Source organism: Spinacia oleracea, chromosome 1, assembly GCF_020520425.1.
Source record: "Spinacia oleracea cultivar Varoflay chromosome 1, BTI_SOV_V1, whole genome shotgun sequence".
In the NCBI taxonomy this organism is placed as follows: domain Eukaryota; kingdom Viridiplantae; phylum Streptophyta; class Magnoliopsida; order Caryophyllales; family Amaranthaceae; genus Spinacia; species Spinacia oleracea.
In genome coordinates this window covers 55,440,844-55,585,022 of record NC_079487.1, presented here as the reverse complement: position 1 = coordinate 55,585,022, position 144,179 = coordinate 55,440,844, and the positions used below count along the sequence as shown (strand labels likewise).

Sequence of the window (144,179 nt, the reverse complement as noted above, 5' to 3'; positions counted from 1 at the left end):
CTGTGGCATCTCATACCTCCTCGAAATAGTGCCGGCCCTCTAGCATGCATCACAAGCCATAATAAAAGCCTGTGCATCCTTGAACATAGTAGGCCAGTAAAAACCACATTGTGACAACTTACATTAGTCTTTGACGGTCCATGGTGACCACCATAAGGTGAAGAATGACACCTACTGATACTACCTTGGACTTCCCATTCTGGAACACAACGCTTGTACAACCCTTCTGCAGTCTCGCGAAACAAATAAGGGTCATCCCAAAAGTAGAACCGAACATCATGTAGGAATTTCTTCTTCTGTTGATATGTAAGATCGGCCGGAAGAATACCCCCTACAATGTAGTTAGCAAAATCTGCGAACCATGGTGACTGACTGGCAAGTGCAAGTAAGTGATCATCCGAAAATGAATCATCGATCGGTGTAGGCACTTTACCATCATCATATCTCAATCTAGACAGGTGATCTGCAACAACATTCTCAGCCCCTTTTTTATCGTGAATCTCCAAATCAAACTCCTGTAGCAGTAGTATCTATCGAATTAGCCTGGGCTTGGCTTCTTTCTTTGAGAGCAGATACTTAAGAGCCGCATGGTCAGTATAGACTATCACCTTGGACCCAATCAAATAGGTGCGAAACTTATCCAAGGCATAGACTATGGCTAGAAGCTCCTTCTCAGTAGTAGCATAATTAACTTGAGCTTCATCTAAGGTCTTACTTGCATAGTAGATGGCATGCAAAACCTTTTCCTTTCTCTGACCCAGAACTGCCCCAACTGCATAATCACTTGCATCACACATTATCTCGAACGGAAGATCCCATTCGGGAGAACGAATGATGGGAGCCGAAATCAGTGCCTGTTTAATCTTGTCAAAGGCCTCAAGACAAGCATCAGTAAACACAAACGGGGCATCCTTGAGGAGGAGCTGGGTAAGTGGTTTAACAATTCTAGAAAAATCCTTGATAAAGCGGCGATAAAACCCCGCATGAGCATGAAAACTTCTAACACCCTTCACATTAACTGGAGGGGGAAATTGTTCAATCACTTGGACCTTAGCTCGATCCACCTGAATGCCCTTATCAGATATCAAATGTCCCAAGACCACCCCTTCAGTAACCATGAAATGACACTTTTCCCAGTTTAAGACTAGATTACACTCTTCACATCTTTTCAGAACTTTAGTCAGATTTAGCAAGCAAGAATCAAAAGAAGTACCATAGACACTAAAATCATCCATAAACACTTCCATGATAGACTCAATAAACTCAGAAAAGATACTCATCATGCAACGTTGGAAAGTAGCGGGTGCATTACACAGACCAAAAGGCATCCTACGATATGCAAAGGTACCATAGGGACAGGTGAAGGTGGTCTTTTCCTGGTCGTCTGGATGTATGGAAATTTGAAAGAAACCAGAATCACCATCCAGATAACAGAAAAACTTGTGACAGGCTAGCCTTTCTAACATTTGATCAATGAAGGGAAGGGGAAAGTGGTCTTTTTTAGTAGCAACATTAAGACGCCTATAATCAATGCACATGCGCCAACCTGTGACTACCCTAGTTGGTATCAACTCATTTTTTTCATTTCTCACCACAGTTGTCCCCCCTTTCTTAGGCACTACCTGTACAGGACTCACCCACTTAGAATCAGACACAGCATATACAATACCTGCATCAAGCAATTTCATAACTTCAGCTTTTACAACATCTTGCATGACAGGGTTCAGACGACGCTGGGGTTGGATGCATGGTTTATGATTTTCATCTAGATGTATCCTATGCATACAAAAGTCAGGGCTAATCCCTTTTAAATCATCAATACTGTACCCAATGGCCTTTTTGTGCCTTTTCAACACAATAAGATGTTGGGATAACTGGTCTGCATCAAGTGCAGTACTGACGATCACAGGGCAAAGTTGTTCATCATCTAAAAATGCATATTTAAGGTTAGCAGGAAGAGGCTTAAGTTCGGGTTTCTTTACCTATTTAACAGGACAAACCGACCGAACTAACCTCTTCAATTTGGTGCTCTCTGGTTCGGACCCTTCACCAACAAGAGCCAACTCTAGAGCATCCACTTCAGCACTCCAAGAACTGCTATCACCTGCAGAAGACTCACAACAAAGCACTGCCTCCAAAGGATCTCTTTCGAGAACTTGGGAGACGTTATCACGAGTAATAAAATCAACTACATCAATATGATAGCATTGTTCTTCCTCTAGCATGGGACTTTTTAAGCCACTATTCAGATTAAAAGTCATCTTATCATCCCCAACAGACAGAGTCAATTTCCCACTTTTAACATCAATGACCGCCCCTGCCGTGTGAAGGAAGGGTCTACCTAAGATTATGGGAATTTGAGAATCCTCTTGCATGTCTAGTACCACAAAGTCTACAGGTATATAGAATTTACCTACTCTAACAGGGACGTCCTCTAAAACACCTAAGGGGTATTTGACAGAACGGTCGGCCATTTGCAGAGTGATATTAGTAACCTTAAGCTCACCCATATTCAGTTTAGTGCAGACAGACAAAGGCATGACAGACACACTAGCACCTAAATCATATAAATCTTTATCAATAAATACAGTGCCAATGTTACATGGGATGGAAAAACTCCCGGGGTCTTTAAGTTTAGGTGGAGACTTGTTTTGCAAATAACACTACATTCTTGAGTAAAAGCTACAGTCTCTACCTCACAAAAAGCACGTTTCCTGGTCAAAATATCTTTCACGAATTTAGCATAAGCAGGAACTTGTAAAATTAATTCAGTAAAAGGAACCGTTACCTGCAAATTTTTGACCACTTCCAAGAATCTGCCAAACTGCTTGTCTAGCTTATTCTTGAGTTACCGGTTTGGGAAGGGGAGTGTAATAGGTGGTACTTGAATATCTGTCCCCTTCTTAACCTCAGTTGTAGCCTCATTCTCATTGACTACCTTTTCAGCTTCCTTACCATCCATAACTATTTTGGGATTTCTTCACTGACCAGACCACTAGCAAACACCCCAGAATCAACCTCAACCGGCATAGAAGGACCATCATAATCCCTACCACTCCTCAATGTAATTGCATTAGCAGTTTCCCTATTTTTGGGCTGTGAAGGAAATTGGCCTGGTGGCCTCCCTGCAATAGTAGTAGCCATCTGTGCCAACTGTGTATCAATGATCTTGTTGTGAGCAGTAAGAGCATCGATCTTTGCATCCTTTTCACTTAGAGATTTTTGCATTTGTAGCATCATGTTTCTCATCTCTACTAGCATAGGGTCAGGCTGTGTGGCTTGAGGTTGTGGTGGTGGAGGTGATGTGTGTTGTTTGGGAAACCCAGGTGGTCCACTAGACTGTTGGTTGTAGTTGTTCCGTGGTTGGTAGGATTGTTGATGTGGGGGTTGGTATGGTTGTTGTGGTGGATGTTCGACTTGGTGAGGGTTCTGGATATTGTTGCTCCTGTAGGATAGTAGAGGGTTATTTTTGTAGCCCTCATTGCAAGAGTTAGAGAATGGGTTGTTTTGTTTGTAGGATTGAAATGTGTTACATTGTTCAACAGAGCTCCTACATTCCTGTGCATAATGACCAGACATTCCACAACTTTCACAAACAGTAGCAGGTTGGGCACTCATAGCAGCTACACTAACAGGTTGGGCAGATTGAGCATTGGCTGCTTGCATATTATCAAACTTCTAGTGTAAAGCAGTCAATTGGGCAGTTAATTGTTCAATAGAAATTAAATCATGCTTACCACCCCTATTAGATAAACCTCTAGGATTCCCATACTAGGCATTTTGAATGGCTATCTCCTCAATCACCTCCATAGCTCTAGGCACCTAAAGTTGCATGAATCTCCCACTAGCAGCTGAATCTAACAAACATCTAGACTCATTACCCTGACCATTATAAAACTGCTGAATCAAGAACCAATCATCCAAACCATGGTGTGGGCACTCTCTCTGCAAGTCCTTGAATCTCTCCCAGACCTCGAACAAACTCTCATCTGCCTGTTGTGAGATACCTAATATCTGACCCCTTAGACGAGCCGTTTTCTCAGGTGGAAAATATTTAACATAAAAATCAAGAGCCAAGGACTCCCAATTAGTGATTTTCAAAGCCGCCCGATTCAACCCATTAATCCACAATTTAGCTTTCCCACTCAAAGAGAACGGGAAAAGTATCTCCATAGTCTGCTCCGGAGTCAATCCCTTTTGCTTGATGGTGGAACAATATTGGATGAAGGACTATATGTGAAGATTTGGATCTTCACCTGGTTCCCCACCTTACTGGCGTCTCTCAATCATGTTAATTAATGCAGGCTCAATCTTGAAGGTCTCAGCTGCAATAGAAGGCATGATTGCCTTTGGTAGCACGGACAGACTTGGCTTAGAGTAGTCTGTAAGCCGTGGGGTAGGTGGCGGTAGTGGAGTTTCGTCACCCATCTCTATCTCTGAAACTGAATCTGTATCTGAAGGGAAAAGATCGCCAATATTATGATCAGAATTAGAGTAATTCCCACACTGTGCAATGAAAGTTCTTCGTCTACGAAAGGTTCTTTCGGGCTCAGGATCGAATGGAGTAAGATTACTAGTACCTACCGTCCTGGGCATAGACAAAGACTAAAAAACAATGTAAGATCCGGTCTCAAGGAACGTGAGTTCCTTGAGTAGTAACAAACAATAATCTAGGATAAGCAATCAACAACAGAAAATAAAACCGTTTCCCCGGCAACGGCGCCAAAAAACCTAACGTTCAACAACTAAAAATATAGCAAGGGAAGCAGGGATCGTATCCACAGGGAAACAATGTTCTTTCTACTATTAATCGACAATTCTAGACTATTGGGAAACAAGAATATGGGTTGATTTGTATAATAAAACTAGGACGATAATAAAACAGGGAATAATCAGATATTAAAAGGTCTAGGGCATAGGTTCACCGATGAACAACATTCCAGGATGACAACAATCGATAATAATCAATAAAATAGTTAATTAGACTAGCATGCTCTCTCGAATCGATAATAATGATAGACTTAGAATTAACGGGCTCTCGCTACGTATTAATCCTAATTCCACCTATTGACACAAGCCTAAACATCAAATTGCATCTCTCGGATCTTAATTTGATATTGCGAAACTAATACAATCAAACCTGCGCAAATCTAATTGCAAAGTAAATAAGGGCAATCAATAGGAATTAACAGCTAAACCAACAATCAACAACAATTAATCATCCCTTCACATTCGTTCATGGATTCCCAAAACCCTAGAAAATCAACTACTCACACATATTTAAATTAATCCAAATAAACATATTAAATAAAAGCATGATTGAAATTGAATAATAGAATCAGAAATAAAGTAATACCTAATAACGAAGAACGAACGATAACTGAAAGTTTGAATCTTTAATTAATTTAAAGTTGAGTGTTTGGAGAATAAAAATTGAAGTTTTAAGCTAAGCAATAATAATACGAAATTTTTGAAGAGGAGAAAACGTACTAAAAACACTAAAAATATATATAAGCCTCCCCTTAATCCTACGGAGTAACTAAGCAAAAGAAAACGTAATGGGACCGAAAACCGGGCACCCAGGTTTCCAGAAATCGGCCGGTTTTCGGCCCAGTTAGGTATACTAAAGTCATCAGGTAGCGAAAACCGGGGCCATAGGTTTCCCAAAAACTGCCGGTTTCGCACCTAAGAGAAGTTTTCTTCGTTCCTCAAAACCTGCCAGTTTGCGAAAACCGGGGCCACAGGTTTTGAGCTCAATTTGACGTATTTTCCTTGAGTTAGAACTGGAGGCCTAGGCCAACTCCTTTGGGCCAAGTTTGACGCTCGTGGCCCCATTGAAGCTAGCTAGATCATCCCGCAATGCCTCGGGATCCGTGTAGTCATCCAAGACTGATAAGAAACGGGCCCCCAAAGATCAATTATCATCAAAAACAGCCCTGCAACTAACAGACACTACACAACACACATTAGCACTAAAATAGCCTCCGAAGAGCTCAAATGAGATGAAAAGTGCATACGGGACGGGGGTAAAAACTATATAAAATATGAGTGTATCAGTGAGCGGCTTGAAGCCTACGCTCATCGAGCATGACCAGCTCGTCATATCTTTCTTATACCCATGTAGCTTCTGGGATTTTTCTTTCAAGGACTATCCTTAGAGAAGGTATCTCCAGCTCGATAGGTTGTACTGCTTCCATTCCATAGACCAATGATAACGGAGTTGCACCAGTTGAAGTGCGAATTGAAGTTCGATACCCCCACAATGAGAAATGCAGCTTCTGGGGCCAGTCCTTGTAATTGGTAGTCATTTTCATGATGATGGCTTTGACATTCTTGTTGGCTGCTTCGACTGCCCCATTGGTTTGTGGGCAATAAGGCGAAGAGCGATGATGTTGAATCTTTTACACGGTGAATAGATCTTCACACTCTCCTTGAAAATGGGTTCCCTGGTCACTGATGAACTCTTGGGGCACGTCGTATCTGCATATGATGTTTTCTTGTATGAATTGGGCCACTTGTTTGGAACCCAACACTTTGAATGATCTGGCCTCGATCCATTTGGTGAAGTAGTCGATAGCAACCAGTAGGGCTGTCAAAAATTGACCCGATCCGAGAAACCGACCGAAACCGACCGACATCCGAACCGAATATATCCGAGAAGTAGAGGCTCTTGAACCCGATCCGAACCGATCCGACATTGATCCGAAATCCGATTTGACACCCGATCCGCTAACAACTCGAGGAGACCCGTAACCCGATTAGTACCCGATTAGCTTTAACCAAACCGAACCCAAATCCGACCCGATAGCAATCCGAAATCCGATTTTACCCGATAACCACTGCAATCGACCCGACCCGATAAAACCCGATATCCGATTTAACCCGCATTGTTCTTGACCCGATCCGAATGAACCCGAAACCGACTTTCAACCGAATTATCACCTATCCGACCCGAGTCTACCCGGCATCCGAAAATAACCCGACTCGATTTAACCCGATAGCCAAAAAGTAACTACCCATACTCGATTTTATTCTATCCGATTTGATCCAACTAAAATTTAGTCTACTCATTATTAATATGACTCACCTAAACAAGTGAACTATTAATTACCTAAACTCCAACTCGATATACACATTTTTGTCATATCATAGCTAATTTATTGTCATTATTCCCATATAATTAAAGGTCTTAAACATTATAAAACAGCATGAAATTAATTAAAAATTACAATACTAGTTTTTTATATCTTTGGTCTTCCCATTTCAGTATTATTTAATCAACCAAGAACTTAGTTGATGAAGTTTGGTTCTACAAATATTATACTTCAAAACATTTGTTAATCATTATTACGTTAGAGCGAAAATGTAACCTTCGGACAATTACAATATTCATTGTTGGGATATTTAATTGTCTAAATTTAACTTTATAAGTTCATTTTTATTTAATTTAGATATCTTCTATCACATTTATTTTACTTAACACTCCACTATCTTCTATCACATTATTTTTTTCTTAAGCAATAAGTAATGTCAATCCTTCGGGTGAGTTTTATGGAAACAAGTATTAACACTCCACTATGACACTATCTTCTACCACATTTATATTTCAATAAATAATACGGAGAATCCCACTATCTCATTTCACGTCTACTTTTACAATAAATTAATATTTATATGAACAATAACTTATCTTCTACTCCGTAAAGTTTAGTGTCAGCGAATCTTGATAAATGTAAAGGTTAATTTTGGACGAAGGAAGTAGAATTCTAAAAATTCATTATTTGTCATGAGATATTAGAATAATAAAGCGATATGATTTGATAGTGAACTCAATAGTTACTCGATCCATAAAATATAAGAATACTACCAACCCGATCCTAGCTCAAACCGCAAACTCAATATGTAATTGACCCGGATCCGAGGTACGACCGATCTGAACTTGACCCTAACCGAGACTCACCATCCAAACTTGACCCGAAACCGAGATTTTATCCGATCCAGACATGACACATTCCAGCAGTAAACCGGTTAAAATATTAACTGAATTCGACATTCACCCGAACCCGAGACTTATCCGATCCGAACATGACCCGTACCCGCAGTAAACCGGTCAAAATGCAACCGTATCCGATATGCACCCGAACCAAACTAGACCCGAACCAAAATAAACCGACACAAAACTGTTTTTAACCTGAACCGGTTCAAACCGAACCCGAGATTTAGCCGAACCGAAATTACCCGAACCGAAACCGACTCGAACCCGAAACAATTAATTACCCGACTTCACCCGAACCCGAAGTTATCCGAACCGATCCGAATTGGCCCGGATAGAAACATTCACCCGACATTATCCGATTTCGACAAGACCCGAACCGTTTGTAACCGATCCGAAACCGATCCGATGACCCGATTTGACACCCCTAGCAACCAGCATGAACTCATGGAGTGACTTTGCCGATGACGTCGATACCCCAGGCTGAGAATGGCCACGGTGATGATTGAGAGTATAGCAATGAGGGAGGAATGTGCTTCATATTCGCAAAATTTTGGCAGGTAGGACATTTCTTGACAAAGAAGTAGTAATCCCGTTCGAGGGTAGTCCAGTAGTATCGAGCCCTGATGATCTTGAGGGCTAGCATTTTCCCGTTCAAGTGGGTGCCACAGACTCCAGCATGTATGTTGTCCATGATTCTTTGAGCTTCGTGCTAGTCAACACATCGGAGGTTAGGACCGCCAAGGGACCTTTTGTATAGAATGCCGCCTTCTATGACGAAATTGGCCTATTGTAGTCGTAGAGCCCTTTGATTCTTGCTTGAAAAGTGTGGGGGCTACTCTGAATTTTGTAGGTACCTTTGAATGTCTGTAAACCAAGGTTCATCTTCGTCTTGCTCGACGTCGTCAATAGCATGGACGTATGCTGCTTCTTGACGTGTTTCAATTGTAAGTGGCATATCGGCCATGCCGTCTGGAATGTTGATCATTGAGGCCATCTTTGCAAGTGCATCGGCGAATTGGTTCTCCTCCCTCGAGAGGTATGTATAGGGAAGCTCTTCTATTTGCTCAGAGAGCTGCTCAAGATAGGACTGGTATGGAGCCAAGCTCTCGCTCCTTACTTTCCATTTGCCAAAAATTTGATTGATGATTAGGGAGGAATCCCCGTACACTCGAAGTTTCTGGACACCTAGTGCTAAGGCGGCTTCCAGGCCCATGATGCATGCTTCATATTCTGCGGCATTGTTTTTGACGTTGAATTGCAGTTTTGCTGATATTGGAATGTGAGTGCCGTCTGGGGCTACTAGAATTACTCCATAACCACATCCGTTCTGATTGGATGCTCCGTCTAAATGCATCGACCAACTATCGTCACTGGTCATTAAGATTTGCTCGTCGGGTAAGTCGTAATCTTCCTCTTTTGCCTCGACAGGACAGTCGGCTAGGAAATCTGAGACTGCTGAACCCTTGATAGACTTCTGCGGAATGTATTTGAGGTCGAATTTTGCTAGCATGTCCAACCATCTGGACAACCGTCCGTTGAGTGTTGGTTTTTCGAATAGATACTTGAGAGGATCCGCTTTACTGATCACATGTACTGTATGGGAGAGCATGTAGTTCCGTAGTTTCTTTGTGGCCCAAACCAAGGCGATGCTGAGTTTCTCGAGCTGAGTGTACTTGGTCTCGTACTCGATCAGCTTTTTTCTTATGTAGTATACGGCATTCTCCTTGCCTTCAATTTCCTGGGCAAGCATAGCCCCCACTGCTGAATCTGTCGTTGTGAGGTAGGGCCTAAGGGGAATCCCTGGCATGGCTGGCTTTAGTAATGGTGGGTTGGAAAGGTAGCTCTTGATTGTATCGAATGCATGCTGACAGTCGTCATCCCACACTTTGGGCTCGCTTTTTTGGAGCTTTCGAAATACTGGTTCACAGATCATCGTGAGTCTTGAAATGAACCTGCTGATATATTGTAGTCTGCCGAGAAAACCCCGAATTTCCTTTTCATTCGTTGGTGGTTGCATCTCGAGAATTTCTTTGATTTTTGAAGGATCAACCTCTATGCCCCGAGAGCTGATAACATATCTGAGTAACTTGCCTGGCGTTACCCCGAATGCACACTTTTGAGCCTCATGTTGTATTTCCTGAGCCTGTTGAAAAACTTTCGAAGTACTGAGGTATGCTCGTGCCGCTCTTTGGATGTGACAATCATGTCGTCGACATATACCTCAATTTCCCTGTGAATCATATCGCTCATGATGGCGGTGCCTGTTCTTTGATAAGTTGCTCCTGCGTTCTTTAGTCCGAACGGCATAACTGTATAGCAATATGTGCCCCACTGAGTGATGAAGGTTGTCTTCTCCATGTCCTCCTCTGCCATAGGAATCTGATTGTAGCCTGCGTACCTGTCCATAAAAGAGAGTAAGGCATGATTTGCGGTGTTGTCGAACAAGATGTCGATGTGAGGCAATGGAAAACCGTCTTTAGGGCTGGCCCTGTTAAGATCTCTGTAGTCCACACACATTCGTACTTTGTCGTCCTTATTTGGAACTGGGACGACATTTGCGAACCATTCTGGATACTTTGCTTCTCGAATAAACCCGGCCTCTAGCTGCTTGGAGACCTCTTCTTGAATTTTGAGGGTAACATCCGGTTTCATGCGACGGAGTTTCTGCTTGATGGGCTTTGAACCTGGAATAAGGGGAATTGTATGCTGACCGGTGCTTGGATCAACCCCTGGAATATCATGATAGGACCATGCGAAGACGTCTACATACTCTGAAAGTAGCTTGATAAGATCATCCCGCTCTGCTTGAGAAAGAGTTAAACCAATCTGAACTAGTTTTGAATCATTGTTGTTAGAGAGGTTGATTTTTTCTATTTCCTCGATTATGGGCGTCCTATTTTCATGATTTTTGATAGCTTTTAGAAATTCAAAGTCAGTTTCTTGTGAAGCAAAGTACTTTGGATTAGGATTGTGTTTTGAATTAGAACTCGAAGAGTAAGTAGAAATTGAAGTGTTATTGAAATCAGCAATCATTACATCGACTGTTTTGACTTGAAGCTCGGCCTTTAGAGGCTCTTGATTGATGCAAGACTCTAGTTCTAGATACTTAGACTCATTGCTAGACTCAGAAATTGAAAGACAGACTCTGGAAAAAGACACTAATCGTAAAGATAGTTCTCAGGGTATTCCCACACATCTGCGTCATCATCATAATCATCGAAGACGGGGTTGCATGCACAGATTTTCAGGACTTGATCCCAGACTTGGTTCCATGTGCTGTAAGGAAATGCGGCGAAGCTGCCTTTGCATGAAGTGTTGATCCCTAAGAGGAACATTCTCACCATCTTGCCCTCTGGCAGCTCGGGCTGAATTGTACGAGCGGAGATTGCCCATCTGTGGTAGTATTCTTGAATGCACTCGTTCTTTTCCTGGCGTACAACCGGCTTTTGCTTGATGAGAGTGTCTCGGAAGCTTGAACCTTTGAGGGTGAGGCAGGGCCATCCAATATTTCCTCGAACCAAGGCTCTCCGAATAGTAGGTCGAAGTTGGTAGGCACATCGATAACCAGGAACTCGGAACTGTTGTAATAAGTATCGAAGGAGAAAACCAGTTCGAGGACTCCCAAGACTTTGTATGTGACACCCTGGAGTTTGACAATCTGTTGGGCACTCAGCATGAGATTGTACTCAGAGAACCCCAGAGCTTTCAAGGTGGCAAGAGGACAGATGTTTTCTTGGATGTCGGTGGTTACCCTAGGTTCGGGGAACACCCAGTTTTGAGCATTTGGAAGTAGATGGCAAAAGCTTGGAACCATCAGCTCGTAACCTGGCTTGTATATTGTGGAGATCAAATTGCATGGAAACTCCTCTTCTTCATCTTCGCAGTCATATAAGATGGCTTGCACGGAGGGGGTTTTCTTAGCCCCATGAGGTAGGGGTTGTTAGGTTATGATACATATGACATTTACATAGATCATGCGGAAACAACCATTAACCCAGGAAACATATTATTTACACATAATCATATAGCATAATTAGATGCATACTCTTTGTTGCGTGCCTTCCCTAGCTGCGCCCGAACCGAACAAGAACAAGTCTTTTAGGACTCCAAGTGTCGTCCCTCCGTAGATAGTCCACAGCACGTCCGGATCCGCCTTAAGATTGACCAACTAGAATCGCCCTTAAGGTACTAGAAAATTCGGCACTTTTATGAGCAAGATGTGTTTTAATTTTCTCTCAAAAAACTCACTTTTGAATACTTTGAAACTTGTGTATAAATTATGACCCCTAGGCCTTTATTTATAGAGTTATGAAAAGGAATCGTAATCCTAGTAGGATGCGAATTAATTGGAATTAGAATCCTATATGAATTCTATTTAATTAATTTATCCAATTAGGAATAGACATTTAATCATACACTGACTCTTGCAGATTCAGGAATCACGCATGAGCACAAACTCACACACACACGGCAGCCACAAGGGCTGCCCATGCGCGTGCGAGCAGCAGCCCGCGCATCACGGCCCACGCAGCCGTGGCCCTTGGCGCGCGCTGGGCCTGCCTTGCGGTAGGCCTGGGCGCTGCCTTGGCTGGGCTTGTGGCGCGCATGCTTGCTGGGCGATGGCCCCGGCTTCGTGCTGGGCCTTCGTCCAGCAAGCCTCGTCCGATGCTAATTCGTACGATACGCTTCCGATTAAATTTCCATTTCCGGAATCTATTTCCGATACGAACAATATTTAATATTTCCGATTCCGGAATTAATTTCCGTTTCGAACAAATATTTTAATATTTCCGTTTCCGGAATTATTTTCCGATTCCGGCAATATTTCCGATTCTGACAATATTTCCGTTTCCGGTAATATTTCCGATTCTGGTAATATTTCCATTTCCAATAATATTTTCCGATACGTACCATGTTTCCGTTTCCGGTAACATCTACGACTTGGATAATATTCATATTTCCGATACGATCCATATTTCCGTTTCCGGCAATATCATCGTTTCCGGAGTATTCATTACTTGCCTGTGACGATCTTAGCTCCCACTGAAACCAAGATCCGTCGGTTCCGAATATTCATAGATGGAGTATTTAATGCCATTAAATACTTGATCCGTTTACGTACTATTTGTGTGACCCTACGGGTTCAGTCAAGAGTAAGCTGTGGATTAATATCATTAATTCCACTTGAACTGAAGCGGCCTCTAGCTAGGCATTCAGCTCACTTGATCTCACTGAATTATTAACTTGTTAATTAATACTGAACCGCATTTATTAGACTTAACATAGAATGCATACTTGGACCAAGGGCATTATTTCCTTCAGTCTCCCACTTGTCCTTAGGGACAAGTGTGCATTTCCTAATTCCTTTGTCGCTCGATGCTTGCTCTTGAACATAAGGTAAGAGTTGTCATCCTTATTATGTCCAGAGGTGTTCCTCGGTTTCAGAGTTCAACTGATCAAATTAACAGATAATCATAGCCTATGATTCATCCGAGCACGGCCATGCATTTCACAGTTTCTAGCTCTCCGAGTGGCCTTGTACAACTTTTAAGCATCTCATCCCGATTTATGGGAGGACAATCCCAATCTTGCGATCTTGAGATTAGACTTCGTTTGATAGGTGATTACCTGAGCGTTGCCTTTATAGCCTCCTTTTACGGTGCGACGGTTGGTCAACGTCAAAGCAACCAGTTCTCAAACAAGTAATCTCAAATCACTCAGGTATTGAGGATTTAGTGTCTAATAATTTAATGAAATTTACTTATGACAGACTTTCATCTCTTACAGTAAAGTTTCATAGGTCTTGTCCGATACTAGTCTTCCCAAAGTAAGTATCTATGCAAATGATTATGACATTGCCATGTCCACATAGTTCAAGAAACAGAACTACTAGTCATCTTGCATTCTAATCGTCTAACGTTTTCTATGCGTCCAATTTTATAGAAAACTCCGATTAGGGACCATTTTCAACCTTTGACATTCAAGTTCACTTGATAGACATTTCTTAGTCACAGGACTGGTCCTGACAGTCTATCTTGAATATATCGTCAAGTTGAAGGGACTCATCATTTAATAAACCACAAATTAAATGGAAAAATGAATTTCTTTCATTTATTGTGAATGATTAACCAATAATGTTTTACAAAGATTTAAACTCTAAAACTTTAAAACATTAAACAGAGACATCAAAGCCATTCTCCAATATGCTTGATTCCCATAGCTGCAGTGTGCGAGTTGTGCTTCGCTTGCGGCAGAGGTTTAGTTAATGGATCTGATATGTTGTCATCAGTTCCAATTTTGCTTATCTCGACTTCTTTTCTTTCAACGAACTCTCGTAGAAGGTGAAATCTACGAAGTACATGCTTGACTCTCTGGTGGTGTCTAGGCTCTTTTGCCTGTGCAATAGCTCCGTTATTATCACAATACAGGGCTATTGGTCCTTTAATGGAGGGGACTACACCAAGTTCTCCTATGAACTTCCTTAGCCATATAGCTTCCTTTGCTGCTTCATGTGCAGCAATGTACTCCGCTTCAGTTGTAGAATCCGCAATGGTGCTTTGCTTAGCACTTTTCCAGCTTACTGCTCCTCCGTTGAGGCAGAAGACAAACCCAGACTGTGATCTGAAATCATCTTTGTCGGTTTGGAAACTTGCGTCCGTATAGCCTTTAACAATTAATTCATCATCTCCACCATAGACCAGGAAGTCATCTTTGTGCCTTTTCAGGTACTTCAGAATGTTCTTGGCAGCAGTCCAATGCGCCTCTCCTGGGTCTGACTGGTATCTGCTCGTAGCACTGAGTGCGTACGCAACATCCGGGCGTGTACATATCATAGCATACATTATTGAACCAATCAATGATGCATATGGAATCCCACTCATTCGTCTACGCTCATCAAGTGTTTTTGGGCACTGAGTCTTGCTTAGAGTCATTCCATGAGACATGGGTAGGTAGCCTCGCTTGGAGTCCGCCATCTTGAACCTATCAAGCACCTTATTGATATAAGTGCTTTGACTAAGTCCAATCATCTTTTTAGATCTATCTCTGTAAATCTTGATGCCCAATATGTACTGTGCTTCTCCTAGATCCTTCATCGAAAAACATTTCCCAAGCCAAATCTTGACAGAGTTCAACATAGGAATGTCATTTCCGATAAGCAATATGTCGTCGACATATAATACTAGGAAAGCAATTTTGCTCCCACTGACCTTCTTGTATACACAAGATTCGTCTGCGTTCTTGATGAAACCAAAGTCACTGACTGCTTCATCAAAACGTATATTCCAGCTCCTGGATGCCTGCTTCAATCCGTAGATTGACTTCTTTAGCTTGCATACCTTTTTAGCATTCTTTGGATCCTCAAAACCTTCAGGCTGTGTCATAAACACAGTTTCTGTTAAAACGCCGTTTAAGAAAGCAGTTTTGACATCCATCTGCCATATTTCGTAATCGTAATATGCAGCGATTGCTAACATTATTCGAATAGACTTTAGCATTGCAACTGGTGAAAAGGTTTCATCGTAATCCACACCGTGGACTTGCCTGTAACCTTTTGCAACCAATCTAGCTTTGAAAACTTCAAGTTTCCCATCCTTGTCCTTTTTCAGTTTGAAAACCCATTTGCTTCCAATGGCTTGGTAGCCATCTGGCAAATCGTCCAAATCCCATACTTGGTTTTCAGACATGGAGTCTAATTCAGATTGCATGGCTTCTTGCCACTGCTTGGAGCTAGGGCTCGTCATAGCTTGCTTGTAAGTCGCAGGTTCATCACTTTCAAGTAATAGAACGTCATAGCTCTCGTTCGTCAAAATACCTAAGTACCTTTCCGGTTGAGATCTATATCTTTGCGATCTACGCGGGGTAACATTTCTAGATTGACCATGATTCTCACCAGATTCTTCTAAAGATCTCTGAGTTTCATCCTGAATGTCATCTTGAGCATTCTCTAGAGTTTGTTGTTCGACTCGAATTTCTTCGAGGTCTACTTTTCTCCCACTTGTCATTTTGGAAATGTGATCCTTCTCCAAAAAGACACCATCTCGAGCAACAAACACTTTGTTCTCAGATGTATTGTAGAAGTAATACCCCTTTGTTTCCTTTGGATAGCCCACAAGGATACATTTGTCAGATTTTGGATGAAGTTTGTCTGAAATTAATCGTTTGACGTAAACTTCACATCCCCAAATCTTAAGAAAAGACACATTTGGAGGCTTTCCAAACCATAATTCGTATGGAGTCTTTTCGACAGCTTTAGACGGAGCTCTATTTATAGTGAGTGCAGCTGTATTTAGTGCATGTCCCCAAAATTCTAATGGAAGTTCGGCCTGACCCATCATTGACCTGACCATGTCTAGCAAGGTTCTGTTCCTCCGTTCTGACACACCGTTCCATTGTGGTGTCCCAGGAGGAGTCAATTCTGATAGAATTCCACATTCTTTCAGATGGTCATCAAATTCATAGCTCAGATATTCACCGCCTCTATCAGACCGCAGTGCCTTAATCTTCTTGCCTAATTGATTCTCTACTTCACTCTGAAATTCCTTGAATTTGTCAAAGGATTCAGACTTATGCTTCATTAGGTAGACATAACCATACCTACTGAAGTCATCAGTGAAAGTGATAAAGTAGCTGAAACCACCTCTAGCATTTGTACTCATTGGTCCACATACATCTGTATGGATTAAACCCAATAGTTCATTTGCTCTTTCTCCAACTTTAGAGAAAGGTTGCTTCGTCATTTTGCCAAGTAAACATGATTCGCATTTACCATAATCCTCTAAGTCAAATGGTTCTAGAATTCCTTCCCTTTGAAGTCTTTCTAGGCGTTTCAAGTTTATATGGCCTAATCGACAATGCCACAGATAGGTGAGATCTGAATCATCCTTTTTGGCCTTTTTGGTATTTATGTTATATACTTGTTTGTCGTGATCTAATAAATAAAGTCCATTGACTAATCTAGCAGATCCATAAAACATCTCTTTAAAATAAAACGAACAACTATTGTCTTTTATTATAAAGGAAAATCCCTTAGCATCTAAGCAAGAAACTGAAATGATGTTTTTAGTAAGACTTGGAACATGGAAACATTCTTCCAGTTCCAAAACTAGCCCGGAGGGCAACGACAAATAGTAAGTTCCTACGGCTAATGCAGCAATCCGTGCTCCATTTCCCACTCGTAGGTCGACTTCACCCTTGCTTAACTTTCTACTTCTTCTTAGTCCCTGTGGATTGGAACATAAGTGTGAGCCACAACCTGTATCTAATACCCAAGAAGTTGAATTAGCAAGTATACAGTCTATAACGAAAATACCTGAAGATGGAACGACTGTTCCGTTCTTCTGATCTTCCTTTAGCTTCAAGCAATCTCTCTTCCAATGCCCCTTCTTCTTGCAGTAGAAGCATTCGGATTCAGAAGTGGGTTGACTGACCTTCCTCTTTGCAGATTTGGCGCCAGTTTGCTTAGTTGGGCTGGCCTTGTTGCCACCTTTCTTAGCATTCCTCTTCTTTCCAGATTTCTTGAACTTGCCCCCACGCACCATAAGCACATCCTGCTTATCACTTTTGAGCGTCTTTTCAGCGGTCTTCAGCATACCGTGAAGCTCAGTGAGCGTTTTGTCCAGACTATTCATACTGTAGTTCAGTTTGAACTGATCATACCCGCTATGAAGAGAATGGAGGATGGTGTCTATAGCCATTTCCTGAGAAAATTGCTGATCCAGCCGACTCATATTCTCAATGAGTCCAATCATTTTGAGAACATGTGGACTTACGGGCTCGCCTTTCTTAAGCTTGGTCTCAAGAATTTGCCTATGAGTCTCGAATCTTTCGACTCGAGCCAGATCTTGGAACATGTTCTTCAACTCACTGATGATTGTGAAAGCATCTGAGTTGATGAACGTTTTCTGCAGATCCGCACTCATGGTGGCGAGCATTAGACATTTCACATCCTTGTTGGCATCAATCCAACGATTGAGGGCAGCCTGAGTGACCCCGTCGCCAGGAGCTTCGGGCATCGCCTCATCTAGGACATACTCCTTTTCTTCCTGCATAAGAACTATTTGCAAGTTCCTTTGCCAGTCAAGGAAGTTTTTCCCGTTCAACTTCTCCTTTTCGAGAATTGATCGAATGTTGAATGAATTGTTGTTTGCCATATTAAAAACTACAATTGAAAAGAATAAACAAATAAATAACCATTCACAGTTTCTCTTAATAAACTTAAATTCTAGCATACATGCATAATTCAATGTTTATTAAGCATTTTATTCAAGTTATGTGTTCCGGCAGGTGTGAATAAAATGATTCCAAGATCCTAAAATCATTGAAGAACTAAGCACAGTTTGTCGACTTAATCCTAGAACATCTTAGGTAAGCAAAAGCCTTTTGCTAATAGTCTAGAAACTATTCTTGGTTGATAGGTACGTCTAAGAACTTATTAGGTAAACCTATCGAATTTGCCACGACATAAAAGGACTCCTTACTTATATCGTTGAGTTTCACCAAAACTAACATGTACTCACAATTATTTGTGTACCTTGCCCCTTTAGGACCAATAAGTAACACCTCGCTGAGCGAAAACTATTACTAGATTGATGTAAAGGATATCCAAGCAAGTGTATATTTTGGCATGGCACCTTTTAACTCAATTTTTAAGTTTGGAACTTAAGGCTCTTACTATGTTGGTTAGATTTTAAGTGAACTAAAATCCTTAATCATGCAACATAATCAAGCTTTTGATCTCATGCAATTTAAGACATATTTAAAGCAATAAATAACTTAAAACATGCATAAGATATTTGTGATCTAGTATGGCCCGACTTCATCTTGAAGCTTTGACTTCAAAGTCCGTCTTGAAAATCTCCGTGGGAGGCACCATTTTCTTCAAATAGGATAAGCTATAACTAATTACAACTATTTGATGGTTCGCAGACCATATTTGAATTGAAAAATAACTTTGGTACTTTAGACCAATTACATTCAAATTAATGGTACGCAGACCATATTTTCTATCCTATTTGGGCCATACTAGTCACTTCATAACCTGCAAAACAGTACATATACAATATATACCATTCACCCATTCATTATCATGAATGGCCCACATAGCTGGTTAGTAAAACACATTATGCATCACGTAAACATTTGCAGCAATTAATTAAGGGCACCAATAATCTACCAATTATTCAGTCCTTATTAATTCTAATCGAGTTGTTTTAACCTTAAGGATTTGTAGACCTAATCAAGAGTTTATGACTAAAAAGCGCTCCCACTCAAACCAATAAATTCATATGCTTTACTAATTTTAAACATAAAATTGTATTTCTAGTCTAACCGGAAACATACAAATTTAATTAAAATTTAAAGCTCATATAAATTTATAATTGAATTCAAAAATTTAATTTAATTTCAGTCGCTTTTAAATTAATTCATGATTTTAATTTTAGTAAAATAATTAGAATAAATTCCATTTATTATAATTATAATATTCAAAATTAAAATCCAAGAAATTAATTCAAATTATTAATTTTAAAATTAATTAAAATTACGTGAACTGAAATTTTCAAATTAAACATTTAAAACGATCTAATCGTAACGCAAACACCCTACGCGTTGCACGCCCATGGGCCGTACGCACACAGCCATTGCTGGCCATGTGCGCGCAGCCCATGCGCTCGTCGCATAGCTGCTGCTGTCCTATCGCAAGCCTCCGCACAGCGCCCCATCGCACGCGAGCTATCGCTCGCAGTGCGCGCGCGCGAGATCGCTCGCTGGGCGCGCTGGCTCGCTCGCTGTGCGCGCGAGCCATCGCTCGCTGGGGCGCGACATCGCTCGCTGGGCGAGCGACATCGCGCGCTGCGCGCGCGAGCCATCGCTCGCTGGTGCGCGACATCGCTCGCTGGGCGAGCGACATCGCGCGCTGCGCGCGCGAGCAGTGCTGGGCGCAGCGTTCGTGGCACGCGAGCTTGCGCTCGCTGCGCGCGAGGCTGCGCGCACTTGTGCGAGGCAGCGCGCGTTGTGGCGCAGCTCGCTTGCTGCCCACACGCGACTGCCTTGGCTCGCCCTTCGCCCACGCCCATTCGTTCATTGCTCGTGGCACACGACACAAGGCAGGGCTGCTGCCTTGTGCTCGTGCACTACGCCCTTGCTCATTGCATTCGTGCCGCACGGGCGACGAGCTCCCTTGCTCGTCGTCGCATGCCCGCATTATACAACACCCCTTAAGGGTAACACGAAGCGTCCATTGCTTCGTGCGTGCAAGTTATTTGAACGAATCGCATAAAAATTTAAAATTTATATTTAAAATTAATGACAAATTAATAAATATTATTAATTTCATAATTTTAGGGCGAAAAATCGAAAATTTATTATCCAATTGATTTCCGATTGATATGGATTCAAGTCTAGGTCATAAAAATTTAAAATTTATCGTAAATTTACAATTTTTATGGTGGTTTTTAATCATAGGTTTCTAATTAAATTACAATTAATTATGAAAATCAAATTAATTCTAAATTATTCTAATTTTCAACAAATTAATCATAATTACAAATTAGATTGCATAATTAACAAGACTAGGCATTCAAACTTGTTAAACATATGCAGTAGGTCAATCAAAAATTCAAGATTTATCAACAGGAATCGCAAATATTTAATTTAACATCTTAAATTTACGAAATTTTGCATTCGAAAAACTAAAACCTTCGAAAAGTCATAGTTAGGCTTCGAATTTGAGAATTCTGGGTTCGGAAGAAAAATACTCTTTTTGTCAAAATTTTAAAATGCCTTTTACATGCGGAATTGACACAAAAATCACTCAATTCGGATGAGTAATGAAGAAACTGCCGAAAAACTGCGTACATATAATTAAATAAACGCAATTTGCAATTAATTAACAATTACGAAAATTAATCACCCCTTTTAATTCTTGCAAATTTGTAATATTTAACCATGTTCATGCAATTTAGATTATGAAAATAATAAGGGGCTCGTGATACCACTGTTAGGTTATGATACATATGACATTTACATAGATCATGCGGAAACAACCATTAACCCAGGAAACATATTATTTACACATAATCATATAGCATAATTAGATGCATACTCTTTGTTGCGTGCCTTCCCTAGCTGCGCCCGAACCGAACAAGAACAAGTCTTTTAGGACTCCAAGTGTCGTCCCTCCGTAGATAGTCCACAGCACGTCCGGATCCGCCTTAAGATTGACCAACTAGAATCGCCCTTAAGGTACTAGAAAATTCGGCACTTTTATGAGCAAGATGTGTTTTAATTTTCTCTCAAAAAACTCACTTTTGAATACTTTGAAACTTGTGTATAAATTATGACCCCTAGGCCTTTATTTATAGAGTTATGAAAAGGAATCGTAATCCTAGTAGGATGCGAATTAATTGGAATTAGAATCCTATATGAATTCTATTTAATTAATTTATCCAATTAGGAATAGACATTTAATCATACACTGACTCTTGCAGATTCAGGAATCACGCATGAGCACAAACTCACACACACACGGCAGCCACAAGGGCTGCCCATGCGCGTGCGAGCAGCAGCCCGCGCATCACGGCCCACGCAGCCGTGGCCCTTGGCGCGCGCTGGGCCTGCCTTGCGGTAGGCCTGGGCGCTGCCTTGGCCGGGCTTGTGGCGCGCATGCTTGCTGGGCGATGGCCCCGGCTTCGTGCTGGGCCTTCGTCCGGCAAGCCTCGTCCGATGCTAATTCGTACGATACGCTTCCGATTAAATTTCCATTTCCGGAATCTATTTCCGATACGAACAATATTTAATATTTCCGATTCCGGAATTAATTTCCGTTTCGAACAAATATTTTAATATTTCCGTTTCCGGAATTATTTTCCGATTCCGGCAATATTTCCGATTCTGACAATATTTCCGTTTCCGGTAATATTTCCGATTCTGGTAATATTTCCATTTCCAATAATATTTTCCGATACGTACCATGTTTCCGTTTCCGGTAACATCTACGACTTGGATAATATTCATATTTCCGATACGATCCATATTTCCGTTTCCGGCAATATCATCGTTTCCGGAGTATTCATTTCTTGCCTGTGACGATCTTAGCTCCCACTGAAACCAAGATCCGTCGGTTCCGAATATTCATAGATGGAGTATTTAATGCCATTAAATACTTGATCCGTTTACGTACTATTTGTGTGACCCTACGGGTTCAGTCAAGAGTAAGCTGTGGATTAATATCATTAATTCCACTTGAACTGAAGCGGCCTCTAGCTAGGCATTCAGCTCACTTGATCTCACTGAATTATTAACTTGTTAATTAATACTGAACCGCATTTATTAGACTTAACATAGAATGCATACTTGGACCAAGGGCATTATTTCCTTCAGGGGTAAGGTCTTGTTATCGACCATGTTCTTGATCAAGTGCTTGAGCTTGTAGCAGTCTTCGATGTCATGACCCTTCCCTTGATGGTACTTGCAATGGGCTGCCGGATCCCAACTCTTGGATCTTTTGTCGACCGGAGGATCAGGTGTTGGACCGATTGGTGCTATGATCGACTTGTTTTTCAACCAGCCGATCGAATGCCTCACTGTAGGACATTCCGAGGTTTGTAAAGACCCTTTGTGGTCTGCCTTGATAGTTGCACTGATTAGCATTTCTTTTGAAGTTGCTTGACTTTGGACCTTGAGGAGCCTCTAGGGCGTTGACCTCGTGAACTTTGTGTCTCAGGTCTCTTTCCCTTCCACTTTTCAGCTTGTGGAGCTGGGTTGCTGGTGTTTTCATCAGGTCATCCTCTATGTCGACCCCGATGTCGTAGGTTCTCTTGAAGGTTTTCAAGCCTAAGTACTTCATGTGAGCATTGTATTTTGGAAGAATACCAGCAATAAAGATCTTGACCAATTCTCTCTCGGAGGGCCAAGTCACCATTTGGGACGCCATTTCTCTCCACCGGTTGAGGTAAGTAGTGAAGGCTTCCTGAGGCCCTTGCTTGAGAACCTCTTGTTCCCTCAGAGTAGTTTGAAGTTGGATGTTGGGCTGATACTGCTCCATGAATGCTCGAGCAACTACTTCCCATGTATTTGTTTGATGTTCCTTGAGTGAATAGTACCACTTCTGGCAGACATGTTCCAGAGACATAGGGAATACCACCGGGTATAGCTCGAGTTCGACCCCCTTGATGGCCATTGTAGCTCTGAAGTTCTTGAGGTGGTACTTGGGATTGTCAGTGGACATGAACTTTGGAATATCATTGGCGGAGAATTTGTCTGGCAGATTTGCCCTCCCCTTGAGGTTGTCCTCCATTGAGGTGTCAAAGTAGTTCTCTTGATTGGTAACCTTACTGACAAGACTCTCAATCTTCTTGGTTAAGTCATCAGTGGGCGCGCCCTGTTCCACGGCACCCATTCGGTTGCTTATGTTCTCCACATTGGCGTTGAGGCTGGCGAAAGCCGTTAGGAGTTGAGTGAGTTGATCAGAGGCAGACATTTGGACTGTTTCTTGAATGGGACTGGGAGTTTGATTTGTAGGAGATGAACTGGCTGCTCGTTCGATGCCGGCTATGAGGGAGGCTAGGGCTGACGGATTTCTTTTCAACCTCTCTCCTCTTCGGCGAACCCACAGGATCCTTGGACTCCTATTTAGAACACACCAGATGATTTTAGAACTTGGACTTCCCGACACGTGATATGATATGCATGCAATGAATGAGACCTAGACTTGACTATAAGTGCCACTCCGAAGATTCGGGATTTTGGATTTTTGTACCTGTATCCGGGATTTGCAACCCGTTGGAAGTGTTTGAGAGGAGCCTTCATTCTTTTGTGGAAGTTGACCCTTTGTATTAGAACTTGGAATATCGAAAGAGAATATTTCGACCTATTGGACTATTTTAGGGGAATTTCAACCCGCTTGAGAATTTGGAAGTTGGACTTGTACTGGGAAGTTGAATTTTGTATTATTTCAAGGGAATTTCAACCCGTCATTATTTTATGGGGATTCCGTTGGATCTTGGAATATTTCAGGGGAATTTCAACCCATTGAATGGAATTTTGAACTTGTATTATTTCTGGGGAGTTTCAACCCGATTGGATTTCGAAGTATTTTAGGGGAATTTCAACCCATTGGAAAGGCTTGGAATATTTTAGGGGAGTTTCAACCCATTGAATGGTTTCGAATTTTGAGGTTTGTATTATTTTAGGGGATTTTCAACCCATTGGAGAATTGGAACTTGTATTATTTCAGGGGACTTTCAACCCATTGGAAGTATTTGGAAATGTGGTTTGTATTATTTCAGGGGATTTTCAACCCGTTGGAAATGTTTTGAATTTTGTACTGGGGAGCAATGGAAAGCAAGAATTTTTTGTTGCTAGAAGATGAATTTGAAATTTGAATTTGATTCGAAGCTTGAACTTTGAAATGGAAAAGACGCACTTTAGTATATAGAACATGAGGCTTTGTATTTTGAAAACTCCGGCATTATGCCGCTGTGAGGGGGTCGAAAAAGCACGGGGCTAATGCGTGACCTCGTCCCTCGTGGGTGTGACGTTCCTTTTTGTCAAATAAAGTGTAATTGGATTTCCTGTGAGTTTACACCAAATTGACTAGTAATATAGGAGTCGCCATTCAGTTTTTAACGACAATGAGAAAAACTGACAAAACCCGGTTATCGTGACATAAAGGGAGTGCAATTATGTTTGACCACGACGGCCATAGGTTCCCTTGTGATCCCTGGTGTGGGGATCTCTCAACATACACCCGCAAGGTAGAGATTGAGGGTTCGGGGGACTGTAACTACCGAGAGGAGTACTCGCTCGTCGATAACTCCAGAGGCAGGATATCCTTACTAGCTCAGCATAAATAATTGAAGGGACATGCGTTAACTATTAAACTAATCTGAGTTGATTTTAACAATATGCAACATATAGTACTAGATCGATCGCGATTATCTGATTTAGATTGTGTTAAGGGACCTAGCATGATAATCCAATTTCCCAACATATTATCTTTATTAGGTGTGATAGAACAATTAGATTTGATTAGTTTAACAGTTTATAAAAGGTGAGGAAAGCAATTAAATCACGCGAAGGGGCACATTACGACGCACCCTTGAGAGGTGCGTCACGGTTCTCAGAAAAATAACCACTTTGACTTTTCTATTTCTCCTTTTATTTAACGAATCTCAAGTTACGGGACAGGATACGTTCTGTTCGATTTTTGGATCGATTGCGACAGAACGCGTGATCAATTTCGCAGCGTGAGGCTTAGGCTTAGGGGTTAGAGTCAATACTCAGAATGTGAATTGTGTGTGTGTGTTCCTTTCACGTCGAACTTAGGGCTATATTTATAGAAAAGAGTTCGTGGAAAGATAGAATTGTAGAACTCTAATCCACGAGGAATTAGGAAAGAACACGTCCCAGGTAATTTCAGCGCCCAGGGCTGGGCGCCGAAGATTTCGGCGCCCAGAGCCAGGCGTTGAAAATAGGGTCTGGGCCGTTTCTTTGTCAGATTCGGACTCTTAGAATCCGGAGTGTATGAGACTTAATCGAGTCTTTTAGTGCGTATTAATTTTATGACGGGATGCGTCTGGGCCCATTACGAACTCTAGGCTCGTTAGGATTTCAATTTAATACGTAACTCTTATTTTCGAATCGTATTAGGAATAGGATTCTCTCGCAACTTCTATCTCATTTAGGATTTATGTTGGAGTGCAACACCTAATTTTGACAGGTTTCTATCTTTTATGACTTGCCACTTTTAACAACTACCCATTACGGCAGTTACTATTTTTAGCAGGTTTCCATAAATAGCAGGTTTCTATAAATAGCAGGTTTCGGGTGAAATGAAAAGGGTGATTGAGATTCGTTATTTTATAGGAGATGCGTTGTCAAGTGAAGATTTATGTTCTCATCATCGAACCTTCCCTTTCGGGAATGGGGACAAAAGTAGGTGTCTACAGTTAGCCCCCACTTTGACAGAGTCTTGGAGTAAGACGATGGTCAAAGTATTAGACGGAGTGCGTCACACAAGTCATGGTGACCTGTTTTTGCGAGGGTCTCACGAGCCCCCGAGTGATAACATTTGACTTAAGGGTCATCACTTGAAGTGTCGACATATTCCTCACGTGTCATTGGGATTTGTCAACGGATAGCATAGAAAACTCCCTCACTTTGTCATTGGAAGTATCTAAAGAGGCGTAGAACTCCCTCACTTTGTCATTGGGAGTAGCTACAGATGTTTTCGAAATCAAAGCTAAAAAGTGTAATTGGGCCTGGCCAAGCCCAATCACGAGGTAAAAATGTTTTTAAAGATTCTCATTTTCAGGGCTAGCTAAACGAGAAAACCCCCTTGTTTTTATGGGACGTAAAACGAAGGAAAATCCAGCACATCGTTCTTTTTTGGAAAAACGGAAAACCAATCCTTTAATTTTTTGGAAAAGGGAAAACCAAAAAAAGTTATCGCTGCAGCGACTTAGGACCTGCGCGGTTAGTGGCGCAGACCCCGCCGGCTAAAGACGGCGAGCCTGTCCGCTAAGGGTGGATGCCCCGTCCGAAAGAAGTGGAAGAATCTGTTTTTGAAATTTTGAAAATAAGGACCTACGCGGCTTGTGACGTAGACCCCGCCGGCTAAAGATGGCGAACCTTTCCGCTAAGGGTGGACACTCCATCCGATAGAAGTGGACGAATCTATTTTGAAATTTTGAAAATAAGGACCTACGCGGCTTGTGACGTAGACCCCGCCGCCTAAAGATGGCGAACCTGTCCACTTAGGGTGGACACCCCGTCCGATAGAAGTGGACGAATCTATTTTGAAATTTTTTTGTGCTTTTTGAAAATAAGGACCTACGTGGTTTGTGACGTAGACCCCGCCGGCTAAAGATGGCGAGCCTGTTTCATTTTGTTTTTTTTTTAAGATTCTTTTTTCGAAAACTGAGGACCTACGCGGCTAGTGACGCAGACCCCGCCCGCTGAAGGTGGGCGAGCCCTGTCCGCTAAGGGTGGACGCCCCGCTCGCTGGAGGTGAGCGAACCTAAATTCGTCTTTTTGATTTGGGATTCGCGTGCCGCGGTCTTGCCTGATTGAGGTGGACAAGTCCCTATTTCATTTTTTTCTTGTGATTTCTCTTGAGAATTTCTTTTTATTCATTCTCGTAGGAGCGAATTCTTTCGAGGGATGCTCGGACTTAGTTGTAACCTGAATGTGGGTTGACAACGGGTTTAGACGGACCTTTGTCTTGTGACCGTCTTCTTTTGTGGTTTTGAGCTAGTCCTTACGGCTCGATTTTTTCCACCACTTGGTCCTTGATCAGAGGACCATGTTGTTAGGTTATGATACATATGATATTACATAAATCATGCGGAAACAACCATTAACCCAGGAATACATATTATTTACACATAATCATATAGCATAATTTAGATGCATACTCTTTGTTGCGTGACCTCCCTAGCTGCGCCCGAACCGAACAAGAACAAGTCTTTAGGACTCCAAGTGTCGTCCCTCCGTAGATAGTCCACAGCACGTCCGGATCCGCCTTAAGATTGACCAACTAGAATCGCCCTTAAGGTACTAGAATTTTCGGCACTTTTGAGCAAGATGTGTTACTGAATTTTTCTCTCAAAAACTCACTTTGAATACTTTAAAACTCGTTATAAATTGTGAACCCAGGCCACATATTTATAGGGGTATGGAAAGGGAATTGGAATCCTATTAGGATACGAATTAATTAAACCTAGAATCCTACAAGAACTCTAATTAATTAATTTATCAAATAGAATTAGGAATTTAATCATTAACCGAACTCTGCACGTTTTAGGAATCGTGCATGAACACAAACTCACACACACACACACACGGAAGCCACGATGGGCCGCCCATGCGCGTGCGTGCGAGCAGCAGCCCACGCAGCGAGGCCTACGCGAGCTACAAGCCCACGCAAGCACCTGCGCGCGCTGCGCGCGCTGTGCGCGCTGCCACGGCCTGCTGGGCCTGGCCTTGCGCTGGGCCTGGCGTGGCCTTGGCTGTTCGTGTGGCGCGCTTGGCTTGCTGGGCGATGGCCTGGCTTCGTGCTGGGCCCTCGTCCGGCAGGCCTCGTCCGATGCTTATTCGTACGATACGCTTCCGATTAAATTTCCGATTCCGGAATTCATTTCCGATACGAACAATATTTAACATTTCCGATTCCAGAATTAATTTCCGTTTCGAATAAATATTTAATATTTCCGTTTCCGGAATTATTTTCCGATTCCAATAATATTTCCGATTCTGACAATATTTCCGTTTCCGGCAATATTTCCGATTCTGGCAATATTTCCATTTCCGATAATATTTTCCGATACGTACCATGTTTCCGTTTCCGGCAACATCTACGACTTGGATAATATTTATATTTCCGATACGATCCATATTTCCGTTTCCGGCAATATCATCGTTTCCGGAGTATTCATTTCTTGCCTGTGACGATCTCAGCTCCCACTGAAACCAAGATCCGTCGATTCCGAATATTCATAGATGGAGTATTTAATGCCATTAAATACTTGATCCGTTTACGTACTATTTGTGTGACCCTACGGGTTCAGTCAAGAGTAAGCTGTGGATTAATATCATTAATTCCACTTGAACTGAAGCGGCCTCTAGCTAGGCATTCAGCTCACTTGATCTCACTGAATTATTAACTTGTTAATTAATACTGAACCGCATTTATTAGACTTAACATAGAATGCATACTTGGACCAAGGGGATTATTTCCTTCACATGTACAAGTATCAACGGCGACCTTTGTCTTGAGGTCGTAAACCGGTTTTATTTTTTGAGACATCCAAACACGGGACTTCGTACAGCGTAGTCTGGGAATATTGTTTTAACTTTGCATAATATATATTTTCCTTCGAGCCCCCAAGCACTCGTGCTTGACGGTCATTTTTTGTCAAAGAGGTTCCTTGGGGATACGCATTCTGTAATGCCCTTGATCGTATTTGGGATTGTGCTCGTAAGTGCGAGCGATCTTTGTAGTGGTGTGCTACTCTTAACAAAGCCGTGAGGTGCCACTTTCAGTAAAGAAATCAGCAATTTTCAAGTCGAATGAGTATGGCAGGGCCCTATAGAAGTCAGAGCTGTTTATTTTGGGTCTGGGATCATTTTCGGCGCCCATGCCTGGGCGTTAAAGATTTCGGCGCCCAGCGCTGGGCGCTGAAAATAATTTCTGGCGAGGTTTCTTGATGACACAGTTGGCCTCTTGTTCGTTCGTTTTCTTTCTTTTTTTCTTTTGAACGCGTTCGTAAATGTTCGATACTTAGAAAAGATGATATGTATGTGCGAACGAGCGTTCATAGAATGGCCGTTGTGTGCGGTCCATTAATCAGTTTGCTTGAATCATTTTTTTTTTGAGCAATGACTGATTTTGAATAGTTTGCTTAGAAGCCTGGTAGGGTTCAGGTCCATTCATGAAGTGGGCTCAAGCATCTTGCCCTTTTGATCGTTCAAACATTTGCCTTTGAGATTTTTTTTTTTTATTTTGCTACGGTCGTTTCGCAGCTTGGAGCCCCAAGCATGCATATTGGGATGCTTCCTTTTGGCGTACGGTTTTTTTAGGCTCTTTCGAGAAAGATACTTTGGGGTTCCGCTCGTGTAGGTGCGAGCTATCCCTTCCGTGGCAGGTAATGTTTTGCTACTTTCAATCCTTAATGTAGAAGTCGTGTGGCTTGCATTTTGAATTTGGGCGATAAGTAGTCTTTGCCTCTTTTACACATGTTCTTGGTTGTGCCCGCATTAGCGCAATATGCCTTATTCTCTTTCTTTTAGACTTGTACTGTGGGATGGTTAAACTTACGGTGCGACGTAGGCTTGTTTGGCCTAACAGTGTGTCTTAGATCATTCCTCCAGGTGTTGGGATATCATTATTATTTTTTGCATTGGAGTACTTCATCACGTCTCGTTCAGGTCCTCGAACAAGTGTAGCACCTTCTGCGTGGATGTGCACGGCTTATTACTTCGTTCGATGCGAGGATTCATAGATGTTCCTTTTTTGTTTATCCTCGACAGCCTTTGCCTGGAGTTGATCTTCAGCGCCCGGAGCTGGGCGTCGGAATCTCTGGCGCCTGGTCCTGGGCGTTGAAAGTGCGCCCCAGGCAGGACTTTCGTTTTTGCTTTGGAACGACGTAGACTGTGTAACGGGCGCTTATAGGGAGAGTGTTATGTGCAGTAGTTTGACCGGAGTTTTGGTGACTCGCGATTTTCAGTTACCCTTGATAGTGGGGTGACTTTACATATTCTAAGTAGTGCTTTAGAATTTGGGAGGGGTTGTAGCCATTCTAAGGTTCGTTTTACACGATTGACCTTAGGATTGTGCCCCTATGACGTGTGTATAGCATTAGCGTCGAGAATTTACGATAAAATCGTCATTTCGAGCATTTTTAGAGTGTTTTTCTCAAGCCTCCAACTGTGGCTACGGGATTGGCTTGGTGCTATAATGCTTTGCATACGTTTTTATGCATTCATGGATCGTGAATAGTTTGAACCAGACTCGTTTAGTGCGAGGTACGTTCGAGTAGTGATTTGCTACTTCTCTTGTAAATGTCGTATTGTGCGACATTGCCATGGTCAAGGTAGTCACATGTTGAAGTGTGCCTTTACCAAAAGCTAGGTGCCTTTCTTTACCCATAATCATATTTAGAAATCTTTTTGACTCACTTGCAACATCGAGATAAATGCATACTTAGCTTAAACCAACGACACTTTATTATGTTCGAAGAAGTCTTTGAAAATTATTTGAAGTCCGAGTCCTACTGTGTACAATCTGAGGTGTCCTAAGTAGGTTGACTTATAGAAGGGTTCGTACAGGATTACATGAGTGAATCAAAATACTGTTACGATTTTTGGAATGTTGTCTAAGGATTTGCTGGAAGCCAGGGTGCAGGCGTGAAGATATACTTGTGCCCGTTTGGCATATGCTTTAGGCTTTTAGGGCCATCTTTTCCAGAATTGCGGGAATATAAACCGTTTTCAAATTGACTTTAGATTTACTTGGTGTATGTCTGCACAAAAGGTCAAGGTATACTTATTTCTTTCCCTAGCTCTTTCGTTTCAATTTTTAGCCCCCAATTGCTATTATGTCTTCCCATTAATGATGCTTTTAGATTTCGATTTTAGATGCCCGTGTCATATGTCTGAGTAGGGTGAGCCTTGGTTAAGGGCCAAGTCCTATTGACAATGTCTGATTTTTTTTCAAAGGAGATTCACAAGCATTTGAATTACCATGAACGGGTGCCCTGAGTTCGAAGGAACGATGGGGCGATGCCGTAGAACAATCCTCTTTATTGTAAGCTTACTGCCTTTACTACTTGTTGGCAATTATGACTGTGTCTAGTGGTGAAAGAATGTCTTTAAGCGAACGACTATGTCTAGTGGTGAAAGAAGGTCTTTAAGTGAGTTAGTTTGCTTTAGAGAGGGTCAAGTCGAGTACTTTAGAGGTCATGGACGCTCGCGCTAGCCCCCATTTAATTGAGGCAAAGCGATCTTTTGAGTCTTGGCTAAGTGCCTAGAAGTGTGGGTGCTCCTTCTGGCAAGGGTACGTGCCCTTATTATTTTTCGATGTGTGCTCGTTTTGGCATCTTGATGACTTAGATTCTTCCTTTGACTTAAATTTTTCTTTCGACTTGGGTTGCAAAGTAATTAAATTTCAATAAGGGACTCTATTTCTTATTCTTGTTATTCTATAGGCTCTAACATTTTTGCAAATTGGTTGGACCGAATCATGGATTGCCTACGTATCCGCCTTAAATAGATTTAATTTGGAATCAGGTTTTGCGTAGTTCTTAGCCAGAAAATGGTTTCTTAGAATGTCGATTTTAAACCAGTACGTTCGAGTGGACTCGTAATGTTTGAAAAAATGGTGAAATAAGTGTACGAAAATTTTAGAGCGCGCGTATTTTAAGTATTTTATACGATCTTCTACCCCCCAAGTGTTCGTTATTCTTCCGCATGTATATAGGAAAATATACGAACACTTTTAGGAATTGGGAGTTGGAAGCAAGAACGGCGCCCAGGGCTGGGCGCTATTATTTTCGGCGCCCAGGTCTGGGCGTTGAAGCGTGTTCTGGGCTGCCTTTTTGCGCTGCTCCTTTTCGTTTCGTGCCAAATATTTGCGAATCTTTTTTGTGCGCTAAATGCTTCTTTTCCTTTTTTAAATGCTTCTTTTCTTTTTTTGTGCGCTTTGCAAAGTTTTTTTTTATTATTATTTTTTATTTTTTTTTATTATTCTTTAGTTTTTTTACGTTAAGCGTAGAACGTACTTTTCATTTGTTTTTTTTATTCGTGACTCAAGACGGCTTGAAAGACGGGTCGAATGAGATAGGATAATTTGTATAGGTATTTAGTCAAGCATGAGGATTACATCTGTTAGGACTCACAATTTGCAGCCTCGTGCTAGTGTCATGAGTTTACATCAACTAAGGCTAATGAGTAGCATGGGGACGGCTCAAGGGTATATCAACAGGATGTATCCAAACAAGTTATATGGTCATTATGCTAATGGTGGTGTAAGAGAAGGTTTTGGAAATAATGGGTATGTCTCACGTGTCAATGGCCGTACGTGGTTTGATAACAAGGGTCGAGGTAATAGTTTCTTGGGTTATGGCAATGAGAACATGGATGGGTTAAATGAGCTGAACAGGGGCCCCAGAGCGAAGGCGTCTAAGAACATAAGGACTGGAAAGGGTAGACATCGTAGAACTTTATGTACTCCCTCCGTCCCGGAATACTCGACCCGATTTGACCGGCACAGAGTTTAAGGGACTTGAATTGACTTATTTAATTTAATAGGTAGTAGTTGATAGTGGGGTATTATTTTAATGTAGTTAGTGGGATGTGGGTTAAGAGGTGGGGTTGGGGGAGAATAGGGGTTGAATTTTTAATTATTTTTTGTATGGAGTAAGGGGTAGGTGGGTTAATATGGGTGGAGTGAGAAATAATATAATATTGTTAGAATATTTCCATTTTTAGAAACAGGTCAAGTATTAAGGGACGGCCCGATAAGGAAAACAGGTCATGTATTCCGGGACGGAGGGAGTAGCTTTTGTGGCATGATTTGGATTGGTTGACTCAATTCTTTTCCTTCGTCTGTTTGGGTAAATTCCGCACTTTGGGAGTAGGCTAACTCAATTCTTTCCCTTCGTTTACTTGGGTAAATTTCGCACTTTGGGAGGTACGGGCTAAGTACTTCATGGCTCGCTCTTTTCGCTCTCCCTTTTCTCTTTCTCTTTTTCTTTTTGCTTGGGATTTCTCCCCAACATAAATCCTTCAAAATTTTTTTATTTGGGCTAAAAGGTAGATGGTTATGGTCTTTGAGTCACGAGGTGAGACTGAGTGAGCCTCGTTTGGTAGGCCTATAGTGGACCTCTAATTTTAGTAGGCCTAGGGTGGACCTTTAATTTTAGTAGGCCTAGGGTGGACCTTTAAATTGTCTTACTTTGCAAGCGTATTTAGTCGTTTCTTAAAATGTGCAAATAGCGTAGATTCAAAATGTTATTTTTACCTTATTGAAATTTAACGAAAGAATTACATCGAAAATAATTTTTTTGCTTCTTTTCAGATTCCAGTTTCCGGGATTAAACTGGAAGTTGTGATTTAGACTCGAACTTTCATTAATTTTTTTGATTATAACCCGTGAATGAATACAAGGAGGTGGCCTAGACTCAAAATAATGACATGGCGTAAGCCTATAATACTTGACCAAGCAACTTTCAGACTTAGGCTAATTGGACCATAACTTTCGTAGGTTGACACTTTAGATTTTAACCCTTGGGTGTTCATTTGTCATGCGCCATTTTGCTTAATGTTGTCAAGGTAGTTAGTTGGGGAGATCGAATTTTTATTTTTGCAAGACTAGAATCATTAGTGCGGCTTCCCTCTTAGTGTGTATTGCTTTACCCCGATGGTAGCCTTATGGCATGCCGATTTGGGTATTTTCATGGTTCGTCATGTTGCATTCATGGAAAATCTTTTAGTCCGTACTTAGGAGTATTTCAAGGAGCGAGTGGCTCGAGAGGACTATGATAGTCGTGACCCAATGTGATCATAAGCCTTGAGGCCATTAATTTTTGCTAATGGTATTGACACCTTAGGTTCACTTTGGGGGTTGTGCGACTATAGGGGAATGATTTTCAGAATGTGACTGTTTCCATTTTGCAAATACTATAATATATTCTTTTTATTGGTGAGAGAGAGTATTGAGGCCGTAGATTCTTAGCAAGGGATGACAATTACATATGGGTGCTTATTGATTTAAATGTTAGGAAGGGAGACTCAATATGGTTTAACCTTTCAACTTGCAGAACGACACCAAGCATTAGGACCGATTCTATGGATAAGACAACTAAGACTTAGGATTTAAATTGTACTTTGGCATAGCCTAGTCTAGACTCGGGTTTGTTTTTTTATTCGAACATTATTTTTCCTTGAAGACTCTATTTGAACATTATTTTTTGAATACTTTGCCCATGTGACATTCAAGGTCATTTAATTAGCATGCTCGGTTTTGGTGCCGAACATTGTCGTCATAGGAGGCCTAACAACGACACAAAGAGTTTTTTTTATTATTTTTTTAGTCGCTTTTAGAATCGAGTGCTTTTCACACGCCCTTGCAGCAATTTTTTTTACGAATAGTTTTTTTGCTACGTGTTTATTTTTTGCTCGGGCACCGAGGCTGCTGCGCCTGACCAAAAGGCCAAGCAGCAACTTCAGCGCCCAGCGTAGGGCGTGAGAAATTATGGCGCCCAGCCAGGGGCGTTGAAAATGCGTCCCTGGGTGGTTCTCGTTCTCTGTTTGCGTATACTTTTGTTTTTGCGACTTTAATTTTGCGTGCTTGCCTTATAATGTCCTTTACGCGTTGTGCAGCGTTTGTGGGATTCGTTACAGGCCATCCCGAGCGTCGCTTATTTTTGTGGCGATCGTTCGGGTTTGCGGAACACGCATTTTGGTATAACTCTTTGGCCAATTGGTTTATGAATGTTTGGGCAATTTTTTAAGGTCGTTGGTTTTCTAGGATTGTTTGTCACACACAATCATATATTTCGCTACACATAATTAACATTACATCATGAGGCAATAATAATATGTCATGTAGTTTTATGATAGGCTTCTATGGGTAGTACTTGCGCCTGGCTTGGTACCGCTTCTATCGCAGATCCAACACATGCCCGGGTCGAGGTAGTGCCTTCAACAGAAGAATTTCGCCCAACAGGCCAATCACGATGTAAGCCAAGGGGGCATGCACCAATGAGAGGGACCTAATGGGCGAGCGATTGGGTTTGGGACGGGTGTACTACTAGCGAAAGTGCCGAGTGGACAACATTCGAAGCGTATGCACCCCCCGGATGGCGATGGGTATCCTTAGTCCAAACTCCCTGAGGGAGCCAAGATTCGTTATGCGGTTCTGTCCGTTCACATTAATATGCTGATTTTCAGGTCATCCCAACTTGATGGGGAAATAAACGCGGGGTAGGATCGTTTCACCCTTCGGCTAATTTGATTACCTACGAGCACGAGTACTTCCTTCACTATCCCCAGCAGAGTCGCCACTGTGAGGGGGTCGAAAAAGCACGGGGCTAATGCGTGACCTCGTCCCTCGTGGGTGTGACGTTTCTTTTTGTCAAATCAAGTGTAATTGGATTTCCTGTGAGTTTACACCCAATTGACTGGTAATATAGGAGTCGCCATTCAGTTTTTAACGACAGTGAGAAAAACTGACAAAACCCGGTTATCGTGACATAAAGGGGGTGCAATTATGTTTGACCACGACGGCCATAGGTTCCCTTGTGATCCCTGGTGTGGGGATCTCTCAACGTACACCCGCAAGGTAGAGATTGAGGGTTCGGGGGACTGTAACTACCGAGAGGAGTACTCGCTCGTCGATAACTCCAGAGGCAGGATATCCTTACTAGCTCGGCATAAATAATTGAAGGGACATGCGTTAACTATTAAACTAATCTGAGTTGATTTTAACAATATGCAACATATACTACTAGATCGATCGCGATTATCTGATTTAGATTGTTTTAAGGGACCTAGCATGATAATCCAATTTCCCAACATATTATCTTTATTAGGCGTGATAGAACAATTAGATTTGATTAGTTTAACAGTTTATAAAAGGTGAGGAAAGCAATTAAATCACGCGAAGGGGCACATTACGACGCACCCTTTAGAGGTGCGTCACGGTTCTCAGAAAAATAACCACTTTGACTTTTCTATTTCTCCTTTTATTTAACGAATCTCAAGTTACGGGACAGGATACGTTCTGTTCGATTTTTGGATCGATTGCGACAGAACGCGTGATCAATTTCGCAGCGTGAGGCTTAGGCTTAGGGGTTAGAGTCAATACTCAGAATATGAATTGCGTGTGTGTGTTCCTTTCACGTCGAACTTAGGGCTATATTTATAGAAAAGAGTTCGTGGAAAGATAGAATTGTAGAACTCTAATCCACGAGGAATTAGGAAAGAACACGTCCCAGGTAATTTCAGAGCCCAGGGCTGGGCGCCGAAGATTTCGGCGCCCAGAGCCAGGCGTTGAAAATAGGGTCTGGGCCATTTCTTTGTCAGATTCGGACTCTTAGAATCCGGAGTGTATGAGACTTAATCGAGTCTTTTAGTGCGTATTAATTTTATGACAGGATGCGTCTGGGCCCGTTACGAACTCTAGGCTCGTTAGGATTTCAATTTAATACGTAACTCTTATTTTCGAATCGTATTAGGAATAGGATTCTCTCGCAACTTCTATCTCATTTAGGATTTATGTTGGAGTGCAACACCTAATTCTGACAGGTTTCTATCTTTTATGACTTGCCACTTTTAACAACTACCCATTACGGCAGTTACTATTTTTAGCAGGTTTCCATAAATAGCAGGTTTCTATATATAGCAGGTTTTGGGTGAAATGAAAAAAGTGATTGAGATTCGTTATTTTATAGGAGATGCGTTGTCAAGTGAAGATTTATGTTCTCAGCATCGAACCTTCCCTTTCGGGAATGGGGACAAAAGTAGGTGTCTACCGCCGCCATGGATTTGAGACATTTGAATTTGGAAACTTGAAAGTCCGGCATTATGCCGCCGTGGACTTGGAATTTTGAAGTTTTGAATATAGGACTTGAGATTGAATTGAGAACTTCAAACTTGGGGTTTGAAATATGGAATAGAAAAGTCGGCATTACGACGGCATAAATTTGGAACTTGACACTTGAAGTTTGAAGAATTGATTTGAAAAATTGGCATTACGCCGGTTAGGGGTGTGCATTATCGGATATCGGATCTGATCCGATCCTAAAATTCGGGTATCCGAATATTCGGATCACTAAAAATGTGATCCGAATCCGATCCAGAAAAACCGGATATCCGAATTTTCGGATCGGATATCCGAATATCCGGTGTCCGACCCGACTTACCTAATTTTATGGGAAACATGAATCTCAAAGACTTGAATCGTCTTTCACCTTCATTTCTTTGCAAATACGCCCAATTACCCATAACAATTAACGCCTCCAGTTTCCATTCTCTTTAATTTATTTTGTTGTTATAAACTAATTATAAATAAGTAAATAACACCAGTTTAATGGAGAAAACAACTTACGTATTTAAAATATGAGTCAGAAAAGACCTTGAAGCTTACTTTAATGGAGAACTGACACGAAAAATGAAAAGTGGTAATTTTTCTTCAAATTCCAATTAATATGCAAATACACATAAAAACAAACAATGAAATTTTGATCCACATATCTCGCAGTTATTTTTCTAAAGACTTGGAGAAGATCCAAAAACACCGTATCACATCGATGAGGTGATGAACTTGTGTGCTGAACTTGGATAGGAGAGAGAAAGAGAATACCTATTACTAAAGTTACCGATCTAAAGATCTAAACCTAATAAAATGGGCTACTGTAAATTAAGAATACTCTTTAGGGCCCAATATGAGATATGAGGCGTGACAGTATTAAAAAAACAAAAGACAGTTTGTAATTTCGGATATTTCGGATATGCGAAAAATAAAAAACTTCGATCCGTATCCGATCCGAAAGTCCAATATATTTTTCGGATATCCGATCTGAAATATCCGAAATTGAAAATAGGATCGGATCACGGATAATCGGATCGGATATTTTTGCACAGCCCTAACGCCGGTCATGAGTTTTGACATTTGAACTTAAGGTTTTGAGACTTGGAATGGGCGACTTGAGTTTGAGGTTTGAAGACTTGAATGTTTGAAATAGGAAATCCGGCATGACGCCGTTGGATTTGAGTTTTGAACTTGAAGTTTTGACTAGAAAATCCGGCATTATGACGCCGTTGGATTTGAGTTTTGAATTTTGAAATTTGACTAGGAAATCCGTCATTATGACGCCGTTGGATTTGAGTTTTGAATTTTGAAATTTGAAACTTGAAACTTGAACTAGAAAATCCGGCATCATGGCGCCGTTGGATTTGGGTCTTGAATTTTGAAATTTGACTAAGAAATCCGGCATTATGACGCCGTTGGATTTGAGTTTTGAAATTTGAAACTTGAAGCTTGAACTAGAAAATCCGGCATTATGGCGCCGTTGGATTTGGGTCTTTACTTGGAACTTGAAACTCGAAATTTGAACTAGAAAATCCGGCATTATAGCGCCGTTGGATTTGGACTTGAAAGTTGAGGTTTTGGACTTAGAAAATTTGGATTTGTATTTGAAATTTGAAGTTTGGACTAGAAAATCCGGCATTATGACGCCGTTGGATCGAACTTGACTTGGAAATTTGAGGTTTTGAAATAGGAAAATCCGGCATTATAACGCCGTTGGATTGCATTTTGAACTTGAAAGTTGGAATTTTGGACTCGAAAATCCGGCATTATGACGCCGTTGGATTGAATTTTGAACTTGGAACTTGGATTTTGGACTTGAAAATTCGGCATTATGACGCCGTTTGATTGAATTTTGAATTTGGCGTTTGTGCGTGAGGCGTGTTTGAGGGTTTTGAATCAAATAGAGCGGCACTCCTAAAAGACCCTAAAATCGGCGATTTATATGCATGAGATTTGAATGATGCTCCTAGGGGTTTGGTTTCCTAGTTGGAGGCTAATTGGTTTTGGCAAGCTAGAACTCGAGGTTAGCCATTCACGCGTGCAAAGACGCCCACACAATGCACAAGTAGCACGTTGTCACACTAATCATGAATATGAATGCGACATGCAAAGTTCTCAACCTAAGGTCGGTCTAAGTTTTGTATGATGCAAGTGTTCGGCTTTGGGTGTCGAAAGGTACTCGACTAAGAGACGGATCCGGCGACAACTTGCACATCCGCCTAAGGGAAGTGTGTGTCGGCAGACGGCCTCCATACTTGACATCGGGAATGTCAAGTAAATGCCAAGTTTCGGTAGGTGCAGAAATGGTCACACACTTTGGTCGGGAACCGTATGGAGAGTCACCATTTCATTGCCCCGGAGGCTAGCCCGAATGTAGAACACATCCGTTTGGGCAAGGGTAGAAATTCATTTTGCACAAATATGGTTTTCGAAAAATGCATGAAATGCCTAGAAATTGAAATTGAAATCGTACTTGAATTTGTATTTGTAAAGCTCGTTTTTAGACATTCGTTCACGAGGTTTGGGATCGTCCTTCCAGATTTAAAAATAGACTAACTCCCAACACGAAAAGTTGAGCAAAAGTGGGCAACAAGCCACTGTGAGCCACTATCCTGGATGCAGGCAGCGGCGTTGGGCGCAGGTGGTTGCGCCTGGCGCCAATGCTGGCATCCAGTACTTAAGCACATCAGTGGCTTGCTGCTCGAAATCTGCTCACATTTTCGAACTGAAATTAGAAGATTCCCCAGCGGAGTCGCCAGAATTGTAGGGGTTTTTTTTGTATGCCTTTCCCTACAAGGGGGGGGGGCGGTTTTTTAGAAAACCATTGAATTTTTGTACCTCGAAGGAGTCGCCACCAAACATTGTTTAAAGTCTCGTTTGGAAAGACCGCAAGTGACTCTATTTTGGATAAGGCTTTGAATCCTCGAAACGGATGGGTGAGATCCGGGCACGGGAACCAGATGCTTATTCCGCGAGCTTTAGAAATATTCAAGTACGTGACATAGCATTTTCGAAAATATACCCTAGATTAGACTATGTGGGTTTGAAATTTAGAGCAAATAGAATCTCTACTTTGTATCGTGGTCACTTTGCTTTAAAGATTAATTTAAAGGAACCTAAGGCCGGTTTGTCCAAGAAATTATCTTTGTTAAGCGTGATGTAACCTTGTATTTTGTTGTATTTAGCATGTGCAGTTATGAAAGCAATAGAGCAAATAAAGCAACATCACAATAGTAAATAGAGTGCGGAATTAGTAAATACAAGACCCCCTAGAGATGGACTAGGGAGTAGGTCCACATTGCCTAGAAATGGACTAGGCAAGTAAATATGCGGAATTGAAAGTGCGGAATTGAAAGTGCGATATTGAAATTGCGGAATTGAAAGTGCGGTATTGAAATTGCGGAATTGAAAGGTGCGATATTGAAATTGCAATATTGAAAGATGCATAATTGAAACTTGTACTTGGGCACATGAGATTCGAACGCCAGGCGGCTCCTTAAAAATAAGTGCGCCCGACACGAATTCAAAGCCAAAAATCTCAACTTGGGAGAGGTTGCTCCACCCAAGTATCCTAGACTTTGCATATTGAACTTGAACTTGAAAGCTTGAATATTGAAATATTGAACTTGAAATACTTGAACTTGAAATATTGAACTTGTACTCGAAATATTGAAACTTAAGAGACTTGAATCTCAAAGATCGGGCCTTTTAATGTTGAAAAGGTTAGATCTTTGATGTGCTCTTACTTTGAAAGGATCCTAGTTTATGGAAGTAGTCATGAGCAACCCTAAACATTGTGCGATCTTGAAATTTAAAAACTTGAACTTGTATATTGAAAAATGGAGTTTTGAATCTCAAAAGACTAAACCTTTAAGAGTTAAAAGGTGTCATCTTTGATTACTCCATTCTTGAAAGTGATTCTAGTTCAAAGAGGTGATTGCAAGCAACTTTCAACATCCTTGAATCTTGAAAGTTTGTATTTTTGTATTTTGAAAAGTTTGGATTTTGAAAAGATGTATGATTGTTGCAAGTGACATTTTAAGTAATAAAAATGCCAACTTTCTAATCATTTTGAAATCAAAGAAAGATGATTGAATATGGTGGGATTCAGAATTACCTATTTAGGTTTAGGCAAGAATTCCTTTTAGAGCTCCCAATTGCTTAGAACTTGAAATTTTTTATGTGTTTTTGAAGGGTTTTTTATTTGTATTTTGAGGCGTAATTTTTGTATTACGACGTTGTATTTGTAATCTGCCTCCCCTAATGCTGAAAATGAGGGGGTTTTTATAGCAAAAATGGGTGCAAAACGCCAGCAAATGCCAGCGCAGCACGCCGAAGCAGCGCTGGGCGCTGGTGACGTGGCGTGAATGCCGCCAAAGCAAGGACGCGGGCTCCGTCCTTGTTTCGTCTTGTAGTGTTGTGCCTTCGTACGAATAGTACGAGTTGGCGTTTAGTGTTTGCTTGGAGGTTAAGACTCGATTTTTTGTCTAAAAACAAGCCTTTCTCAGTTTTTGAACTTCGGTTTTACGGGACGAGGCCCGGCATGCTCGGTTTTGTGGGTCGGCGCCCGAATTTGACTTAACTTATATGATTTTGAGTGGAAAAGGCCTAGTAAAACCAATGGGATGGTCTAGTAGATGAGATTGTACTTGGATTTTGAAATTGGTTTTTGAAAATTGTATTTTGTACCGAGTTCCGAGAGGGGAACGACCTCGGGGATTGGATTTTGGATCTTGGATTTTGGAGATGTTCTTAGCAATTGGGATTTTCGCATGGAGTTATTCCAACCGCCTACTAAGGATAATGGTATCGTCATCATCCAGAGGGGAGACACAAATTAGGTGCCTACAGGGGGCCATCATATCTAGGCCTCTCATTCATAGCATTGGCATATTCCACATCAAAATCACCTTCATATAAGAAGGGCCATAATCCACATATGAAACATTATGCGCTAAAGGACACATATTTGGGAAATGCCCATACTCATGACAATTTTCACAAAAAGATGTATCTAATGGCATAGTGTTGTAGGAACTCACCTTGCTCTTCCCCTTAGTGAGAAGAGTAGCCGATGGTGGAGGAATTGTTGATGGTGATGGAGGTTGACTTGGAGTTCTCTCAAGCTTCTCCAACCTTGAGCTAAGCTTCTTAATGATGCGAGCTTGCTCAATTACATAGATCGACCCTTTACCATCCTCACCTTTGCTCTTGCAATCATGGCTCCTTGTTCCTACGTGCCATGCTTGGTAGTTTTGCACAACATCCTCTATGATATCCTCTATTTGGTCCTCCGTCTTGTTCATTATAGGACCACCCGCCCCCGCATCAAGACTTTTTTTGGAGGTAGGGCTCAATCCCAAGTAGAAAGTTTGGAGGAGGAGCCATTTAGGAATCCCGTGATGAGGGCACTCCCTTTGATATTCCTTGAACCGATCCCATGCCTCAAATAGAGACTCATCCCGCTTTTGCTCAAATGATTGGATCTTATGACGATACTCCGCCGTCTTCCCATGAGAGTAGAACTTGCTCAAGAATGCACTTGTCACTTCATTCCAAGTCCGAAGTGAGTTTGGCTTGACCTCCTTGTCAAGCCAATCACTAGCACGCCCCAAGAGGGAGAAACGGAATAGAGTCAACCTTATGTAATCCGAAGTCACTCCATTGTGCTTAATGGTATCACAATAGTGCTCAAATTATTTCAAGTGTTCATGCGGTGATTCGCTACTCTTTCCGCAAAACGGATGACTTTGCACCAAATTAATCAATGCGGGCTTGATCTCAAAATTGTTTGCATTGGTAGTCGGGGCTTGAATGCCACAAGTCGCCTCAAAGGCTCTCGGAATACCAAGGTTCTTAACCGGAAGAGCCATTCTCTCAATGGTTGGACTTGTTGACTCACGTTCCGTAGCTTCACTCAAAGTTTCGAATCCATTGTAGCTCGACGAACGGGTTCGGATACCCCTCAAGCTTCGCAAATTCCTCTCTAACTCTAGGTCGAGAGGGTAGAGAGGCCTATGCCAAGTTTAACCCCTATCTTGCATACAAAACTCAAACAAACCGTGAGCAATGCAAAGGAAATCTAAAGCAAAAATGAAATATTTTTGTATTTTCTATGGTTAAACTAGACTCAACTTGACTCAAAAACAACAAACGTTCCCCAGCAACGGCGCCATTTTGATAGAGGTATTTTCCGTCGTTGAATGAATACACCTTTATCAAACAAAATTTGTAAACACCTAACTAACCGGCTATATTGACTATAGCGGCAAGCATAGGGATCGTCCCAAGGAAACGGAGTGAAGTGAGTTGTATTGTCAAGCTAGTTTAGGACGGAGTTTTGAGATTGAATTATCGACTACAATTCTAAGCTATCAAACAAATTTAGCAAATAAAAGAAAACGTTAGGGAATTGGGGATAGACTAGGGTAATCGGGGAAGGACAAAGGCTAATCATACAATTACGATGCAATGACTTGACATATAGGGGAAAAGCTACTATTGACGAGCTCGCCACCTCTCGGATAGAGCGCGCTAAATCATCTAATCTAAGAAAAGCTCGCACAAGATCCTAGGACTAGACGACTTGCAATTGACACCTACTTTTCACATGCATCATAGAGACTCGCAATCTCTTGCCAAATCAAGATGACACACTCCAATCAATTCTAATTAAACTAGCATTTGCAACTACTAATTCATTAGTCATGGAAATCCTATCATCAAACCAAATTTAATCACATCAATAATCAATAATCATCCTTCAATTTCCCCCAATTTAGCCCTAGGTTCACCCCTATCCCTAACTAGAAACTACTCACTACTCATGATTTTAACTAAGGAAATCAAGGTTTCAAAGCAAGTATACATTGAATTGAAGGATTGAATGCAAGGAATCAAGAAACTAAGAATTCAATTGAGAATCAAAGGAAAATTAGAATCAACAAAAACTAACATCAAGCAATTGAACAATCAAGAAAATCAAGAAGAATAACAAAGCATAAAAGATTGAATTGAAATTGCAATAAGAATCAAAGAGTTGAAAGAGAATTACAACTTGAAGCTTCCTCCAATGGTAGTTTCTCTCTCCTAAATCAAAGCTTGAAAAACTAAGAATTCTCTCTCTAATATTCTGAAAACTAATTTGGAAACTCTAAAATGAATTGTTTTTGAAAAATAATCGAAAAATCTATTTATATGTTTCCCCAAATAGAAGCTCGAAATTTAAATTAAGTCAGCCCGCGTCGACGTTCGGTCGCACAGACCCTCTGTGCGATCGAACGGGAAAAACTCATGCGAACACACATAATTTTTGTGCGAGCAAATGGAGAGAAGAATGATTTCCTTCGTCATGTTCGACCGCACAGAAATTCTGTGCGATCGAACATACCTGACTTAGCCAATTCTTCCAAGATCTTCAATGTGGTCGCACAACCAATCTGTGTAGGCACACAAATATTTTGTGTGGGCGAGTGAAATGTCGTGCGATCGAACACCAAAATTGGGGGACATTCTACCTCAAAAATCCAATTTGTGCGATCGTGGTACAGAGCACGGCTGCACAAGGGGTACTTGTGCGATCGAACACAAAGAGCCGTTCGGTCGCACAAATCTGCATCTTCCTTGAGTCCACCTCTTCTTCACTGTTCGGGCTCACAAAATATCTGTTCGGTCGCACAACCCCTGTTTTTTCTCAATCTACTTGGTTTTCCATCATATTCCACAAGATTCACCTATAATACACAAGATGGAAAGAAAACATAAAAATGCTATAAAACACTATAAAAACTACGAAAAATCATAATAAACTAACATGAAATCCTAAGCTAGGAGCGACATAAATGTCGCTCATCAGTGGTTCATAATCACAATTTATACACAACAATTCAATAAGTATTCATATAGTTTAAGTTCAAGTACGAATTTAATAAATCACCTAAAATATATAATTAAGCTTTCGAATGAACATAATACCTTAGAGAATATCCTAGTTGGTTGACTCTAAGGCGGATCCGAACGTGTTGTGGACTATCTACGGAGGGGCGACATTTGGAGTCCTAAACTTGATCTTGTTCGGTTCGGAAGCAGCTAGGGAAGGCACGCATCACATGTATGTATCCTAAATGATGCTAATTGATTATGTGGCAATAATTTGGATTCCTGGCTTTATGGTTTTTCCGCATGAAATATATGTTTTATATTTGTGATAACCTAACATGTAGACCATATTTTTATCCTATTTGAGCCATACTAGTCACTTTCCGCAACGCGCAAAATAATATATTTACAATATACCATTCACCCATTCATTTATCAATAAATGACCCACTTAGCAAGTTAGCAGAAAATATGCATCACATAATATTTGCTACAAATTCAGGCTCAAGAGTCTAACATTTATGTGACCTAATTAGTTCTGATCAAGTTTGTTAATCCTAAGGAAATAAGGACCTAATCAATAGTTTATGAATAAAAGATCTCACTTAAACAATGAATTATATGATTTACTAATTTTAAACAAAAAAAAAATTCTTTCCAAGTCCAATCGGAAACCACAAATTTAATTAAAATTTAAACTCATATAATAGTTATTTTGAATCCTTTTATTTGCTTTTAATTAATTAAACAATTAATTAAAATTTATTCAAGGTTATTAAATTATTGGTATAAAAGTAATTATAATAATTAAACTAATAAAATTAATAAAATTAAATTTCGAGAAAACTTATAAGCACGAAATTATAAATATTAAATTCGTCACTCATTAGAAAATTAAAATGCACAAACATACACAATGGCCCAATGCCGTAACATGCATGCGCAATGGCCAAAGCAAGGCCCATGCCTCGCCGAGGCTTCACAGCAACAGGCTCAGCATTGCCCGCCCATGGCCGAAACCATCGAGCGTTATGCCACAGCCTCGCTGCGCTAGGTAGCACGAAGCACCATGCCTGGCAAGAGGCCAGCGCCCAATCCCTTGATGCCTTGTGCACGTTGCAGCAGGCGCGTTAGGCGTTGCACGCACTGAAGGAAATATGTCCTTCACCCAAGGTGCATTGGTCCAATACCAAGGTTAAGATTAATTACGAACAATTAATTCAATGAGATCAAGTGATCGGAACAACTGCCTGGAGTAATGCTTCCGATCAGTGAGTACTAATCCTAATTACGCTCACAGCTTACTCTTGACTGAACCTATAAGGTCACGCCATTGGCATGTAACAGATCACTGGATTAAATGAATCGGAAATTCATTTAATAGATTTTCGGGAAATTAGTTCGGGAAACATAATTATACGATTTAACATTGGATCGTGAAATTGTATATCGTATTGCGTATAGTCGTAAGCTAGGCGAAATAAATAATCATATCGTACGACTTTGGATCGTCAAGTACGAAACGATAAATAAATTGTCAAAGGATAATTTAATCGCAACAAGAAAGCAACCCACGAGTCGGAGAGCACAAGCTCAAGGCCCATGGGCGTAGCGCGCATGACAATGTAGCGTTGGCCCAAAGACCTTGGTTGGGTGGTGCGTGCGGATCAAAGGAGAAGGGAGCAGCAGCGGCCCACGGTCCAGTTGTGCGCGCCTGCTGCTTGCTTCGCGTGTGGGCTTGGCCGGCCAATTTGGTTGGCTTGCCCACCAAGTTGGTTGGTTTGCTTATTATTACTACTAGGTTATATTAACAAATTTAGTACACTTTTCCAACACATACAATTCAGATTGTACACACAACCCTAGGAGAAAAGAGAAACCCTTATTCTCTCTTTGCCTCCATGAGTGTGTTCATCCCAAAAGGCAAATATATCTTGAAGGAGGTCTAAGCCATCAATCTCAAGACGGATCTGAACATGTCGGTGCACCAAGTAGAGGAACGAAATTTGGAGTTCTTGTTCGTGTTCGTGATTCGTTGAACTAAGGGAAAACACGCTACAAACGTAAGTTCCTAACGTTGGGGTTATTCCGCTATCATGTTATATATTTAACCGTAAACCCCTACGGTGGTATCATGAGCTACATGTATTCAAATTACTTATTAGCATGTTTATATGTTTTTTTTATTATTGTCGATTTTTTCTGAATTTTTTCGTGAATTTTCGAATTGTTTCTGGATTATTGGATAAGTCGTAGAAAGTGATTTTGATTTCGTACAGTGTCGAAAATTTAACTTTTATGACCCTAATCTGATTGGAAACGGCGTTTTAAAAACAACTCATGTGAACAAAATCTCAAAAACAGTCCCGGAAGTATGATGTTTTGGGCATTTTTGTTAATTAATGAATTAAAACATTAATTTTGGAAAGTTTTTCAATTAATTACTAGACCTAATGAACTCGGAATTAATTAAAAAAATTCTACTGTTTTTTGTTATATTTTGAACAATGGTGATTTTTTGGTTCATAAATATTGAATATAATTCCTAATCTTAATTTAATCTAAATTAATGAATTTTAGATCGAAAATTAATTTTATTAATTGGTTAGATCTGAAAATTTATTTAGGTGAGAAGGGGAATATGCTTTCATGTTTAAATGGAATATTTAAAATTTCATGGATTAAAATTTTGATTGGATTCGTTAATTTTAATCGTTCACCTAAACGAAATTTGATAAAAATCTGAAATTTAAATGTTTAGAACAATTTAAATTTTTGGATTGGATTATCAAAATTATTCAAATTTTTGCTGATGTTCATCGTTCGTTAAATTTGAATATTTGTTAGCCAAGATTTATAAATTTCACGAATTTGATTGTTTGAAATTTAATAAAATCACCCACTTCATTATTTTTCGTAATTAAAACGATTGGATTTGATAATATTATGAAAATATATTTCGTGCAATTTTTATTTCGAATATAAAAAAATGAAATTTTTTTAATTAATAATCGGACGAGCAAGCCACTTGCACGAGCAAGGGCTGCTGTCCATGCGAGACAAAAAGGGAAGGCACGCACACGAAGGTAACAATGGGCGATGGCCTTGTGCGTTCTGCCTGCGAGCAAGGGGCGTGGCATGTGCATAGAGCTGGGAGAAGCCTTTGGGCGACTCGCGGAACGCGATATGCAGCAACCACCACTACTCCAGCGAGGGATCTCGCGACGGAGTGTGCGTTGGCCGAGCGAGCAGCGAGAGCAAGTAGGTAGCAGGCATGGGCGCGCAAGCCTATGCGCTGCTGTAGGGCCTTCGTCCTTGCGAGTTGGACCTTCGTGCCTTCGCGTGGGTGCGTTGGCGCGATGCATTGCGCATCGATGGGCTGGGTGCTTGCCTAGCCCACGATGCATCAAATTGTGCAATTTTTGCTTCATTTTATTTCAAGGCCCAAGTTTTGGGCTTTGTGCTTAATTTTGCACGAAGGGGTTATTGTGGACTTTTTCATTATTTTATTTTATTTGAGTTGGGTCAGGCCGCGAGTTTAAATATTTAAAATTAAAGGTCCAAATTAAATATTGGCTTAAGTGGGAACCGTTTAATTGAAATTATTTAAAATAATTAATCTGATTATTTTTCGTAGGACACCTTTATTTTAATTAAATTAATTTTTGATTAGAATAATTCTTAGGATTAATAACTTGGAATTGATTAAGTTTTTAGGACGCAATTACATGAACGCGATTTTAATTAATCATGTAAATACTTGCATATTTTACTTGGGCCATTCGTTTTAGGACATGAATGGATGAATGCATAGATATTATTTTATGTATTACAGGTATTGAAGGTGACTAGTATGGCCAATCTAGGATAGTTAAATACGGTCTTCTTACCGTTTTATCTTTGAATGTAAAATTTTAAATATGGTATGCGTACCATTGAAGTTTTGATGCAATAATTACATTATTAGGTTAAAGTTCTTCTAGATTATTTAAAATTTTAAGTTAGATTTTGAATGGTGTTCAAGACGATGCCAAGCTAACAAGGTGAAGGGAAGATTGGATGCTTCAAGACCGGGTTTTTGGACCATACTAGTTCACCAAAATTATTTTTTGCAGAGCAGTAATGCAGGAGGAAGAAAAGGAATGAAGAAAAAAAAAAAAAGAAAAAAGAAAAAAAAAAAGTAGACAAAACTTATAGCGAATTGTTGGATGACACGTGTACATGTTACTTGATGTATTGGGTTGATGAACGGTTAGGTATAACAAAAGTTAATGGGGGTACAAATATTGGATTACTAAATAATAATCTAGAGGTTGTTATTAACGGAAAATCGTCGAAATGTTTGGTTATTCAAAGTAATTGTTTCTTATTCGATTTTTTTTTAACTAGTTATTATTTTGTTATGTGAATTTGTATACTTTGGTAATGTTGTTTTAGACAATATATAACAATAAATAATAAAACGATAATGTTTATAAAAATGGTAATAACTATAATATAATAATACAACAATCCAAAATAACAATAATTATGATCTTATATTATCTTTTTTGATCTGATTTAATATGATATAAAATAATTAATAAGGTCCTGAAATAAGTTCATTAAACAGATCCTCATACTTTCCCATCTATATCCACCAATTAAAAATAATTATTAGTAAACGAATATTCAACATTTCAACCCACATTTAACAAAAGAAACACAACTTACCTAGCTTTCAAAAGAAGCTAATAAAGGCAGGGGAATGTACTAGTAGAATAAATTGCACAAACAAATCTTTTATGTGTGTAGAGTGTAACAAAATTTAGTAATTAACTACAGTTCCGTGTATAATCTGTACTAAAGAAGTATAAGTACCAAAGATCGTAATCAATATACTTAACACGATGATACCTACCACTAATACCCCCTCGCCTCTCCGATAATTACCTGAGATCTTTAAATAGCATAGGCAAGGAAGTGTTATTGACGCGGTAATGCTTAAAAATGCTCCGACAAGAGACATGAGATATCCGAATAAAGGCACAACCAACGCTACAATGACTTGAGAAGCAACCAAACCTGTTCTTACAAAACATTTGAAGTACTTTTTCTTGTGATAATTTGGGAACCAACTCTCGGTAGAATTCACAACAGGTTCTAACATTAGTGCATATTTGGATAGAGGATTCACCAACGTTGTATATATTGCAATTTTGGAGCTCAGTTTATCAGTTGGTAGGTTAAGGGTTATTTGAGATTCAACTTTGGAACCATACATCAGATATCCAATGATGGCCATTGATGCATAACCAATAGTCGAGCAAAGGAAACACATCAGAAGTACCTGCCATTAGAATTTAGAAACACAAACATTTGAATTCCAAGATTTAGCTTCTTTTTTTATATGTACTATCAATACTTGCTTGAATTTGAGTAAGCTAGATTTCAATTAACATTTGTGAGAATCAATTTAATTTTTTGACAGGCCAACTGAAGGCAATAAAACAGAAATACTTGAAAGTTTAATAACTTTTACAATAATGAATAATCCCAAGTTTTCTATGTTATCACATGTATCATGTATGTCACTCCATAAAACCCCATGTTTCAGTATTGTTTCAGTCTATTTATATCTTATCTTGAGTAAAAAAAAATGGTATTGTTACGTTGAAAGAATATAGAAAATGTTGAGTAAATAAGAATGTTTACCTTGGAAAACTGTTGTTTTTTCTCCAATGAATTGTACAGTGTAGGAAAAACAGGATGAGCGCAATAGCAAAAGCCGTATAAGCTTATAGCTGTAGGAATGCCTGACCAGTTAAAAAGATCCCCTTTGCTGTGAAATCCAATCCCATCAAACGTGCCAACAGATAAAATTGACACAATAATAACCACAGAAGCGAGGACACCAGTTGCAGAGATGTAAGAAAGAATACTCAAGTCATCCAACCAAACTGAAGGAAGAATAATAAGTGCAGTAATCAACACGAAACTCTCTTTTCCTCCAAGTTGCAACCAAGAGGTTTCTATTTTTAGGTCAGGAAAAAGGTTATGAAGATTGTCTCCTTCTAATATAAGGAAACCTGTAACAACCAAGTACAACTCTGTGCACATAAACACCGATGTTATTGTTCTTCCGATCCTCCCAAATGCACGCTCCCCTATATCAGGGTAAGTTCTTATGCTTGAATCTCCTTCCATGCATCGCTTTATAAGCAACCCAGTGTAGAATGCTGCCATGGCCACTAGGAAAATAGATAACAAGCTCAACCATCCACCCGAAGCTAGGGCATATGGTACGGATAGTATCCCAACCCCTGTTAATAAAAGTTTACAATATAATGCAAGTAATTAACTACAAGTGCCAACATGAAAACTAATCAATCCAAACATAACATCAATATGACAATATTGGTGCTTGAGTTTAAAACTTTCGATATTGTCTAGTCTTTTTGTTTTTTCCAAACCAAAAATATCAAACTTCTGTAGTAATACATAATTGAACAAGCCTTTATTATATTCTACTTCAGAACTCAGAAGACAAAAGGAGTAAATGTATGATGGATTACTATTTACTAGTTGTTTTTGTTTTCTTCACTCTTGGTCAATCTTTTATTGTTAGGACTTAGGAATTAGGATAGATGAAGTCGTGATTAGATGACCTTGTTAACATTAATTGTCAATATAATTTTACTATCTTCGAAAAATACAATTGAAATCCTCTTCTTCTCTAATAATTATACTGTATTTCCCAATTGCTAACAAAAATCATACAATGAAACTACAAAGTAGCGATTGGTGATACTAGTTTACTAAGAACCTAGCTTTAAGATCTGCTCATTGTCACAAAGCTAGTTTAAATTTAAGAAGACCAAAAAGGGATAGAGAAAAAGAAAGTGAACCTGAAAGAAGGTTCATGCCATTGAAGAATGTCATGTAGGAAGAAGCGTAGCCTTTTTTAGGCTCAAATTCACTAGTTTTCAGTAAGGGTTGCAAAAGTAAACCTCGATTGGCATCGCTATCATATTCCATTATTGCCTAATTTGATGTCGATTATTTGATGATTAATCAAAGTTATCAGGCTAATGGTGCGGCCATCAAAATATTCTTGCCCTATTTTGTTTTTTATGTTTTACGGAACTGTGCGATTTGCTTTCCGTCCAAAAATTGAAATGATCAATATGGATTAGACCATGTCAATCACATTGATCCAGTCGCGTAAGAGGCACGATTAAAACGAGATTTCATTTTTTATTTTATTTTTTTCTCCACACTTGTTTCTCCATGATAGTCTAAGATACCTTAAACTCCATCTATCCTAATTTAATTGTCGCATTAAGTTTTTTAGGGATTTTAATGCAAAGTAAATTTGTGCTTATATCTAATAATTTTAATTATAAAATGTAGTATAATCTAATCTAATCTAATATTATATATATATATATATATATATATATTTATATATATATATATATATATATATATATTTATATATATATATATATATATATATATATATATATATATATTTATATATAAATGAGGCATATTTGCTGAAATATTAGAGCGCCACATATGATTACTAATAGTTTCGGCCAATGAAAAATAAGATTTCTAACTTATTTTTGAATTAAAAAAAAATCAAGTGTCAAATAGATAATTAATTAGGTGCCACGTAAATATTTTAATTAATTAATTACTAATATATACAACTCCATCTAAAATAAAACACTCTAATAATTAAAAATTAATCGATTTCCACGTAGATAATTAATTAGGTGCCATGTAGATATTTTAATTAATTAATTACTAATATATACAACACCATCTAAAATCAAACACTCTAATAACTAAAAATAAATCTAAAATAAAACCATCCAAAATCAAACATTAATCTAAAATAAAATAAATAAAATTCAAGGAGGCATATTTGCTGAACTATTAGAGTGCCACCTAGGATTACTAATGGTTTCGGCCAATGAAAAATAAGATTTCTAATTTATTTTTGAATTAAAAAATGCGAGTGCCACGTAGATAATTAATTAGGTGCCACGTAGATATTTAAATTAAATAACTAATTACTAATATATACAATTCCATCCAAAATCAAACGCTCTAATAATTAAAAAATAAATCTAAAATAAAATTCATCCAAAATCAAACAGTAATCTAAAATAAAATTCAACCCAAAATCAAACATTAATCCAATATTAGAGCGCCACATATGAAATCTAATGGTTTCGGCCAATGAAAAATAAGACTTCAAAATTATTTTTGAATTAAAAAGTCGAATGCCACGTGGATAAATAATTAGGTACCACGTAGATATTTCTATTAATGAATTATTAATATTTCTTATATACAATTTCATCCAAAATCAAACACTATAATAATTAAAAATAAATCTTAAATGAAATTCAATCCAAAATAAAAAAAAAAACCAATCTAATCTAATATATAAAATATAACAGTTGATATATATAGGATTTTTATTTTAACGTAACAATTTAATAGAAACTGTGCATCGCACGGGCTAAAATCTAGTATATATATAAATGAGGCATATTTGCTGAAATATTAGAGCGCCACCTATGATTACTAATAGTTTCGGCCAATGAAAAATAAGATTTCTAACTTATTTTTGAATTAAAAAAAAATCAAGTGTCAAATAGATAATTAATTAGGTGCCACGTAAATATTTTAATTAATTAATTACTAATATATACAACTCCATCTAAAATCAAACACTCTAATAATTAAAAAGTAATCGATTTCCATGTAGATAATTAATTAGGTGCCATGTAGATATTTTAATTAATTAATTACTAATATATACAACACCATCTAAAATCAAACACTCTAATAACTAAAAATAAATCTAAAATAAAACCATCCAAAATCAAACATTAATCTAAAATAAAATAAATAAAATTCAATTTAAAATCAAACATTAATCCAATATTAGAGCGCCACGTAAAAAAATCTAATGGTTTCGGCCAATGAAAAATAAGATTTTAAAATTAATTTTGAATTAAAAAAGTCGAGTGTCACGTAGATAAATGATTAAGTGTCATGTAGATATTTTTATTAATTAATTATTAATATTACGCATATACAATTTCATCCAAAAACAAACACTCTCCTAATAATAAAAAAAATCTAAAATGAAATTCAATGCAAAATCAAAAACTAATCTAATCTAATATATAAAAGTGGAATATACATAGGATTTTTTTAAAACATAACAATTTAATAGAACCCGTGCATCGCACGGGCTAAAATCTAGTGTATATATACATAAGGGAGACATATTTGCTGAATTATTAGAGCGCCACGTAGGAAATCTAATGGTTTCTGTCAATGAAAAATAAGATTTCTAATTTATTTTTGAATAAAAAAATCGACTGCCACATAGATAATTAATTAGGCGCCACGTAGATATTTTAATTAATTAATTACAAATATATACAACTCCGTCCAAAATCAAACACTCTAATAATTAAAAAAAATCTAAAATAATATTCATCCAAAATCAAACATTAATCTAAAATAAAATTCAATCCAAAATCAAACATTAATCCAATATTAGAACACCACGTAGGAAATCTAATGGTTTCAGCTAAAGAAAAATAAGATTTTCTAACCTATTTTTGAATTAAAAAAAATTCAGTTCCACGTAGATAATTAACTAGGTGCCACATAGATATTTTAATTAATTAGTTACTAATATATACAACTCAATCCAAAATCAAACGGTCAACTGACAGTCATTATGCATCAGGTTCTAGGATTCGAGATCCCGTTCAACCAGGTTATGTATGCCCCCTCAAAAACTCTTCCTATGGCTTAAAACAAGCTCCTCGAGCTTGATATCAGCGGTTTGCAGATTTTGTAGCCAATGTTGCCTTTGTCAATAGCATATCTGATCGCTTACTATTTTTCTTTCGTTAGGTAAACGATATGGCTTACATTCTGCTCTATTAAATGATTCTTGCCACCTCTTCAGATGCTCTTTTGAAATCTATCTATTATGTCCTTACTCAATTCTGAAATTTCGATGAAGGATTTGGGTACTTTAAGCTATTTTTTGGGCATTGTAGTTACTTGTCACTCGAGTGGTCTTTTCTTTTCTCTGAAACAGTATGCCACTGTTATCATAGAAAAAACATGCATGGCTTCTCGGAAACCCTCTCCTACCCTAGTTGACACAAAGGCAAAACTGAGCGACTCTCTGGGTCCTCCTACCAATTATCCGTCTCACTATCACAGCCTTGTTGGGGAACTTCGGTATCTCACATTCACAAGACCGGGCATCTCATACGCGGTCCAACAAGTATGTCTTTTCATGCATGATCTGCTACAAGACACTACAAGAATTTGTATCTTTAACGACAACCTAATTATGACAGGTCAAAAATCCCGTCACAAAAGGCTTTTGCGACGGGGCTTACAACCAAACTAAGACGGGAACAACAGTTACAAATGTCTTTTACGACGGGTAAACGACGCCCCCCTTTTATGAACCCCTTTCGCGACAGGAAATCCCGTCATTAATCAACGATTTTTGGTCTTTAGCGACGGGATTTTGCGTCGTTAATGGTATAATTTTTTGTAGTGAGAGAATATGAATGCTCTTAAGCATGTGAATCGTAACATACAAGGTACTTTGGACCTTGGATTGCATCTTTATCCATCCTCTATCACCAATCTCATCTCTTATACTGATGCTGATTGGGGTGCTCGGTTGTTCAGATACGAGACGTTGAACATGTGTTTCTTGGTGATAACTGGATTTCATGGTCATCCAAACGACATGCTACACTTCTAGCTCCCGTGAAATATAAAGGAGTCGCGCGCCAATGTCGTATCTAAATCTTGTTGGATTATCTCCAATTAGAAAATCCACTTTGGTCTATTGAGATACTGTGAGTGCAGGCAAATTTTTTCGGGAACCCAGTTCAATATCAAGGTATACGTACTAAACCTATTGAAATGGACATTCACTTCATAAGCGAAAAGGTTTCTAAAGGACAAGTTCGCGTCCTACACATCCCATCTCGTTATCGGATGACATACATTTTCACAAAAGGGCTTCCGCTAGTACTCCTTGATTAATACTACGTACATGTTAACCAAAATTGAGGAAATAAGTATCACCTTTTGAATTTATATTCAATGGTATCCCAATGAAATACTAGGTTCGCCATTGAAAATATGAATAGAAAATGGAAGGAAACAAAGAGTTAAAAAAAGAAAATGGGGAAGAAGGGTTCATGTGGGTCCCATGTGAGATGGTCAATGCCAGACAAAAGAGGCAATTATCCGATTTCAGCGAAAGGTGTTCTTTGACAAAAAAATATTATTTACTACTACTTCCGTTCCTAAATGATCTTCCACTTACTTTTTGCATGGTAATTAAGAAACTTTGGTGAACATATGATGATGGGATAACAAATGGGATAAATGAGTGGCTATAACTTGTTCAACAATGTGAGTGGATAAAAATTAATATTAACGTATTATGAGTAGGTAAGTTATGGTGAATTTCCAGAGTAAAATATTGTAAGTTGCATGTTGTAGTGGACCAAATGAGAATATACATGTAAAATTTATATGTGAAAATTGAATAAAGTAAAGTGTACACAACTTTCACTAACAAATTTAAACGGAAAGCATAAATAGCTTTTAGGAATATAGGTGGTATAAGTTAGGTTTTGGTTTCTCACAAATCTGCTACAAATATAATCCAAAGTAATGATAACATATTAACATATTGAAAATGAAGTGTTGAATTGGTATTGTGTACTGTGTATTTATAATTGAATCAAATCTCAAATATCTACGAAATGCAGCATTCATGAAATATCTATTTTCTAGACGCATTCGGAGAATGATGGTGATGAAGCAGCTATATAAGCCTGTCTATAATGGTTTTAATGATTACTATTACTAAGTTTTCTTATCTTACAAATATTGTCAAAGGTATTAGATTTTTTTTTTTTTTTTTTTTGAGGGAAATGTATTAGATTGATTAAAGCACAAAACAACATTTTTTTCAAAAAATGAAACAAATATAATCCTTAATCACGAAACTTCTAAATAATAAAACAGATAATTGTAGAGTTGTTGTATATCTAGGGTTCTAGTATATTTAGGAAACTAGAGTTGTGTAAGTTTAGGAATCTAATAGAGTCCTAAACATAATAGAGTTATGTTATAATTTCGTACATAAATCAATGATGTAACTAAATTATATTTAAGTCGTTTTCTCCTAATATTCTCTGAGTTTAACATGGTATCAGAGCTATCCGTAATTTTAGATTGATCTCACGCTTCCGCAAAAAATTCTCCGGCCGGTGGGTATGAGTAAAAAAACTCACCGGTTGGATTTTTTAACTCTCTAATATATTTTTTCCTAAATATACTATAACCCTAGATATACCATAACTCTAACACACCCTAAATATACCATATCCATCAATATTTGACAATAGTTTATCAGATAAAAAGAAGGTTTCATTTCTAAATAATGAAACAGATAAATGAAATTTATTGGTCCTCTAAATGGTGTTAAAAGAGATAGAACCTGAAAGAGCATTTAGGCCATTGAAGAACGCCTTGAAGAAAGAGGAATTGCCTTCTTGTATTGAACACTTCAGATTTTTAGCTTCCAATTCATTTTCATTCTCCAAAAGAGGGTGGTTAACCATAGCTTTCTCTTTAACTCCACCCTCCATTACAAAAATACCAACTAACTAGGAGGTACACAAAAACTACTCATATATTTTCAAGTAGAAATATATTTTTTTTCTTTTTCTTTTTGGAGAGAGTAGAAATAATAAACTACCTAGCTTTGTACTGATGGAACTTTAACTAATCGTTATGTCTCTTATTGTTTGCATCCTGCATAAAAGGTATTTCATCAAGAGTTGATGGTTTATAATTGGAAAGACGCAAAAACGAGCGGACCATATGTTTTTGGGTACACAAACTTTTCGAAAAGGCCGATCTATGTTGTTTGGCAGTCTAAAACAGGAAGATTATCTGCACTTGTTATATTCTTTTAATTACTCTTATTGATGTTATTAGTTTTCTTTATTGTAGTTATAAGAACATGAATAAGGAGAGTCTCTGAGAAATGTGAGGCTCTTAATTAGAGTTTGTAAGATTAAATTCTGAAATAAAAGTTACTCCCTCCGTCTCTTTTTGTTCTTTACGTTTTCTTTTTTAGGTATTTCAAAATGTTTTTTACATTTCGTTTTATTTTATCAGACTTATTATTCTATCAAAATCTGTGTCCAATTATTATTTTAACCAATTAAATTCATTGGATCATTTAATCTCTCACACTTTTCCATTGGGACATTAAATTTTTCTCATTTCTCAATATCAGAATTTTGATAAAAGTGAAATCATTATAATAAACGTAATTTATCTTGTTTAAATAAAAATAATTGAGGAATCTCGACGCAAATTAATTAATCGTTAAAACGCGTGAAAAATGTCAAACGTAAAGAACAAAAAGAGAAGGAGGGAGTAGCTCTTATAAATAAGAGTTAGTGTAACATCATTTTGTATTCTTACATAAATGGTTTCTTTGTTTGCCTCATTTATCACTTTGATGAGACCTAAATTACTACCCATACTAAGGTTTTTCACTTATTTTTCCCGAAGTTATCTGAACTGAACTTAACTGAACTTATCTGACCTTATTTGAACTTATCAAACTTATTTTAGTTATAAATTATACTTGGTCAACCCTTATTTTTCATGAACTTATCTGAACTTAACTGAACTTATTTTTCCTGAAATAAGTGGAAATAATATGAACAGAACATAGCCTAAAAATGTTCATAGAAAAAACAAACCTTTATTCTTAGTTTCTTACGTAAAATTATTGGGTTGCATTATAATTGTCTCTTCTCAATCCAACTCCATAAAAGTAAAAAAAAAAAAAATCAGTAAATGGCGTGCGGGTAAACCAATTTTTTTTTTGGACATAGATTCAACGTACATTAATTAATTTAAAAAAGGTTTACAAAATGCTCCATCCGTTTATTTAAGAGATACACTTGGCCGAACACGGGTATTAAGAAAAAGAATTGAATAAAATAAAGTAATAAAATAAGCGGGGTTGAATAAATATTTTAATAAATAAAACAAGTAAGGACCATGTGATTTTAGGGGGTGGGGGGTGGGATGTAGATAAATTATTTAATTAGATGGTGGAGTTAATAAGTTATTAAAAATGACAAGTGTATCTTAAATAAATATGACCGAAAAAGACAAATGTATCTTTTAAATAAATACAGAGGGAGTACATCAACAATAAACTTAAAAAAACACAAACTAGTAGGTTTATTAAAGACAGAGGGAGACAATTGAGAAAATAAAACTAATTAAATGATTATGTCATACAAAAATTTAATTAGGTTGGGAAATTTTATAGTACCAAAATAATAATGGGTATATCTTTTTACCCAAAGTCTTATATGAGACTGTCCTCACCATCAACTGATAGTGAGACCAGTTCATACTTGCAAATTTAGGTATGTTATTTCTATAGTTTAGACATGTTACTTTTTTTATAATTTTAGAGGAGGTACTTTTTTTAGTTTAGGTATGTTACTTCTATAGTTTATACATGTTACTTTTTTTATACGGAGTAGTTTTAGGGGAGATACCTTTTTAATTTAGGTATGTTACTTCTATAGTTTAGACATGTTACTTTTTTTTTATATAATTTTAGAGGAGGTACTTTTTTAGTTTAGGTATGTTACTTCTATAGTTTGGATCTGTTACTTTTTTTTAATTTTAAGGGAGGTACGCTATTGATTTCGCGCTCGTCACACCATCAAGTTGATGGTGTGAGACACGCTGATCTTTTTATAAATGTATAAACAATACTTATCAGATGATACATTTGATTATTGTATTATTGGTGGAATTTAGGATCTAGGGATAGGAACAAAGTTGCGGCATATTTTTGGATTGATACAAAGATTATGGATGTACGACCGTCTATTATTTTATTTGACATGTTGTGGCATTAGATAAGATGACTGGCAAAACAGAATATTTTAACGGTTAACGTGTTTCTACAAAAACAACTGCGAATAAAAATAATATTATCGATTTTTTTTCATGAATTGGCCTTGATAATTAACGAATTGTACGAAATATATTTAACTTTTCATAAACACGGTTTTGGACGAATTTGACTTAGAGCCAAATTCGTCGAGGAGAGGTGCTAACAATCGAGATAAGCAAGATAATACTAGGATTACAAGAGCAAGATTGAAAGAATATGAGTACATTATTAAGCAAAATGATAGACATTGGTCCTGTTTGGCAATTGGCTGTTGGCTGTTGGCTGTCGGCTGTTTTAGTTGGCTGGTTTGACTGGCTGTTTGAGTTGGCTGCTTTTGTTGGCTGTTTGACTATTGATTGTTTAAAAACATGTTTGGTAAAATCAGTTGTTGGCTGTTGGCTATAACTATGTAAAATGACATTTAAGGACATTTTATGACTTTTATTCATTTTTAATAAATGTTATGTACGGAGTAGTACGTAATAACTAATATAAAGTACATAAATTATTAATTGAGTATTATTGTTACCGTTTATAAATTAATTTATACCAATTAAAAATATAATATATTAAGTATTTAATATTATCAATTATTATTTATTATTTATTATTATTAGTTATTAATTATTATTTAGTTATAAATTATAAATTATAATTATAAATTATAAATTATAAATTATAAATTATAAATTATAAATTATAAATTATAAATTATAAATTATAAATTATAAATTATAAATTATAAATTATAAATTATAAATTATAAATTATAAATTATAAATTATAAATTATAAATTATAAATTATAAATTATAAATTATAAATTATAAATTATAAATTATAAATTATAAATTATAAATTATAAATTATAAATTATAAATTATAAATTATAAATTATAAATTATAAATTATAAATTATAAATTATAAATTATAAATTATAAATTATAAATTATAAATTATAAATTATAAATTATAAATTATAAATTATAAATTATAAATTATAAATTATAAATTATAAATCATAAATTATAAATTATAAATTATTAATTATTAATTACTAATTATTAATTATAATTATTAATATTGTTAACTATAAATTAGTAACTATAAATTATAAATTATAATATTTATAATTTATAATTTATAATTTATAAATTATAAATTATAAATTATAAATTATAAATTATTAATTATTAATTATAAATTATAAATTATAAATTATAAATTATAAATTATAAATTATAAATTATAAATTATAAATTATAAATTATTAATTATTAATTATTAATTATTAATTATTAATTATTAATTATTAATTATTAATTATTAATTATTAATTATTAATTATTAATTATTAATTATTAATTATTAATTATTAATTATTAATTATTAATTATTAATTATTAATTATTAATTATTAATTATTAATTATTAATTATTAATTATTAATTATTAATTATTAATTATTAATTATTAATTAATAATTATTAATTATTAATTATTAATTACTACCTCCGTTCCTAAATGATCTTTACGGTTACTATTTGCACGGTAATTAAGGAATTTTGGTGAACATGTGATGGTGGGGTAACAAATGGAAAATGAGTGGCTATAAATTGTCCAACAATGTGAGTGGGTGAAAACTAATATTAAAGTATTGTGAGTGGGTAAGTTATGGTGGGCCAAATAAGAGTAAAAATGGAATAAAGTAGGAGTGTAAAGAACTTTCAGGAACGGACTAAAACGGAAAGCGTAAAGAACTTTTAGGAACGGAGGTAGTATTAATTATTAATTATTAATTATTAATTATTAATTATTAATTATTAATTAAGTAGTGAAAAATAAGGATAAGAAAGTAATTTAAGTAGTGAAAAGCCAAAAGCCAATCCTAAAAAGCTAGTAACACTAGCTTTTCATTTTTGGCGGAAAAGCTGGCTTTTCAGCCAACCAACAAGCCAGTTACCAAACACATTTTTTGGCTGTTTGACCACATTAAAAAGCCAAAAGCCAAAAGCCAATGAAAAAGCCAGTAAAAAGCTGGTTACCAAACAGGGCATTATTGAAAAGCATTTACAGACGTAAATTTATACATCTTTCCTTAATTTGTAACGTAAATGGTGATTTACTCATCGCTTAATGGCTTGACTCCATGATTTCAGCCATGTTATTTAGTGTGTGTAACCGTAGCCCCTCTCATAGCTGTTGCTTTGATGGACGAGTCTAACGCTGCTTTTGCTTGGTTGGTTGCCACACACTCTCCAGGTAGGCTTGTCATGCCACGTCATGAAGAGAATTTTTTTCCCCCAAACAATTGTCCCCAAACCCATTTTCGAATTCTCCCGGAAAGTTCAAGAGGAAAAAATGGGTTTAATTTTGAAAAGGGGAGGAAATAAACCTCATGTATTCTGATTTGACCGGTGAGATGTAAATATGTAATGATGATCTTCGAAAAACCAACCGCCTTCCACTCTTAATAAATTCATAGGGAGGCCACACTACTACAAAAATGGGCAAAGAGACCCATCTAAAATGGCTTAAGAGACCTCTTCAGGAGGGGTCTCTATCTAAGAGGATTCAAAGAGACCCTCTCATCTAGAGGGGGTCTTTTTGTAAGGAGCAAGAGACCCATTAGGTAAGAAATGAGGTCTTTTATGTAAATCATATGAAAGATGGTTTAGAAGGGGAAGAGACCCGTTATTAGAGATAAGAGGTCTGTTTGTAAATAAATTGAGACCTCATATACAAGATAGGAGGTCTCTTTAAATATTTTATTTTTTAACTTATACAACAAATTCATACCACATATTTAAGATAGGAGGTCCCTTTGATATTTGATAGTATTTTTAATATTTTTTTATTTATTAAACCCGACAAAGACTATTGCAATTAATTATTTTAAAAATAAAATGAACATAAATATTCGCCCAAAAAAATAGCATTAAAAAGAACAAATAATAATTCATACTATTAAAAAAGTCTCACATTACACCAATTGTATTCTCCAAAAACAAAATAAAATAATGCTCTAAAGTCTAGACAACTATGACAAGTTTATATAAGTAATAAAAATTACAATAATACGGAGTACTTATTAGCGATCTGGGCACAAGCACCTTGGGTAAAAACAAAAAACTTTGACAATAAAGAGCAGCGCATCTTCTGTAGGAACATATAGATGCATAAAGCGGAATTTCAGGAAACAATTTCCTAACATCTATCACAGGATCTCATGCATAACAATAGTATAGATCAGATTAAGTCGAAAGAATAATCACCTTTGAAGCGTGTTCTCCCGTTCGTATGCAAGCTTCGAAGATCTTAGAGCCCCACTTGTTGCTCCTCTACTCAGTCCACAAGCACGAATTGAATCCCACGTATGCTAGTACGGAAGAGAACGATCCCAATCTGTCTCTTGCTTTGTTTGGGATGTACGGCGTTTAGAGAATTAGAATTAGGGTTTTTGTGTTTTTCTTTTTGTCAGATATTGAATGAACGTTATTTCTAAATCCCTGACATTATAACTATTATAATGTGAGAGTTTTAGGTTAATACAAAACCAAAGCCCAACATTCTTCCCTTAACAGACCGGTTGCCATCGGGCCTTTTGGGCCCATTCCAATTAATGCTTATATGTGTGACCTTATAGGATTAATATATTTTAGTTGTAGGTCCAATCAATATTGTCCTGCTAATCACATTTATTCTCTAGCAAGCAAATATGATTACTAAAATAATTAACTTATTATCTTCATAATTAATTCCTATTTATATTTAGTAATTGCCGGAAATGTCTAAGGACATAATTCCTTCAATCTCCCACTTGTCCGAAGACAAGAACGCAATGCTAAATTCCTTAAGTCTCTTAATGCCAAAATTTGATAACACACTGTTATTCTCAAATTCTAGTTTCTTGATCGCCGAGTTCGAACTGTTCAAATAAAGATTAACTTTTAATCCCATTCCGCATGGCCATGCAATTTTCAGTTCTCGCTCATCAAGAGGCCCAGACACCATTCCTATCAAATAGGAGGACTTATTCACTCTTGTATGACCATAACTCCCACTCAATTCTTAGCCCACCTGATCACTGCCTTTATAACCTCCTTTTACGGCGCGGCGTTTAACAGCGTCAAAGTTAAACTAATTGTCTCGTGGTTATTAAGAATTACTCATGTCTAAGGAATCCACTAAATATAGAAGTTTGATTCTACTTTTAGAATCTAGTTAGGTCAAGTCACAATGCATCAAGTATACATCCATATAATCAATTAGACATCCCTATGTCTCCATAGCCCATGGAACTGCACTATCAATTAATTACATGCTAGTCTTCACATAAATCACTTATGTCCAATTTAGTGATTTAGACTAGGGACTTAATAAGTTGTGATTTCAGTTCACTTTATAGGGTTCCATTATCAAAACGTTTTCGATAATCCTATTTGAAAACACAAGTTATTTGGACATTTTATTTAATGCTAAACCAAACAATTAAATAAGAATGAACTTTTATTGATAAACATTCAAAGCATAATAAATGTCTTTACAATTGTAAACATAAAGTAAACAAACTAAAGCCATTCTCCCATATGCCTAAGCCCCATAGACCTAGTATGACTCTCATGCTTAGGTTGAGCAAGCGGTTTAGTCAGAGGATCAGCCACGTTATCCTCAGTATGAACCTTGCTTACTTTCACATCCCGTCTTTCAACGATCTCTCGAATGAGATGGAATCTCCTGAGCACATGTTTGGATTTTTGGTGCGATCTGGGTTCCTTGGACTGGGAAATGGCACCATTGTTGTCACAGTACAACTCAATGCCATTTTCAATGCTAGGAACTACACCAAGTTCACTAATGAACTTTTTGATCCAAACAGCTTCTTTTGCTGCATCACTTGCTGCAATATACTCAGCCTCTGTTATAGAATCTGCGATGGTACTCTGCTTAGAACTCTTCCAGCTCACAGCCCCTCCATTGAGACAAAATATGAAACCAGATTGTGATCGAAAATCATCTTTGTCACTTTGGAAGCTTGCATCGGTGTATCCAGTGGCAACCAACTCATTATCTCCACCATAGACCAAGAAATCATCCTTAGTCCTTCTTAAGTACTTAAGGATATTCTTTGCTGCCATCCAGTGCGCCTCTCCTGGGTTTGACTGGTACCTGCTGCACATACTCAAAGCATATGCAACATCCGGTCGAGTGCATACCATGGCATACATAATGGACCCTACTGCAGAGGCATAAGGAACATTACTCATGCGCTTGACCTCATCAGGTGTCGAAGGACACTGAGTCTTGCCAAGTGAAATGCCATGTTGCATGGGAATGAAACCTCTTTTGGAGTTTTCCAGCTTGAACCTTGCAAGAACCTTATCAATATAAGTCTCTTGGCTAAGTCCAATCAGCCTTTTGGATCTATCTCTATGGATCCTTATTCCCAAGATGTATTCAGCTTCTCCTAGGTCTTTCATGGAAAAACAACTTTTAAGCCATTCCTTGACTGACTCAAGCATGGTCTTGTCGTTTCCTATGAGAAGTATGTCATCCACATACAAGACTAGGAAAGAAATACTACTCCCACTCAACTTCTTGTATATACAAGATTCCTCTTCATTTCTGAGGAAGCCAAAAGATTTGACTGCCTCATCAAATCTGAGGTTCCAACTCCGGGATGCTTGCTTAAGCCCATAAATGGACTTCTTAAGCTTGCAAACTTTTCTTGGACTGTTTGGATCTTCAAAACCTTGTGGTTGTGTCATGTACACATCCTCTTTCAAGAACCCATTCAAGAAGGCGGTTTTAACGTCCATCTGCCAGATCTCATAGTCATGAAAGGCAGCAATCGCAAGAATTATCCTAATGGATTTCAGCATGGCTACTGGTGAGAAGGTTTCATCATAGTCAATACCATGAATTTGTCTAAAACCTTTTGCCACTAGTCTTGCCTTAAAGACATCAATGTTTCCATCTTTGTCCTTTTTCAGTTTGAAAATCCATTTGCAACCTATGGGTTTAACCCCATCAGGCAAAGCAACCAAGTCCCATACTTGATTTTCAAACATCGAATCCATTTCGGATCTCATGGCTTCAAGCCATTTCTCGGAGTCTTGACTCGTCAAAGCATTTGTGTAGCTAGTAGGTTCCTCATGTTCTAAAATATCTATTTCAGAACTTTCAGTCAAAAGGAAATCAATATATCTCTTTGACGGAATGACAGTCCTACTAGACCTACGTTGGGGAACAACAGGAGAAGTTTCCACCTCATTAGGTTGAGGGACTTCGCATGGATTATCTCCAAGTGGGACGGTAGAAGGCGCATGAATGGAATGCATCGCCTCCTGAGCATTTTCATGCTGGGTCGTCTCTGACGAGGTGTGAACCTCATCCATTTGTTGCTCATCTCGAATTTCTTCGAGATATACATTACTCCCACTTGTTTTTCTGGAAATAAACTCCTTTTCCAGAAAGACACCATCACGAGCAACAAACACTTTGTTTTCGCTTTGGTTGTAGAAGTAGTATCCCTTAGTCTGTTTTGGGTAACCCACAAAAAGACACTTATCGGACTTGGGTGAAAGCTTATCAGAAAGTAAACGTTTTACATAAACTTCACAACCCCATGTCCTTAGAAAAGACAATTTTGGAACTTTTCCAGTCCACATCTCATATGGCGTCTTTTCTACTGCTTTGGACGGAGCTCTGTTGAGTGTGAATGCCGCTGTTTCAAGCGCAAATCCCCAAAATGAGGCAGGAAGGTTAGCAAGACTCATCATGGACCGAACCATATCTAATAAAGTTCGATTCCTTCTTTCGGAAACCCCATTCAACTGTGGTGTCCCTGGTGGAGTCAATTGCGAAAGTATTCCACAATCTTTCAAATGATCACCAAACTCTTGAGATAAATATTCACCATTACGATCGGATCGCAATGCTTTAATTTTCTTTCCAAGTTGGTTTTGTACTTCATTTTGGAATTCCTTGAACTTTTCAAAGGATTCCGACTTATGTCGCATGAGGTAAACATATCCAAATCTGCTCACATCATCAGTAAAAGTAATGAAATACCCGTACCCTCCCCTAGCCAAAGTACTCATAGGTCCGCACACATCAGTATGTATGAGGGCTAAAAGATCATTGGCCCTTTCACTTGAGCCTGTGAAAGGAGATTTTGTCATTTTCCCCATTAAGCAAAAATCACATACTTCAAATGATTCAAAATCAAATGATTTGAGAATTCCATCCTTATGAAGTTTCTCTATGCGCTTTGAGCTTATGTGGCCTAATCGACAATGCCATAGGTAAGTAGGGTTCAAATCATTTGGTTTGTGTTTCTTGTTTTCTATGTGATAGATATGGTTTTGTAAGTCTAGTACATACAAACCATTTGATAATTTAGCAGAGACATAGAACATACCATTCAAATATGCTAAACAACAATTATTCATAATTTGAAATGAAAAACCTTCCGAATCCAAAATCGGAATAGAAATTATGTTCTTGGTAATAACTGGAACGTAATAACAATTATAAAGTTCTAATATTAAACCAGAAGGCAAGCGTAAACTATAATCTCCTACAGCTAAAGCAGCAACTCTTGCTCCATTGCCTACTCGGAGATCCACTTCGCCTTTGCTCAAGCTCCTACTTCTTTTTAGTCCCTGCACATTACCAATAATGTGAGATCCACAAGCGGTATCAAATAGCCAAGAAGCAGTTGTAGCTAAATTAACTTCTATGACATAGATACCTGAAGTTAAAGCACCAGTCTTCTTATCCTCCAGATATTTGGGGCAGTTCCTCTTCCAATGACCAATCTTGTGGCAGTGGTAGCACTCATGTTGAGCAGCTACCTTAGCCTTGGGAGTGGCCTTTGGCTTGGTTGAAGAGTTCTCATTGGCAACTACCTTGCCCTTGTTCTTCTTCATGGGAGCCCCTTTCTTCTTGAACTGCTTACCTTTACTAACCATTAGAACATCCTTATGTTTAGGTTTACTTGGTAAGTTTCTCTCAGCCTGAATTAGTGAACCATGCAACTCTTGCAGGGTAGCCTCCCCTCCTTGCATGTAGAAGTTCAACTTAAAGTTATGAAAATCTTCAGGCAAGGATCTGATGACTATGTCAGTTGCCAGGTCCTTAGGATAAGGGAAACCCAATTTCTCCATGGTCTGAAAATGTCCAATCAAATCGAACACATGCGGACCAACGGGCTTCCCCTCTTCCAACTTGGAATCCAGAAGTTTGCAGTTTGCTTCAAATCTCTCCAATCTAGCATTTTTCTGAAACAAAGTTTTCAGTTGCTGGATTATGCTGTAGGCATCCAGACCATCAAAACGTTTTTGATACTCTTGTTCCATGCAAGCAAGCATCAAGCATGTTACTTGCAAGGAGTTATCCTCTGGAGTTTGTCTAGCTCGCTTTTGAGCTGCAGTAGCATTTTCTGGCAAGGGTTCAGGGAGAGGATTGTCAAGAACACTTTCTTTTCCTTCCGCTCTGAGAACAATTCTCACAGCCATTTGCCATTGTAGGAAGTTGGTAGCATTCAGTTTGTCTTTTTCAATTAGAGGGCGCAAGTTAAAAGAAGAGTTGTTTGCACCAGACATGATAACTACACTAAAAAGTAAAGCAAGATTCAATATAATGTTTATCAAAAGTAGCAATTAAACAAATTCAATTCACTACTACCCTTTATTCAAAATTAGAAGTCCCCATTGAATAAAGAATTAACCAAGATCCCCTCCCACTACAATGAAACGGACTTTGGCCCTGCTACTTTAATTTATAGTATTCGAGGTAAGTAAACATTTTACTAATTATAACTGATTATAACTCTTGGTAGACAGGTTAACAACTCTTTGTATTTTCCTATCTCTTAGCTTCAAAACCCAAAACTTTGTCTTTTGATAGTTTTGTTGAGTTAAACCAAACATTAACATGTAAGTTTCAAAAAACCTACCCTACTATCCCCGGAATTATAAGCAACACCCTGCTTTGGCAGAGCCTATTACTCATGATCTAAGGCTTTATAGGTGTTGTATGGAAAAGCACTTAAACTCAATATTATTTTGGGACCTAAGTTTACTATGTTGGTTAATTAAAAGTGAACACATTGCTTTAAATAACCACATACATAAACTCAATAAGCATTTTAAGGCAATATAAAATGCATAAAAATAAATGTGATCCTAGTATGGCCCCTAAAAAATAAGCTCAAATCTTCTTGGGTTCCTGTTCATCTTTCTTGGATCTCCATCCTTGAATTTTTGATTGAACCTTCTTACTTCATCGAACTCATAATACGAACTTTAATTATAATCTAATTTAAACTTTTAAATTAAATTACAACAATACAGAACGATGCGCAGATCGTATTTCAAAATTTACAAGAATACAAAACGATACGCAGATCGTATTTTCTATCCTATTTTGGGCCATACTAGTCACTTGCCTGTAACAAAATATCATAATATTCCATACACGCATATAATATTAAAATATATTAGACAAAAATTATTTACTTATTAACTATTAATAAGCAAATAACATTTCCAAAATAACACTAAAAAACTTAAACAATTTAAGTTTAACGTTATTTGGGAAACTTTATTATTTTAATTCAATTACTATTTAAATATGGCTAGAATAATCTTATTAATCAAAAATTTGCATTTGAAAGGAAATTTATGGATTTATGCTCAACATTGAAAATATGTTTTTCAAAAAAAAATATTTTCAAGTTACTCAAAATATATTTTGGAAATTATTTTTAATTTAGAAGAACTAAACCCAAGTTAATTTCCAACTCTTCTTATCAATTTCAATTAATAAATGAGAATCGAACCAAAACACCAAATTTCCAAAACCTTCAACCCAGACTATTTCCCAAAACCTTTTGGAAAACAATCTTTAATTTGAGAAAATTTCTAACTTTTCCAAAAAATTAGGAGATCTTATTTCCAATTTTTAATTCCCTTTTCCCGCCGGAACGCCGCCCTAATTATCCTCCACCGTGGCTCCACCTTTGCGGGTGGTGGCCACCCAGCCATGGAGGTTGTTATTTTAATTTGGGTAACAATTACCTAAATTAAATTAATCTTTATTCAACTTTTGTTAAAGATTAACAATTTAATTAGGGTTTAATTATCCGAAAATAATGGCAAAAAAATTTGAATAAATTAACAATCCTTAAACTGAATTTTAGGGTTGTTAGAAGTTAGATTTCAATTTAAACTCTTTATTAAAATTAAATCTAACAAGAATTCAAAATTTAAGGCATAATTATCTCATTTTATTCAAATAATTCAAGAAAATAACAATTATAATCCGAAAAATTCGAATTAAATTACCAGGAAGATCTATTGAATTTTCTTAACAAATAAAATCAAAAATTTTAATTGTTATCCTTAAATTTTATGATTAATCGAATTAAACATAAAAATTAACCAAATTCAATAATTAATATACAAAAATTCCGAAAATTAGTTAAAAAATTACCAAAAAATTTCGGCTATTGTATAAATATTAGGGGATAATCAGTAGATTTATTTAACAAATTAAAAATCAAATCTTTAATTGTTAACAAATTATTTCCATGATTAATCTTATTAACCATTAAATAATTTAAAATCTGACGAATTTAATTTTAAAAAATCCGAAAATTTTATGAGATATTAACAGTTAATTTCGACCCTGTGATAAAAATTTCGGAATTTTATAAATTTATTTTGAGCAAAAATTAATTAAATCACGATTTAATGATTCCAATCAATTAATATCATATATTAATTTTGCAAATTCAAGCCGTAAATAAATCTTCCCTTAATTGAATCAAAATAATAATGTTGCATACAATCATGATCATAAAATATTATGCAAGAGGCTAAAACTGATACCACTGTAGGAACATATAGATGCATAAAGCGGAATTTCAGGAAACAATTTCCTAACATCTATCACAGGATCTCATGCATAACAATAGTATAGATCAGATTAAGTCGAAAGAATAATCACCTTTGAAGCGTGTTCTCCCGTTCGTATGCAAGCTTCGAAGATCTTAGAGCCCCACTTGTTGCTCCTCTACTCAGTCCACAAGCACGAATTGAATCCCACGTATGCTAGTACGGAAGAGAACGATCCCAATCTGTCTCTTGCTTTGTTTGGGATGTACGGCGTTTAGAGAATTAGAATTAGGGTTTTTGTGTTTTTCTTTTTGTCAGATATTGAATGAACGTTATTTCTAAATCCCTGACATTATAACTATTATAATGTGAGAGTTTTAGGTTAACACAAAACCAAAGCCCAACATTCTTCCCTTAACAGACCGGTTGCCATCGGGCCTTTTGGGCCCATTCCAATTAATGCTTATATGTGTGACCTTATAGGATTAATATATTTTAGTTGTAGGTCCAATCAATATTGTCCTGCTAATCACATTTATTCTCTAGCAAGCAAATATGATTACTAAAATAATTAACTTATTATCTTCATAATTAATTCCTATTTATATTTAGTAATTGCCGGAAATGTCTAAGGACATAATTCCTTCATCTTCAACTTTAATATCACACAAGTGCTCAGCAACAACCATAAGACCAAAAGGGGACGAGCGAGCACTTAAGGGATCATTTATCTCATCATCTGACCGTAAACAAGAGCACACTTGCTACGATTGAAGGAAATAATGCCCAAATATATATTTTCCCTAATATATGTGACTTTAAATCCAGATGGGAGTATTGTATAGTAAAATTCTATGTCAAAAAGTTCTGATAGAACATAGTGAACAAGAAGTTTTGTCCTTAATTGTGGAATAGTATAGAGTCAGATGACTTGTTAAATATGCTTGCTTTGAGTCGGATTTACTGTTTTCTTTGCGTTGTTGTCATGAATTAGCAATTGTGAAATGTGTGCCTTTTTGGTAATTGGGGAAATGAGACATCATGTGGATAGTGCATGTTTTTAGGATTGGAAATGAGCATGTTAAGCAATTGATTGGGTAGATGCGGTTGTTGTTACCTTTGAAAGGTGTTTTGTTGTGTTTATGGTATTTTGAACTATTGGTATTCATCTTTTGCTAAGATATGCGGGTTTTCTGAACTATTGCCAATCTCTTGTTGATGTAAACTACACTTGTTTTGAACCAGCAGATCTTCCTATTGCTAGGAAGGCCTTACTTCACTGTAGATTCTGCCTTTTATATAAGTAATGTGTATTGAATAATATTTCTTAACCTTCGTATTGAATAAAATATCTTTATAGGTGGTGGTTTCTCCTGCATATCTCATTCTTTTACTCTCTTAAGGACAGTCATCGTTGTTCCATACCCTTGAATGTTTATGGCCTTGCAGGTTTCAGATTTGGGAAATTGTTGGACTTGAGATTTCAGTTTACCCGGAAGGATTTTTTCTCATCACAGACCGCCAGACATGTAACACTCTGATCTGCAGGTATTATTATTCACTATTCAGGAATTTGGATGACCTAAGTAAAGTGAGAAAGAAAACTTACAAAATGCATTACTGCAAATAATTCGATAATTGTTTCCTTCATTTAGTATGGTCTCGGTGTGCTGCATTCTGACCTAAGTTCTGCAATTGATATATCATTTTTATGTAATCTAAATGAAAGCCAAAAGAACCAAACATTATGTCTTACATGGTACAGGAAATTGAGGCATTTTCTTGTGCGTCATTAATAACTCTTTTCCCCTATATAAAATTCATAGAAACTCTTAGAAATTAGTAAATCAAACATATGACTAACAACATTAATTTATTGTAACTATTTATTAACTATCTTAGAGAGTATATGTAAGATTTTTGTTTTTTCGGCTTTAAGTTAAATGAGGCAGTCTAATAACAATGTAATATCGATGTATATATAAAGTGAGATATTTAGATTATTTATCTTGAAATTACAATATAGATGATCTTAGAAGCAATTATGCACCTCATCAGTGTATCAAGGTGGAGATTCTTATTATAGCCCCGCCAGGCCCGACCCTACTTCCAGTCCAATGAGAATCAGGAGCCCATATCCTGTGAACCAAGCCCCTGCGCCAAGTCCTATGGGGATTAGGAGCCATATCCAGTGCACCAAGGTATCCCTGGAGTCCAGAATACATTTTCTGTTTATTTGAATGATTATTCTTAATGCAGGGGACAATTTTAGAGTTTTCGAGTTCACTTATAACTAGCTTAAATGTGCAGGTAGTCCCAACTTCAGTATTCCACCTGTGATTAATTTTAGATCTGATGTGAGGACGAGTTGTGTGTTTCTTAATCGATTTATGTATCCTTGATGTTGAATATGTTGTGTGGTGTTTGTCTTTATCGGAATAATCACTACTTTTGCCTTCTACTTTGTTTGGAAGCCCATAACTGTTACGAGTTAATGGTGTTTTCTTTGTTTGATGTAAGCTGAGTTTGAATTTATTTCTGATTTTTTCTTGAGTTTTGGTGGACATTCTGGCCTTTTCCATTAGTGTACTTCTGCATATGCTTTGGCACATGAGTTGCTTGACATGATAATATGTATTTTAAAATGCACATTAGTTCATAAAAGTCCATATGTGTGTGTGTGGGGATCTGATCCAGAGAAACCTGAATGGTTTTTGGGATACATGGTCCCGTCTGCGGATTAGGTAAAAAGTATTTGAGTAGCTATAGTTTGAATAACAGTACTGTTTTACACATGCACTAGACTACAGTTAGCAACTTTGCTGACCACCCGTACTGATATTGACAGCTATCGAAGGACATCTAAGGATGTCTCATACTCCTGGTCCGAGAATATAATTGGGATGTATATATTTATTATTTGTTTCTCTTTTACAATTTTACTTGTATTTGGACTTGATACTATTTTTTGTGTCAATACAGGTTAAAGGCGAAGACCCAAATGAACTGTCAACATACTTGGTGTCATTTGACGAAGATGCTGCTCGTTACTTGGTATTGTCAACTTTCTTCCCTCAAACCAGTCCCTCTAAAACTGACAGATATAGGCACATAGCTGTGAGCTTTGCATTTGTTTGGGACATTGGTCATTTAAATGAAATAATCTCGTTGTCATTGCAGCCTCTTCCAACAAAATCTGGCACTAAAAAACAGGAGATCGTAGAAGAAAGGTCCCAGGAAGATGGAGATCAAGTTGTTCAACCAGGCGCTTCCTGTCAGAAGAAGGGAAACTACCATTGTCATCGAGAGGAAAGAATCAGTAGTATATATCTCTCTTGATAAAAAAACTTAACTAAAAATGAGGCCACTTATCTCTCTTGATAAAAAACTTAACTAAAAACGAGGCCCCTCCAGTATCATCGATCAAAGTGAAGCAAAGAGAAGCTGATATGTGATAACTTGCCTGGGAAACTAAGTTTAGCTGTTCAGTGCTTCTTGAAATACCCCAGTCTATGTTAAAAGTTAACATATATACTGATAGGTATTCCGATTATAAGTTAATATTCTAAGTTAATCGACCATGTATTATTGTAATATGAGTTCCACATATAAGTTCTAACATGATGGTTTCAGACCATGTTCTCCCGGAAATCTGACAATAATACTCGTTTGATTCCTGTTATGCATAACCTTATCAGTTATCATCACCTTTTTTCTCCCTCATTTTGTTCTAAGAGCGTTAATTACTCTGTAGTGTCTTTTTTCAGCTTTGTTATCTTTAGACGATTTTTTGTACTGTCCAGGTGTTCTTGTTCGTTGCTGGTAGGTTTTTAATCACAGAATGCTCAGTGCACTCGTGGTGTTGTGATGGAACTTCTGCAAAGACCCAATCCTAAACAGGGAATTTATGTAATAGATGTGAGTAACTATCTAGTAATGTTACATTCATAATACTTTTTCAATTACTCATCTAAAATCTGTTACAGTTTCATCTCGGTCAATCTCGATCTGTTGATTTTTTTTCCTTTGGCTGCATACAGGCTTTTTCTGTGGTAGCAGCAAGTCCACAAGCAAGTCACGTGAAGCTGAATGAACTCGGAGGTCAGTATTTAAATGCCTGAGAGGTAGCATAAGAAGTCTATAAATGGAAACTTGTTTGTTAATATCAGTAATATGTGGTCTGAACTGTAATGAAGTTTCACTTGTCAGCATCTAATCACCTCTACCATGCTCCCAGCAGTAAATATTATATTATTTTGTTGAATTTTGATACATGTTTATGGTGTTTTGGCCTTTTTTTTACCGTGCTATTGTAGTAAGAGGTTGATATTGAAACTTGAATCATGTTATTTACTTCTCCATCTGATTCTTGGTGATTTAAAATATGTCGCTTCTGATCAAATTTGCATGACCAGTGATTAGCACTTGAGCATATTCATTTGCAGCTTTCTTTTCTCAGGTGGACAACTAGGTTGCACTTCTCGGCTTTGTCGAGGCTCCTTTTCGTTGAATTAATTCAGCAAAATTAAAATATTGGTTTTCTCTAAACCCAAGGTAATCTTAGCGTGCTTTCCTATTTATCTTGTTGTTTATTTAAAGTGCTGTAAAAAGGCGTAAAATCTTTGACTGTTGGGCAATTGAGCTCAGACCAATAAACTTTGAGGAATTCAGTTTACCATACTTGAAAAATATTTCTAATTATGTGAAACATGCCCATCTAATTCTATGCTCGGATGCTTTTTGTTGTTTTAGTCGTTGGTGTTATCTTGTGCCTATCAAACTAATATACGGAGTAGTTGTTTTTTTGTTGAAGTAGAGATATTTCTGGAAGAAGTACGTGTGTTTTTGTTATTATAGTTTTGTCGATCATTTTTTTACTATGCTGTAGCTTTTAGCCAAACTTTACTAATTATACATTATTTTGTTGAAGTACAGATATTTTCTCTTAACCCGTACACTCAAGAGGAGATCGATGATGTTCGAGAAAAATGGAGCAGATATTTTTTAGTAGTTGTTTGTAATCATTTTCTAGTTTCCAGAGATAGAAAACTATAAAAAATTGTAGGTTAATAATTTGGGATACATTATTTATACTTGTTGAACCAACTTTCTTGTTTGAATTAATAAAAAATTCTTTTGCAATTCTGCAACTCTCTATTTATGTATATTGTGATTTTATTATTTATTTTATTACGTACGTAGAAATAATTTAATTTAGTGAGAACAAAAAAAACAAAAAACATATATAACACTTTAGGTGTCGCCTAATATAATTAAATGCGACTCCTAATGGTTAATTAATTTTTCTTTTAAATAAAAGAATACTTTTCGTGTCGCCGGTATAATAGGCGACTCAAAATGGGTGAAAAAATTTAAAAAATAATTCGGAAAATATTTTTAGTGTCGCCTGTAAACTTAAGAGGCGACTATAAAGGTAATTAGTTTAATAAAAATAATTTTGCAAAACATCTTTTCGTGTCGCCTATTAGTATGTTAGGCGACTTGATTATTAATAAATTTAATAAAAATTTCCGGAAAATATTTTTTCGTGTTACCTATAAACTTTAGAGGCGATTCGTGTAACTAAAAAATATATAAAAATAATTCCGGAAAATATATTTCGTGTCGCCTATAAAGATTAGAGGCGACACTAAAGGTTAATTAATTCTTCTAAAATAATTAAAAAGCACCTTTCGTGTCGCCTCTTAGTATAATAGGCGACTCTGAATGATTAATTAATTAAATAAACTTTTTGAAAAATATATCTTTAGTGTCGCCTCTTCCATAATAGGCCACTTGTATAATAGTATTCGTGTCGCCTCAAAAGGGCGACTCCAAAACACTAAATACTTTTAGAGTCCCTAGCTTCAGAGTCGCCCCATAGGCGACCCTAAAGGCAATTTAGAGGCGACTCGCAAAGGTATTTTTGTAGTAGTGGACTATACAATTTCATCCTAAGTGGCAAAGTACACCCTTATTTTCCCCATAAATATTGATTATTATTGAACCAGTTGTTTATATTTGGCTTATTCTAGCCTAAGCTATATATCAATGGAGACAAATAATTCACCAATTTCTTTAAGCAAACAGAAGAGTATCTATCGTAGTTTCGTGGCTTCATTTCATCAGCATTATCCACCTGAATTTTTGCGTAAGGTACATAAATATATCATATAAGCTAGGAAGTAGTGTTAATTACTAAAGTCCTTAGATTTTATTTCCTTAATTTGTGTATCTGAAGTTAATTTGCTCTACGCAAAAATAGTTGTTAGCTGAAGTGATAGCAACATACATGATGGTGTTTGTGTCATGCGGAGTGGCTTCCATAAGCGCGACTGATTATCATAAGATCTCAAAGCTTGGAGCTTCCCTTGCTGGAGGAATGATTGTAATGGTGATGATCTACGCAGTTGGTCATGTTTCTGGTGCACACATGAACCCGGCCATTACTATAGCATTCGCTGCCACCAGACACTTCCCTTGGAAGCAGGTATTATTTATGCCATGTTCTTTAGAGCTAGATAAACCGAACTCAATTGAACTGAACTGAATTGAAATAAACTGAACTGAATTGAAATAAACTGAATTGAATTGAAACCTAGTCTCGTCTACCACACTTATGAGTTATGAGTCCTTACTAATTGGGACAAAGACTACATAATGCATAATAAAGCAGTTGTTAAATATATATAATATTTTTTCTTGGGGTTTAACCAACATAATATTGTTTGCGGTAACTTTTGTGTAAGACCGCCTTACCGGAAAGACCATTTTGGTTGCTTTACTAATTGGTTTAATTTCTTAACTAATTGGTTACATTACTTAATTAATTGATTCAATTGCTTAACTAATTAATTTCTTTGCTTAACTAATTGATTTCAGTGCTTAACTAATTAGTTCAAGTGCTTAACTAATTGGTTCCATTGCTTAACTTATATGATATCAATGTGGTCTTTTGTGTAAGACCGTCTTATAGAAGAGTTTGTAAATTGTTCGGGACCCCAAAATTTTGTGGTCCGGTGTTGTAGGTCCGACTGGACCTCCCTTTAGCCGGCCCTGATTGAACTGAATGCATCTGAACTGAATTGAACTGAATTGAATTGAACTTAATGCTCCTGAACTGAACTAAATTTTCAGATAAGTAAAAAAACAGGGTCTTATTTTGGTATGTTAATGCTAACGAGTTTATATGTACTTTGGAAATGATAAAAAAAAATCGCAAATTATTAATCGAGAATCCATATTATTATTATTATTATTGTTATTATTATTATATACTACGACTTCTAATAGACCATTCATTTCCTTATAAAAATCGAGACTTTCCTTATAAAAATGGATACAAGTCCTTTAATTTCCTCATAAGATTGATGCAGTAGACACAATTAGCTATTTCGAAACGTTTGTTGTGTGAGCGCTCAGAGACACCTAAAGTATTGTTTACGGAGTAGTAAATATAAACTTATTTTGAATAACTCAAGCGTATATTCAGACTCTGAATTTCAGAGTAGTTGATTAGAAACTTTATCGATTTAAGACTATCCAAAGACGTACTAGTTTTCGATCGAGTGTTAATTCAGCTGAAGAATTTGTGGCATTATAACATTGTTGGTCTACCAAAGATTGTATGGTGTTGCATGAAAGAAGTAGCCACAAGATCGATAATGGGAGAATATATATTCAAACGACGTGATAGCTAATTAAATGCATAGTACGTAGTAAAAGATAGAGTTGTATCTAAACCATATATTTTAAAATTCATGGCTCATATTGATGAGAGAAAATAGAGGGGATTTTGGAAAGATAAATATATGAACCATTGATTTTTCATTAAATGGTTGATATGTTCAAACTCTACCTTGTAGAGTTATTTTAGAATTCTAGAGGATCCAAAACCATATTTAAGATGATGAGTAGGCCTTTTATGTGTGATTATGTATGACGGATATGTCAAATTATACGTAATAAATTGGTATCCTAAAATTAGGTGAATTTATTTATATAGATTATCCAGTTTGTGAGCCAAGTTATACACCAATTTATTACGCAATTCTAATATTCCCTTTCTCATTATTTCATGAAAGGCATTTCGATCTACAATTATGATTGAGAAAGGGTTGAATAATAACTACCAACTTATCTAACATAACACAAAACAATAATACTCAAGTTTATCTTATTGTTTGTTAAAACATAATAAAGTTTTATTGACATTTTAATAACCGGATTTTGTGTACATATACAGAATGAGGCACATACGTTAGTTAAGTTAAGTAGAGGGATAATTTGAACCTAAAGGTGCATAACTAACATGTTATGTGATTAGTCTATAATTCAATTAATTATTTATAGGTTCCTGCATATGTTATGGCGCATTTGACCGGAGCCATTTCAGCTGCATTCACGTTAAGATTGTTGTTACACCCCGTAAAATTGCTAGGAACGACTACTCCTTCTGGAACAACTCTTCAAGCTTTGATAATGGAGGTAGTTGTTACTTTCAGTATGATGTTCGTCACATCGGCTGTTGCAACCGACTCCAAATCTGTATGTTATCTTTTTTAAATAATTAATTAACTACTTAATATTATAGTTTATTTATAAGCTACCATATTAATCTATGATATTTCTTTTGTAGGTTGGGGAATTGGCTGGGATTGCAGTTGGATCTGCAGTTACCATCGGTTCAATGTTGGCCGGGTAAGCCACGCATTTTGTTAAGTTTTTGTTACTTTCTCGGTTTTATAAATATTGCAACATGTATGGAGTGAACATAATTAAAAAAATAAAATAATTCAATGTATGTTTAGTTTGATATATTGAATTGTTTTTAAAGGGTTTCGAAATCGAATTAATTATTTTTTAATTTGGTATGCGAGGTGGGTAATACACTTAGATCACTTCTTATGGATAATCATTATCGTTTATTTATTACCTCTCACAACCTCCAATCTAATACAGAGTAACAAGGAATTTTATTCTTTTTGTTTTATCGAACGTTCTATTACTTCATCCTTATGTACTAGGGTTCCAATTACTACTTGTTATTGAATTTTATTAGGAGTTATAAGGTCAGTTTTGGCAACTTTTACATCCCACACCCCCACTCCCCAATTTTTTATTTCCTACTACGTACTTCCACTATAATCATCAACCACTGTTTTTTTGGTAACTTTTACACACCACCTGCTTTTTTTCCACTACCTCATTTTCTTCATTATATATATACTTCTTAACATTCAACTAAGTTTTCTTAATATTTGTGCCGGTAAACTAAAGACGTACGGAAGAATATAATATATTTAAAAGTGTTTCTAACAAAGTCTATCAGCATGCCACATAGCGCTCTCATCATTTAATTTTACATATGCATGTTATTTCATGTCATCCATACATGTTTCAAAGATAGAAATATATATACTCCCTCCGTCCCAAATTTATAGTATGTTTTTCAAATCCGGCGTCTTAAAATTATAGTCCTATTTCTATTTTCGACCATTAATTAAGTTTTCCACTTTCCCATGTACTATAATAATTAAAAATGCATCGAAAACCTACTTATTTACTATATCTCTTTTACATGTACTATTTTCTACTTTCTCACACAATTCAATCATCATTGTACTATGTTCCAATTTCCCAAATATACTATGTTTACTTTTCTTAAAATTCGTGTTTTTAGTCAAACATGACTATAAAAGTGGGACAGATAGAGTATAATTTAAATAAGATTCCATACCATGTGGCGCTCTCTTATGCAATAATACACGTGTCATTCAATGTCACCCACATACGGTTCAAAATTAGAAATTCATATAGTTAAATAAGATTCGAACCCAAAAATTATGATTTAAAGACGTACTAAAAACTTGCCCACACTAGACTACATCATATTATATGTCAGTTTTTGCAAACGAAATATAATAAATGATAATCCAGTAATGAAACAAAAAATTAAAATTATATTTTTGCAAGACACATAGTTACAACTATTCAAAATGGCACGCATTACTCGATTCCAAAAACTAGTTAATAATAAATAAATAAATCTCTCAAGGGTTCTCTTAGGATTTGTCAAATAACCCGAGCCTTTGTGGAGCCGTCTTTTCTTCCTCCTTTGAATTAAGGAGTGAGATACTAGGCACTCGATAGGAGGTATCATTAATCCACAGGAACAATTGTGAGCTTGTGGTGTAATTTACTTTCGCTTTTTTGGTGGAGGAGCTGGAAACTATGGCGGAGGAACTAGAATCAAAATTGAAAGGGATAACCCTAACTGAGAAGGAGGAGGAGATCATTGTTTGCGAGGAAGAGGAGGAAGAAATAATCAATGAACAATCAATGATATGCCTTGTGGGAAAGTTGCTAACCTCAAACCCATTTAGTTTTGATGCCATGAAGAACACTCTTCGATCGGCGTGGAGACTGAGTCACGGAATGGTGGTTAGGGAAATTGAACATGATATTTTTATTTTCCAATTCTTCACAATGGCTGATAAACAGAAAGTTTGGGAGGAGGGATTATGGACGTTCAACGGAGCCCCGTTGGTGCTGAAAGAGGTTGAGGATGAAGTCCAACCTTCTGAACTTGTCTTCGATACGGTCAGAATATGGGTAAAAGTGGAGGTTGTCCCTCTAAACAAGAGAACGGAGGCGATGGCCATGAAAATTGCCTCGAGCATGGGGAAATTTGTTGAATACGATGAAACTGATCCTATAGGGTGGAGCAAGTACATGAGGTTTAGGGTGGATTTAAGGGTGGATAAACCACTACGGAGGGGGATGAGGATTGGGGTTTCAAAAGGGAGCAAGTGGATAACCTTCAAGTACGAGAAGGTGATGGATTTTTGCTTCGCGTGTGAATTGCTGGCCACAACTACCAGCAATGCCTACTGTATGACGGTGTGACACCGGCTGAAAATCTCCCGTATGGCAAAGAGCTTAGAGTCTCTCCTACCAGGCGTAGAAGAGTTGTGGATACCAGAAGAGAAGAGGAGATTGCATTATGTCAGGATTTTAAAGGCAGCTTACGTGCTTCAAAAGTTAGGGCGAAGCTCAATTACGATAGTGGACCTTCTTCCCTAATTTCTAATTAGGGAAATGGGAGGCAGAAAAGTGTGATGATGATGTATGAAAACCCAATAGCTAGAGAGGCTCAAATGTTGGGGGGGGGGGGGGGGAGAGGCAACAAGTGGAGGCATGTCAAAGGGAAGAAACAGAAAGTAGAGAAAGGTTCCTAAAGAGGACACGAAAGAGGGGGCAAGTGAGCGTAAGGGGGGTGGTGAGACTGACAAAGGGCCCCAATATGACACCCCCATGCAGGAGAGTGATGGTAATGAGAAGTTGATTCCTCTCCCCTTTATCAACGGGGATGGGATGAGTGCAACAAGTAACAATATATCGGCGGTGATTGGTGGTGGCCAATCCCGCCGAACGCAATGAGTCTTTTAAGCTACAACTTCCGGGGGCTTGGCAACCAACGTGCGGTTGGAAGACTTAGAAAGTTGCTAAATAAAAGTGCTCACGAGTAAGTGTTCTTGATGGAGACAAAGAGGAGTGTTACAGAGATGCAAAAGGTGAAGGAGAAGGTAAAATTCCCGAACGGTTACTTTGTAGATTCTGCAGGTAGGGCTGGTGGTTTAGCCCTAGTATGGAGCGATGATGTGAAGGTGAATATCTTGTCAGCCTCACTCCACCACATAGATTGCATGGTGGAGGGGTTATTTGCGAGCGTACCTGGCGACTGACAGGTTTTTATGGGTGGGCGGAGAACAACGAGAAGTACAAGTCCTGGAATTTGCTAAGAGCTTTGCAAAGTGATTCTAACTTACCATGGCTAGTGGTAGGAGACATGAACCAGATACTGTTTGAAGCGGAAAAAGAAGGAGGGGTAGCTAAAAGTCAAAGGGAGATGACGGACTTCTGAGAAGCCCTTGATGATTGCGGATTACATGATTTGGGCTTTCATGGGAAACCTTTCACATGGTGGAACAAACAGGCGGAAGACTTTGCGATCTTCGAAAGGTTGGATAGAGGTGTGGAGATAATGGAATGGATTGAGATAGTGCCTCATGTGGGTGTCATACATATGGCAAGTGATAAGTCGGATCATGTGCCAATAAATATCACAACTTTGCCGAGAAGTGGGGAAGCTTGAAAGAGGACTAAACCGTTTCGGTTTGAGGATATGTGGGTACAAGCTCCTGACTGCGAGGACGTTGTAAGGGATGCTTGGTCTAGTTCTATGGCCTTGGGAAGTGAGGAGGATGTTGCAACAAAGATAAAGAGGTGTGGGGTGGCACTACAGAGGTGGAGTGCCAAAGAATTTGGCAATGTAACCAAACGAATAAGTGATGCCAGGAAGAAATTGGTGGTGATTGATGCAGGCCCTCCAAGTGAAGCGAATGTCCTGGAACGAAAGGAAGTATGTGGGGAGATAGACAAGTTGCTAGGTTTGGAGGAGACAATGTGGAGACAACGATCGAGAGTAGATAATTTGAAATGAAGGGGACCGGAACACAAAGTATTTCCATATGAAGGCTACGGGTAGAAAAAGGAGAAACATGATTAGGGGGGTGCAAAAGGAGAGTGGTGCGTGGGTGTGTGAGCATGAGGAGATAACGGGGGAAGCGGTGGAGTATTTTAGCAAGCTTTTTACGACGATGTCACCTCACTCCATTGATGTCGCATTGGCAGGGATGGACACGAGGGTGTATGAGGAAATGAACCAGGGGCTATCGAAGGATTTTGATCATGAGGAGGTGAAAAGGGCAGTATTTCAGATGAACCCTAGTAAAGCTCCGGGCCCGGATGGAATGAATGCAAATTTTTTTCAGAAACATTGGCATATTGTTGGTAATAATGTAGCTTCCTATGTGATTGATGTGATCAAAGGTGCAAAGGAGACGACTGAAATTAATACGATGCATATCGTGTTAATACCGAAGGTAAAAATTCCTGTGTCAATGGCAGAGTTTTGCCCTATTAGCCTATGTAATGTTATTTATAAAATAATATCAAAAATGATGGCAAATAGGATGAAGGTTTTCCTCTCTCACATTATCTCTGTCAATCAAAGTGCATTCACCCCGGGTAGGCTCATTACTGATAATACACTAGTGGCATATGAAACCTTTCATTACATGCAAAGTGCACGATCAGGGAAGAAAAGGAGTATGGCGGTTAAACTTGACATGAGCAAGGCCTATGATCGGGTAGAGTGGGTTTTCATAGAAAAAATCATGGCAAATATGGGATTTAATGAAGGATGGATTCGGTTGGTGATTAGGTGTGTGTCATCAGTTTCACACGCTGTAATTATTAATGGAAAGCCCTCAAACGTGTTTGTTCCAGGCCGAGGGTTACGGCAAGGCGACCCCATATCCCCATATTTATTTATCATTTGTGCGGAAGCTTTCTCTCATATGATTCAAATGGAAGTTAATAGGGGGTCACTAAGGGGTATACGTGTGTGTGGTGGAGCACCATAAGTCTCTCACCTCCTTTTTGCGGATGATAGTATAATTTTTTGTAGAGCGGAGGATAGAGACGTGCATGCAATTAGAAGGGTTTTGGATCGCTACAGTAGTTCCTCGGGTCAAGAGATCAATTTCGTGAAGTCGGAGGTGGTGGTGAGTTCGAATGTGATTCACAGTAGGAAGGAGGATCTTGCGGCGGAGTTGGAAGTAAAGTTGGTTGAGGAGTATGGGAAGTACTTGGGTATGCCGACGGGTGTAGGTAGGGAAAAAACAAGGGCCTTTGGCTGCCTAAAGGAAAGGGTGTGGAAAAGGCTAAAAGGGTGGAAACAAAAACTCTTATCGTTCGCGGTTAGGGAAATTCTCTTAAAGGCAGTTGTCCAAGAGATTCCTACCTATATTATGAGTTTATTTCGCCTCCCTCTAGGTCTTTGTCATGACATCCAACGGATGATGGCTCGCTTTTGGTGGGGTGGTACGGAAAATGACAGGAAAATCCCATGGGTTGCTTGGGATAAGATGTGCAGGAGCAAAGGTGGTGGGGGAATGGGGTATAAGAAACTGATAGACTTAAATGAAGCTTTTTTGGCTAAGAAGGCATGGCGAATAATGAATATGCCTGACCTCATATATATCATCTCGTATTTTGAAGGCAAGGTACTTCCCTAACTCGTCTTTTCTTAATGTAAGTGTTGGATGCCGAACTAGCTATGTGTGGAGAAGTATATGGAGTAGCAAGTGGGTTCTTGAGAAGGGGTGTAATTGGATCATTGGTGATGGTAGGTAGGTGAACATTTGGGAGGATCCGTGGCTTTCTAGGCCTCCATCATTCCGTGTGATTTCGGCAAGAAAGGAGGGATGCCGCAACAACTTTGTGGGGGACTTACTTGACCCAACCAACAGCAGTTGGAAGGAGGACATTGTGCGATCAACCTTCCTACCCTTTGAAGCTAATGAGATCCTAGATATACCCATCTCCTCGATTCCTCTTGATGATGTATTTGTGTGGCATTATGGTAAGTCTGGATTATATACGGTGAAGTCGGGGTACAGTTTATTACGTTCTATAAAGGTGCAATGGAGGGGGTGAGTGGGGCGTCAGAGGAGTCTAAAATGTGGAAAGTGACTTGGGGATTAGAAGTGCCGCCAAAGGTAAGAGTTTTCATTTGGCGATTGTGTAGTGGGGCGTTACCAACTGCTAAGGGACTGCACAAGAGGGTGGAAGGCATACCGGAGTGGTGCCTATGGTGTGAGAGGGAAGAAGAATCGAGTCTCCATGCGGTATGGGGATGCAAGTGGGTTGCAAGGGTGTAGGAGGAAGAGGAGGTAATATGTGTGACAGGCTTCCCTAAAGTGGGGAACGTGTGTGACTGGGTGTATTGGTAGCTACTACACATCAAGGGAGAGGATAGGAGTAAGGTGGCGATGACGGCATGGATGATTTGGAACGACCGTAATGAGGTGACTCATGGGGGGCAAACACGACTCCCAGCAGAGACAATAGCTGATGCAATGTCTCTACTTGGTGCATATACCCAAGCGAGAGAAGGGAGTGAGAGTGTAAGATTGGATGGCCAAGAGGGGGTGGGCGGGAATAGGGGGAGAGGGCAGCATCGAGCAAATGTGGTGTGGTTCCCTCCAGAAGCAGGATATCTGAAGGTCAATGTGGATGGGGAAATGTTTAAAGATGTGGGGGTGGGAATGGGGGTGGTTATAAGGGATCAAGAAGGCAGAGTGATCCGGGCAGCATGTCAACAAGTGAGACAACCGTGGGAGGTTGTTGTGACTGAAGCAAAGGCCATTGTTCTTGGGTTAAAGCTCGCGAGGCAATGCAACGCCAGGTTAGTGGTGGTTGAGATTGATAATCAACAGGTTATCAACTTAGTTCATGGGAAGAAAACCGATGGAGCACAGCTGGGCATGATCGTCAAGGAGATCCTCTCAATTATTTCTTGTTTTGAGCATGTTAAGTTTACTCACAACTTTAGAGAGGCGAATGTTGCAGCTCATACTATGGCCCACCTTAGCCCGCTCGATTGCTCTACACGAGTTTGGGTAGGTGGTTGCCCAAGTATTCTAGAGGATGTAATTGCGTCGGATTTTTGCTTGATTAATAATGAAAATTAATGCCTTAGGCCGTTTACTCAAAAAAAAAAAAAAAAAACTAGTTAATAATGACAACCAGCCGTTAATATTATCCTTACCCCTTTTTAGTTGTTTATGTCCATCCAATTTCATGTACTACATTTATTGTACTTGTACCAAACACGAATTACATATTGATATATAGTTAGTTGCTTAATTATATTGACAGGCCAATATCAGGGGGATCAATGAACCCAACAAGAACCATAGGACCAGCATTAGCTAGTGGATGTTACAAAGACTTATGGGTCTATGTGGTTGGACCGTTGATTGGGACATTAATAGGAGCATGGTCATATGAGTTTATTAGGGTTAAAGACATTCAAGTTCATGCAAGCTCAACCAGATCCTCTCCCATTTAAATTATGCCTATAGAAAGTTCGCAATTTTCATTTTATGTATACTAGCTAGAGTGCTAAAATTATGTTGTTTTAAATGAACTTCCACATGCTCGTATGTGCAAAGGATGTGTGAATATGTAATTGTACAGGGCTAGAAAAACCGGTCTATTTCATCGAATTCACCTATATGTTTTATTTGTATACATTTTCTTTTCTTGTTAATTTGATGTCCTTCCTCACTTGAGGCGCCTTGGGGAATAGAGTCAGATGTAAAACAAATATTTTCATCTCGAGAATATGTTGTGATGGTAACATAGACAATCAAAAGGGTGTTTAGTTAAGTTGACACATAATTCATGTAAAATATATTGCTTGAGAACTATGGTGTATTCCTTTTACTATGTACCTAGTATATATATATTATTAAAATTTCAAGGCAATCCATGTCATCGCGAGATCTCGCCATGTGTCGCGATGACTTGGCAAGTGACATTGCATGATTTATTGTTTATTGTATTCTCACAAAAAATATTTTCATGCATCCTCTAACTCATGATCTCTCACATCTATAAATACAAAGTTTTATCCATCACTCCAACAATATAACTTATGACTCTAAAACAATTAAAAAAGAGAAAATACGTTCTTATGTATGTATAAAATTTAACGCCCAAATTTATGTTTATAGATGTATAAATGTTAAAATTTATGTTTTTGAGTAATAACTTATGATAACAAATTTTTTTCTTCATTTGTATTCATTAAAATAAACATAAAACTATTAAATTAACAACGAAAATAATAAAAATATATATATAATATTGCGTTTCGTTTAGCTAATTAAATACGGAGTATGTGTTTTTCTTTCAAAATATATTTCGACTTTGTAACTCAATATACAATTGTAACTTAAAAAATTTCTAAGTTATAAGTAAAATAGTAGGCATAACGAAACTTTCTAAAATGCGGGATCAGAATTACCTGTACAAAAACTAAAGTTTTACTTAAAATAATGTAAGTTACTCAAAAACTTAGGTTACCGATTTTTTTTTTTGCTAAGTAATTAGAGAGAATAATATTAAGCACAAACCAATTACAACCTAAACTAACTCAAAGGGAAACGAACCAACTAGGTTGGACCCCTTCACCAAAGAGCTAGAAAAACAAGACTGATACAAAGCTTATAAGGTAGAAAACCATAAGTTATCCCTCCTGCTTACTTTCTTAGGTATAACAAAAAAAAGTTCTTTCTCTAACAATCTGAATAATCCTAGAAACCACATTCTGCACAGTTGGAATTGAAGCATACTAGAAGCAACTATTCATGCTCTTCCAGATGAAGTAAATTGCAGCTGCCAAGGCTGCATATCCCACTTGTTTCTTGAATTTGGACTGATTACTATGACTTATCATTCTCATGATGTGTTGTAGATTACAAGAGACAATAGATACCCCTAACCAAACCTTAATAGCATTGATGCATCTGCTACTGGAATATAAGGACACTCAAAGAAAAGATGATCATGGTCCTCCACATATTGACCACACAACAAACATGCAGCAGAGGTACAAACACCAATTTTAGCCAGTTTTACAGTGGTTTGCAACCTAGCTTGAACTTCCATCCAACATATGAATCTATGTCTAGGGGTATTAAGTCTATTCCAAACCATAATGTCTTAATCAATATTCTTAAAATATATATACAATGAAATCATAGTATTCTCAACTATATATGTACAAAGAATTTATAAGTGAATTTGAAACAAGTAAAAGAAACTCAAACTATATCCAATACTTCGGGGCATTGCCTGGGACACTAACTAGTTTTTAACTTAAAATTCTTACTTAAATATGGTTTTTTTGCAAAAAAAAATATTATGCAACAAATGCATTTATTATTATCAAACTAGCCTTATTATCACTTTTATTTATCAAATCTCATCGAATATAAAGATAAGAAAAACATTATAACCAGGGAAAAATTGAGCAAATCCAGCTTAGTTTGATCAACAAGATCACAATCTTGGGTGAAAATTCTATGCAAACTGAGCCCAAGAACGTTAACTGAAGCTATCAAAAGAAAACGTCAAGTACAATTCCATACTAATTATCTTCTATAGTTCAACTATCACTAATTGGAGTACATTGTAGCTCTACTGTCACTAATTGGAGTACGCTTAGCAAGCACCTGATGTACAAATTGAATTTTAGACAGAGACAAAGCACCTAAAAAAAATAATGTCTAAAATTCAATTACCAAAATAATGCCTACAAAACTAACAATATAAAACTCAAAAAATACAATGGGTTTCAACAATAGACAAATAAAACAAACCATCTCTTTAATAACAAAATTCAGCCCAGCTAATAAATGAACCTACAATGACTCCACGAGTGTGTAGAAACAGACTTACTGGTCATTAGTATCTGCATTTTGTGTTTTCATCTAAACTAAACAGATCTTAACTTTGCTTTGCTAGTGCTTCAATATCATATCCGACTTTTGCAACTTTTGTGTCCTTGGAAGCCTTTGTGGCTTTTGCAATGCTCTCAACATCAAAATCCAACACTATAGCATCTACATCAAAATTCAATGCTATCAGCAAGGTTCGTGAACCAGCGAACAAAAAAAAGTACTTTATAACATCATACACCAAAATGGAAAAACCTAATGCTACATCTAACAGCCACCAAATTTAGTAACGAGAGACTTCAAGAATGTCCATTTCCGATGGAGCCAAATATTCATTTGTTCTTTGGCTCTAGGGTGTAATGGACTAAATCAAAATGGCTCTTAAAACCTCTTCGCTTCCTTTCCATGAAGTAGAATATGGTCGTCCCGTTGTCGTCCCGTTTTCACTTTTGGGTCAATTGGAAACAACCTTTCTGCACTTGTAAAGGTAAGGTTGCGTACATCCGACCCCCCCTACCTCGCTTCTTGCGGGAGCCACTTTGAGGCAATGGGGTAATGATAATGATGATAGACTTCAAGAATGCTTTCAGAAAGTCACATAATGCATAGTCACAAAGAATGGTAGTCTGAAACATCTTTTCTGCATTGTATTCCTACTATTGCCACTACGTATTACAAAGTATTCACAAACAACAAAACTCAAATGAACTCATCAGAGAGCATATCCATCAACAGATATATAATCTGAGCTGGACAACACAAAAGAGCGCAATAGTGACAACATATAACTGTGAACAAGCCAAAATTATCTACGCTAAAATTATTGGAGGGAAAAACGTTAACCTAGACATTTTTCCTCAATCACAAAGTACTCACATAGTTTTACAACTGGCACAGATAATACCAATTCCTCTTAAGTTTTTTGTTTGATCAAAATCCTAAAATTGTCTTAATCAATCAAAAACATGCCAAGTGCATATAAAAGATGTCATATGTGTTTAATGCGAAAAGTCAAAGTAGGAAGAAAAGAGAAGAAGAAAATGATATCATCCAGAAATTACAATCAAATAAATCATGGAGAACACAAAAATTGTCCTATATATTCCCCAATATGCATCTGCTAAGACAGCTCCAATAAGTGGTGTTAGGTAACACGTAACATTCCTTGCAGCAGAGACATTCCTTGATGCATTTTTTTGGTCAGGTAACTGACAAGGTTTTGGCAATGTCATAGTAAGCACGACGCTCACAAGTCACAACATTTTGTACCTGTAAAGAGAGAACGAATGATTTAAAAAGTACATCGTTATAATACGAAATATACCCCCCAGCGCGCGCACCACTTGCTCCCACCCTCCTACTTCCCAAAAACTGAACAACATTCTCATGTACCAAGAATAAAGGGGCAGTCTCTCTAATTTCCAGTTTTTCTTTTAAGGACATCATTTCCTTTGAGATCAACCCATCCATCTCCAATACATAGTTCACCATTTTCCTGAAGTAGCTAGAAATAAAGGAACCAGAGGACTGGGAGAGTTATGTACATTCTCAACGATAGAGATACCCAACGCCATGATGATGCATCAGTGCATCTAATCATCCAGTTTCCAGAGACACGTTGAATATATAAAAGTCTACTTCATATGAGACTGAGGTATAAGAAAACAATGCATTTATACTGAAGCATGCCTCCTCCTACCGAAGAAAGTTATACATAGTATAAAAAGTTCAATAGGAAAAAATCAAATTAGAGAAATACACCAAAGCATCATAAAGTAGCATTAACCTCAAAAATCTAATCCAAGTTGAAAGGAAACTTCCAGGAAAACTATCCATGCGATTAATCCACCCTGCCAACTCTCCTCATTCTATCGGAAGTATGCATAAGCAAGTTACTCGGTTGAATACTTCCTAATTACAAAATAGAACGAAAAAACCATACTTGTTGCAACTTGTAACACACAAAGTACTGTCAGACTCATTAAAAACCCAAATTCCATGTATGTAGTATGATACAACAACATTAAAAGAAATATCAAGTTAATCATACTTTCTTGTATCATCTCCTTTATAAACTTCTCTACAAGAAGAAATTCAATTTTCGATCAAAACCCTAAAATTATACTCTTAATCAATCAAAATGAACATAAGAATTACTGATCATGACCTTATTTTGGAGTAATCAACTTTATAGCCGAACTTGTAGTTGAATTAACCCCTGAACGTGGCTTTCATCCGGTACTTATCTGAATTCTTCTCTTAATTAAGTTGATCTTCTTGTTATGCTTTGTTGTTAGAAGTTATATTATGTCAGAAAATTGAGTCTCATATCCAATTTGTTAATGGTCTACCAGTGTGAAACCTGAAAATTAAGCCAAATATGATGAAACCTGGAAATCGAGTGTTTGATCATGAACTTCGCACCCTTGGATAAGTGGGTAACTCAAGATATGTGGTTTTCACCAGGTACCAATTTGAGTAATAACATATTTTTTCCTCTATTTCTAAGACTGTCATTACTCCATGTACTGAAAACCTTTTTTCAAGCCAAACTATAGTTCGATTTTTCATGTTAGTATGATAGATCATGTTAAATGATTATTTCAATCAAAACAAGCAAATAATAAATAGCCCAAGATTAAATTTTTCCAAATAAACAAAAATCTGAGAAATAATTTTATATTTTGAAGAAACTGGATGAATATGCCGCATAATCACATGATTCAATAACCCATTGAAATTTATGGTTAAGAAATAACAGCATAACATATGGATAAAGCACGATATATAGAGAAAATGTTTCTAGAAAAATAGAGAGAAAGTAGCAAACCTCATTATGGTGAATCATCGTGGAGAGTGTTAATTATTTGTGTAAAATTTGCGCAATCCCTAATCTCACCATCTTAATTACTGCAAAATCACCCCAAAACAAACCCATTAAAATATAAATCGAATAAAAACTGTAAATATGAAATAGAATTTAGTAATTAACCCTAGAAAAAGCAAGAGAAGAGAAAAAATTTACATCTTGGAGAGCACCGCTGGTAACCATGATATTCCAAATTAAAATCATTACATAGAATTATAGAAATACCATAAATTACGATCAAATTGACAAATACAAGAAAAAAAGTGAACATTACCAAGCAACGAAACATCGGATTCTGCATCGTCGGAATCACATAAAAGAAATCAAATTATATTATATTTTCACTCAAACACCAAAATTAAAAACCAGAAAGCGAAAATCGATAGTGAAAATCAACAATTGGAGAGAGAAATTTACAGATCTTCATCCTTCAGGTCTCCCTTCTTCTTAGAGTTCCAAACTACTAATCTATTATTGAGATTATTAAAAGGGTGATTCGGTGTAATTGACAAAAAATAATAGCAGAAAGAAAGGGGGAAGTCTAGAAGAGTGAAGGCATAGTTGTGGATTCTCGTGAGTAGGGAAGAGAGATAATAATACAGGCATGGAGAAGAAGATGGAGGCATGTGGCATAAAAGAGGCAAATGGCAAAATCTGGGATACGAGGGTAAAATGGTATTTACCCTGTCCATAAGAATAAGGACAAAAAAAAGCATGAAAGAAATTGAGAAGAGATCAGTCATTTCACTATTTGATGAATAGTATAATCTCACTCCTTGCTTTTTAAAGGGTGTAGGATAAGCTATAACCACCATCATTATCATTACCATCACCATTTTTATAACTAGTACAATGACAAAATAAACGATTCAATAGGTAATTGCGTTGTTTCTTAAAACATGCATTTCAAACTTCAAAGACCGAAGAGAGGCCAGATTTCAATAACTCTTTACTAAAAACTAGCTAATTTACGTATGTCGCATTAGAACATCACACCAAATAGATAAATTAAGAGAAGGAAAAAAAAAGGTCCAAACACACGAGCCAGCTGATCTTTACTAACATGGTTCAAAAGGCACTTTACTCTGCAGTCTCGTATATGCAGGTGGTTTCTGTCAGAAGCAGACTTTATTATAGCCATGTCTGCAATTTGCTTGATCAATAGATTACATTCCAATATGACTAGAACAAAAAACAAAATAAGAGTTAAATTGATTATCAACAGACCATACAGATTATCTTCAGCAGTCCCTAATTACAAATTTTTACACTAAGATGCAGAGAAAAGAATACAGAACATTCTTTGCCTCAACAAGCACAAAAATAAAATTCACCATTAGTGCAGGAGAACAATTTACAAGCATGTTCATATAACATTAAATACATTAGGCTTTCAGTAACTATAAATTATAGCAGGACTCATAAATTAGTATGGAACCTTGAGTACACAAAATAAAAAACCATGATTTGCGACTCCAACATTCTGAACAGCTCAATCCTTCCTCAAGCAGCCTTTTGGCAGACAGCAAAACTACCAGGGTTAATTGTTATGCTCTTTGTGCAATTATCAGTTTTATAAATACCAACAAGCCGGTCAGCCAACTCGAACATGTTGTTTCTGAGGCTGCAGGATACACAAGACGATCAAATTTGATTTTGAGGCTAGGGAAAATAACAAACAATTTGACAAGAAATTAAGAAAATATCCACCTTATGATTACAAACTGTGCATTTTTTGTCCGATCCTTTACGTAATGCCCAACAATTGAGACATTCTTAAAATCTGCCAAGACAAGATATAGCAAATGTCTCACTTAATCAGCCAATTTGTAAGGATTAGTAGTAATATAAACATAAATGATTCAGAAAATACCAAGTGCAGCATCAATTTCGTCCATCACATAGAGCGGGGTAGGTTTGTAATGGTGAAGAGCGAAAATAAGCGCTAAAGAGCTGAGAGTCTGGCAGAAGAAGAAAAGAACGAGCCAAGGTTGTAATCTAAATCAAGAAAATTAAGAGAAATAATTGAAATGAAGCTGTAGAACTTAATGAAATTTACCTTTTCACCACCTGATAAATTTGCAATGTTTTTCCAGCTCTTTTTCGGTGGTCTCACGCTGAAAACCACCCCTTCAGAAAAAGGGTCCAAAGAATCCACTAGCTCCAGCTCTGCATCTCCACCAAGTGTAATCATCTGCATCAACCTCAGTAGTAATATCAGGATCACTCTATGAAGCATAAATACACTGAGGGAGGATAAAAGGAGGTGCTCAACAAATGCAACTAAACATGTGCTAGCCAAAGAATATGGTCCATGTTTCACCCGTGCAATAGAGTGGCTTGCAATAATAAAGTACAAGAGCAGTATTGCTTATAGATTTGGTACCATAGATATCTTTCAAAGAAAATAGGCTAATAGCATTCAAAAGGATATAGAACAGTCGAGAAAAATGACAGAAAGGCAATTAATAAATACAGTATAGAAAACCATTCAAAAGGAATAAGGAGTTTCGGAGACCACTCTACTTCGTATGCCTTGTTCCAAACTATTCAAAAACAATTAGAGATAATGATAACACACAGGAAGTCAAAACATATTTACAATTATCAACTGCACACCTGATACATTTCCTTCAACTTCAGAGATATGGTATTAAATCCAGCCATAAACTCGTCTAACCTGAAATCATGTGTCTGCTGATTGTTAGTCCTAAACGTAAGATGATACCAAGGTAAAGAAATAATAAACCAAAGGAATGAATAACTACTGGCCTTTTCTTTCTCCATTCATCATACTGCTTCTTAATGTCATCACGCTCTTGAGTAACTTCATTAAGCTCATCCACCCGCTCATTGTATGATGCCACCTTTTTACGATATCTAAAATGTTCGATAAAATGTTAGTAAGCTATCTTCCGCAGCAGTAATTCATATATATTTAAGCCAATTGTAAGAAAAGTACTCGGAGATTGAATCAAGATTGGGATTCATTTCTTTAAGTTGTGCTTCCAGCAAAGCTACCATCTCAAAGGCCCTTTTGAGGTCGCACGACATAGCAAGAGTTTCATCTTCCAGGGTTGCCTGAAGCTTTTCTTGATCGACAGAATCTTTTGCAATTCTGCAAACATGAGATTATACATAATATTGTATTAAGTTCAAAACGACATATGTAAACAAATTCGGTACAAGTATAACATCATACTGCTCCATATGCTTCATGGTAGCATTTTGCAAATCATCAAGCTTTTTGCTGTATCCCCTCCCTTTCATTTCCATCTCTTTGTGAAGTTTCTTCATGTCTTTTAGTTTGAAATCGGCATCAACCTGTTACATGAGCATCACCTGTCACTAAGTAAAGGAAGAAAAAAAAACTAAATTAAAATTAAAAACAATGGAAAAAAGAGTCACCTCAGTTGCCCGCAGTTCATCCATTTTCCTCTTCAGACACTCGTAGTCAGATTTTGCTTTGTCCAAGACTTCTCTATGTTCGTCAATGAGCTAAGAGAGATACAGTGTAAATTAGCCAAGATAAATAAATATCAGTCATCATCACAAATAATTTAGTGAAGTTCTTGAATTCTGAAGATACCTTCTGTGTCTTTTTGTAATTCTCTTGCACAGCAAATGCCTTCTGTTCTATTTCCTTAAATGTTGAATCCATATTTCCCCTTTCTTTCTGAAGCAGCTCCTTCTCTTTCTTTGCATCCTCGATCCCTTTAGTCAACTTTTTAATCATTTTTTCGCCAGTTTCTATTTGAACTTTGTGGCGATTTATCTCTGTCCCATGCCTATCAATATCCTGGTGGTAAAAAAAGAGCCATCAGTGTCGTTCTCTCATTTGGAAATCCATTTTAGAACATGAAGGCAACATGTGGGACACTTACAGACTGAATCTTGTCGACCTTTGCCTTTTGGTTTCTAAGTTTTTCGCCTCCAGCATTCTCTATCTTACTCTGAAGCTCTGATGCCTGAAATTCCCTTAAAGAGTACATTGAATCAAGTTACTAAAGAGTTAAACAATCATATTTCAAAAATCAGTCCAGTCAGCAAACTTTAAGATACTAATGAAGGTGGAAGAAAAGTTTCTTCAAGTGCAACAAACATGCCTTCTCCTTTAGTTTCTTAGAACCCTGTAAAAGTTGGGCAATCTCCTTCTCTTCTGCATTTATAATTTTCTGGAGCTCAGCAAGCCTGGATACTTCTTCCTTCCTTGGTTGTGCAGCAGACTTCAGAGACTCGAGTTGATTCTTAAGATATTCACTTTGTGTGTTCAAACTGTCAATCTAAGTTGAAAAAGAATACATGAAATCAGCGTGACCAGTGGATATAAATGGTAATTGGCTACTTACAAGAGCTTATACAAATTTTAATCTCAGGATTCACCTCTTTCTGACTCTTGGCTAATTCCATCTCTAAATGTTGGATAGCTTTATCTAAAGACTGGTAACTCTGAACAGAATCAGCAATTTTTCTCCGAATTGCGTTTAATTTATCAATCAACGTGGAAAGTCCCTTTTCAGCATCAGCAATAGCTTCTCTAGAAACAGTATCAGCACGAATAGATGTTCCCATTTTCCCTCCGCGTGGTTTACCTCCCCCACCGCTCATAGTCCCAGATTTTTCAAAGAGAGCACCTTCCAATGTAACCACTCTCCTGAAATCTCTGCTCTGACCATATGCTATACGTGATGCCTACAAAAGGACAGTTAGATAACTCATCATAAGAACCTGCATAGGCAAATTAATACCTGAGAGATATCTTGACAGACTTGATAAGAAGTTTCTTTACTGTACAGGAACAATAAGATAATAATCCTGTTTAAGTTAAGCTGATAGTTATCTTATTGGACTTCCACTAACAAATCACCAGCATATGGAATACCATCAAGCAGCTAACAGAGAAACACTGTACTTCTCGCAGATATTAAGCCAGTGATAAGGAAATACGTAGAACAGCCTGACAAAAAGGGTTAACTTGTCGGTAACAGTATTCCCTCTGTCCTCTAAACGTGGTCAATGCAGTACTTATGGGAAGAAAATAATAGCAAGATGACATCAACTAGTGACTAAGCCCCTAAGCTACTACTAGTTTGAAAAACAAAAACCCAAATCTAATGATATCTTAATAACTCATTATGTATCACCTAGTCAAGACAAGTTAAACAATTTCCTTGAGTGCAAAATTGACAACTATGACAAGCTGTCACGGGCGGAATAACATTGGATGGTTCGACAAAGACTTGAAAGACATAGCATCAGAAAAGTACAAAACCCTTCACGCCAAAGAGGCCAATTTCTTCGAAAAGGTAATTTTTTAAAAATCATGCTAATTAAAAAGGTGAATATTACATTATACTGCAGTCCAAGAGTCCAATACCTATTTACGACAGGAAAAGTAAAAGTGCAACTTTTTCTACTGGCCAAGATAGGTCTGTCGAAACTGCTCATGGTAATGATTGTCACCACCAATGGGAAGGGTATTTTATTTTATTAAAGTATGGTTACCTGCTCACAACTGAACTTCCAGAAACAAAGGTAAGAGAGTGAAGAAGAGTGCCAAGTGAAAGCAGCAAGAAGCCAAGAATATGGATCAAAGTAACATACTATAAACAAAAAGTATGAAAACCTTACCTGCTCAAGGTCCTTCGCTACAACAGTGTTCTTTAGTACCTCGAAGAATGCAAGTTTTAATCTAGCATCCTTGACTGTAATCAAATCAAAGAGCCTGGGTACACCCTCCGGTGCATTTACTTTTCTCTTCAACTGATCACCATGTCTCTCTTGTTTCTCCTGCATAATTGAAGAGCTGAATTCATTGTTTGTCTACATAACACTTGTATTATTAAATCCAAATAACATAGATTGTGGAAACTCAGGTCTGTGACTATAAATATGTAACATGGATACTATACCACAACAGATCCAGAAATCTGGATTTCATTAAAAACAACAAAAATGTGATAATAGGGTTAAGTGGCCTACTATACAGAAGTATCTCACTCCAACACACATAATAATGTGAACAAAATGCATTTCTTTCAATAATTAAGAGTTTGCTATGTGATCAAATCATCACCATAAGCAATCAGATATGCACTTGAGATCGACATGACAAGACAATTAATACCCTCATGACCTCATCAAAAATATTATCCCACAGAGAAAGGCCGTCAAGAAATCTGCAAGTTGGCTGTGCAAATGTTTCCTATTAATGTATCCTAACACGAAGTATCTAGTTGACAAATCCTAACAGAATGACATTAACCAGATACACAGCTGGCAGTTCAGCAGTAATAAACTAAAAATTCAAGGTGGAGTGTATATAGTCTCCATGTTGTAGTGTCCAGTTCTGCTTCCTTGGGTGCCCCCAGAAAGGTTATAGAGCTATTAAATGTCAAGAGTTCGATAATCTCTTCTGGCCCAATTGTTAAGAGTGAATAAGTCTTACCGAGCTGCAATACATGTTCTGGAAATAATTTTATTTGTGACATTCAAGGGCTCAAAGCAGATATAATTTTACATAAACAGCACAAAAAGGCTCAAGGGGTACCGAGGCGATTTAACCACTATGACAACACTTGTTTATATCTAGAATACTTTTACCAATGTCAGTGATTAGATTGAGCAAGGTCTAAAATATCCATCAGTAAGGATCAAAGGAAGTATCTGGCAACAGATCCATGATCTTCATACCATCAATTTTCATTTTTAAAGTCTAGTCTAAATGAATTCACCTGCCATATTTTTCCAGATGAGATAATGATATATACCCCTTGGTCCCTTAATGTTTACACACTTCCTTTATATGGAAGGCACAAGTTGTTGTACACATTCCTTTTATGGGTACTAAAACACCTTTACACTTTTGGGCACAAATTAATGGTGCATGCCCCCACTATCCATTTTGATCATAATTCAACTATCACAGGTCATCTCCACCAATATTCTAGCTAAAAGATTGGTGCCAAACGCGATTACTAAAAACAATAAGGGAAGAAATATATAAATACCAAACTTTTAAAAATCCTTTGAAACATTAAGTACAGAAAGTTCCTTTTGAAAAACATTTTTTTTGGCAAATCCTTTGGAAAAATAAACATGATTACTATAAGTATGACTAATTTTTAGTTCATGATTTAATCTAAATCATGACTTTCAAAACCAAAAAACCAAAAACTAGAAACTTACAATGATACCGAACGAGCCCTTAATTTGCTGAAGTTGCCTTAATTTAAGAAAACAACAAATATTTCACAGTTGATTGCTAAGATTCCTTTTTGCACTTTTATAGTATAAATCCCCACTTTGTTAGTTTGAATCAATATTTCATTTTTCTGAAGAGCTTAAACTATATTTCTTGGTTTTGCTGGAGTCTTCCTAGGAGAAGTTGGATTATTGCTGAGATAGCATCTAATCAGCAGTAGAACTAGTCATTTCAAATAAACATTATATTAAATTAGTACCAGTATCATGAAAGTCGCAACACCAAGGTTTTTCTCACGTAACACGTCTACACATTTCTGTGCTGCTTCAGCTGTTTCTACAAGAATATAATCAAGTCCAGAACATGCAGTGGATACAGCAACATCATATTTAGCTGCATATCAGACGAAACAACAGGATTAAAGTCGACAAAATAAGTAATAAGGAGGCCATAATGGACATGATATTATGTTAATTCACAGTATATGTTCAGCTGAGATACAGGAAATGACTAGATCGAACACTACAAGTCCCATAACTGTTAAATGACTCACCATCTATTGCACCCAAATCACCCAGACGTCCATATATTCCCTTTATCTGGTTTGTTTCTTTAGCCCGTAAAATCTCTTTCAAAACAGATCCTTGGCTCCTCTCAGATTCCCTAACAGATACAAGCTCAGCAACCTTTTGCCTCGCAGCTTGTTCTTGAGGAATCAAAGATTCTTGTTCTTTGATGCATTCCTGTCCAGCCACAAGATCTCAGTTCTCTAGCTAGCTTTTAAGTATAATTATATGCAAGTTGTGACAACGTATCAAACTTAAACGAAAAGTCCAATAATCATCGCACTTACTTGCTCCACTTTACGAGCATTAGAAACCTCAGACTTTTTTATCTCCAAATCATTTTTAATGCTTGTGATGGCAGCAGATTTAGTTCTTATCATTTCACTTATATCTTCCAGCTTCTTTTGTGCATCCTCAAAAGCTTTACGAGCACCTTCATGCTGAAGTAAACAAAATAACACTTTTAATCCATGGAGATGAAAGTATCAGAATTTTGTTAGTTCTGTCTAGAAGATATTATAACTTATAAATAATCGAACATGAATATATCTATGAACATTAGAACACACTTTTAGCATTAGAACCCATCAAGCCACCATTTCAACAAACAGATACTATCCTAATAAGTACTTCAAATGGCACAATGGGTCTTGAAGCCTATACATAAGACAAGAGGACAATCTCCAAAGGAAGACACACATGACCTGGGATTAAAATTTAGTCATTTGTATTATAATTTACAATAAAACAAAGATAATAAACATAAGGTACAATAATGAATGAACTTCCGCAGCACGTCATACAATAAGGAATAGTGCATTATAGGCTTCATTATCCATATAAGAATCAAGGGCTGCAGAAATTATATCAGGTACTAGGTTGCACACCACAACTGCAGCAAACCATCTCGTTTAAAACTTAAGAGCTACAGAAAGTAAATCAGGCTCTCAGAGGCACACCTCGACTACAGTTCATTTAATCGTCTGTCCAAAAGCAATGTAAGCATTACTGATCATATAGCAATTCAACAATTTATAAAGAAAAAATAGCCAAAAAAATTCAAATACATGCATTGCTAGTGAGACCAACATCATAGTTAGTTATGTTTCTTGAATCACCTTTTCATTTAAAAGCTTCCGTTCAGTAGATGCAACTTCTAATTTCCCTTTATGGTCCATCAATTGATTCTCCCAAGGATCCAACTCAGCTCGAACATTCGCCAACTCAGACCGGTAAATCTCAGTTTCACCTAGTTTCATTTCAGGAAAAAAAAAAAAGATTATTAAATAAGATAATGCATCTATTATCCTCTGCAAACTATGATTCATTAAGACAAAGGTAAAGAAGTTAGAAATAATTGCTAATTCATTTTTCCAAAGTTGACGAGGAGGAAGATAATGAATCCATCATCCTTCACAAGAAGTATACTCAGTATTTTATGACTCACAAAAATAAAGTAGTATAAAATGTTGTAAGATTACACTAAAGAACAATAAATATTTCTCATATACATATGTATAACTCATGAAGCCGTGATTTTAAAGCCTTCGAAAACACGAAGTATTTTAATGTTGGAGGAAAAATATGTACACTACATAAGCAGTACTTCATACTACATTGATAAACACAAATCAGTTAAAAGGTATGGACATAAACACAAATAAAAACAAAGTTCTGATGATCATTGCACATTTGCATCTTGCTACCTTCAGATTAGTGGCTACTCAATGATCCCATAAAATTTATTGAGGTTAAACCTCAAAAGCCACAATTTTCATACAAATAGAAATTTCATTTTAGATATCCATCAAAGGGTCATTTTAGAAGGGAAAAGGAGAAAGGAAACCAAACTACACGGCTTGCACCTGAATCCCAGCAATAAAATCAGCAAGAAAAGACTTGCAGTATTTTCTAACACTATAAAGCAATGCAACAAATACAATGGTAAGTAATAGAACTTGCCAAACCCAAATATGAAGTTGTTTCCATAAGCTAAGGCAACAATTATTAGTGAATTTCATAGCAAAAGAGGACCCTTAAAAAGAAAGTAAGGTTACAAGATACCCCCCAGTATGAATTAAGAATTCTATTGAGATACCAAAACAAACATAAAAAAAGTTTAACATGAACATTAATCACTTATTCAGGCAGCTGGAAATTGTGAAGCATGATAAACATTAATAAATGTGAAAGACCACCTTTAGATTTTTCTTTTATTTCTTCTAAAACTTTTTCTTCTTCCACTAAGCGCTTTTGCAGCCCAGGAATATCTCCCTCCAGTTTTGGAATTGATTGTGTAGCATTGTCACACTCCTTTGTAAAGTCATTGATTTTCAATGAATCCTATTTTATGGACCAATAATTAGAAGCATGCCGAAGGGATGGAGTGTTCTGTCAATAACATTAGTCCTACCTTCTCAACTTTATCTTCAAGCTTTTTTATCTTTTGCTTCATGTGCTTAAAATCTTCACGATACTTAACATCTTGCCTTTCAAACTCCTTGAACTCCTCTTTGCAACTCTTCAGGTCATTATCAAGTTCCTAGATTTTCCAACATGCATAACACGTAATTGACAAAGCAGTCCAGATTTGGTTAGGCGGTTAGGCCGCTGAGGTTGTAACATCAACTTCTAAATATAATATGAGCAACTATTTACAAGATCATGAAAATTTGAAATCAAATTATGCAAACCTCTTGTCTATTGAGATATTTATTGTGCAAATTCTCAAGCTCCTTCAAATTAGTACTATTTCCCCGTATCTCCTCTCTGAGACAAGTGTTGATAATGATCTTAGCAAACACACTCATGTTAAGAGGAAAATTGTATTAATCACATATGACCAAGAACACCTTTTAGACTTCAAATTTTCTTCCAGACTGGACAAGTTGGTTTGCAGCTCAACCATTTTTGAACTGTTATCTTCAGCAGCAAGTTTTATAGCTTTTTCTCGCCACTTCAGCAGTGACAGTTCCTTCAGCATATAAGATTCTGCCTCATTCTTCACATCCTGTTAGTCAAGAGAACACAAATTCACTCAAAGACTTTCATCTGCCTCCTCATCACACACGACTGAAATGGTTACATGAAACACAGAATAGCAAGTACCTCTAAACTGTCTCTTTCTTTCTCGGCCAACTTGACAATCTGCACAACTCCAGACCTCTTCTCATTTAGAGTTTCTAACCTGTTAAAGCAAATTTCCTAACCAAAGTTAAAAAGTTGATCAATAAAATCCTTGGCCTGACATAAGTGCAGCATGATGCAAAAGCAGCTCACGACTAATATGCTTCTAGAAGAATACAGCCATGAAATGGTTCACCTTCTCAAAAGATAATAAATGCAGAGTATAAAGTTAGTTGTTCAGTGGCTGTCTATATCTTCAAAGGTGCCGACCAGATTGATTTGCTGGTGACATCAAGTGCCACAAAAAAACTCTAAACTACCCAACTTTATCAAAGATTCAACAATGCCTAAAAGAAATTGGGACTAAGGGTTGATTGTTGTTGTATTCAACATTACCAACAAAACATAAGAAACAAGACTTATCACCTTGCGACAGTGATACTTATATAGAGAAAACTCACTGCTTAGAAGCCTCTTCTATCTTCTCGACATATTTGTTAGTCCCAATTATATCCTCAAAGTATTCAAGAAACCCTTCATCGTGAGGTCCTTGAGCTTTAGGCTTCATTAATGAAATTTGTTCAACCTCGCCCTGGTTAAAAACCCAACAGCCAACCAACATCAGTAATCATGTACTGAATACTCGTAAAAAATATTTTGAAAAAAGAGTACATAAGAAACTATTGTCAAACTATCTGATGGTGAACCTGAAGGATCAGAAATCGATTATTGTCCAAGTCAACTCCTTTCGCCTTCAACTTAGTGGTAACTTCAGTAAAGTTACTTGTTTTATCGTTAATGTAATACTTCGAAGAGTTGTCGCGAAATGCAACCCTGGTTATGACAAACTCGCTTCCAGCAACAACTTCATATTCTCCATCATCCTGCATGACACAATAAATCATAAAACCGCCAATACCCCTGTCATCTAGCCCCTAATCTGAAACTATAACAACAACAACAACAACAACAACAACAACAAATTCGAAAATTATTATTACCAGATCAATAATCTCTTGAAAATGGACTGATACACCAGCGCTGTCCAAATTTTGATGATTTGTGGAGTTGTGGATAAGCTCAGATACTTTGTTAAGCCTCATCTGCGAGTTTCGAAATCCAAAGCAACCCACTTAGGTTTATCCGCGGAAAAAGAAGTTACTAAACCCATATTACAATTAATGTTTGGATCAATTTTGCAGCAGCAACTTCAAATTATGGTTTTTGGTCAATTGAACAATCACAATTCAAGAAACAAGCACATTTGTAAAGAAATTGAAACAAAGTTACCTGTTTTGCCCGCTTTCCAAACACAAAGAGCATAGCATCAATCACATTGCTCTTCCCACTCCCATTTGGCCCAACCACAGCCGAAAAACTCTTCAAAACAGCAGATTTCAACCAAAAAAATCAGCCAAATTGAAAAACAATGAATAAATCCAGTTAATTGAAATTTGATAGTAAACCCTAACCTTGTGAAAAGGGCCAACTCGTTGTTCACCAGCATAAGATTTGAAATTCCTCATGACCATCTCCTTAATGAACAGTCTCGGAGTTCGAGAACCGCACTGAGTTGACTCGGAAGTTGTCTCCGTGGTTGCCGGCTCGCCGCCTGATTCTATCTCTTTCCCCATTTTTTTCTGGGAAGGAATCTCTACTCCGGCGCTGTCGCCGTGGTTGTCGACTCGTTGGCCGTGAATCAGTGGGTTCAGGTGAGTTCTCCTAGTCACAAGTTGCGACTCTTTGGGGTTTCGTTGCCGTTTTTCTTCTTTCTCCCTCCTCCGTTTGAGGAATCAACACTTTTGAAAAAGCAAAAGAAGATTTGAGTTTAGAAGGAGCCTATGAGGTCAGCATTTTGGCGGGAAACCAAAATAAATTGAATGGCTGGGCCGTTTTGGGCCTTGGATAATGGCTGGAAATTGGGGTTGTAATTTTTGGTTGTGTCCGTGTGCCGTGTACAGCCAGAGTTGGTTGTACTTGTATATAGGGTTGTGCAAAAAATTCGGAAAATCGAAATCGAAATCGAACCCGAAAATTGAAAAAAACGCATTGAAAAAGCGGATAACTTAATCGAAGTAATAGGGTTAGGGTCAGTCTTTTTGTATTTAAAAGAAAACCGAACCGAATATGCGGGAAACTGAACCGTCCGAAATTATAATTTTAAAAAGAAAATAGTAAGTACTTTTACCCATTTTTCCAATAATAAATTTTTTTTAGGACAAATTATTTTTTACCATAAAAAATCAAAATTTGTTTTTTACCACCTAAAAAATTAAAACTTGTATTTTACCACCTAAAAAAATTTAAAACCTGTTTTTTACCACCTAAAAATGGAAAAGGTAGATGAAACCGTTATGTGGAGGGTCGTAATAACAGTAATATATTAAATATTTTATCTTCTTCCACGATTTCATGTATTTAACTCTATTCCCTTCTCCTACTTCATTATTTTTATGAATTGACATGATTTTCTCTCATTAATTTACAAAGTTAACAAAATTCAGTGGAAATGAAGAGAGTAGGATGAAGGAGTGTGTAAAATTGGAGATAAACTGAATTAGGAAGCCCCACATAACCATTTCATCTTCTTTTTTTTCTTTTTTCAGATGGTAAAAAACAAGTTTTAATTATTTTTCAGGTGGTGAAATACATGTTTTAGTTTTTTTGGTGGCAAAAAACAATGGAAAATTCTCTATGGTAGCATTATACTTTTTCAATTTCTCATTGGTAACAAAACTTTTGCCACTTTCTCTAAAATAGCATTAGTAATTTAGAATCTCTCTAATCTAACACTAATTTAATAATTTAAACCAAATTAACCAATATATTACTCATTTTCTTTGGTTTAAATTATTGGTTCATTTTCTCATTAACCAATATTTTCTCTCTAATGAGTAATATATTGGTTCATTTTCTCTTTTATGCTCTTCGTCTTTTATCTCTATAATCTAGCATTAGTAATATTTTCTTTGTGGAGGGGGTACACCAATAGATGGCTATACCACCCTGGTATAGCCATCTATTGGTGTACCCCCTCAACAAAGAAAATAAAGAAGCTAAAAAGGCACGTGCTTTCTTTAAAGAAAATTGCATATAAATTTTTCAAAAATCATAAATCTCTCATTGTTGTTTTTTCTCTCTCTTCAAAGTTTCTATCTCCTTACTTTCTCCCTCCCCAAAAGTGATGCTCTCCTCATTTGTACGTGCTTTTTTTCAAATCTCGAGTAACAATGTCGATCGGAGAATCCGCTTGCGTTTATGCTTGCCTTATCCTTCACGACAATGAAGTCGTTGCCAATAGTTGTAGACCTCTTTTCTCCTTTTTTTACTGTTAGTTTTATTATTTCTTCGTGGTTTTTGGCTGGATTTATATGTTGATTAGAAACATGTTTTTGATAACTCGGTAGATTTTTCCTTTTATGTTCTACATTTGCGCGCACATCAATTTTTATGTGATTTAGAAACTTTCTGGTTGAATCTCCATTTTCTTGCAAAATTTCTTCAAAAATTGGATCTAGAAATTTTTTATGTTCAGATGAAGATTTTTCAAAACGTTAATATATAGGTTATTGTTCATTTTATGAGATTTTGATGTTCATATCACTTTATTATGAATATTAAATATATGATTGTAGTTATGAAACTTTATTGTAATACCTCGTATTTTTGAAGTAAATATAAATATATTTTATTATATTTATTAAGCATTTTGCATGGGATTTTGTGAATTTAAATCGCATTTAAATAAGCTACTTAAATGTATTTAATTAATTAAAAGCATTTATTATTTTAATTAATTTAGTTTTCAAGTTGAATAGTTATTCGGGTTTTGAAATTAGAATCCAAGAAACATACCTCAAAGCCCAAAACAAAATCCCAAACTCCAATTATGGGAAAGTGTAGGAAATTTAATAAGATTCCTTGATCTTATCCTTAATGACTCATCACTTTGATTAAAGGAACTCAACCAAGGTTAACTAAGGTTCTAGGAAACTTCCTTAGCCTTGATCCCCAAGTATTTCCACACTATAAAAACCCATGAGCATCCTCATTTCTCCTCACAAATTAAAGAATTCTTTCTCTCTCTATTTACTTCTCTCCCAAGTTTTCTTTTCTCTCTTTCTTGTTCTCTTTCGTTTCCTCTTTTCTTTCCTTCGGTGCGCTGCCCAGCTCGAGTTGCCCGCTCGGACGCTGTTGATGTCGCGTGCAGTGTGTATGCATGTGTGCAGCCCCTCGCACACGACTCTCGCTTTCTCCCCGCGCCTAGCGCTCTCCTCGCTCGCAGCACCCCTGCTGCCCAGCAGCGCACCACCCCGCACACGCCCAGCAACCCGCAATCTTGTTGCTTGCTCGTGCACTCTCATCATTCTCATTTGCTTGCCCATTTGCGCCCAGTTACGTATTTCGTAGTCGTACCGTGCTATTAGGCCGGTTATGTATAATTCTCTTCTTCCGAGCCTTCTCTAGGATTAAAGTTTCAATCTTTATTATATTTTGTTGATGGATTGTGATTAATTATATATTTGGAATTGGTTATGAACACCAAAGTTTGGGATTGTGATGATTAGAATGTTGAGGATTATTTTTGATTGGAGAATTGTAATTTTCAAATTTGATTATGAGATAAAGTTTCAATCTTGATGGATTTTTAATGATTTTAATGATGATTTAAAGTTAGGGTTTTTCCCTAAACCTTATGGCTAATTGATTAGCATAATTAGATGAAAATTTTAATTATGATAATCTTAATTGTAATTTTCAGATTGGTTTAAGACATAAAGTGTCAATTTTTAATGGTTTTAAGCGTGAAATTAACCAAATTTCATGCTAGGGTTTTAAGGGATTAATTAGAACTATTATTTTATCGATTAACGATTAATTTCTAATTAATTCACGTGTTTCAAAATTAAATAAAGTTGCTGTAAATTCAATGAACATGGATAATAATTGAATTACATTATTTTAATGATAGGAGGAGATTTCTAGAGAATTAACTTGAATTTCAAAGTAGCCCCAACTCTTAGAACTTCAAGGTACGTGCAAGTCTAGGGTGACCACCTTAATTCCATGATGATTCATGTGATGATTTTATATTGCGATTCATGTATTTGGACTATGTATGGATTCATGTTTGATTGAGTGAACAAGCATGTTAAGGGCATTGTTTATGTTTGTTGAATTGAAGTAAGCAAGCATGTTATGATTGGTTTATGTTTTTTAAATTGAAGTAAGCAAACATGATGTGATTGGTTTATGTTTGTTGAATTAAAGTAAGCAAACATGTTATGATTGGTTTATGTTTGTTGAATTTGAATAACAGGCATGTTGTCCAAGTATGGTTATGCATGTATGATTTATTCACATGCAAGAAAGGGTTTATACTATTGTACGTAATGTCTAGCATGTTTTGAGCTAAGTTATTGTGCCTAGTCGTACTATTGTTATTTACCACATATGAAGGGATAGCTCTTGTTAGCCATCGCATATGTAGGGTAGACTTTTGAGTCAATTGGAGTAAGGATTCATTCGTGCCTAGTGCACAACCCGCATCTTAATGTGCATGTCGTGGATTACTCAACAAGTAAGGAACCAATTCACTAGCGTCTTGATTGATTGATCACAAGTCCTAATGAAGTAAAAAGGGAGTCTTGTTTGGTTGTCCGTTTATTAAATGCCTTGCTTGACCGTGTCTTGAGTCGGCTTTGTGAATAAAATATTAATAAACTTAAAGTGCAACCCGAACAAGCTTCAAAACTCTTGGAACGTATATACCTTGAGTATGAACATGGGGGGAGTCTTGGACGTAAAACTTGACTCCTATGAATGATACAAGACGTTGTTTCAATCTTTTTATGCGCTGGAATTCCGTTGGTATGGCCTGACAACTTTTATTATTTTAGGTGTGTGGTTAGCTCCCAACACCTGTCCTTTGGACATTTTTAGGCCCGTTCGAAGCTTATTCTAATTAATCTGCAAGTCAGGAGTCAAGTCAAGAGTCGAGTCTTGTCTGCATGATCAATTGTTATTGACTGGCTTTGCATGTAATTTAATTATTGTTGGAGTGAAGCATGTTAGCATAAGATTTCATTCTAGCTTGTTTGTACTCAGCTTTTGCTGATACGTGCTTTGTGTTGGACATGGCCTACGGTTAATGACCCTATGATGATGCTTCCATTGCATTCGCGTTGTTGGGGAGTAGAATTTGATAACAGGTTGGTAGAGTTGATTAGTAAGAGAAGTCATCTTGCATGGGGATGGTTGAGCGAGTTTCTTTTCCCGTGCATTATTTCAAACTCTATTTATTTCATATTCATAAACTATGTTTTAATTAGTTAATGGATTTGGTTTTAAGGGTTGGTTTGGGCCGAGATGGTTCCAACTTGTATGGAAACCATTAATTATCTTTGGTTATTTTAAAATATTATTTTATTCCGCTACGTAACTTGGATAAATAGCCTTAACCCTTTCCACGGTGGCGGTAATATTTTAGTAGTTCCTTATTATTAAGTTAGAATTGAGTTTATTTATAGTAAGGAATTATTAGGGTGTTACAAAGTGGTATTGCAGAGCATAACTCTAATCTGTGCTATTCTGTAGTAAGTTAATACCACAAAATGGTATACTAGAGCTCAAGTTCAAGTCCTACTTTGCAGTAACCAATACTACAAAATGGTAATCACGAGCTTAGTTTAAATCTTATCTTGTAGTAAAGTGGCATTCATAAGCCTTAAAGCTATTTTGTAGTAATTAATAATACAAAGTGGTTATCAGATGTTTTAGGTCAAAGTGGTACTAAGAAGTCTAAGGTTACTTTGTGATAAGTGATACTACAAAGTGGTAATTCCTTAAGCTACAATTTAAAATGGCTACTTGATAGTAATTCATAATATTTGAGTGATTCTACAATATTTTCGAGTACTCAATATTTTGAAAAGTCAAATACCAAGTGTTTGAATTTATTAGAAATCAAGTTGAAATCCTAATTATTAAAACATTTATTTAATTTCAAATTAGAACTTTCAATCTAATTTCGGATTTTAATTCAAATTTCTTTACGAATTTATTTTCCGAAAAGTTTTATTTATTTAAATTCGGAAAAGTATCATTTAAATTCGAATTTAATTAATTTTTAATCATTCGATTATTCAATAATAATTTTTGATTTTAATTCGAATAATTTCGATTATTTAGGAGTTATTTCTCAATTATTTTCGAAAATTATTATTTTCTTTAAATGAGGAAAGGGTAGATTAAGAAGGGCATATTTAGATTAAGTATGCATTTAATTAAATTTATGTGCTAAGTGTTTGTCACGTGAATATGTTTACGCTTTGATCATGCTTTTTTTTTGACAAGTAAGAAAGAGTTTTATAGATTAATCAACACCTATTACAAACTAAGCCATGCTAAGGGGAGACAAACCTTCTAGGAAGGACCCCCTCCACCAAAGCAGGCAGAACAAAGCTCATAAGAGAAACAGACCAACACTATTAAAGGGAATACAACCACTCCCTATCTCTAGTACTCACTTTCTGACCTAGGATACTCTTAATCCTATGCCTAATGCCAAGCTGAATACAACTGATGCTACTATCCAGAGAAGGAACCAAAGAATCCTAAGTAGCTGAGTTCCTTGCTTTCCAGACCTGATACACCACTCCAGCAACAATTGCATAAGAATTTTTTTTCCTGAATTAACCATTACAGTATCTGTAAATCCACTTAAGTAGCATGAACAGATTTGTTCTGTGTGTAGTAAAACCCAACCACTGGAGAACTTCCCTGCAGCATTAAGTACTTTAGTGGCAAGAAAAGAACAGGTGAGAGCTTGTTTCTGGATGCAAACCACATAGAGCACACAGGTCATCACCAGTAACCCCATAGGGGTATAATCTAGCTTTGGTTTTTAATCTGTATTGCAGGGCCAACCACAATATGATCATGTGTTTGGGAGTTGTAAACCTGTTCCAAACAAAATGGGACCAGTTGGTCTTAGCTTTTTGCTCACAAAGTTGCTTGTACATGTCACCAATAGAGTACTTAGGAGATCTTAACCAAGTGTCAGAGTGGAGTCTGTTGGTGCAATCCAGTTTGACTTTACAGATGTACTTAATAGCCCCACTTGCAGCTACAGAGGGCATGTACACCAACCAATCTTTTTGTTTAATATAGACTGCATGAACCCGTTTGACCCACAAATTATCTTCCTTCTGAGCAATGGCCCATGCCAGTTTTCCCACTGCTGCTTGATTCAAAATAGCAAGGTTCCTAAACCCTAGCCCCCCTTGTGTTTTTTACTCACAAAGATTAGTCCAAGCAACTGGACCAGGTCTACTATCATCATAGGTACTATTTTGGACAAATTCTGCTTAGAGCCGAACTTGTCTTTGTTAGGTTATGACAAATATAAAACATATATTTCATGCGAAAAAACCATAAAGTCGGGAATCCAAATTAATTGCCACATAGTCAATTAGCATAATTTAGGATACATACATGTGACGCGTGCCTTAGCTGCTCCCGAACCGAACAAGAACAAGTTTCGGACTCCAAGTGTCGTCCCTCCGTAGATAGTCCACATCACGTTCGCATCCGCCTTAGATTCAAGGTTTTATGTTATTCGAACTTAATTATTTGGAAAATTATTAAGCTTAGTTTAATCTTAAAACTATATGAATACTTATGAATATGTTATATAAATTGTGATTATGCATCACCTGTTTATAGGGAGGAATTATCGGACTTAGATATCCACTAGGATTCAATTTACTAATTCAATTAGAATTCTACTTAAATTAATACTTTTTATTTTAGTGTTTAATTAAACGACTAACTCTAGTGGATTTAGGAAAACAACTAACCAGACAAATCCTAAGCATCTAAGGATTCGAGGCATGCACGAACACAAAACACACACATACAAGCAGCCCACGAAGGGCGCTGTGCGCACGTGGCCCAACAACGCTGGCACGCTGTAATACCTCGTATTTTTATAATATTTATAAATATATTTTATTATATTTATAAAGCATTTTACGATTTATTAGCATTTAAATAATATTTAAATGTATTTAATGTATTTTAATTAATTAGAATATTTATTATTTTAATTAATTACGAAACGAATTTAATTCTTGAGTCGGGAAATTAAATGAGTTGCAAATGATTTTTAAAAGCTTCGGGTTTTAAATAAAAAGTCCAGTTTGTTTTATTAATCAAGCCCAATCCAAACGGTTTAATTTAAATCCTAAGCTAGCCCAATTCATTTAATTCCTAAGCCCAACTCAAATATCCTAAGCCTAGCCCATCAAGGGATTAGGGATCCTATAAATAGGACTCCCCATCATTAAATAAACCCCTAAAAATTCATAAAGCCCCTCTTTGATTTCTTGCCCAACACTCCTCTCTCTCTCCTCTTTGGTTCGGTCCGCCCGCACGCACAGCACGAGCACGGTCGTGCCTCGTGTGCTGCTCGTGTGTTGCTCGCCCCTTGTTGCTCGCACACTCCCTCTCTTCCTCTCTCGTCCCGCGCCCAGCAGTGCTGCACGCTGCTGCGTGCCTCGCATCTTCTCGCTCTCTCCCTCGCGCTGCGCCCAGCCCGCGCGCGCGCGACCCTGCTGTGCCCCTCTCCTCGCTCGCGCTCGTCGCCCTTGCTGCGCACACGCACGTTTGTGTGTGTGTGTGTGTGTGTGTGTGTGTGTGTGTGTGTGTGTGTGTGTGTGTTCGTATTCGATTTCTTTTTTGCCCAATCACAATTAATTCGTGGTTGTTCCGTGCTATAGGCCGGATCGGTATAATTCTCTTCTTCCTTACCTATTCTATTTAAATTCCGTATTTTAAATTATTATATTAATATTGTTTTGAGTAATTAAAATGCTGGGAACCGGTTATGAATACCGTGGTTTGAGGATTTGTGTGTTGTGATTCATTAGGGTTGTTTTAATTATTAAAAGATGAATTTTCAGATTTGTTTATTTAATAAAGCATGGATTTTTATGATATTAAACTAGTGTTATTGGGATTTTCAAGTTAGGGTTTTAACCTAGACCTAATGAGTCAATTGATTAGCATAATTAGGTGATGATTTTAATTATGATAATCAATTATATTTTCAGATTTGAATAAAGGTTTAAAGTGTTGATTTTTATTGATTTTAAAGGCGGAAAAAGTATGTTTTTGTACTAGGGATTGATTTTGCAAATTGAGACGACTTTATTATTGAAAAACGATTGAATTCTAAAGTCTAAAGGGAGTTTTAAATTTTATAAAGTTGCTGGAAATTTAATGAACATGGAAATAATTTAAGTTTCATTATTTTGATGATAGGAGGTGATTTCTAGTTGAGTGCTCGTTATTGCAAAGTGGCCCCTACGCTTAGGTATCCAAGGTACGTACAAGTCTAGGGCGACCACACCTTTTTGTCAATGACATTACATGATTGTTGATGATGTGAATTACATTATGTGAAATCATGTTTATTTTGGTGAACGAGAATGTGTTTTGTGATGTTGGATTTATTGAATTAATTGTTGAACAAGCATGTTGAAATTATTATGAGTATGGATTTCATTGTCAATCATGTTGTTCAATATTTATGCATGTATGGTTCAATTCACATGCAAGGATGGATTAATTATTTGTATGCTATTGTACGGGATGTCTAGCATACTTTGAGCCATTTATTTGTACCTCGTTGTACTATTTATTTTACCACATGTGAAGGGTTAGCTCACGTAAGCCACCGCACATGTAAGTTGGGAATATTATGTATGAAATGAATTAGGATTTGTCGTGCAAGGGCACAACCCTCATGTTAATATGCATGATGTGGAGTCTCACTTTGGTGAGGAGGAACATGGTAGTAATATCACAAGTGTCTTGCTTGGTTGATCACAAGTCTTAAAGCATTAAAATAAGATTGTTTTGGTTGTCGTTTATTAATTGTATGTATGCATTGTTAGGTTATGATACATATGACAATTCATAAATCATGCGGAAACAACCATTAAGCCAGGAATACATATTATTTACACATAATCATTTAGCATAGTTTAGATGCATACTCTTTGTTGCGTGCCTTCCCTAGCTGCGCCCGAACCGAACAAGAACAAGTCTTTAGGACTCCAAGTGTCGTCCCTCCGTAGATAGTCCACAGCACGTCCGGATCCGCCTTAAGATTGACCAACTAGAATCGCCCCTAAGGTACTATAAATTTTCGGCACTTTTGAGCAAGATGTGTGACTGAATTTTTCTCTCAAAAACTCACTTTGAATACTTGAATAATCTATGAAAATATGTGACCCTAGGCACCTATTTATAGAGTTATGGAAAGGGTTTTGGAATCCTATTAGGATACTAATTTATTTAATTATAACCCTACCAGGACTCTAATTAAATAATCATTATCTAATAGTTTTAGGATTTAATCACACTTCGAATCCTGATTGCTTCAGGATTCCCGCACAAGCATTGCACGAGCACCGTACACCCGCGCAAGCCTTGCGGCCCACGCTAGGCGCACAGCGCTCGGCCCACTGCTGTGCTCTCGCGCGCGCGCCCAAGGCCTTGGCTGGGCCTGGCCTTGCGCTGGGCCTGGTCGAGGCTTGGCGTGCGATGGTGCGCGTTGGCTCGCTGGGCGACGGCCTGGCTTCGTGCTGGGCCTTCGTCTAGTGGGCCTCGTCCGATGCTAATTCGTACGATACGCTTCCGATTAAATTCCCGATTCCGGAATTCATTTCCGATACGAACAATATTTAATATTTCCGATTCCGGAATCAATTTCCGTTTCGAATAAATATTTAATATTTCCGTTTCCGGAATTATTTTCCGATTCCGATAATATTTCCGATTCTGACAATATTTCCGTTTCCGGCAATATTTCCGATTCTGGCAATATTTCCATTTCCGATAATATTTTCCGATACGTACCATGTTTCCGTTTCCTGCAACATCTACGACTTGGATAATATTTATATTTCCGATACGATCCATATTTCCGTTTCCGGCAATATCATCGTTTCCGGAGTATTCATTTCTTGCCTGTGACGATCTCAGCTCCCACTGAAACCAAGATCCGTCGATTCCGAATATCCATAGATGGAGTATTTAATGCCATTAAATACTTGATCCGTTTACGTACTATTTGTGTGACCCTACGGGTTCAGTCAAGAGTAAGCTGTGGATTAATATCATTAATTCCACTTGAACTGAAGCGGCCTCTAGCTAGGCATTCAGCTCACTTGATCTCACTGAATTATTAACTTGTTAATTAATACTGAACCGCATTTATTAGACTTAACATTGAATGCATACTTGGACCAAGGGCATTATTTCCTTCAGTCTCCCACTTGTCCTTAGGGACAAGTGTGCATTTCCTAATTCCTTTGTCGCTCGATGCTTGCTCTTGAACATAAGGTAAGAGTTGTCATCCTTATTATGTCCAGAGGTGTTCCTCGGTTTCAGAGTTCAACTGATCAAATAAACAGATAATCATAGCCTATGATTCATCCGAGCACGGCCATGCATTTCACAGTTTCTAGCTCTCCGAGTGGCCTTGTACAACTTTTAAGCATCTCATCCCGATTTATGGGAGGACAATCCCAATCTTGTGATCTTGAGATTAGACTTCGTTTGATAGGTGATTACCTGAGCGTTGCCTTTATAGCCTCCTTTTACGGTGCGACGGTTGGTCAACGTCAAAGCAACCAGTTCTCAAACAAGTAATCTCAAATCACTCAGGTATTGAGGATTTAGTGTCTAATAATTTTAATGAAATTTACTTATGACAGATTTTCATCTCTTACAGTAAAGTTTCATAGGTCTTGTCCGATACTAGTCTTCCCAAAGTAAGTATCTATGCAAATGATTATGACATTGCCATGTCCACATAGTTCAAGAAACAGAACTACTAGTCATCTTGCATTCTAGTCGTCTAACGTTTTCTATTCGTCCAATTTTATAGAAAACTCCGACTAGGGACCATTTTCAACCTTTGACATTCAAGTTCACTTGATAGACATTTCTTAGTCACAGGACTGGTCCTGACAGTCTATCTTGAATATTTCGTCAAATTTGAAGGGACTCATCATTTAATACTAAACCAAGATTAAATGGAATATGAAAATACATTTCATATATGATAAATGTTCAACCCCAATGTTTTACAACCATGGGCCTCTAACCCATCTTTAAAACATTTCATGGAATTCAAAGCTATGCTTGATTTCCAGTGCTACAATGTGAGTGTTGTTTCTCACTTGTTGCATAGGTTTAGTTATCATGCTTTGCCAATCTTAATATCCTTTTCATCGAATGTTCTTCGAGATATGATGATAAGATCTTTTCGAGTTTGTTTATTATGTGATCTAGTCTTTCTTACTTCGATGGTGGTTTTACTCATCTTGCAATGAAGAACCATCAAGTTAGCAGACGTTTTTCTTGCTTCAAGAGTGGTTCTACGCATTTTTCAATAAAGAACCATCAAGCCAGCAGATAGGTGATCTACCCAAGTTCAGTGAAGAACTTTAAACAACCCTGTTTTATTGCTTTTTAGGCAATAATTACTTTTACTTCAATTGTATAGGTTGCTAGTGATGCTTTGTTTGGATTTACCTATCCAAGCAGTTCATAGATATGTGGAAGACTCTCCAACTATATCTTAGAACATAGAAATTATTATTTTAATTTCCCACGCAACAACTCATGGTCTCCAACCCATGTTGCCATTTTCAAAACACGATGCTCTATAGCTCGTCCTTATCAATGGTTAACTCCAAAGGGTCTTGCTTGATCCTTTGCCAGTGTTTATGCGTGTAGCATCAATATTTAGCATATCTTTATTTCCTTGAATCAAGAACTATTCCTATGTACCTTTTCAAGCACCATAAGTATTCTTGATCTCAATCTAGTTGATCTTCACTTAGATCAATAGATATTGGTATATGTTCGTCATGCCTAAAGTCATACGATACGTTTTTGGCGATCCTCATATTATATTATATACATGATAAATTCTTTTGCAGAATAATTCCCAATTGAATTCTAGTCATGTAACTTTAGCTCATTCAGTTACAATAGATACTGAATCCAACTAAATTCTTTGACATATAATATAGGTGAAGAATCTCATTAGATTCTTTGATGTTTAACTTAGTAAATGCTTATACTTAGTTCAAACATTCATTACTTAGATTTATTCATATGGATCGAATATCTCCAATGGAGTCTTTCGTGTTTGATTTAGTAAATGCCATTACTAACAATATCATAAGATCTTTGTAAATAGATCTTAATACCCAGTATGTACTAAGTTTCGCCTTGGTCCATCATTGATGAATAATTTCAAACCTAAGTCATTAGCATTTGAATGTTATTTCACAATAGAGAGATATGTGTGATACACATAGGACCAAATAAGTTTTACGTACTCCCACTAAACTTCTTATATATCTATAAGAATCATGTATATTTTATGAAACTAAAATGCTTATTAGCTTCACTAAAATACAGTTCCAATTCCCAATTGTTTGCTTAAATCTGTACTTAGATTTCATAAGTTAGCATTCCTTTTCAAGCATTTATTTGGATCCACAAATCCTATGACATACCATGTACATAGTTTATCCAACATTTGATTGAGGAATACGTTTTGTCATCCAATTGCTATATGTACCAATATGCAATCATTGCTTGAATATAGACTTGAGCATTACGATTATGCATGAGGTTTCAACACAATCCACACCGTGAATTTGCTTGTAAATTTTAGCAACTAATCTAGCTTTGTGTGTGAACACAATTCAATGTTTGATGGTTTTTATCCTTTAAAACAAACTTGCCACCAATAGGTGTGAAACTATTCTTGCAAATCAACAAAATTTCAATTTTGTCATCAAAACATTGAGTATGTTTTATGGCCTCTAACCATTTAAAACATTTGAGTCTATATATTGCCTCTAACCATTTTAGGGAATCTGGGTTTCGTCATAGCTTTCTTACAGGTCACAAACTCATTAATCTACATGATAATAGTTTGACTGCAAGTTGTAGGTTTCTTCACTATCTAATAGAAGAATCGCATAGCTTCAGTGACCTGAACTCCATGATTCTTCACTATTTAATAGAAGAATCTCATAGTTTTAGTGACTTGAACTCTATGCCTACTTGGGTATAGAACATCAAACAATAGAATATCAATAGCCACTTGAAAGTCCTTTGAATATTCTGTTCTCCTTGAAGCACTTGTAAAGTCTTCTAAGAGAAGTCTATTCTTTAAAGCCACTTCTAAAGTCCTTAAAGAATAAGTTCGGTTTTTCTGAAGCACTTTGAAAAGCCTCCGGAATGTCCGTTTATGTTTGTTTTTCGCCTCGAAGACTTTCGAGGTCTATTTTCTCCCACTTGTCATTTTGGAAACGAATCTCTAAAAGGACATTATTTCGAGCAAACAAACATTATGTTCTCAAAAATTCGTGGTAGAAACAATACCCTTGTGTCTCATTTGAATAAATCACAATGAAACATATATCTAGACTTGGGCCTTAGTTTGTTGAATAACAAACACTAAGCTCCCACTGAGTTTAGCAACTCTCTAGATATATATTATCGAAAAGATATTCTGAAATTTCTTTTCTATAGCTTTGACGAATTTAGTTTAGTTTGGTGGTAGTTGAGCATTTTGTTTTAGAAATTAAAGGAAAAGTCTTTATGATCCATCATTGATCGAATCAAGTACTAATTGACTTCGATCATTCCAATTTAGATATGCCATATCTTATGGAGCTAGATTGTGAATTTTACTAACAATCATTGATGATCATTCTTGATTTAAGTAATCATCAACATGATCTAACCTAGATCTTTGTGATTTCTTACCAAGTGGGATTTATACTTCTGAATTTTTGAACTAGCCAAACAGATTCAAAGTTATATCACATTGAGTAAATAAACCTATATTCACTCAAATCTGTGTGAAATAATAAAGTCATAAAACCTTTCTTTAGCTTTGAACTCTATTGTCTAGGCGTTCTAACAATAGTTCATATTTTTTGTTACTTTCAACAAGTAAGACTAGTCGTCTTAAATTGATCTAGAAATCAATGAACTTTCAAAAGTCCATCAAAATAGAGCTTTTGAATGTTAATTTGTTGATATGGTCTAAGCAACAATGCCAAAGATTAGTGGAACTCAAATCAAGGGGTTGATTTGAACCTAGTAAAGTTCTTTAAAGAGTTGTTTGTTTTAATCAAGCATATTGACTCAACCTGTAATTGACCATTTCATTCAAATAAACAAACAAACATTGTTTTTGTTTTTCTTGAATGTGAGTCTTTCTGTGTTTGAAAACAGAAATTTAGGTATGCTGATTATGGAACAAAATAGCCATTAAGTTCCAGCCTTGAAAGGACTTAAAACAAACTAGATGACCCTACAACTAATGTAGCATTGCCATGCTTCATTTCCCACTTGTAGGTCATTAGTGTAGCCTAGCTTCCATTGTTTGAGTTATTACCGAAGTAAGAACCTCAAGCGGTATATGATACCAAGGAAGTTAGATTGCTAGGTCACTTCTCTTTAAACATAAACTTATAGGTAGAAACGGAATCGTAAATTCCTTTCATTTGTTCCTCGTTTTCCTATTTCTTGTACCCTTTCTTATAGTCTTAAGAATTGAATTCTTTAGTGTTGACTTTTATACTTTGTTAGACATGTCCAATGTCACCCCAACAAGGTTCTTACCATTTAATTTATGTTGAATATTAAGTTTCAACTGGATGATCTTACCAGAAGCTTCTAAAGTTCTCTAAGCATCTATCTATTCGAATGTCTAGGGACTAGACTCATTCGAGAATTAAATGGACAAAGATATTAGGTTGTTTAACCATTGGTAAAGCTGAGCGTATTAAACTCAATGCTTTATGATCTCAAAACTACATTGTATTTTGAATTCACAAGCACCAATTGGTCTGCCATTCGATTTTGATATTCGAAAACAACCATAAAAGTCGCTATAAGAAACGTACATTTTAAATTGCTCACTTTCTCTCATTTCCGTGAATCGTTCTTGGATTCACTACCAATCGAGGAAATTTACTGTTACCTTTCTAAAAGGATTTACTGCAGTGCAAGATATTTAATTATAAACAATAATTAAAACATACATTGAAGCATGCAAAGTCTAAACATTTATCATGAGTAATAACTTGAAAATTAAAGCAATCATGCAATTTCAACAAGTTATTAGCATTTTATTCGAATTTATTGTCCCGGCAGGTGTGAATAAAATGATTCCAAGACCCTAAAACCATTGAAGAATTAAGCACAGTTTGTCGACTCAATTCTAAAACATTTTAGGTAAGCAAAAGCCTTTTGCTAATAGTCTAGAAACTACTCTTGGTTGATAGGTACGTCTAAGAACTTATTAGGAAAACCTATTGATTTTGCCACGACATAAAAGGACTCCTTACTTATATCGTTGAGTTTCACCAAAACTAACATGTACTCACAATTATTTGTGTACCTTGCCCCTTTAGGACCAATAAGTAACACCTCGCTGAGCGAAATTACTAGATTGATGTAAAGGATATCCAAGCAAGTGTATATTTTGGCATGGCACCTTTTAACTCAATTTTTAAGTTTGGAACTTAAGGCTCTTACTATGTTGGTTAGATTTTAAGTGAACTAAAATCCTTAATCATGCAACATAATCAAGCCGCGATCTCATGCATAATTAAGACATATTTAAAACAATAAATAACTTAAAGCATGCATAAGATAAATGTGATCTAGTATGGCCCGACTTCATCTTGAAGCTTTAACTTCAAAGTCCGTCTTGAAAATCTCCGTGGGAGGCACCATTTTCTTCAAATAGGATAAGCTATAATTAAAACTAATTACAACTATTTGATGGTACGCAGACCATATTTGAATTGAAAAACGACTTTGGTACTTTAGACCAATTACATTCAAATTAATGGTACGCAGACCATATTTTCTATCCTATTTGGGCCATACTAGTCACTTCATAACCTGCAAAACAGTACATATACAATATATACCATTCACCCATTCATTATCATGAATGGCCCACATAGCTGGTTAGTAAAACACATTATGCATCACGTAAACATTTGCAGCAATTAATCAAGGGCACCAATAATCTACCAATTATTCAGTCCTTATTAATTCTAATCAAGTTATTTTAACCTTAAGGATTCGTAGACCTAATCAAGAGTTTATGACTAAAAGCGCTCCCACTTAAACCAATAAATTCATATACTTTACTAATTTTAAACATAAAAATGTATTTCAAGTCTAACCGGAAACATAAAAATTTAATTAAAATTTAAAGCCCATATAAATTTATAATTGAATCCAAAAATTTTAATTTGATTTCAGTCGAATTTTAAATTAATTCATGATTTTAATTTTAGTAAAATAATTAGAATAAATAAAATTTATTATAATTACAATATTCAAAATTAAAATCCAAGAAAATAATTTAAATTATTAATTTTAAAATTAATTAAAATTACGTGAACTGAAAATTTCAAATTAAACATTCAAAACGATCTAATCGCAACGCAAACACCCTACGCATCGCACGCCCATGGGCCACACGCACACAGCCATCGCTGGCCATGTGCGCGCAGCCCATGCGCTCGTCGCATAGCTGCTGCATCTACCCATCGCAAGCCATCGCACAAGTTGGTGCTCGCTGCGCGCGCGCCAGCGCTCGATGCACGCGAGCCATCGCTCGCTGTGCGCGCTCGCCAGCGCTTGCTGCGCGCGCTCCAGCGCTCGATTCACGCGAGCCATCGCTCGCTGTGCGCGAGCAATTGCTCGCTGCGCGCGATCGACGCTGGGCGCAGCGCTCGTGGCACGCGAGCTTGCGCTCGCTGCGCGCGAGGCAGTGCGTGTTGTGGCGCAGCTCGCTTGCTGCCCACACACGACTGCCGTGCCTTGCCTTCGCCCATGCCCATTCGTCCATAGCTCGTGGCCCACGACACAAGGTAGGGCTGCTGCCTTGTGCTCGTGCACCATGCCCTTGCTCATTGCATTCGTGCCGCATGGGCGACGAGCTCCCTTGCTCGTCGTCGCATGCCCGCACTATACAACACCCCTTAAGGGTAACACGAAGCGTCCATTGCTTTGTGCGTGCAAGTTATATGAACGAATCGCATAAAATTTTAAAATTTATATTTAAAATTGATGACAAATTAATAAATAATATTAATTTCATAATTTTAGGGCGAAAAATCGAAAATTTATTATTAAATTGATTTCCGATTATCATGGATTCAAGCCTAGGTCATAAAAATTTAAAAATTAACATAAATTTACAATTTTTATGGTGGTTTTTAATCATAGGTATCTAATTAAATTATAATTAATTATGAAAATCAAATTAATTCTAAATTATTCTAATTTTCAACTAATTAATCATAATTACAAATTAGATTGCATAATTAACAAGGCTAGGCATTCAAACTTGTTAAACATATACAGTAGGTCAATCAAAAATTCAAGATTTATCAGCAAGAATCGCAAATATTTAATTTAACATCTTAAATTTACGAAATTTTGCATTCGAAAAACTAAAACCTTCGAAAAGTCATAGTTAGACTTCGAATTTGAGAATTCTGGGTTCGGCAGAAAAATAATATTTTTGTCAAAATTTTAGAATGCCTTTTACATGCGGAATTGACACAAAAATCACTCGATTTGGATGAGTAACGAAGAAACTGCCGAAAAACTGCGTACGTATAATTAAATAAACGCAATTTGCAATTAATTAACAATTACGAAAATTAATCACCCCTTTTAATTCTTGCAAATTTGTAATATTTAACCATGTTCATGCAATTTAGATTATGAAAATAATAAGAGGCTCGTGATACCACTGTTAGGTTATGATACATATGACAATTCATAAATCATGCGGAAACAACCATTAAGCCAGGAATACATATTATTTACACATAATCATTTAGCATAGTTTAGATGCATACTCTTTGTTGCGTGCCTTCCCTAGCTGCGCCCGAACCGAACAAGAACAAGTCTTTAGGACTCCAAGTGTCGTCCCTCCGTAGATAGTCCACAGCACGTCCGGATCCGCCTTAAGATTGACCAACTAGAATCGCCCCTAAGGTACTATAAATTTTCGGCACTTTTGAGCAAGATGTGTGACTGAATTTTTCTCTCAAAAACTCACTTTGAATACTTGAATAATCTATGAAAATATGTGACCCTAGGCACCTATTTATAGAGTTATGGAAAAGGTTTTGGAATCCTATTAGGATACTAATTTATTTAATTATAACCCTACCAGGACTCTAATTAAATAATCATTATCTAATAGTTTTAGGATTTAATCACACTTCGAATCCTGATTGCTTCAGGATTCCCGCACAAGCATTGCACGAGCACCGTACACCCGCGCAAGCCTTGCGGCCCACGCTAGGCGCACAGCGCTCGGCCCACTGCTGTGCTCTCGCGGGCGCGCCCAAGGCCTTGGCTGGGCCTGGCCTTGCGCTGGGCCTGGTCGAGGCTTGGCGTGCGATGGTGCGCGTTGGCTCGCTGGGCGACGGCCTGGCTTCGTGCTGGGCCTTCGTCTAGCGGGCCTCGTCCGATGCTAATTCGTACGATACGCTTCCGATTAAATTCCCGATTCCGGAATTCATTTCCGATACGAACAATATTTAATATTTCCGATTCCGGAATCAATTTCCGTTTCGAACAAATATTTAATATTTCCGTTTCCGGAATTATTTTCCGATTCCGATAATATTTCCGATTCTGACATATTTCCGTTTCCGGCAATATTTCCGATTCTGGCAATATTTCCATTTCCGATAATATTTTCCGATACGTACCATGTTTCCGTTTCCGGCAACATCTACGACTTGGATAATATTTATATTTCCGATACGATCCATATTTCCGTTTCCGGCAATATCATCGTTTCCGAAGTATTCATTTCTTGCATGTGACAATCTCAGCTCCCACTGAAACCAAGATCCGTCGATTCCGAATATCCATAGATGGAGTATTTAATGCCATTAAATACTTGATCCGTTTACGTACTATTTGTGTGACCCTACGGGTTCAGTCAAGAGTAAGCTGTGGATTAATATCATTAATTCCACTTGAACTGAAGCGGCCTCTAGCTAGGCATTCAGCTCACTTGATCTCACTGAATTATTAACTTGTTAATTAATACTGAACCGCATTTATTAGACTTAACATTGAATGCATACTTGGACCAAGGGCATTATTTCCTTCATGCATGTTGTCGAGTCTTGAGTTCGCCTTTATTAAAATATTAATAAACGTAAAGTGCAACCGGAACAAGCTTCAAAACTCTTGGAACGTATATACCTTGAGTATGAACAATGGGGGAAGTCTTGCCGGAAAGCTCGTACTCCTACTAATGATACAAGACGTTGTTTCATTTATATTATGCGCAGGAATTCCGTCGGTATGGCCCGATTTTATTATTATTATATTTGGTGTTTGGTTGGCTCCCATCACCTTTTCCCTTTGTGGATTATTCTTTTGGCCCGTTCGAAGCTTATTCTAATTAAATTGTGAGTCAAGAGTCGAGTCAAGAGTCGAGTCTTGTATCTCATGATTGTTTGATGTGTTATTATATGGCTTTTTCATGTCGATTAGTATTTAGTGAGTGATGCATGCTTTAGTTTCATTACTCTATGCTTGTAAGTACTCAGCTTTTGCTGACTACGTGCTTTGTGTGTTTCCGGTCATGGCCTTTGCCTTAATGACCCTATGATGATCCATCAATTGCACTTGCATTGTTGGGGAGTAGAATAATATAGCAGGTTGGTAGATCAAGTACGATCGAAATCATGTGGCTTGGGATGATTGAGAGAGTTGCATGTTTTCGTCCTTTGAAACTATTTTCTTTAATATTTTAATTATGTTTGAAATGTTTGAATTTCTTAGACTTTGGGTTTTGGGCCATTATGGTTCCAAATTGTAGGAGGCCTCGATATTTTATTAATTATGGTTTTTAAAAGTTAGTTGACATTTAATTCCGCTGCGTAATTCTGGTAATAGCCTTAACCGTTATCACGGTGGCGGTAATGCTTTAGTAATTCCTTTATTTTAAGTTGGAAAATGGTTTTATAAAAGCAAGGAATTATTAGGGTGTTACACACGCGGCCCATGCAAGGGCGCTGCCAGCCTACTGCCTTGCCTGGGCCTGGCCTTGCCTTGGTGCTTGGATGGGACTGCCTTGCTCGGCGCGGGCTGGGCTGTTGCTGCGCGGGCTTTGCTAGGCGCGGGCCTAGCTTTGTGCTGGGCCTTGCGTCTAGCAAGCTCGTCCGATGTTTATTTCGTACGTCGCGCTTCCGATTCGTTTTTCGATTCCGGAATTCATTTCCGATTCGAACAATATTTAATATTTTCGATTCCGGAATTAATTTCCGTTTCGAACAAATATTTAATATTTCCGATTCCGGAATTTATTTCTAATTCCGATAATATTTCCGATCCCGGCAATATTTCCGTTTCCGGCAATATTTCCGATTCCGACAATATTTCCATTTCCGATAATATTTTCCGATACGCACCATGTTTCCGTTTTCGGCAACATCTACGACTTGGATAATATTTAAATTTCCGATACGATCCATATTTCCGTTTCCGGCAATATTATCGTTTTCGGAGTATTCATAATTTTCCTTTTGACGATTTCAGCTCCCACTGGAACCGAGATCCGTCGATTCCGGATATCCATAAACGGAGTATTTAATTCACTTAAATACTTGATCCGTTCACGTGCTATTTGTGTGACCCTACGGGTTCAGTTAAGAGTAAGCTGTGGATTAATATTATTAATTCCACTTGAACTGAAGCGGCCTCTAGCTAGGCATACAGCTCACTTGATCTCACTGAATTATTAACTTGCATAATTAATTAATACTGAACCGCATTTATTAGACTTATCATTGAATGCATACTTGGACCAAGGGCATTATTTCTTTCAGTCTCCCACTTGTCCTTAGGGACAAGTGTGCATTGCCTAATTCCTTTGTTGCTTGATGCTTGCTCATGAACATAAGGTAAGAGTTGTCATCCTTATTATGTCCAGAGGTATTTCTCGGTTTCAGAGTTCAACTGATCAAATAAACAGATAATCATATCCTATAATTCATCTGAGCACGACCATGCATTTTACAGTTTCTAGCTCTCCGAGTGGCCTTGTACAACTTTCAGCATCTCATCCCGATTTATGGGAGGACAATCCCAATCTTGCGATCTTGAGATTAGACTTCGTTTGATAGGTGATTACTCGAGCGTTGCCGTTATAGCCTCCTTTTACGGTGCGACGGTTGACAACGTCAAAGTAACCAGTTCTCAAACAAGTAATCTCAAATCACTCAGGTATTGAGGATTAGTGTCTAATAATTTTAATGAAATTTACTTATGACAGATTTTCATCTCTTACAGTAAAGTTTCATAGGTCTGTCCGATACTAGTCTTCTCAAAGTTAGAATCTATGCAAATGATTGCGACATTGCCATGTCCACATAGTTCAAGAAACATCAGTCATCTTGCATTCTAGTCGTCTAGTGTTTTCTATGCGTCCACCTTTATAGAAAACTCCGACCAGGGACCATCTTCAACTTTTGACATTCAAGTTCACTTGATAGACATTTCTTAGTCACAAGACAGGTCCTGACAGTCTATCTTGAATATATCGTCAAATTGAAGGGACTCATCATTTAATAAACCACAAATTAAATGGAAAATGAAATTCTATTCATTTATATGAATGGTTAACCAATAACGTTTTACAAAGTATTAAACTCTAAAACTTTAAAGCATTAAATAAGGACATCAAAGCCATTCTCCAACATGCTTGATTCCATAGCTGCAGTGTGCGAGTTGTGCTTCGCTTGCAGCAGCGGTTTAGTTAATGGATCAGAGATGTTGTCGTCAGTTCCAATCTTGCTTATCTCGACTTCTTTTGTTTCAACGAACTCTCTTAGAAGGTGAAATCTACGAAGTACATGCTTGACTCTCTGGTGGTATCTTGGCTCTTTTGCCTGTGTAATAGCTCCGTTATTGTCACAGTATAGAGCTATTGGTCCTTTAATGGAGGGGACTACACCAAGTTCACCTATGAACTTCCTTAGCCAAATAGCTTCCTTTGCTGCTTTATGTGCAGCAATGTACTCCGCTTTAGTTGTAGAATCCGCAATGGTGATTTGCTTAGCACTTTTCCAACTTACTGCACCTCCGTTGAGGCAGAAGACAAACCCAGACTGTGATCTGAAATCATCCTTGTCGGTTTGGAAACTTGCGTCCGTATATCCTTTAACAATTAATTCATCATTTTCACCATAGACCAGGAAATCATCTTTGTGCCTTTTTAGGTAATTCAGAATATTCTTGGCAGCAGTCCAATGTGCCTCTCCTGGGTCTGACTGGTATCTGCTCGTAGGACCGAGTGCATACGCAACATCCGGGCATGTACATATCATAACACACATTATTGAACCAATCAATGATTGTGAGGGGGTCGAAAAAGCACGAGGCTAATGAGTGACCTTGTCCCTCGTGGGTGTGACGTTTCTTTTTGTCAAATCAAGTGTAATTGGATTTCCTGTGAGTTCACACCCAATTGACTAGTAATATAGGAGTCGCCATTCAGTTTTTAACGACAATGAGAAAAACTGAAAAAACCCGGTTATCGTGACATAAAGGGAGTGCAATTATGTTTGACCACGACGGCCGTAGGTTCCCTTGTAATCCCTGGTGTGGGGATCTCTCAACATACACCCGCAAGGTAGAGATTGAGGGTTCGAGGGACTGTAACTACCGAGAGGAGTACTCGCTCTTCGATAACTCCAGAGGCAGGATATCCTTACTAGCTCAGCATAAATAATTGAAGGGACATGCGTTAACTATTAAACTAATCTGAGTTGATTTAAACAATATGCAACATATAATACTAGATCGATCGCGATTATCTGATTTAGATTATTTTAAGGGACCTAGCATGATAATCCAATTTCCCAACATATTATCTTTATTAGGCGTGATAGAACAAACAGTTTTAATTAGTTTAACAGTTCATAAAAGGGCGAGGAAAGCAATTAAACCATGGAAAAGGGACACATTACGACGCACCCTTGAGAGGTGCGTCACGGTTCTCAGAAAACTAACCACTTTGACTTTGCTATTTCTCCTTTTATTTAACGAATCTCAAGTTATGGGACAGGATACGTTCTGTTCGATTTATGGATCGATTGCGACAGAACGCGTGATCAGTTTTGCAGCGTGAGGCTTAGGCTTAGGGGTTTAGAGTCAATACTCAGAATAATAATTGTGTGTTGTGTGTCCTCTTCACGTCGAACTTAAGGCCCTATTTATAGAAAAGAGTTCGTGGAAAGATAGAATTGTAGAGCTCTAATCCACGAGGAATTAGAAAAGAATACGTCCCAGGTAATTTCAGCGCCCAGACCTGGGCGCCGAAGATTTCGGCGCCCATAGCCAGGCGTTGAAAATAGGATCTGGGCTGTTTTCTTAGTCAGGATTCCTAGAATCCGGAGTGTTTGAGATTTAATCGAGTCTTTTAGTGCGTATTAACCTTGTGACGGAATGCGTCTGGGCCCGTTACGAACTCTAGGCTCGTTAGGATTTTAATTAATACGTGACTCTTATTTTCGAATCATATTAGGAATAGGATCCTCTCATAATCTCTATCTCATTTAGGATTTATGTTGGAGTGCAACACCTAATTCTGCCAGGTTTCTATCTTTTATGACTTGCCACTTTTAACAACTACCCATTACGGCAGTTACTATTTTTAGCAGGTTTCCATAAATAGCAGGTTTCGGGTGAAATGAAAAGGGGAATTGAGATTTGTTATTTTATAGGAGATGCGTTGTCAAGTGGAGATTTATGTTCTCATCATCGAACCTTCCCTTTCGGGAATGGGGACAAAAGTAGGTGTCTACAGTTAGCCCCCACTTTGACTGAGTCTTGGAGTAAGACGATGGTCAAAGTATTAGACGGAGTGCGTCGCACAAGCCATGGTGACCTGTTTTTGCGAGGGTCTCACGAGCCCCCGAGTGATAACATTTGACTTAAGGGTCATCACTTGAAATGTCGACATATCCCTCACGTGTCATTGGGATTTGTCAACGGATAGTATAGAATACTCCCTCACTTTGTCATTGGAAGTATCTAAAGAGGCGTAGAAACTCCCTCACTTTGTCATTGGGAGTAGCTGCAGATGTTTTCGAAATCAAAGCTATAAAATGTAATTGGACCTGGCCAAGCCCAATCACGAGGTAAAAATGTTTTTAAAGATTCTCATTTTCAGGGTTAGCTAAACGAGAAAACCCCCTTGTTTTTATGTAACGTAAAATGAAGGAAAATCTAGCACATCGTTCTTTTTGGAAAAAAAACGGAAAACCATTCTTTTAAATTTTGGAAAAAAGGGAAAGCTACTTACATCGTTCTTTTTTCGAAAAACGGAAAACCAACCTTTGGAAAAAGTGAAGCTACTCACATCGTTCTTTTTTTTGGAAAAACGGAAAACCAATCTTTGGAAAAAGGGGAAGCTACTCACATCGTTCTTTTTTGGAAAAACTGAAAACCAATCTTTGGAAAAAAGGGAAGCTACTCACATCGTTCTTTTTTGGAAAAAACGGAAAACCAGAAAAAGTTATCGCTGCAGTGATTAAGGACCTGCGCGGTTAGTGACGCAGACCCCGCCGGCTAAAGATGGCGAGCCTGTCCGCTAAGGGTGGACACCCCGTCCGATGGAAGTGGACGAATCTGTTTTTGAATTTTGAAAATAAGGACCTACGCAGGCCCCGCCGGCTGAAGATGGCGAACCTGTCCGCTAAGGGTGGACACCCCGTCCGATAGAAGTGGACGAATCTATTTTGAAATTTGTTTTGTGTTTATTTTTTGAAAATGAGGACCTACGTGGTTTGCGCCGTAGACCCCGCCGGCTGAAGATGGCGAGCCTGTTTCATTTTGAATTTTGAAAATTTTATTTTTGGAAAACTGAGGATCTGCGCGGCTAGTGACGCAGACCCCGCCCGCTGAGGGTGGGCGAACCCTGTCCGCTGAGGGTGGACGTCCCTGAATTCGTTTTTCGTTTGGAACTCGCGTGGTTCGTGACGTGATCTTGCCAACTGAGATGGGCAAGTTTCCTATTTTTTTCATCGTGATTTCCTCCTTTTTTTTGAGAATTTCTTTTGTTCATTCTTGCAAGAGCGAATTCTTTCGAGGGATGCTCGAATTTAGTTGTAACCTGAACGTGGGTTGACAACGAGTTTAGACGGACCTTTGTCTTGCGACCGTCTGCTTTCGTGGTTTTGAGCTAGTCTTTATGGCTCGATTTTTGCCACCACTTGGTCTTTGATCAGAGGACCATGTACAAGTGTCAATGACGACCCTTTTCTGAGGTCGAACCTGTTCTTTTGAGATCATCCAAACATGGGACGGCGTATAGCGTAGTCCGGGAATGTGATTTCGATTGCGCACTCTTTGTTGGAGTATACTTTTCGCGAGCCCTCAAGCACTTCGGCTTTTGTTGGTCGTTTTTCGCATACTTCATAACGTCTTTTTATTATGTTTGGGGTCGTGCTCGTATGTGCGAGCGACCTTTCATAGTGGTGTGCTATTTTGGCGAAGTCATGGGGTGCGACTTCAGTCTTGGGGCGGCAAGGTTTAATATCATCCGGTTTAGCCTGGCCTGGATTAATCTTTTGACAGACAAACATTTTTATTTGAGAAACCAACGACGTAACAACATTTTTTGGTGTTTCGAAGAATGACCTTGATATTTCATATTTGTTTTGAAAAGTGTACATATATGTTCCTTGAGACAAGTCTAAGTTTCGACCAAGTTTTACCATTGCTATTTGGGAGTTTAAAGGTGCTTTTGGGCTTGATCTTAATTGCAATAGGGCCTCGTGTCTAGCAACACGATTTTAAGTCTTTTCCTGTTCCGCGTTTTGTGAAATCTGGGCCTTGGGCTGCATTTCCGGCGCCCAAGGCTGGGCGTTAATTATTTCGGCGCCCAGCTTCGGGCGCTTAAAGTCCTTTCCTGGCGAATTTTGACTTTCGGATTTCTTAACGCGTTTCCGAATGGGATCAGGGTGTCACTTGATGCGTTCAGCTATATATAGGAGCTAGATACGTCCCTATTTTCCATCACTCTCAATTTCCTTTTTCTTTGCTGCGTTTTAGTTACTCCTTGCTTTCGTCATGTCGATTCCCACTTTCTCACTCCAACGGGCTGTTAGGCGTTGGCTACGGGCCCTTACTCCTACAAAAAAGGCTTTGTTGAAAGAATACCACTTAGAGGCACTTTTAGGCTTACAACAAATTAACATTGACTATAATTTTCTGCACGCAGCCCTAAGCTTTTGGGATTCCGATCATCATGTTTTTGTCTTTCGGGGCAACGAAATATGTCATTTGCCAGATGAATTTGTTGCGATCCTTGGTTATCCTACTAATGCTACCCCTGCCACTCCTGGCACTATTGAAGATAGTAAAACAACCATAGGGGCTTTCCTAGGACTAGATGCTAACATGCTTGCTGAAATTGTTGTAGGTGATGAGGTTAATTTGGCAAAACTTGTAAAACACCACTTTAGGCCTAGTAAGAATATGACCGAACAGAAATTGAATATTCGAGCCCTTGTATTTTGCTTGTTGAATCATTATTTGCTGTCGAATAACAATGGTGAGTTTGGTGACATAAGGTTGATCCCCTTGATTAGCCAGATGGAAAGTTGCTATTCTATTATGCTGTTGGTTGTTGCCGAGACTTTGCTGAGTGCGGATGAGCTGAAGAAGGACGCCAAATCTGAATATTTTAAGGGAAGTCCCCTATTACTGCAGGTAATCGATTTTTTTTCTTTGCGCACGTATACGTTTTTTTTGCATATATATTTTTTATTCGTCTTGCCTTGGGGCTGAGTTTCAGCGCCCAGGGCTGGGCGCTAGAATTATCGGCGCCTGGTCCTGGGCGTTGAAACTGCGCCCTAGGAACCGTTTTCTTTTTATTATTTTTTTTGATCGTACCCGTTTTTCACAGATTTGGCTCGTGGAACGGCTTAGGCTCTTGGAAACTCCTGCCGATCCTAAACATTACCGCCCTATAGCCTTGGGTAACCGAAAATATTTGCACCGAGGCCAGGACGAGGCCGAGTGGGCCTCCTTTTTTACTCATGGTATCTGTTCTATTAAGTGGGTGGTACCGTGGTGGGGTTTGACTACTATGACGGGGGGTTCTGATGTATCGGTTTATGTTTCCTTGTTGGGGCTATCTCGACCCACTTACATTTTCCCTTACCGAGTCATGCGTCAATACGGTTTAAGGCAGACTATCCCCTTTTCTGATACGGTACCACCTAAAGTAGCGGCCTTTTCACAAGCACGGGTTCAAGCGTGGGCTAAGTATTATGATGGTCTCCCGCGTTGGGCCGTAGCTACAAATGGCTTTGTGGGTCTTTCTGAAAACTACAAGTTGTGGATGAGCTCCGGTGATAAGGCTGTGAGGACCGAGGCTCGAAATGGGGAGCCGGCTGAGCTTTTGATACCTCGCATTCGGGTCAGATATGAGGGCCGTGATTCTGCCAATCCTCGCACCCATGGTATTAAGACCGTGAAAGCTCGTCCTGATCGAAAACGAAAGGAAGTTCCTCCCCGTTCCAGTTCTAGGCCTAAAAAGGTGCCTAATATGAAGGGGCCTGCTGTTGTTAAAAGAAGTGCAGGCTCTCGCGGAGATCGTCGCCGGAACAATGTATGGGTTAGGAAGGCTCAGCCGCCTGTAGAAACAGTGGCTAGTCTAGTTGATGATAATAATTCTTCTCCCACCATTGTCTGTGCCCTTGAGGCTGAGCGGGCTATAACCGAGAATGTTTCTGAAGCCTTGGCATCTTTGGAAGTTAGTGTCCAGGAGCCAGTTCTTATGGAGATTGATATAGGGGCAGCGCAGAAGACTGTGGGGGTGGATCCTGCGAACATTGCCCTTTACAAGACTTTATTTGATGATCCGGAAGAACTAGAGTAGTGTAGTTCTTGCTAGGGTGTAGGTGCCCTTTATTTATTTCAGTTGTGTTTATTTTTTCATTTCTTAGCACTTTGTTTTCCTTCTTCTTATTTTCCAATAAAGGCGTATTTTATTTTTCATTTTCATTTTTGTTTCTCCTCTTTTTTATATTTTTATATGTCTAACACTTTTTGCACAGTTTATATATGTTTTTTTTATTGGACCGAATCCTTGGTAAGGATTGCCTACGTATCTTGTCAGAATCAGGTCGCGCGTAGTTCTAGCTAGAATAAATTCTAAGATGCCGGATTTTAATAGATATGCCCTGAGGTGGAAGCATATTACTTAACCGGTCAAATGAGTGAAGTATTATCATTATTTTCGTCTGCCGTTTTTTTTTTGCCGTAAGTCGCGTAAAAAATGAAATTCGGCTATTGTTTGTATGGCTATATTTTTTGGTGAGCCTATTTGGATACGTGCTGTACCCCCCAAGTGTTCGTTATTTTTCCGTTATGTGCGGATAAAATGATGAGCACTTCTAAAAAATTTAGGCAGGCAGAGAGTTTCAACGCCCAGGCTGGGGCGTCAAAGATTTCGGCGCCCAGCCCTGGGCGCTGAAAATGATTTATGGCGGTCGTTTTTGACGCTTTGCTTCACGTGTTCTTGCATTTATTTCTTTTTCTTCGTTTTAGTGCTTTGCTTTTTACTTGTATAAAAATTGATTTTGAGGCTATTTCGGAGGCTTTTTTTTACTGTTAGCGTGAGACGCATTTTTGTCCGGATTAATTTTTTCTATTCGTGACTCGAAACGATTTTGAAAATGGGGTTAGGGTGTGGGAGTTATGAAGATCTTTGTGTAGGATTTTGAGGTGGGTTGAGGTGCGTGTCGTTTTTGAAGGGTATGGTGGGGTTACATTTTATTAATTCCCTTTTTAAGCAGCATTTGCATTTGTTTTGGATTTTGATTTCCTTCGATTTCTTTGGGTTGCATGGATTGACTTTTATGATGACACTGGTTGACCTTTATGTTTTGGGGATATGAAGGGGGTGGTGCGGTTTATTTTGTGGGTTTCGGGAATTGGTTCCCATGGCACTATTTCAAGACCGAGTGGGCCTCGTTTGTTGGGCCTAGAGTGGGCCGCCTCTTTATTTTTGTATTTTGCAAGTACATTTGGTGCTTACTTAGTGTTAGAATAAAATTTTTAGGAGAAATATTACGCCTTTATTAATTTGGAAAGTAAGGAAAACACACTGAAATAAAATTGACCTATATTCTAAGGGGTCTTAGGACCATCTAAAGTCTTTTTTTTTTTTTTTTTTTTTTTTTTTTTTTTTTTTTTTTTTTTTTTTTTTTTTTACCAATCTAAAGAACTACTGGGCGTTTTTTACTACGGTGCTCTATGTGGCTCAAGCCTTGGGTTTAGTCTCGTAAAACTTTGGTCCTTCACCGGTACTCATCTTGAATTCTATTCCTTTTGCATTGACCCACTGATATGTCTTCACCCATCCGTTCTCGATCTCTTCTAGTGTTGATGCAGGAGCGATTAACCGGGTTGGATCGAAACCTTCATCTTGTAAAGCTAGGGTAGTCATCACAGTCTCGTCCTCCATAGGCCTCAATTCGTTAAACAATGTCCATAGAGCCTGGTCGTCCAATATTTCAGCTGTTTTAGTCTTGGTGAGGTGGGGTGCCTCATCCAAGGTGTGGCAGTCATGGAAGATTTCAAATCCTGGTTTTAGCAAGCCATCCTGAACGAAGGGTTCAGGGAAATCACAGCATGGGTGTCCTTCTCCTTCCCGAACGAACATTCCGTTAAGGGTTCTTTGATACGGGGGAAGGAGGGTGGTTTGTTTGGCCTTGTTAAGGCGTAGCCCAGACATGCGGTCAGCAATATCTTCCTCCGTTAGTTCATAGCCTAAGCCAAAGGGAGTAGATTTGTTGGGTAAAGGATGGAATGTGCATTCCTTCTTCCTTATGCCCAATGGGGTTCCAGGGAAATAACCTTGAGCTAACAGCATTCTAGGGATGACTCGGGATGCGTGCGGGTCTAGGAATGCTGGATCATAGTCTTCGATGAACTGGATTGATTCTTCCATTTGAAACCCGTAAAGGTCGTCTGCAGTTTCGGCCGTTCCAACCATAGTACAACTGACGTCGAGAGGAGGGGCGCGGATTTCTAGTATTACCCCATTATGGTTAAGTTTAACCATTTGGTGCAAGGTAGAAGCCACACCTCCTAAGTTATGGAGCCAAGGTCGCCTTAAGAGGAGGTTGAAAGTGGGCTTCATGTCGATTATTTGAAACTCCGTGGTGCGTGCCACAGGCCCGGTTTGTATGGTAAGGTTGATTTTTCCCAACACAGGCCTTCGGGAGTTATCATAAGCTCGTACCCCTTGCGTGGAGGTTTGGAAGTCATCGTTTCTTAGCCCCAAGCAATGGGCGGTTCGCAATGGGCAAACATTAACCGCCGAACCGTTATCTACGAGCGCTAGGGGGATGTTTTGTCCTTTGCATCCAACTACTAGATAGAGGGCTTTATTGTGAGCACCCCCCTCTTTGGGCAAGTCTTTGTCAGTGAAAACTATGGCCTTTTCTCCGGCATCTCTCGTGACATGGCTAACCAATGAGTCAGGTGTGATATCTGTAGGTACTGAGATGACGTCGAGTGAGCGAATAAGCTTTTCGCGATGTTCCTTTGAAGTACACATGAGATCCCATATGGTAATTTCGGCTTTAGTTATTTTTAGTTGTTTCAAGAGAGGATTTTCAATGACTTCCGCGACGGTGGTGTGCCGTCCATTCTCAGGAGTTTGCCTAACTGGGATATCGTCCATAGGAGGTGGGCGAATATCCGGTTGGTATATTCTTCCGGATCGGGTGAGGTTGTCGACCTCGGGCTCCTGAGGGGTGGTGTCAATGAGAGCATACCCGGGCCAAGTTTCAGTAAAGAGGTCCTGGCCCGACACTTGAGATAGGTAAATATCTTGAGCCTCATCATCCCACACACCGCGCACTTCTCTCTCGATTCGATCCACAGGGACCACAGCGAGTGGTGCACCTTGTGGTGTAATGTACACCATAGGGTCAAAGTTCTCATTTTCCGGTTGGTCGAGAGAGATGTGACAAGAGCCGAGTGGGCTCTTGTTGTTGTTGGGTTTGCCAACGTTAGGGAGAGGTATCACTTCATCCTCTATCATGTCCTGGATTGTATTTTTTAGGTTCCAGCAGTTTTCAGTGTCATGTCCATTTCCTTGATGGAATTTGCAATAAGTACCCTTGACCCAATATTTGCTCTTGACAGGAGGGTCACGGGTGGGGCCTATAGGTCTCAACTTTCCTTGATTGGTTAGTCTTTCGAAGGCTTGTACCAAAGTCGACCCGATTGGGGCAAACTTTCGGTCTCGGACCCATCTTCCAAGGCTTCTTCGGGCGGGAGTCTCCTCTACGGCATGGACTTCTTGGGCTTGAGATGTGTTGCCCCTGTTGTAGGTGTTGCTTTTGTATGCGGGTTTACTTGGTATTGTTTTTGCGAGATCATCCTCGATCTTTATTCCCACATCATAAACTCTTTTGAAAGTGTCAAGTCCCAGGTACCTAAGGTGTTGTCTGTAAGCCGGGTCCAGGTTGTCAATGAATTTTTGGACCAATTCTGTTTCGGGAGGCCTATTGATTAGTTGGGCCGCCTGATCCCTCCATCTAGCAAAGTAGGTTGTGAAACCCTCATTTTTCTTTTGGAAGAGAACTTCCAGCTCGCGCATGGTGACTTGAAAATCCATGTTCGACGAGTATTGCTTGATAAAGACATTGACAAAGTCTTCCCAAGTGGGGAAGAGCTTAGGGTCCTGGTGATAGTACCATTTGAGAGGCACAGGTTCCAAGGACAAAGGAAAGGCAGGTAAATACATGGACTTGTCCACGCCTTTCAAGTTCATGGCATTCACAAAGCTCAGTAGATGATCACGGGGATTGTCCGTGGCTTTAAACTTTGGTAAGTCAGATGAAATAAACTTTTCTGGTAGTTTGCCAGGAAAAGGTTCAGGATCGAGGGAGAAGTACTTGCTCCCCATGGTTTGCTGTAGGACAATTTTTTCAATCCTCTTCTCGTTATCGAGGTCATTTTTGGCTTGTGCAACCGCTAAGGCTTCGTTTTCCATTTTCAGTTGGCCCATGAGTTGGGTCATTTGAGCCATATGGTCTCGCAATTCTTCGATGGACATGTTTAAGGGTGCGAATCGAGGTTGGGGAAGCGGAGATCCTTGAAATGAGGGATGACGGACGGAGCTTGGAGTCACTAAACCTGGTGTTGGCGATGTATCTTCGAGACGCACTAACCGTTGATTTCCTGATCGGCACCAAGTGGCAGGACTAGTCCTATGCATAAGATAAGATAAAGTTTAGGCCCCAAAGTTTTAAGTATTACTTAGTCTAGACTTCGACTCTCTCTATTGGTTTTTCACTCTTTCTTTTGTTGGTACACTTTTAGTTCTTTCTTTTGGTCATTCTTTGGATTTTCGAAACACTTGCCCGTGTGACATTCATAATTATTAGCATGTTCGGCTTTGGTGCCGAGCATTGTCGTCGTAGGAGGCCTAACAACGACGCAAAGAGTTATTCTTTTTTATGAGTCGCTTTTAGAATCGAGTGCTTTTCTTACGCCCTCGCAGCAATTTTTTTACGAACGGTTTTTTTGCTACGTGTTTTCTTTTTCGCGGGCACCGAGGCTGCTGCGCCTGACCAGAAGACCAAGCAGCAATTTCAGCGCCCAGCGTCGGGCGTGAGAAATTCTGGCGCCCAGCCAGGGGCGTTGAAAATGCGTCCCTGGCTGGTTCTCGTTTTCTGTTTGCGTCTACTTTTGTTTATGCGACTTCGATTTTGCGTGCTTGCCTAATAACGTCCTTTACGCGTTGCGCAGCGTTTGCGGGATTCGTTACAGGCCATCCCGAGCGTCGCTTATTTTTGTGGCGATCGTTCGGGTTTGCGGAACACGTATTTCGGTATAACTCTTTGGCAAATTGGTTTATGAATGTTTGGGAAATTTTTAAGGTCGTTAGTTTTTCTAGGATAGTTTGTCACACACAATCATATATTTCGCTACACATAACTAACATTCCATCATGAGGCAATAATAATATGTCATGTAGTTTATGATAGGCTTCTATAGGTAGTTATTTGCGCCTGGCTTGGTACCGCTTCTATCGCAGATCCAACACATGCCCCGGTCGAGGTAGTGTCTTCAACAGACGAATTTCGCCCAAGAGGCCAATCACGATGTAAGCCAAGGGGGCATGCACCAATGAGAGGGACCTAATGGGCGAGCGATTGGGTTTGGGACGGGTGTACTACTAGCGAAAGTGCCGAGTGGACAACATTCGAAGCGTATGCACCCCGCGGTTGGCAATGGGTATCCTTAGTCCCAACTCCCGAGATGAAACATCTGAGGGAGCCAAGATTCGTTATGCGGTTCTGCCCGTTCACAATAATATGCTGATTTTCAGGTCGTCCCAACTTGATGGGGAAATAAACGCGGGGTAGGATCGTTTCACCCTTTGGCTATTTTGATTACCTACAAGCACGAGTATTTCCTTCACTATCCCCAGCGGAGTCGCCACTGTGAGGGGGTCGAAAAATCACGAGGCTAATGAGTCACCTTGTCCCTCGTGGGTGTGACATTTCTTTTTGTCAAATCAAGTGTAATTGGATTTCCTGTGAGTTCACACCCAATTGACTAGTAATATAGGAGTCGCCATTCAGTTTTTAACGACAATGAGAAAAACTGACAAAACCCGGTTATCGTGACATAAAGGGAGTGCAATTATGTTTGACCACGACGGCCGTAGGTTCCCTTGTGATCCCTGGTGTGGGGATCTCTCAACATACACCCGCAAGGTAGAGATTGAGGGTTCGGGGGACTGTAACTACCGAGAGGAGTACTCGCTCTTCGATAACTCCAGAGGCAGGATATCCTTAGTAGCTCAGCATAAATAATCGAAGGGACATGCGTTAACTATTAAACTAATCTGAGTTGATTTTAACAATATGCAACATATAATACTAGATCGATCACGATTATCTGATTTAGATTGTTTTAAGGGACCTAGCATGATAATCCAATTTCCCAACATATTATCTTTATTAGGCGTGATAGAACAACCAGTTTTAATTAGTTTAACAGTTCTTAAAAGGGCGAGGAAAGCAATTAAACCATGGAAAAGGGACACATTACGACGCACCCTTGAGAGGTGCGTCACGGTTCTCAGAAAACTAACCACTTTGACTTTGCTATTTCTCCTTTTATTTAACGAATCTCAAGTTATGGGACAGGATACGTTCTGTTCGATTTATGGATCGATTGCGACAGAACGCGTGATCAGTTTTGCAGCGTGAGGCTTAGGCTTAGGGGTTTAGAGTCAATACTCAGAATAATAATTGTGTGTTGTGTGTCCTCTTTACGTCGAACTTAAGGCCCTATTTATAGAAAAGAGTTCGTGGAAAGATAGAATTGTAGAGCTCTAATCCACGAGGAATTAGGAAAGAATACGTCCCAGGTAATTTCAGCGCCCAGACCTGGGCGCCGAAGATTTCGGCGGCTATGGCGCCCATAGCCAGGCGTTGAAAATAGGATCTGGGCTATTTTCTTAGTCAGGATTCCTAGAATCCGGAGTGTTTGAGATTTAATCGAGTCTTTTAGTGCGTATTAACCTTGTGACGGAATGCGTCTGGGCCCGTTACGAACTCTAGGCTCGTTAGGATTTTAATTAATACGTGACTCTTATTTTCGTATCATATTAGGAATAGGATTCTCTCATAATCTCTATCTCATTTAGGATTTATGTTGGAGTGCAACACCTAATTCTGACAGGTTTCTATCTTTTATGACTTGCCACTTTTAACAACTACCCATTACGGAAGTTACTATTTTTAGCAGGTTTCCATAAATAGCAGGTTTCGGGTGAAATGAAAAGGGGAATTGAGATTCGTTATTTTATAGGAGATGCGTTGTCAAGTGGAGATTTATGTTCTCATCATCGAACCTTCCCTTTTGGGAATGGGGACAAAAGTAGGTGTCTACAATGATGCATATGGAATCCCACTCATTCGTCTACGCTCATCCAGTGTTTTTGGGCACTGAGTCTTGTTTAGAGTCATTCCATGAGACATGGGTAGGTAGCCTCGCTTGGAGTCTCCCATATTGAACCTTTCACGCACTTTATTGATATAAGTGCTTTGACTAAGTCCAATCATCCTTTTAGATCTATCTTTGTAAATCTTGATGCCCAATATGTACTGTGCTTCTCCTAGATCCTTCATCGAAAAACATTTCCCTAGCCAAATCTTGACAGAGTTCAACATAGGAATGTCATTTCCGATAAGTAATATGTCGTCGACATATAATACTAGAAAAGCAATTCTGCTCCCACTGACCTTCTTGTATACACAAGATTCGTCTGCGTTCTTGACGAAGCCAAAGTCACTGACTACTTCATCAAAACGTATATTCCAGCTCCTTGATGCTTGCTTTAATCCGTAAATGGATTTCTTAAGCTTGCATACCTTTTTAGCATTCTTTGGATCCTCAAAACCCTCAGGCTGTGTCATAAACACAGTTTCTGTTAAAATGTCGTTTAAGAAAGTGGTTTTGACATCCATCTGCCATATTTTGTAATCGTAATATGCATCGATTGCTAACATTATCCGAATAGACTTTAGCATTGCAACTGGTGAAAAGGTTTCATCGTAATCCACACCGTGGACTTGCCTGTAACCTTTCGCAACCAATCTAGCTTTGAAAACTTCTAGTTTCCCATCCTTGTCCTTTTTCAGTTTGAAATCCCATTTGCTTCCTATGGCTTGGTAGCCATCTGGCAAATCGACCAAATCCCAAACTTGGTTTTCAGACATGGAGTCTAATTCAGATTGCATGGCTTCTTTCCATTGCTTGGAGCTAGGGCTCGTCATAGCTTGTTTGTAAGTTGCAGGTTCATCACTTTCAAGTAATAGAACTTCATGGATCTCGTTCATCAAAATACCTAAGTACCTTTACAGTTGAGACCTATATCTTTGCTATCTACGCGGGGTTACATTTCTAGATGGTTCTTGATTCTCACCAGATACTTCTAAAGATCTCTGAGGTTCAACCTGAATGTCATCTTGAGCATTCTCTAGAGTTTGTTGTTCGACTCGAATTTCTCCGAGGTCTACTTTTCTCCCACTTGTCATTTTGGAAATGTGATCTCTTTCCAAAAAGATACCATCTCGAGCAACAAACACCTTGTTCTCAGATGTATTGTAGAAGTAATACCGCTTTGTTTCCTTTGGATTGCCCACAAGGATACATTTGTCAGATTTTGGTTGAAGTTTGTCTGAAATTAATCGTTTGACGTATACTTCACAACCCCACATCTTAAGAAAAGACACATTTGGAGGCTTTCCAAACCATAACTCATATCGAGTCTTTTCGACAGCTTTAGACGGAGCTCTATTTAGTGTGAGTGTAGCTGTGTTTAGTGCATGTCCCCAAAATTCTATTAGAAGTTCGGCCTGACCCATCATTGATCTAACCATGTATAGCAAGGTTATGTTCTTCCGTTCTGACACACCGTTCCATTGAGGTGATCCGGGAGGAGTCAATTCTGATAGAATTCCACATTCTTTCAGATGGTCATCAAATTCATAGCTCAGATATTCACCACCTCTATCAGACCAGTGCCTTAATCTGCTTGCCTAACTGATTCTCTACTTCACTCTGAAATTCGTTGAATTTGTCAAAGGATTCAGACTTATGCTTCATTAGGTAGACATAACCACATCTACTGAAGTCATCAGTGAAAGTGATAAAGTAGTTGAAACCACCTCTAGCATTTGTACTCATTGGTCCACATACATCTGTATGGATTAAACCCAATAGTTCAGTTGCTCTTTCTCCAACTTTAGAGAAAGGTTGCTTTGTCATTTTTCCAAGTAAACATGATTCGCACTTACCATAATCCTCCAAGTCAAATGGTTCTAGAATTCCTTCCTTTTGAAGTGTTTCTATGCGCTTCATGTTAATATGGCCTAATCGACAAATCTACAGATAGGTGAGATCTGAATCATTCCTTTTGGCCTTTTTGATATTTATGTTATAAACTTGTTTGTCGTGATCTAATAAATAAAGTCCATTGACTAATCTAGCAGATCCATAAAACATCTCTTTAAAATAAAACGAGCAACTATTGTCTTTTATTAAAAAGGAAAATCCCTTAGCATCTATAAGCAAGAAATAGAAATGATGTTTTTAGTAAGACTTGGAACATGGAAACATTCTTCCAGTTCCAAAACTAGCCCAGAGGGCAACGACAAATAATAAGTTCCTACAGCTAATGCAACAATCCGTGCTCCATTTCCCACTCGTAAGCCGACTTCACCCTTTCTTAATCTTCTACTTCTTCTTAGTCCCTGTGAATTGGAAGATAAGTGTGAGCCACAACCTGTATCTAATACCCAAGAACTTGACTTAGCAAGTATACAGTCTATAACGAAAATACCCGAAGATGGAACTGTTAGGTTATGATACATATGACAAAACATAAATCATGCGGAAAACCTTAATGTCAGGAAACATATTATTTACACATAATCATTTAGCATAATTCAGATGCATACACTTTGTAGCGTGCCCTCCCTAGCTGCGCCCGAACCGAACAAGAACAAGTCTTTAAGACTCCAAGTGTCGTCCCTCCGTAGATAGTCCACAGCACGTCCGGATCCGCCTTAAGCTTGACCAACTAGAATCGCCCTTAAGGTTCTAAGAATTTCGGCTAAATAGGTTGCAAGTGTTTGGCTGATTTTTGCTTCAAAATCTTACCTTTGAATACTTCAATTTCATGTATAAATTTGTGACCCTAGGCACCTATTTATAGAGTTATGGAAAAGGACTTATAATCCTATTAGAATACTAATTTAGTTTAATTAGAATCCTGCTAGGACTCTATTAAATAAACTTTATCTATTAGGATTAGGATTTAATCATATGACAAATTCTAATAGCTTTAAGATTCGTATTGCACACAACCGTACACGAGCATGAGCACGAGCACAGCCCGCGCAAGCCTCGCGGCCCACGCGAGCTGCACTTGCTCGCAGCCCATTGTCGCAGCCCACGATTGCTCCGCGCGCGCCACAGGCCCTGGCTGGGCCTGGTCTTGCGTTGGGCCTGCTCGAGGCTTGGCGTGTGGTTTGTTGCGTTTGGCTTGCTTGGCGACGGCCTGACTTCGTGCTGGGCCTTCGTCTAGCGAGCCTCGTCCGATGCTAATTCGTGCGATACGCTTCCGGTTCAATTCCCGATTCCGGAATTCATTTCCGATACGAACAATATTTAATATTTCCGATTCCGAAATTAATTTCCATTTCGAACAAATATTTAATATTTCCGTTTCCAGAATTATTTTCTGATTTCGATAATATTTCCGATTCTGACAATATTTCCGTTTCCGGCAATATTTCCGATTCCGGCAATATTTCCATTTCCAATAATATTTTCCGATACGTACCATGTTTCCGTTTCCGGCAACATCTACGACTTGGATAATATTTATATTTCCGATACGATCCATATTTCTGTTTCCGGTAACATCATCGTTTCCGGAGTATTCATTTCTTGCTTTTGACGATCTCAGCTCCCACTGAAACCAAGATCCGTCGATTCCGAATATCCATAGACGGAGTATTTAATGCCATTAAATACTTGATCCGTTTACGTACTATTTGTGTGACCCTACGGGTTCAGTCAAGAGTAAGCTGTGGATTAATATCATTAATTCCACTTGAACTGAAGCGGCCTCTAGCTAGGCATTCAGCTCACTTGATCTCACTGAATTATTAACTTGTTAATTAATACTGAACTGCATTTATTAGACTTAACATTAAATGCATACTTGGACCAAGGGCATTATTTCTATCAGTCTCCCACTTGTCCTTAGGGACAAGTGTGCATTTCCTAATTCCTTTGTCGCTCGATGCTTGCTCTTGAACATAAGGTAAGAGTTGTCATCCTTATTACGTC

At 37.8% G+C, this 144,179-nt stretch overlaps 3 protein-coding genes, 1 long non-coding RNA gene and 2 other non-coding genes across 10 annotated transcripts; 3 read left to right on the top strand and 3 right to left on the bottom strand.

Moving 5' to 3' along the window:
• The first annotated feature begins 3,922 nt into the window (after positions 1–3,922).
• On the top strand, positions 3,923–4,029 carry LOC130466501 (small nucleolar RNA R71). Its single transcript, XR_008926725.1, has one exon. It is a non-coding gene; the product is annotated as a small nucleolar RNA R71 (small nucleolar RNA).
• A 38,453-nt stretch (positions 4,030–42,482) lies between these two features.
• On the top strand, positions 42,483–42,588 carry LOC130466538 (small nucleolar RNA R71). The gene has a single exon (XR_008926752.1). It is a non-coding gene; the product is annotated as a small nucleolar RNA R71 (small nucleolar RNA).
• Positions 42,589–49,700: 7,112 nt separating this feature from the next.
• LOC110804442 (amino acid transporter AVT1I) lies at positions 49,701–57,868 on the bottom strand. Of its 2 annotated transcripts, none has more exons than XM_022010035.2 (3): positions 57,538–57,868; positions 50,661–51,268; positions 49,701–50,295 (listed from the first exon to the last, which is right to left on the bottom strand). In XM_022010035.2, exons 1-3 carry the CDS (start codon positions 57,686–57,688, stop codon positions 49,774–49,776), a joined length of 1,281 nt encoding a protein of 426 aa, XP_021865727.1. In that variant the 5' UTR covers positions 57,689–57,868; the 3' UTR covers positions 49,701–49,773. The 2 variants fall into 2 exon arrangements, with proteins under 2 accessions (XP_021865727.1, XP_021865728.1); XM_022010036.2 differs by lacking the exon at positions 57,538–57,868 and adding an exon at positions 51,854–52,233.
• A 19,033-nt stretch (positions 57,869–76,901) lies between these two features.
• LOC110804440 (aquaporin NIP2-1) lies at positions 76,902–125,078 on the top strand. 4 transcript variants are annotated; one of them, XR_008930237.1, is made up of 6 exons: positions 76,903–77,102; positions 77,212–77,436; positions 79,299–79,493; positions 79,585–79,646; positions 113,415–113,475; positions 124,912–125,078. XR_008930237.1 is itself a non-coding variant. In XM_056839925.1 (6 exons), the coding sequence occupies exons 1-5, from the start codon at positions 76,998–77,000 to the stop codon at positions 108,080–108,082; spliced, it is 609 nt and encodes a 202-aa protein (XP_056695903.1). In that variant the 5' UTR covers positions 76,903–76,997; the 3' UTR covers positions 108,083–108,121; positions 109,288–109,452. The 4 variants fall into 4 exon arrangements, 3 of the variants coding, with proteins under 3 accessions (XP_056695929.1, XP_056695903.1, XP_021865726.1); XM_056839925.1 differs by lacking the exons at positions 113,415–113,475; positions 124,912–125,078 and adding exons at positions 108,061–108,121; positions 109,288–109,452; XM_056839951.1 differs by lacking the exons at positions 113,415–113,475; positions 124,912–125,078 and adding an exon at positions 108,061–108,121 and having other exon boundaries at positions 76,902–77,102.
• LOC130470259 (uncharacterized) lies at positions 89,994–92,782 on the bottom strand. The gene is made up of 3 exons (XR_008930256.1): positions 92,467–92,782; positions 92,154–92,233; positions 89,994–90,592 (listed from the first exon to the last, which is right to left on the bottom strand). It is a non-coding gene; the product is annotated as an uncharacterized lncRNA (long non-coding RNA).
• On the bottom strand, positions 93,376–104,913 carry LOC110804435 (structural maintenance of chromosomes protein 4). Its single transcript, XM_022010030.2, has 28 exons — positions 104,561–104,913; positions 104,379–104,468; positions 104,090–104,191; positions 103,796–103,972; positions 103,550–103,680; positions 103,071–103,149; positions 102,815–102,972; positions 102,656–102,731; positions 102,376–102,504; positions 102,161–102,305; positions 101,081–101,211; positions 100,250–100,402; positions 99,950–100,139; positions 99,656–99,789; positions 97,824–97,982; positions 96,576–96,884; positions 96,299–96,475; positions 96,077–96,160; positions 95,782–95,991; positions 95,601–95,690; positions 95,395–95,516; positions 95,155–95,310; positions 94,965–95,072; positions 94,812–94,872; positions 94,252–94,386; positions 94,066–94,153; positions 93,903–93,975; positions 93,376–93,816 (listed from the first exon to the last, which is right to left on the bottom strand). Exons 1-28 carry the CDS (start codon positions 104,720–104,722, stop codon positions 93,696–93,698), a joined length of 3,750 nt encoding a protein of 1,249 aa, XP_021865722.1. The 5' UTR covers positions 104,723–104,913; the 3' UTR covers positions 93,376–93,695.
• Positions 125,079–144,179: the final 19,101 nt, after the last annotated feature.

Excerpts from the sequence above, each read along its gene's own strand:
- LOC110804442 (XM_022010035.2), bottom strand. The coding sequence starts at position 57,688 with ATGGAGGGTGGAGTTAAAGAGAAAGCTATGGTTAACCACCCTCTTTTG. Across the intron at positions 51,269-57,537 it reads TGGCCTAAATGCTCTTTCAG|GGGTTGGGATACTATCCGTA; the intron begins GTTCTATCTCTT and ends TTTTATTAACAG. Across the intron at positions 50,296-50,660 it reads AAAAACAACAGTTTTCCAAG|GTACTTCTGATGTGTTTCCT; the intron begins GTAAACATTCTT and ends TTCTAATGGCAG.
- LOC110804435 (XM_022010030.2), bottom strand. The coding sequence starts at position 104,722 with ATGGGGAAAGAGATAGAATCAGGCGGCGAGCCGGCAACCACGGAGACA. Across the intron at positions 100,403-101,080 it reads GGAAGCTTTTAAATGAAAAG|CATGAAGGTGCTCGTAAAGC; the intron begins GTGATTCAAGAA and ends TGTTTACTTCAG. Across the intron at positions 95,311-95,394 it reads ACCATGAAGCATATGGAGCA|AATTGCAAAAGATTCTGTCG; the intron begins GTATGATGTTAT and ends TCATGTTTGCAG.
- LOC110804440 (XM_022010034.2), top strand. The coding sequence starts at position 76,998 with ATGGAGACAAATAATTCACCAATTTCTTTAAGCAAACAGAAGAGTATC. Across the intron at positions 77,437-79,298 it reads GACACTTCCCTTGGAAGCAG|GTTCCTGCATATGTTATGGC; the intron begins GTATTATTTATG and ends AATTATTTATAG. Across the intron at positions 79,647-86,735 it reads ATCGGTTCAATGTTGGCCGG|GCCAATATCAGGGGGATCAA; the intron begins GTAAGCCACGCA and ends TTATATTGACAG.